Source organism: Bufo gargarizans, chromosome 9 (assembly GCF_014858855.1).
Source record: "Bufo gargarizans isolate SCDJY-AF-19 chromosome 9, ASM1485885v1, whole genome shotgun sequence".
NCBI classification, from domain to species: domain Eukaryota; kingdom Metazoa; phylum Chordata; class Amphibia; order Anura; family Bufonidae; genus Bufo; species Bufo gargarizans.
Genome location: NC_058088.1, coordinates 84,915,111 through 85,059,289, shown reverse-complemented (window position 1 = coordinate 85,059,289; position 144,179 = coordinate 84,915,111). Strand labels below are relative to the sequence as shown.

General features: G+C 42.1%; 2 protein-coding genes across 2 annotated transcripts in view; one reads left to right on the top strand and one right to left on the bottom strand.

Annotated features, from left to right (window-relative positions):
• Window positions 1-3,826, top strand: part of LOC122919785 (protein kinase C delta type-like) — a 10,438-nt gene extending 6,612 nt beyond the window's left edge. Inside the window, exons 3-7 of the mRNA XM_044268972.1 lie at window positions 507-598; window positions 1,112-1,313; window positions 1,843-1,986; window positions 3,056-3,181; window positions 3,698-3,826. Of these exons, the coding sequence (XP_044124907.1) occupies window positions 507-598; window positions 1,112-1,313; window positions 1,843-1,986; window positions 3,056-3,181; window positions 3,698-3,826 (693 nt within the window). The remainder of the gene's footprint in view (window positions 1-506; window positions 599-1,111; window positions 1,314-1,842; window positions 1,987-3,055; window positions 3,182-3,697) is intronic.
• A 36,168-nt stretch (window positions 3,827-39,994) lies between these two features.
• Window positions 39,995-138,175, bottom strand: CHRDL1 (chordin like 1). The gene is given in 12 exon segments (XM_044305971.1): window positions 39,995-40,346; window positions 42,310-42,399; window positions 42,519-42,683; window positions 55,903-56,097; window positions 65,449-65,599; window positions 65,601-65,627; window positions 66,629-66,696; window positions 85,703-85,796; window positions 90,099-90,211; window positions 111,454-111,553; window positions 123,733-123,842; window positions 138,026-138,175. Coding segments are annotated over 11 exon segments (1,176 nt in total). The 5' UTR covers window positions 123,775-123,842; window positions 138,026-138,175; the 3' UTR covers window positions 39,995-40,215.
• Window positions 138,176-144,179: the final 6,004 nt, after the last annotated feature.

The window sequence follows — 144,179 nt, the reverse complement described above, 5'->3', positions numbered from 1 at the left end:
TTTTTCCTTCTGGGATCATGACATTGAACAGATACAGTACACATGCCCAACTCCTTGAGGTGCATATTACACACACAACTCAGCTCATCCATAAACACTGCATTACGTGAAGTTATGTAACAGGATCCTTCATTGTTTACCTCCAGTGGCTAAAAACCTACCCTCCCCATGTCATGGACACACAGACACTCGGCCCAATAAAGTCCAGGTATCTGTGTCGAGTGCTGTGCACCATATCTCCATCACAGGACCAAGACAGGTGTATAGCAGCTAGAAGGGAAACAATGACGGTTCCCATTCGATAACTGCAGGCAGAGATCCTAATAACTGAGAACTTGATACAGAAAGATTGTAAAATTGTAGAATCTTTCACTATATTCCAGGAATAACCATTACTGATTGACACTGGAATATCCCTTTAAAGATGACAGAAGCCACAGCTAGATTTCATATAGTAAATGTGTAGATGTTCTGATGGTTTGGTAATGGTGTCTTCTATGTCACAGATGCTTGTTCTACTTGGTCTGGAATACATGAGCTGCGGGGACTTTGATCAGTTCCTACGGGTGAAGGGGCGGCTTGACATCCCCAGTGCAAGGTATGGTTAAATAAGAACCTCAGCCAAACAGTTAGATAATGAGTCTGACAGGAAATATTAGATCCAGTGTCCGGCCTCATGCACATCACGCTGATGAGATCTGCTCCCCTGTTTGTCTATTCTCTTCAAAAGAAGAATCTTAGACAGAGAGGAAACGTTCCTCCAGGAATCACATCTCTGCGATGTGATCTTTTTTCTGATATCTCCCCAGTCTGATGTGAAGGAACCTTAACATATTCCTAGGTATTAAAGGAGCCTCCGGGAATAGATATTAATGGCCATAAGCAACACATTCTAGATCTAGAACATGACTAGGACTGGTTGCTCTTTAAAACCCTGGAATAGAAGTCCATGTGATTTTAAGCCACCATGCAGCCCTGGCCATAAGACGCTGCCTCATCATTTGAAAATGATAAGAAACATTATTGTCTCTTATTCTGGTGACTGGTAAGAAAGTCTAAGAGTCTTCTGTGTTATCCTTGCATTATATTCATTTATTTACTTTTCTGACAGATTCTATGCCGCTGAGCTCGTGTGTGGCATCCAATATCTCCATTCTAAGGGCATCATCCACAGAGACCTCAAGCCCGAGAACATCCTGGTGGCTGAGACGGGCCATATTAAGATCACGGATTTCGGTCTCGCACTTGAGAACATGCTTGGAGACCGCACAGCCACCGAATATGCTGGAACAGAAGGCTATGTGGCTCCTGAGGTGAGAAAAAGGGGAGTTTTCATCATTTTCACTGATCCATTTGTATTGAAGGGGTTCAGAATATTGATCACTCATCCTTAGGATAAGCATGAGCATCATATTGGTGGAAGTCTGACTTTTGGCACCACTGCTTTTTACCTGTTTAAGGGGCCACATTGATTGTGTAAGCACTTCATTACCTTCATGCCATCTACTGATCTCAGGGATCAGCTGTTATTGCCAGGGGAAGCTCGGGGTGGCCATTCATTTCCACTGCAGTGGGTGCTCGTGGAGAAACTTATATTAGAATATGCCCGTTCAAATGATTGAAGCCCCCCCATGTAACACTTGGTCACACTGAGTCTACAAGAGATGACTTTGTGGTTGCAGTTTATCTGCTGCTGGATGGAGGCAGAACATCTTGGCATCATTCAGCTAAACACCTTGAGTGACTCCATTTTATGCGATGTTGGCAATGGCAGAAGCCTGACCACCTACAAGAGTAGTATAAGTATAAACTATGTAGTCATTCTTCTCTCCTTCCTGGCAGATGCTGGATAAGGAGGAGTATGGTGTCGGAGTGGACTGGTATTCATTTGGTGTCATCCTAAATGAAATGATTACCAGTGAGTGTACGTACAATCCTAAACTGTTCGACACAACACACTCCATCGCTGAAGACATCATTAAAGAGGTCAGTATGTTACTGCATGACACTACTGTCTTATATACAATGTTACATGACAAGCTATGATAGAAGACATCTCCCCCTACAATACCCCATAGTGCACCATGATCTCCCTCACTAATACTCACCACTGTAGTGTTTAGGAGAGGTCCCCCCTCAGAGGTGCTGCTCGCTGGATAACAATACACAACCAGGACTTCTGTAGCATACAAGGTGATAATACTGGTCTCCACAACAGAGGATGCTGAGGAGTCACCCTTGAAGCCACAACCTGACCAGATCCAGCACAGACTTAGCAATAGCACAATCTCTGACAAGAGTCCTGGTCCGGAGCCTGGTTAAATAGGAGCAGCATGAGCTGCCATTTTTACCAGCACTGAGGCAGACATTATAGTCGTTTTCCCATGGTAACATTTTTGGGAATAAATTACCTATTGGATAGTTGGAATATGAGTTTCCCTTCAAAGTACGGGTCTGGTAGTTAATGTCCTGAGGACAAGTCTACATACTTAGTCCACCCCTCTGAGCTTATTTACCAAGCAGCCACAGATTTCTAAAATCTCCCATTGCTGACACTACAGCCCGAGTCCAGCATTCAGACAGAATAAACATTATCAAATTTAGGCCTCATGCACATGGTCGTTGTTTTGGTCCACATCCGATGCGCCATTTTGCCGGCTCGGATGCGGAAACATTCATTTCAATGGGGCCTCAAAAGATGCGGTCAGCACTCTGTGTGCTGTCCACATCCGTTGCTCCGTTCCGTGGCCCTGCTAAAAAAATATAACATGTCCTATTCATGTCCGCGCTTTGCGGACAAGAATACGCATTTATATTGAAAGCTGTACGTGCCGTTCGGCAAATTGCGGAATGCGCACGGACGCCATCCGTGTTTTGCGGACCGCAAAACACACCACGTTCGTGTGCATGCGGCCTTATCAAAACTAACGCAAGAGAAAAGTGGAGATTTCATTTCCCAGCTTTCCCCTGAAAATGTAAGATCAGGAATGTGATTGGTCATTGTGCTCAAAGGTCGTTATAGTCACTAAGTTCTCATTACATTTCTCATTTTCAGCTCCTCCAGAAAGATCCTGCCAAGCGCTTAGGAGTCCACGGTAACATCCGAGGCCATCATTTCTTCCAGCATATTGACTGGGTCTCAGTGGAAGCCCTTCAGATGCCACCACCACACATCCCTGTAGTAAGTACATAAACAGAAAGCCTACCATGCTGTAGATACACTTCATACACGGTATATGATTCTCAATGTCAGGGGCTTGATAGGGGACATGTTGGCAGGTAATAAGGAGGGGGCAGAGCCATCAAGCAGTAGGAACTGTGACAGGACATGGTGGTTTGGGGATTGGGCCGCTGAACTCCAACTCCAGTAATACATGTCAGCATACAGAGCTTTTATGTGTTTTCAGTAGTTCGCACTTTGAATGTATTTTGGAAGGTAAAGTCATAATTATATTTGTAACAAATAATTCTTAAATAAAACCGTTTGGAGGCAGACCCCAGTAACGAGTGCAGGCCACTACCCTAATATGGAATTTAATATGCTTTATACTCCTACAGAAAAATCATATCTTATTATAGTGGGGGATGAGTACATAAGGTAATCATATTACATGTGGAAATATTACCAGCATAAGCTTCATCTGTGACCAATTGTGATGACCATATCCTCATTTATATCTATTTCTTTTTCTTGTAGCCATCTATACCTCAAGGTTGTTCCACACGATTCAACCTGAACAAAATGGAGGCAGCAGCGGCCAAGAAGCGACGACTGCCACTGAAACATCAGGCCATTTTCAGAGGGTTTTCATTCGTCACCTGGTAAACCCTCCACCGGCTCTAATGTCACCAGAGCAAGATGTCCTCCTGAGCCCCTGGAGAAGACCAATGGATGGACAGAAGATCAGATCCAGGTATATAGATGGAAATAAGCAGTGTTCCTATACAGTTGAATAAATTTCCTAATGATTCAAGATTTAAGGTGCTCCAAATGTGAAGCTTAAATTTCATGAGCATTAAACATTTGTGTAAAATCCAGATATTGTATTGATTCATCCTGTCATATATACCACAGTATGAAGACCATAACAGGATAGGAAAGACTGGATCCTGGAAACCCTCCCTGCGATAGGACTGAAGGTAAACATCTTGAAGACACTTGATGACAGAGGACACTGGTCCTGAAGCCATCCCACTGGATGATGTGAGGTGAGTATGTGTGCGGGCATTTGATCCAGGGACTATTTTCCCACTGCTTTATTTGCAGTCTGGAAGGAGTGTTTTTCCCCTTAGATTAGTACAAATTGGCAGATGTCAAAGGGGTTTTTTCTCTCCTTCTTCTGGATCAACACAGTTGCCCTCCCCAATTCAGCCATTCACCTAATTCAAAGTACAATTCGGCCAACCCCTTGTGGACAGATTCATTAGTAATTGATTCTGGGACTAATCTGACTGCCATGCATGGAGTCGGGAAGGAATTTTTCCTCATTAGAAGCTAATTGGCTGAGGCTCAGTGAGGTTTTTTCGCCTTCCCCTGGATTAATAATATCTGATCCAGGGAAAAATAGTCTGACTGCCCTAAGCGGAGTCGGGAAGGAATTTTTCCCCCTATAGGGGGTTTTTTCGCCTTCCCCGGAATCAATAAAAGTCAATGGATGTAACATATCCTTGACTTTGATTTGGAATTTACATCAAAACACCTGTCCCATCATTAATAAGATTATCAATGAAATAAAATTCTCTATTCACCCTTATATCGTTGTGTGCCTGGTTTTATTTCCACTGACTGACACGTGCTCAGGGCTGGATCTCGCTGTTCTCATCATATGATCACATTTTAAGCTTCTGCTCTTTACTTTCTGTAGTACACAGAGAACATAAGAAATCATGGAAAAGACAATTAATATCTAATATTCATCTCTATTCACATTTATACCAAATCATCTTCATAATTGAGATAGGGACACATAAAGCAGAAAAATAAAACTGGCTGTGAACTATCTGTAAATTTACTGATAATTGACATGATGCTGTGCAGTGTCCATATATACAGAATACGAGCAGATACTGAGTATTACACCCAATATAGAGGACAGGAGAAGTGATACAGTGTAGTCTAAATATATACAGAATACAAGCAGATACTGAGTATTACACTTAGTATACAGGACAAGAGAAGTAGTACTGTGTAGTGTCCATATATACAGAATACGAGAAGATACTGAGTATTACACCCAGTATAGAGGACAAGGGAAGTGATACTGTGCAGTGTCCATATATACAGAAAAAGAGGCGATACTAAGAATTAAACCCAGTATAAAGAGAAGTGGCACTGTGCAGCATTCATATACACAGAATAAAAGCAGATACTGAGAATTACACCCAGTATACAGGACAAGGGAAGTGGTACTGTGCAGTGTCCATATATTCATACTACGAGCAGATACTGAGTATTACACCTATTATACAGGAGAAGAGAAGTCGTACTGTGCAGTGTCCATATATAGGTAATGACCCAGAGTGCCATTTCCCCTCTTTTGCACCTTGCTACTGTCTCTAATCTACTAATTTATGTCATCCAAATGTATTTTATGTCATCCCTGTATAATGTGCAGATTTATTCTTGTGAAACTGTTCATGTTCATGCAATTGCGTAGTTCACATTGCCTGGCAGCAACATTGGCAGTGTGATAGTTTCCCTGGAGAGGAACCTTCCAGTTCCTTCCAGCCCTCTCTAGAGAGTGAGGAGTTTAGTGTTAGTGAGTCAGTCTCTCATCTACCCTCCTAGGGGAGAGGTTGTATGTCGGCCAGCAGAGCACTGTCTGCTCTGCTGGGCCTGCAGGCCCTGGCTGCAAAAGTTCTACAAGGTTGCTTGTCCCCTCCTGGGCTTGCATTGCCTATATCCAAGCCAAGTAAGCTTAAAGCTAGGAAGAAATTCCTAGGATTAAAGTAAGAGACAGACTACAGCTAAAGCTAAGTTCCAGCAGAAGAGGAAAAGTACCTATTTACTCAAGCTAACATAGCAGTGCTGAGGAATCTACAGCGTAGCAGAGCTGAGATGGTTGCAGAAGTGTTTGCCTGCCAGAGTTAAGCCAATATCTGCTCATGACCAAGATAATGTTTGGAAACTGTTTATATTACCGTTTATGCCAAATAAAGCTGTGTTCAACATTAATACCAAGTCTGGACTCTGTTTATTCTACTCACTTCATCATCCAAGTTATTCGTCCCATTTTGCACTGCTTTGGACCACCACGTATGGAATCCAAGGATGTCCATGAAGGAGCACCGTGACACGTGCCTATAACACCTTCGGAGAGACTGTGGGCCACTCTACACCACTCTGGCAATCCTACACCTGGGTACCCACACTACCATCTACAAAGGGGACTCCATGTCCTCGTTGCTTAACTGCAACTGGCATCACGACTACTTGGTCTATAAGAAGGATACCCCAGATGCTCCCCCGGAGGGCTTGTTGCATTCCAATTGGCATCACGAACAGGATCTGAACTAGATTTTGAACTTTACCAAACTGTGTGCTATTAAGAACAGGATTACTTGCAATGGTAAAACTGTGTGCCTATACCAACTTTATTAGCCTGTTGGATTTACAAATCTGCTTTTGAAAATGACTTTGATAATTTTGTTGCGGAGCGACCAGCGCAAAACGCTACACGCCGGCACCCAAATACAGTGCATATACAGTATAGAGATACTGAGTATTACACCCAGTATACAGGACAAGAGAAGTATCCATATATACAGAATACGAGCAGATACTAAGGCTTACACCTAGTATACAGGACAGGAGGTGGTACTGTTCAGTGTCCATATTTACAGAATACGAGCAGATACTGAGTATTACACCTAGTATATAGGATAAGAGAACTGGTACTGCAGTGCCCAAATATACAGAATATAAGCAGATACTCAGGATTACACGCAGTATACAGGACAGGAGAAGTGATACAGTGCAGTGTCCATATATACAGATTATGAGCAGATACCTAGAATTACACCTAGTATACAGGATAAGAGAAGTTGTACTGTGCAGTGTCCATATATCCAGACTATGAGCAGATACTAATAAATACACCCAGTATACTGAATCCGGGAAGTGGCACTGTGATACAGGGAACAGATTTATGTCCCTATAGGGCCCTCAGGAGATTGTAACAAAAATCAAACCACGGTCACCTGACCAAAAACTCCTTTTAGGGGTCCTATCTATATTTTAAAACTTTAACCTTTATTATTTACTTTTAAAATGAAAATACTCAGAGAAACCAATACTACATGTTAATTTAAAAATACCAGGTTGCAGTTACGGGCTAAGTCAGTTAATTTATCTCTGTTTTGGGCCGCTGTCGCTCGCTCTACATTCTATGTAAGAGGTGGCTAACCTCATGGATACTGTGTGGCCATGTATCACCACAGGTTAGCAGGTGTGTTTTCAATGGTGAATTGTTTGGTGTCCCTATAGGTCCCAGGTATAGGAGTTTCTATGGTAAATAGATGAGATGTATTCCTATATCCCTATGTGACAGACATCCATCATTCATTCACACATCTCACACGCTGGGAGATCAGGCAGTTTGCCTCCGAACATTTGCACAATATGTATTGAGCTGGACAATGATTGCGACCCTGCTGGTTGTGGATCTTGCCCTATACTGCAACCTGTCTAAAAATTGGAGATTGGCACTACCCCACCCGTCATGTTTCGCCCGATGCGGCTTCGTCAGGGGAGTTGGGGTAATAGTGTGACACGCTCTGTTTCGCCTGCTCTAATAAACTATCTATCCCCTCCCAAACTCTGGGTTCCACCAATCGAGTTGTGTTGCTGCAATTGACATGTGTATTAGCCCGTCCTGTGGGCTTCACCAGGATTTACAGGTGGGAGGATGGGGGGTGACATCAGCCGGGTGCTGCTCCTCTCCACCAATAAATTGAATCGCACACCCCCTTACATAGTATCGCATCACTGATGATGCTTTCTTGCCGCCTATCACGCGCGTCCTTCTGAGTGCTGCATCGAACAAGGGGGTGTGACGTCATGGAAGCGCCGCTTCCTTACTACCAGTACGATTCACCTCGGCACAGATACGCCCTCATCCTCCATATCACATGACCAGTGTCTCTTGACAGGGGTAGGAGGTTGGACTATGTCATTCTCAATGCAGTAACCCTTTCCTTTGGGAGTCCATGGATACCCTAGCAATGCCATAGGTGCCTCTCACACGGGCTATCCTATGCCTTATTCCTTTCATGTATAGGATCAGTGACAAGGGAGGGGAATATGGTATGTATAGCAGGCTAATTTACCCCAAAAATAAGGGCTTCTCTAATTTATAGTGTATTAGCATCTCATATCTACACTAATGGCAATATCAGCATTATATGGCTACTTAACTCCTTACATGGATCATAGCTTACTAAATGAAAGCTGTATAAGAGAAGCCTTCATTGAGGCCCCTCGGACTCAAGGACTGTAGTCTATAGATCCATCTGGCTTCCTCCTGTAAACTTCCACCTATCATTTCAGATCCAAATTTTCACCTCTTGGTCCCAGTTTTATTCTTGCAATACCCCATAATTTTAACACTTCAGGGTTTCCATTGTGTACGTATGCAAAATGTCTGTAGAGAGGGGTATCCTTCTTAGTATTGATAGCACTGACGTGTCCAGAAATTCCAACGCGTTTCGCCTAATTGATGATAGGCTCATCAGGGGATTACTATGAGAGTGTTGTCAGAACAAGCATAAGAGAAATATGAATGGACTAAGATGCAGCCAATCAAAGACAACAATTGAGAACTACAGTGTTTTCTATTTGGTTCCCAAATCTGGATAAACTAAGTGGTAGAATCCCATATGCACTTGAAGGGATACATAGATATGACTCCCGGTTAACAGTCAGGTGGTCAATACCCCAATGTGCATGTAAGATAATGCCGATATTGATGTATCAGGACATGGAATGATGATAAGCAAATTACCAACATGTTACAACCAAAGAGGTACAAAGATGGCTGGATAACTGATATACAATCCAAGGCTATTCAAATAACAACCCCTTTTTGGTATATTCTGTGGTGCAAATAGCAAAAACAATGTCCATAAGATAGAACCACAAGCCAATTTAGTAACAACAGATATTGGTAGAATCCCATTTAGACAAAAGGGGATATATAGATATGACCCCCGGTTGACAATCAGGTGGCAAATACCCCCATGTGTAGACAAGGGAATACCAGTGTTAATGTCTCAAAACATGATGGTAAGCAGTCATATATAGGCAAGTTAAAGACATGTTATAACCGAGGAGATGGCTGGATAACAGATATATAATCTAGACCCATTCAGATAACAACCTCTTATTTGTATAAGTGGCAAAACAAATGCCCCAAAAAAGTGGAACCACATACAAACTCAGTTATAACAAGTGTGAAATGGTGCTAGGTTTGCGCCATGATATTTAGATAAACTTGCGTGCCCAGGTATTAGCTGGGAAGGGGATAGAGGTCTCACCAACAATACATGCTGCCGCGCTGATGATGTCTGCAGAATGGCGCGCAGTATGGCGCGCTGTTTTAAATGATCGGCTGGTCACCTGACCAAAAGCCGATCATGTGACCGTGAGGACCGCCCATCACCTGGATGCTGGCTGATCACAGGTGCCTGCACTGCTCACCATTCAGTGTCACATGACGGCTGGTCACCTGATCACAAGCCGATCACATGACGGCTGGTCATCTGACCACACGTTGATCATGTGACTAGAGAATACCGCCCACCTCCAAGGTCCTGTAGCTTTTTTATTTATTATTGTTTCATAGACCTGCGCTATTCGCTACTATATGTAACAGGGCGCGCAGCAAGTGGCTAAAGAAAGATGTTCAATTCGGCAATGATAAAATGAATCCAGTATATGAAGATATCGTGAATAACTTAGATAAGGTTATGTAGGAGTAAATAAAAACTGAAATAGCCTATCAAAAGGAGTATATGTCTGAGGATATTAAGTGGTCCAGAAAAGGCAAGGGGGAGGGTAATATTATGTATCCTCTCACTTAGGGAACTGGTTTCCAAATGAACTCTTTTCGAACCTTATGATAATAATGACTATGTTAAATGAAGCACGCAAATTCAATACATTCATTGGGCCAGATTTATCACGACTCTGACAGCTCACTCCACTTTAACATATGGCTAAAGTCAGTTTTAGCCAAGTCAGATTTATGATCGGCCCTTTAAGACTGTAATAAATGTGGTTTGACGGTAGCAGTTTATCCGTCAATAAGCAGCTTTACAAAAGTCGCACATCTTTACGAAAAGGTCGCACGTTTTTATGAAAAAGTCGCATGTTCTATTAAAAAGTCTTATAAGATAAACATGGCCCTCACTGGAGTGAAATTGCGACTTTTGTGCGACTTTTTAAATAGTCTCAATAGTAAATCTGTCTAGAGATTAATTTACATAAGAAAACACGCCCACTTTCAGAAAACAGTTTAAGCGATTGCGCAAAAATTTGCGACTTTTTCACTCCATTATTCTGACTTGAGCTAATGATAAATCTGGCCCATTGAGTCCATATTAAGGGTATGGATCCACCTGGACTCCTTTTGTTTCAGAATTTTATCCGTATCCCCAACCCTAATAGAGGGTCTAATGGTTTCAATCGCACTGAAGCGTATCGTCTGCGGATTGCCTGCATGGTTTAAACAAACATGTCTAGCCACTGGTTTATCTTGTTGGTTCCTGATATCGCCAATATGTTCAAGGATCCTTTTCTTGAAGGCTCTGCTCGTCTTGCCTACATATTTTAAACCACAAATGCATTGTGTCATATAAATTACATTAATGGTGTTCAGTTGGCAAAACAACGAATATCGAATTTTTTGCTATTCCGGCTGTTAGAAAAGGTCCTACCAGTGGCTATGAAATTGCAGGCTTTGCAGTTGCCGCATATAAACGTCCCAGTTTGTCTGTTGGATAGCCAAGTCTTAGGTTTAGATGTTTGTAGATGGCTGTGGACAAGAGTATTGCAAACACTACGTCCACGTCTATAGGTAATAGCTGGACTATCAGGTAACACATCTGTCAGATCTGGGTCCATTTTAATAAGGGACCAATATTGATCGAGAATGTCATGAACTTGATGTGATTCGGTATCGTATGTACCAACAATTCTGATGGGTTCACATCCATCATTTTTCTTTTGTTGTGGTTGGAGTAACATCGATCGGTCTCTTGTATTGGCCCAATTCCATGCTTCAAAGAGGCACGAGTCTGGGTAGCCCCTTTGTTTAAAACAATGGCACCGTTTAGATGCCTCTAGTGTAAAATTGGATGGTTCGGAACAGTTCCTGCAAACTCTGAGAAACTGTCCTTTAGGGAAACCGCTTTTTAGGGACTTAGGATGAAAACTGTCCCACTTCAAAAGACTGTTTGTTGAGGTTGTTTTACGGGACAAAGTTGTTCTGATAAAATAGTTTTAATCTCTTTGTAGGGAGACATCTAAAAAGGTTATAGAGTTACAATGTATTTCTGAGGTGACGTAAAGGCCTATATGATTGGAGTTCAAGCATTCCATGAATTGCTTAAATTCAGTTTCCAATCCTGACCATAAGAGTAGCACGTCATCTATAAATCTGCACCACAAGGTGATATGCTTGGTCCAGTGATTCATAGATTTGGAAAAGACGACGGTGTCCTCCCACCAGCCCAGCAGCAAGTTAGCATAGGTCGGCACACATGGGCTTCCCATGGCGGTACCCCTGAGCTGGTGGTAAAAACAGTCCTCAAACACAAAATAATTGTGCGTCAGGACAAAATTTAGTAGTTGCAAGTAGAGTTGAGCGAACACCTGGATGTTCGGGTTCGAGAAGTTCGGCCGAACTTCCCGGAAATGTTCGGGTTCGGGATCCGAACCCGATCCGAACTTCGTCCCGAACCCCATTGAAGTCAATGGGGACGCGAACTTTTCGGTACTAAAAAGGCTGTAAAACAGCCCAGGAAAGGGCTAGAGGGCTGCAAAAGGCAGCAACATGTAGGTAAATCCCCTGCAAACAAATGTGGATAGGGAAATGAATTAAAATAAAAATTAAATAAATAAAAATTAACCAAAATCAATTGGAGAGAGGTCCCATAGCAGAGAATCTGGCTTCACGTCACCCACCACTGGAACAGTCCATTCTCAGATATTTAGGCCCCGGCACCCAGGCAGAGGAAAGAGGTCCCGTAACAGAGAATCTGTCTTCATGTCAGCAGAGAATCAGTCTGCATGTCATAGCAGAGAATCAGGCTTCACATCAGCCACCACTGCAACAGTCCATTTTCATAAATTTAGGCCCAGCACCCAGGCAGAGGAGAGAGGTCCCGTAACAGACAATCTGGCTTCATGTCAGCAGAGAATCAGTCTTCATATCATAGCAGAGAATCAGGCTTCACGTCAGCCACCACTGCAACAGTCCATTGTCAGATATTTAGGCCCAGCACCCAGGCAGAGGAGAGAGGTCCCGTAACAGACAATCTGGCTTCATGTCAGCAGAGAATCAGTCTTCATATCATAGCAGAGAATCAGGCTTCACGTCAGCTACCACTGCAACAGTCCATTGTCAGATATTTAGGCCCAGCACCCAGGCAGAGGAGAGAGGTCCCGTAACAGACAATCTGGCTTCATGTCAGCAGAGAATCAGTCTTCATATCATAGCAGAGAATCAGGCTTCACGTCAGCCACCACTGCAACAGTCCATTGTCAGATATTTAGGCCCAGCACCCAGGCAGAGGAGAGAGGTCCTGTAACAGACAATCTGGCTTCATCTCAGCAGAGAATCAGTCTTCATATCATAGCAGAGAATCAGGCTTCACGTCAGCTACCACTGCAACAGTCCATTTTCAGATATTTAGGCCCAGCATCCAGGCAGAGGAGAGAGGTCCCGTAACAGACAATCTGGCTTCATGTCAGCAGAGAATCAGTCTTCATATCATAGCAGAGAATCAGGCTTCACGTCAGCCACCAATGCAACAGTCCATTGTCAGATATTTAGGCCTAGCACCCAGGCAGAGTAGAGAGGTCCCGTAACAGACAATCTGGCTTCATGTCAGCAGAGAATCAGTCTTCATATCATAGCAGAGAATCAGGCTTCACGTCAGCTACCACTGCAACAGTCCATTGTCAGATATTTAGGCCCAGCACCCAGGCAGAGGAGAGAGGTCCCGTAACAGACAATCTAGCTTCATGTCAGCAGAGAATCAGTCTTCATATCATAGCAGAGAATCAGGCTTCACGTCAGCCACCAATGCAACAGTCCATTGTCAGATATTTAGGCCCAGCACCCAGGCAGAGGAGAGAGGTCCCGTAACAGAGGATCTGGCTTCATGTCAGCAGAGAATCAGTCTGCATGTCATAGCAGAGAATCAGGCTTCACGTCACCCAACATTGGAACAGTCCATTGGCATATATTTAGGCCCCGGCACCCAGACAGAGGAGAGGTTCATTAAACTTTGGGTAGCCTCGCAATATAATGGTAAAATGAAAATAAAAATAGGATTGAATGAGGAAGTGCCCTGGAGTCCAATAATATATGGTTAAGGGGAGGTAGTTAATGTCTAATCTGCACAAGGGATGGACAGGTCCTGTGGGATCCATGCCTGGTTCATTTTTATAAACGTCAGCTTGTCCACATTGGCTGTAGACAGGCGGCTGCGTTTGTCTGTAATGACGCCCCCTGCCGTGCTGAATACACGTTCAGACAAAACGCTGGCCGCCGGGCAGGCCAGCACCTCCAAGGCATAAAAGGCTAGCTCTGGCCACGTGGACAATTTAGAGACCCAGAAGTTGAATGGGGCCGAACCATCAGTCAGTACGTGGAGGGGTGTGCACACGTACTGTTCCACCATGTTAGTGAAATGTTGCCTCCTGCTAACACGTTGCATATCAGGTGGTGGTGCAGTTAGCTGTAGCGTGTTGACACAAGTTTTCCACATTTCTGCCATGCTAACCCTGCCCTCAGAGGAGCTGGCCGTGACTCAGCTGCCTTGGCGACCTCTTGCTCCTCCTCTGCCTTGGCCTTGGGCTTCCACTTGTTCCCCTGTGACATTTGGGAATGCTCTCAGTAGCGCGTCTACCAACGTGCGCTTGTACTCGCTCATCTTCCTATCACGCTCCAGTGCAGGAAGTAAGGTGGGCACATTGTCTTTGTACCGTGGATCCAGCAGGGTGGCAACCCAGTAGTCCGCACACGTTAAAATGTGGGCAACTCTGCAGTCGTTGCGCAGGCACTGCAGCATGTAGTCGCTCATGTGTGCCAGGCTGCCCGGGGGTAAGGACAAGCTGTCCTCTGTGGGAGGCGTATCGTCATCGTCCTGCCTTTCACCCCAGCCACGCACCAGTGATGGGCCCGAGCTGCGTTGGGTGCCACCCCGCTGTGACTATGCTTCATCCTCATCTTCCTCCACTTCCTCCTCATCCTCGTCCTCCTCGTCCTCCAGTAGTGGGCCCTGGCTGGCCACATTTGTACCTGGCCTCTGCTGTTGCCAAAAACCTCCCTCTGAGTCACTTCGAAGAGACTGGCCTGAAAGTGCTAAAAATGACCCCTCTTCCTCCTCCTCCTCCTCCCCCTCCTGGGCCACCTCCTCTTCCATCATCGCCCTAAGTGTTTTCTCAAGGAGACATAGAAGTGGTATTGTAACGCTGATAACGGCGTCATCGCCACTGGCCATGTTGAGTACTCGAAACAGTGCAACAGGGCACACAGGTCTCGCATGGAGGCCCAGTCATTGGTGGTGAAGTGGTGCTGTTCTGTAGTGCGACTGACCCGTGCGTGCTGCAGCTGAAACTCCACTATGGCCTGCTGCTGCTCGCACAGTCTGTTCAGCATGTGCAAGGTGGAGTTCCACCTGGTGGGCACGTCGCATATGAGGCGGTGAGCGGGAAGGCCAAAGTTACGCTGTAGTGCAGACAGGCGAGCAGCAGCAGGATGTGAACGCCGGAAGCGCGAACAGACGGCCCGCACTTTATGCAGCAGCTCTGACATGTCGGGGTAGTTGTGAATGAACTTCTGCACCACCAAATTCAGCACATGCGCCAAGCAAGGGATGTGCGTCAAACTGGCTAGTCCCAGAGCTGCAACGAGATTTCGCCCATTATCACACACCACCAGGCCTGGCTTGAGGCTCACCGGCAGACTTTTACGAAAATGTCCGGGTTCGGGTCCGTGTCACGGACACCCCAAAATTCGGTACGAACCCGAACTATACAGTTCGAGTTCTCTCATCCCTAGTTGCAAGATAAAGCAATTATGTTGGTAAAGGTCCTTTGATCTCAAATCAAAGTATTTGATCGCCGCCAGTCCCTTGTTATGGGGAATGGACGTGTAGAGTGCCTCCACATCAACTGAGGCAAACCAACTGTCTGGTTTGATAGCAATACCCTCAACATGTTTGAGGAGGTCAGTGGTGTCCCGTAGATAAGATGGTAAGGCAGTCACAAAGGAGCGAAGGGTTAGATCAATATATGTGCCTGCATGGTGTGTAAGGCTCTCGATCCCCGATATTATCAGTCGCCCCTTTAAGGGGTTCACCCCTTTGTGAATTTTAGGGAGCCCATAGAAAGTAGCCGTCTTAGGATTAGTAGGCAACAGATATTCCTGTTCTTTACGGTCAATAACTTTCTCGCCGAGCGCTCCTCTCAGTATTAAAGACAGCTCATGGACATATTGATTAGTGGGATCTGTTTTTAATAATTAATAGTTTTTTGCATCAGACAATAGGGTGGAACACATGTCTCTATATTGTTGAAGAGACAAAATAACAATGTTGCCACCCTTGTCTGATGTTTTACTATCAGATTCTTATTTTTACTTAGTAACAGATTTCAAGAAAAGAAAATGTTTTATTAATAGAAGAATATTACCACAGTATGTAAAGGGTGTATCTCACATGTCCTGATACAGACTAGGCCGCAATTAATGTTTTTTTGCCCAAAATGGCTGTATTTCAAATAACTGAATAGAACTACAGTATGTAAAGGCTGTATCTCACACGTACAGATCCAGACTACGCCGCAATTTAAGTTTCTTGCCCAAACTGGGTGTTTGTTTAATAACACAATATGACAGCAGTATATAACCCTTGAATTTCACACGTGCTGATGCTGCATGGGCAGAAAAATTGTGTATTTTGCCCACAAAGGATGTTTTATTAAAAGAAGAATATAACCACGGTATGTAAATGGTGTATCTCACACCGACTGATCCAGACTAGGCCGCAATTAAATTTTTTGCCCCAAATGGCTGTTTTTCAAATATCTGAATAGAACCACAGTATGTAAAGGGTGTATCTCACAATGACATATGCAGCAAAGGCTGCAAAATAAACTTTTTTGCCCAAAAGGGGTGTTTGTTTAATAACTGAATATGACTGCAGTATATAACCCTTAAATTTTACACGTGCTGATGCTGCATGGGCAAAAAAATGGTGTAGTTTGCCCACAAAGGATGTTTTATTAATAGAAGAATATAACCACAGTATGTAAAGGGTGTATATCACATGTACAGATCCAGACTAGGCCGCAATTTAAGTTTTTTGCCCAAACTGGGGGTTTGTTTAATAACAGAATATGACAGCAGTATATAAACCTTGAATTTCACACGTTCGGATGCAGCAAGGGTTGTAAAATTGTGTATTTTGCCCAAAAAGGGTGTTTTATTAATAGAAGAATATAACCACAGTATCTAAGGGTGTATCCCACATTTCCTGATCTAGACTAGACCTGAATAAATATTTTTTTTTTTTTTACAAAATGGCTGTTTTTCAAATAACTGAATAGAACCACAGTAAAGGGTGTATCTCAGCAAAGGCTGCAAAATATACTAGTTTGCCAAAAACGGGTGTTTGTTTAATAACTGAATACGACAGCAGTATATAACCCTTGAATTTCACACCTGCTGATGCTGCAAGGGCTGTAAAATTGTGTATTTTGGCAAAAAAGGGTGTTTTTAAAAACCCAGAAAATTATGGCTGTATTTCTAGCTTAAATTGCACACTGACTAATTCAGATGTTGGATATTGCCAAAAAAGTGTGGTTTTTTACTAACAGAATATGAAAGCTGTATATAACCCTTGAATTTCACACGTGCTGATGCTGCAAGGGCTGTAAAATTGTGTATTTTGCCAAAAAAGGGTGTTTTTAAAAACCCAGAAAATTATTGCTGTATTTCTAGCTTAAATTGCACACTGACTAATCCTGCAAAGGCACCAGATGTTGTATATTGCCAAAAAAGGATGATTTTTTAAAACCAGATTATTAGTGCAGTATTTTAAGCTTGGATTTGAATGTCACAAAAGCTCAGATGCAGAGCTGGTGCACTGAGCTTGCATAAAATGGCCACCGCTGCCGCCCACCTAACTAACAGACGGATAAAAGTTATTTTGTCACTGGGCTCAGGGCAGGGTAAAAAGATTGTGCACTGCACCCACACAACTAAATGTATGTAGATCGCTGAGTTAGATTCAAGTTCTGATCACAGATTCTTTCCTATTCTCTCCCTCACAGCAGCATTCTCTCCCTACACAGCACAGCAAAGTGACGTGCAGCGTTACGTGACTCCAGCTTATATAGAGGCTGGGTCGCATGCTGCACTGGCCAATCACAGCCATGCCATTAGTAGTCATGGCTGTGATGGCTTCTAAGGTCAGACAGTTAAACGCTTGATGATTGGCTGCTCTGCAGCCTTTTAAAAAGCGCCAAGAAATCGCCGAACACCGAACCCAAACTTTTACAGTTCGGGTTCGCTCAACCCTACTAGCCATGCATTTTTTTTCTGTTCATGTGTTGTACCTCATGTAAACACAATTATTTATTTACTATTTGCATATTGTACCTAAAATTACATTATTTTAGTAAAGCTTTGTTCACATCACCGCTCAGCCTTTCCGTCCTCCAGCCCCGTTTAGGGGCAGGAAAACGGAAAGGACGATTCGGCACATAAACACCCCATAGACTATAATAGGGTCCTTTAGCGTTCTGCTTAGAAGATGATTTTGGAGCGGAGATAAAAGTAGTGCATGCAGGACTTTTGTCTCCGCTTCAAAAATCTTCTTCTGAGCGGAAACATAAGGGACCCCATTATAGTCTATAGAGTCCTTAGGTTCCGTTCGGCTCAGTTATGTGCCAAATCCGTCCTTTATGTTTGGAACGGAAAGGCTGAAAAGTGATGTGAACGAAGCCTTACTGTTGCAAGAAAAAGTTTGTAAACCCTTTGGAATGATATGGATTTCTGCACAAATTGGTCATAAAATGTGATCTGATCTTCATCTAAGTCACAACAATAGACAATCACAGGTCTGCTTAAACTAATAACACACAAATAATTAAATGTTACCATGTTTTTATTGAACACACCATGTAAACATTCACAGTGCAGGTGGAAAAAGTATGTGAACCCCTAGACTAATGACATCTCCAAGAGCTAATTGGAGTGAGGTGTCAGCCAACTGGAGCCCAATCAATGAGATGAGATTGGAGGTGTTGCTTACAGCTGCCCTGCCCTATAAAAAACACACACCAGTTCTGGGTTTGCTTTTCACAAGAAGCATTGCCTGATGTGAATAATGCCTCACACAGAAGACCTGCGATTAAGAATTGTTGACTTGTATAAAGCTGGAAAGGGTTATAATAGTATCTCCAAAAGCCTTCTGTTCATCAGTCCATGGTAAGACAAATTGTCTATAAATGGAGAAAGTTCCCTAGGAGTGACCATCCTGTAAAGATGACTGCAAGATCACCAGCTAAAGACTTGTCAGCTAAAGACTTACAAAAGTCTCTGGCATATGCTAACATCCCTGTTAGCGAATCTACGATAGTAAAACATTGTCCACCAGTTGAAGTTCAACAGAAGATGTGTGTTGCAAGAGGACAACGACCCAAAGCATAGAAGTAATTCAACAACAGAATGGCTTAAACAGAAGAAAATACGCCTTCTGGAGTGGCCCAGTCAGAGTGCTGACCTCAACCCGATTGAGATGCTGTGGCATGACCTCAAGAAAGCGATTCACACCGGACATCCCAAGAATATTGCTGAACTGAAACAGTTCTGTAAAGAGGAATGGTCAAGAATTACACCTGACCGTTGTGCATGTCTGATCTGCAACTACAGGAAATGTTTGGTTGAAGTTATTGCTGCCAGAGGAGGTTCAACCAGTTATTAAATCCAAGGGTTCACATACTTTTTCCACCTGCACTGTGAATGTTTACATGGTGTGTTCAATAAAAACATGGTAACATTTAATTCTGTGTGTGTTATTAGTTTAAGCAGACTGTGATTGTCTATTGTTGTGACTTAGATGAAGATCAGATCACATTTTATGACCAATTTGTGCAGAAATCCATATAATTCCACATACTTTTTCTTGCAACTGTACATTGCATCATTCATGTTTTTTTCTATACATGAGAAATGTAACAGGAAAGTATGATTTTATAGGGTGTTTTGGGGCCCAAATTTCAGAAGCTTGATGTACCAATAAATCTGGTTTAAAAATCAAGGAGACCTTATTTATGCAGTACCTGTGTGTTATCCTCAGAGCTTCTATTAAGCCCTATAAAACCGCACGCTTTTGGGGCAATTTTCAGGATTATGAACGCTTGTTCAGGATTTTAACCATTTCATATAACTGAGCAGCGCTCGTTCATCAGGATAGAAGATGCCCAATTATCGCCAGCACATCTCTGTGTAATCAGGGATATGTTGCTGATAATAAAAAGAATGAGGGAGGAACAACTGCTGTAGGAATTGTTCCTTCCACCTTCAATATGCATCGGCCTGTGTAATCAGGCTGGTTCAAATTAGTATCTTCCACTGGCACTCGCACTGCCCGAAGATCAGGCAGTGTTTTTCCCCCTTAGCTTTATGGGTTTACTAGTTGATTCTTATATAATGCCGATGTATGCATGGAAACAATGTTTAAATAATAGTGCCATGCTGTTCACAAATAGAAAAGCTACAGGAATAGCAGGTTCATGCCAGTGGCGTGCCTAATGTGTTTGGTACCTGGGGCATGTCCTTTCTCTGTCATCCCCCAAGGTTTAAAACATTGTTCCCCCTCACAGTAGTAATGCCCTCTTTGCACCCCTTAACAATAGTTATGCCCACAATGTGCCCCCTCACAGAAGTTATTCCTTCTTTGCACCCCTTCACAATAGTTATGCCCACACTGTGCCCCCTCACAGTAGTTATACCCTCACTGTTCCCCCTTCAGAGTAGTTATGCCCTCACTGCGCCACCTCACAGTAGCCATCTCTGTGCCTCCATAACAGTTGTTATGCCCTCTCGCAGTAATAATGCCGACCCTATATACACACACACACCACACAGTGTAATGACACACTATTCACACACAACACCCTATACACACACCACACCTTAGAAACATAACACCATATTCACACACCACATAGATGACACTCTATTTACACACACCATATGACACTTACCCTATTCACTCAGTTTAGACCTCCAGTGCAGCATTTGGCTGGAGAACCTTGATCATGTGACATTACGGAAGGTCCTGCAGCTTTCTGTAGATGGCGAACGGTTCCCCCATATAGAATGTAAGGCTTGTATCCCCGCCCACTCCCCAGTCCTCATTGTTAGATAGCTGGGGGGAGGGGAGCAGAGGACTGGGCTGGTGCTGGATCTGGAGAAGAGGCACCGGAGAGAGAATTGTGTGCAGCACAGCAACAGAGAAAGCAGGCTGTCAGGGAAAAGGAATCCTATAGCTGTTCGTGTCTTACCTGACAGCCTGATGTCTGCAACATGTGCTGTGGTGCCCCCTTCACAGCTGGCACCCGGGGCAGACCCCCCCTTTGGCACGCTACTTGTTCATACGATACCCAGTTATTTGGTGCTGCCTGCACTGACCATGTGTATAAGTAATGATGGCAGGCATAACAGCATGACCCCACTGCTTTGTGCACTTAGGGGAAGATTTGTCGAACTGCTGTAAAGTAGAACTGGCCTAGTTGTCATAGCAACCAATCAGATTCTATCTTTCATTTTTCACAATTCCTTTGGAAAATCAAAGGTGGAATCTGATTAGTTGCTATGGGTAACTAAGTCAGTTCTACGTTACACCAGTTTGATAAATCTCTCCGTTAGTCTTGACCACCAAGTATTCTTCCTTCGACATCACATTCTCTTTCTGCCCCAGTCCCGCTCCCTCAAAACTGTAAGGAGCTGTGACATTTCCAGCTGCCACTCATATTGCTTAGTGTGCTTTGCAATTCAAGCAACCCGCAAGAAGTAACTTTTTTGCACATTCAATGAAATTGTAAAAAATGTTAGTTACAGTGAAAGTACCAGGGAATAGTGTTGATCGAGCACCTGGGATGCTCAGGTGCTCTACCAAACACCAGAGTATAATGGAAGTCAATGGGAGAACCCAAGCATTAAAGTATAACTGTCATATATATTTTTTTTTGAGTATTGGATTGTGGTGATTAATATCACCTTGGTGGGGGAGATGGGAGGTGGTTGGGAAAGGGGAGAAAGAAAGAAAAAATGAAAAATGAACAGCAATTATCAATTGTCAATAATTTTTTCATGTATTGTTGGGGTAATGTTTTTTTCTACGGATGTATTTATTATACGAAATCGAAATAAAGATATAAAATATGAAAAAAAATAAAAATTTTCACTGTGTATTCAATTTCCCCTTAATTCCACAGTTTTGTTCCCTCTACTGCCTATTTTTACCTGTGCTTAAAATCAAATTGCTATGCATGGTCCATCTATGTGTTGAAGGACGGAGCAGAAGCACGCAGTCTGCAAGGTCAGATTACAGACAGCCAGGAACTGTAAGTAAATGATTAGAGCCAGGTTCTCCCCAGCAGCTGATAACAGTGCCTGGGCTGTGTGCACTTCTCCCTGTCCCTGCGCTTGGCAGATGCTCCCTCACTCAGCAGACTGGGACAATGCAGAGTGGAAGCAGCGCAGACCAGGGAAGGGAGATCTGCCATCTGCTCAGTGTATAAATGAAAGCAACATGTGGTTAGAGGACCCCTTTGTGCTGCAAGAGATTAACCCTTTAGGGGGGAGGGCTCTAGTTACTGACACTTTTGGGGGGCTATTGTTACTGGCTAGTGAGGGCAGGCGGGATTAGCCTCAGGGTGAGGGCAGTGGTGGCCATCTTAACTGAATAGTGAAATTGCAGTTTTATGCAGACTGGTTGCTAAGGGCTGAATCTTATTAAATCTGAGGTAAGTCAGTCTAATAGTAACTGATTCTGGAATATCATGTTATTAGTAACTACATATATGAAAATTTAAATTAGGGTCTAAGTGTGACAGTTATCCTTTAAACCAGGCATACCCTGCTCTGAAGAGGGGAGGCTGTCAGAAAATTATGGAAACACCACTGAAATGGTTCGGGAACAGCATGGGGAGGATGTCTGGATGTATCTTGGGCTCCCAGGTTGCTGGTGGGAACGATGTTGTCCGAGTAGTACGCCACTTTTACAGACTGTCAATAATACGCACAAAACCGAAGATAACGGTCCGTGAAGTCTAGGATTTGCTCCGCACGGTTCTTTAAATCTCTGCTGGTACTATCAGGGTCCCCCCCTTCCCCCTCTTCCCTCCAGTTCGTCTGTGGTCTTGTCCTGGTATTCGTCCTCTGTTGTGTAGTTTACGTTTGAGCTTTATACCCATATATGCTCCCATAACTGGGATCTTGTGATTTCTTTACAATGGAAGCTGGAGTCCCGAGTTATATTCTGGTACTCATTTTACTACAATGTATCTGGGTACTTGTATTGTGATTGTCTGTAAGTATACACAGCTGTACACAGCCTCGATTTGCAATCTGGCTGTTCTCATTGTATTGCTACTATATTGGGTCTTCTAATAAAAGAACTTGAACCACAAAACCGAAGATAAAATCGATTTTAGAGGAAAAATTGTTAGGAAACATTCTTTCCTGTATATTTACTTGTATATAAAGTGCAAGTGCTGCCAAATATTGCAAGGAAGAGGCACTCCGATACAACCTGTATATCACATAAAGGAGGGCATCATACACAGCCTTGAAAAATTATGATTGATGGTTTGCTGATCTGACCATCTAAAACATTATGGGTGAGGGCCTGCTGCCGCTCTGGTGACTCTAGATAACCTGGGGCCGATTCAGCGCAAACTATGGTGACCACAGGTAACGGGGGAATCATGGTTCAATTCCGGAGATGGAGCCTGAGAAACAGCTACGGCTACCACATACAAACAAGGCAGCATGTGAGCAAATTACCTATTAGGTATAATTAGGTGAAGGCCTGCAGGGGAGCTGACCCTCTAAAACATTATATGCGAGGACCTTCAGGTGAGCTGACCCTGTAAGGCCTCATGCACACTACCGTGCCGTTTTTTGCGGTCCATAAACCGCGGATCCGCAAAAAATGGAAGGCGTCTGTGTTGCCTTCCGCAATTTGCGGAACGGAACGGGCGCCGGCAATATAAATGCCTATTCTTGTCTGCAAAGCGCGGACAGGAATAAAACATGTTATTTTTTTTTGCGGGGCCGCGGAAGGGAGCTACGGATGCGGACAGTACACAGAGTGCTGTCCGCATCTTTGGTGGCCCTATTGAAGTGAATGGGTCTGCATCCGAGCCGCCAAAATGGCGGCTCGGATGCGGACCCAAACAACGGTCGTATGCATGAGGCCTAAAAGATTGTAGGTGAAGGCCTGCTGGTGAGCTGAACCTGTAAAACATTATATGCGAGGGCCTGCTGGTGAGCTTACCCTCTAAAAAATTATATGCGAGGGCCTGCTGGTGAGCTGACCCTGTAAAACATTATATGTGAAGGGCATATATGTGAGGGCATTATATGCAATGAATAAGCATGTGTTGATATGATGGAAGAGGAGAAGGAGGATGAGAAAAGGAATATTCCACCATATACCCATGTTTGTGGTGGAAGGGGTGCATGGGAATACAGTGTATTCAGTACATTATAAAGAACACATTTAAAGTGCCTTTATGTTCATCAGCTTTCCTCTGGTGGAGTCGAGAAGTCATGGTCAATCCAGGCCTTGTTCATTTTTATAAGAGTCAACCTGTCAGCATTTTCAGTTGACAGGCGGATACGCTTATCTGTTATAATGCCACCAGCAACACTAAATACCCACTCAGACAAAACGCTGGCGGCAGGGCAGGCCAGCACTAGTGATGAGCGGCAGGGGTCATATTCGAATTCGCGATATTTTGCGAATATTTTTTAGAATATTCGTCGAATATTCGAAAATTCATGATTTTTTTTCTTTAAAAAAATTGGCAAGGTAATGATTGTGTAAGATGCGAATTTTCGTAATTCGAATTTTCGTATTCAAATTTTTATTGCGAATTTTTAACTTACAGCTATTAGACAAAGAAGATTATAGCACTATATTAGCTAAATTGCTCTATATTAGATTTTTTGAATATTCGCTATATTGCTATAACAGTTTTTTTCAAATATTCGTAATATATAGCAATATAGCGAATATTCGTGCTATATATAGTGCTATAATATAGTGCTATAATCTTTTTTTTTATAGTTGTAATTTTTTTCCAATCTGAACTTCAGATGAGAAAAAAATTACAACTATTAGACAAAGAAGATTATAGCACTATATTAGCTAAATTGCTCTATTTTCGTTTTTTTTCGAATTTTCGCTATATTGCTATAACTTTGTTTTTTCGAATATTTGTAATATTCTAAAACAAGACAAGAATATATAGCAATATAGCGAATATTCGAAAAAAACTAATATAGAGCAAGTTAGCTAATATAGTGCTATAATCTTCTTTGTCTAAAAGTTCGCAATAAAAATTTGAATCCGAAAATTCGAATTATGCATTTTCGAATATGACCCCTGCCGCTCATCACTACTCCTAAAGTCAAGTATATTGCAGCCTTCTTATTGGTCCACAAGCTAGAAGCAGGAAAGGCAATTTCAAGCGCTGCTGCATAGTGGAAAGACCGGCTGAAGCTGTCGATGACTTGCGGAAGTGTGCACACACGCAGCGCACCTTCACCAGTAGCTCAGGCAAATTGGGGTAGATTTTGATAAACCGCTGAACCACAAGGTTTAACACGTGGGCTAGGCATTGGATGTTTCTGAGGTTGCCGAGCTCCAAAGTCTCCATCAAGTTACGGCCATTATCAGACACAACCATGCCTGGTTGCAGGTTTATAAGAGATAAGAAAGAAAGACGGTTATACAGTGCTGTTCCAGGTATATCCTGGGAGCACAGTGGGGGCGTCAGAGAGCCAGACACCGGTCTGCAGTATTCAATTATCGCCCAATGCCAGAGTGGTGAACCAAATTAACTCCTAATAGAGTACTAAGGTAAAAGTATACCAGAAATGTAATATAAAGTCTCTAAGTGACAAACAAATAGACAGTATAAAATTAGGAATTGTAGTATAAAATCATATATTAAAATCCATTATAGGATACATGGATTGTATTTAAATATACTCAACTTGGTGTATATCAACAAGCACTGGTAAAGGACTTACTTTAGATACATAACTTACTTCAGATACATACTTAATTCAGATACATAAATGAAAAAAGGAAACTAAAACAAGGAATTACCAAATTAAAAACAAAAGAAGGAAGTTATATGGAAGAAGATAAAGAACTAGCTGACTGCCTCAATGAATACTTCTGTTCAGTTTTTACAAAGGAAAGAAATGGACCTCAGTTAGGAAGGAAGACTAATGAATCTTTTGATGCATGTGTCTTTACAGAGGAAGAGGTTGCTGTCTAAAATTAATACAAATAAGTCACAGGGGCCTGATGGGATACACCTTAAGCTATTAAAAGAGCTTAGCGGTGAACTAGCAAAACCAAGCAGATCTATTTAACCAATCACTGGCAACAGGAGTCGTCCAAGAAGATTGGAAATTAGCAAATGTTGTGCCCATTCACAAGAAAGGTAGTAGGGAGGAATCGGGCAACTATAGGCCAGTAAGCCTGACATCAATAGGGGGGAAATTAATGGAAACCATACTTAAGGAAATGATTGTGGAACATCTAAAATCTCATTAATTGAAAGATGAAAAACAGCATGGGTTTACATCAGGGAGATCATTTCAAACTAATCTTATTGATTTTTTTGATTGGGTGACTAAAATAATAGATGGCGGAGGTGCAGTAGACATCGCTTATCTAGACTTTAGTAAGGCTTTTGATGCTGTCCCACATAGAAGGCTTATCAATAAATTGCAGTCTTTGTGCTTGGACTCCCATATTGTTGGATTAGGCAGTGGCTGAGGGACAGACAACAGAGGGTTGTAGTCAATGGAGTATATTCAGACCATGGTCTTGTTACCAGTGGGGTACCTCAAGGATCTGTTCTGGGACCCATATTGTTTAATATCTTTATCAGCGAAATTGCAGAAGGCCTCGATGGTAAGGTGTGTCTTTTGACACAAAAATTGTAACAGGGTTGATGTTCCTGGAGGGATACACCAAATGGAAAAGGATTTAGGAAAACTAGAGGAAAGATAAAAAAAAAACTGGCAACTAAAATATAATGTTGATAAGTGCAAGATAATGCACCTGGGGCGTAAAAACTCAAGAGCAGAATATAAAATCAGTGATACAGTCCTAACCTCAGTATCTGAGGAAAGGGATTTAGGGGGCATTATTTCAGAAGACTTAAAAGGTAGGCAGACAATGTCATAGGGCAGCAGGAAATGCTAGCAGAATGCTTGGGTGTATAGGGAGAGGCAGTCGAAAGAGGGAGGTGCTCATGCCGCTCTACAGAGCACTAGTGAGACCTCATTTGGAGTATTGTGCGCAGTACTGGAGACCATATCTCCAGAAGGATATTGATACTTTGGAGAGAGTTCAGAGAAGAGCTACTAAACTATTACATGGATTGCAGGATAAAACTTACCAGGAAAGATTAAAGGACCTTAACACGTATAGCTTGGAAGAAAGACGAGACAGAGGGGATATGATAGAAACTTTTAAATACATAAAGGGAATCAACAAGGTAAAAGAGGAGAGAATATTTAAAAGAAAAACTGCAAGAGGACATAGTTTTAAATTAGAGGGGCAAAGGTTTAAAAGTAATATCAGGAAGTATTACTTTACTGAGAGAGTAGTGGATGCATGGAATAGCATTCCTGCAGAAGTGGTAGCTGCAAATACAGTGAAGGAGTTTAAGCATGCATGGGATAGGCATAAGGCCATCCTTCATATAAGATAGGGCCAGGGGCTAGTCATAGTATTCAGTATATTGGGCAGACTAGATGGGCCAAATGGTTCTTATCTGCCGAAGTATAGGATAAGCACATAACACCTATACTTGTACCTCCCCCGCCGAGATCGCCTTGTAAAGGTGGATGTGACTTCTACGTCCCCTAAAGGATGATACCAGGGCTCCAAGTTCCAAAGTAGAGGTCTTTAATACATAAAAAGATCAACGTGTTTCGGGACAGTACCCCTTTATCAAGATGCAGGTTGCGCTACAGACATATATTGCTGCTGTCACACACAATAGTCCTTACAAGGACTTTTGGGTCTCTGAAACGTTTTTGTACAAAACAAATATTCAATTACACTCCCTACACTCTGTCCCTTCCTATGCTCAACTCCCCCTGACTACAAATGAGCACCCGAAGACGCGTTCCGGCCAGTCAATCACTGTAATGCCAGTAGCCAACATGACTACTGCCATTACAGTGAGGGCAGTACATACCTGCACGTTTATTGGCTGCTTAGCATAGAGCTTGAGCACATGCGGTACTCGGACGAGTACGGCCATGTGCCGAGCATCGAGATGCTCGAGCCGAACAGGTTTTCGGCCAAGCATGCTCGATCAACACTACCAGGGAACGTTGACTCAAGCTGTAATATTTTTGTTCATATGAGTGATGGACGTATCCAGTGTTACTGAAAATGGTTGTGGACCCACTATGCCAACCAACTCATTTGATTTTGGGCTAGGGTGTTGTCCTGGCAGTTCTCTGGGTTCCATACTTTAACCCACTGTACAGAGATCTTTGCTGCAGAGGAGCAACCAGGCTGCTACCTCTTGGAACAGTCCCGGTGTGGTTGGCTGCTGACCCATGTGGTAATACTTATAGCTAACAGGCAGAGGTCAGTGCAGGCATGGCAAATCAGAGAAACTATTCTGAGGTCAGGGAAGGAGGCAGAGGGTTAGTATAGTAAAAAGGCAGTGGTCGGATCAGGCAGTGGAGTTCTCAAAATCGTTAGAGAGGCAGAGTTTGGTACATGGGCAGACTAACAGAAAGAGCCCACCTTCACTAGGACTAGCAAACTAGACAACCTAAAGTGCAGGCAACCTTCAACTGGGGAAGGTGCCTTAAATAGCCAAGGACAGCCAGCATGTCAAATTCAGGGATTAAGTGAAACCGCTGAATCTATCACAATCGTTCACAAACAAAACTTCTGAACACAGAATAGGCAAAAACAATTGGTTTGTTCAACAATGCTTACAAGTACAAGACATAAAAAGAATCAGAATCAAACTGGACATTCAGCTAGAGAGCAGTGCAAACCTAATATCCACCTGACCACTGTCCAACCTACTTGGATGATCTATCTTAAACAATAGTCCCAACTGGTTGACAGTCCCTATGCTGGTTAACTGCAGGGCCCTAGTCGAAGCACCCACAGTTAGAACTGCAGGAACCTGTTTACATATGACTACACAGCAGGAACCCAAGCATACAAAACCAGACATGAACCAAGATCACAAGCAAACTTGAGCAAATACGCAGAATCAGAATCAAAGCATAAACAAAAACCTATGAGGATCAAAATCCTCTCAGGAAGCGTGGTGTTCAAAGGGCAAAAATCACTCAGCACTCTGGAGGAACAAAGCAGGAACCCACTCATTTCACACTGACACAGAATCACAGCAGACCCATAAGGCTACTTTCACACTAGCGTTTTTCCGGTATTGAAATCTGTCATATGGTCTCAATAGCGCAAAAAAAACACTTCCTTTTTGTCCCCATTCATTGTCAATGGGGAGAAAACGAAACTGAACAGAACGGAATGCTCCAAAATGCATTCCGTTCCATTTGGTTGCGTTCTCATACCGTAGAGCAATGCTGCGTTTTCTTTCCGTCATGGGATGTGTAGCAAGACGGATCCATCATGACTCACAATGCAAGTCAATGGGGACAGATTCTTTTTCTCTGACGCAATAGAAAACTGATCCGTCTCCCATTGACTTTAAATCCGGATCCGTTCATAACGGATGCAGATGGTTGTATTATCAGTAACTGAAGTGTTTTTGCTGCCGGATCTAGCAAAAATGCTAGAGTGAAATTAGACTTGACTACTAAGTAGTAAGTAGTAACATAGCAAGCACCCTGTACACAGCTTTGCTGGAGATGGAAGAGAGACTAAACTCCCAAGCATACTGCCCACAGGTCTAAATAGAGTTATTAGGACACCTGACCACCTGATGCTCAAACATTCAGACCAGGGAAAAATGACCCCCTAAATAGTAGACAAACATGGGGCAAACAAGTCTCAAAACCACAGAAGTCCGCATCCTACACAGCAACACGGTGTCAGAAGAAACGGCACCGTGACAAAGCCATAGGCTGGGGAAGAATTACTGGCAGAGAAACCAGACTGAGGATGGAAGCACATTCTGCACCTCACCAGAGCAGCAAATGACACCGGTGGCCTGGCCCGCTATCGGTGAGGTAGAGGAGGGGAAAGAGGACCTGGCAGCAGGTTGGGGAACCCAAGTAAGGAAACAGCAGTGGGCACAGGCAGCAATAGTAACCCTGGTTGTAGAGACCAGGGACAATTACCCTTCTACAACCCTTACCTGACGAGAGATGAGGTCTCTAAATTACCCAGAACATTATAAATCATCTCAGACCCTAATTCTCAGAATTTACATGGACGGACAGACTAATATGCCACAGGGTGTATAAGTGAAATTGCTATGCCTCAAAGTCAGGTAAGTATGGTCCACTTGTGTTAGTTGATAATAAAGTCATGTCACCTCACGTAAGCGGGTATTGGGACAAATCTTCTGACATACAAATATGGACTTTGTAAGTTCAAGAGTGAGTACCCCCAATTTGTGTTGTTCATGCTTTTTAATGGTATGTGGGAGGAAACTGGAGTACTCCTGGGAAACCTACGCAAACATAGGGAGAGAATTCAACCTCCAAGCACTGCCTTTGGTTGGGCACCAAGTCAGGACCCCAGATCTGTGAAGTAAGAGTGTTAACCACTTGTGCATAGGAAAGAATCCTGTCAATAATCATCTAGAGGCAGAAGATGTCGGGGTCAGCGAGCAGCATAGGGCTCATATCTCTTGCAGCGCTGGTACGCGCTGTGAGATCAGATGGTCTGTCACTACCCTATGCTGCCCTCCATAAAAGGCAAAGTGCAGCTGACCCTTTATTTCCTATTTGCATACTCTACCCATACTGTATACTGCCAAATGAAATTTTTTAAAATATTTTTTTTTGTCAATTTCAATAGGGTTGAAAATAATTCTTAACTACCTCCCGTCCACCCATAAACTATAAACGTCCTATGGGTGGATCTCTATCTCCTAATGGACGTTTTAAAACGTCCTTTCAGAGATCGCAGTTGCACGCTAATCGTGCAGCTGCTGATCGGGTTGCCTGCTGTCAGTGACAGCAGGGCAACCCAGAGAGAAGGCAGGGACAGTTCCCAGGTGTCCCTGCCTTCTGGATCGCTGCATACACAGCGCTCACCGAGCTATGTGCTTCCTGTTCCGGCCCGGCGGTCATGTGACCGCCGGGACCGGAGTGTGCAGGAGCTGTGTGAGGTCTTTCAGAGACCTCGATCAGCCCTGCACTGAGGCTGTACAGCGCAGTATTGCGCTGTACAGCCTCTCTGGGGTGTGTATTTCCTCTGTAACTGGGGCTACTATGTCAGCCCCAGTTACAGGAGAAATCAACAGTGAAAAAAAAAAGAAAAAGTGAAGTAAATGTCCCCCAGAGGTCTTGTATGACCTTATGGGGGACGAAAAGTGTAAAATAAAAAATAAATAAATAAAGGGTTAAAAAATAAAAATAAAAAAAGATTCACATGTAAAAAAAAAAAAGTCCCCAAATAAGGAATAAAACAAATGTTAAAAATAGAAAAAATAAAATAAAATAGACATATTTGGTATTGCCGCGTCCGTAAAAACCAGCTCTATAAAAATATCACATGACCTAACCCCTCGGGTTAACACCGTAAAAAATAAAATAAAAAACTGTGTCAAAACAAGCAATTTTTGTCACCTTACATCACAAAAGGTGCAACACCAAGTGATCAAAAACGCATATGTCCCACAAAATGGTACCAATAAAACATTCACCTCTTCCCACAAAAAATGAGCCCCTACATAAGAAAATCTCTCAAAAAATAAAAAAAACTATAGCTCTTAGAACATGGAGACACTAAAACATCATTTTTTTTTGTTTCAAAAATGCTATTATTGTGTAAAACTTTAATAAATCAGAAAAAGTATACATATTAGGTATCGCCACATCGGTAACAATCTGCTCTATAAAAATGTCACTTGACTGAACCCCTCAGGTAAACGCTGTAAAAATAAATAAATAGAAACTGTGCTAAAACAACCAATTTTTTTGTCACCTTGCCCCATAAAGTGTTATAATGAATGATCAAAAAATCATATGTACCCAAAAATAGTACTAATAAAACTGGCACCTTATCCCCTAGTTTCCAAAATGGGGTCACTTCTTGGGAGTTTCTACTGTAAGGGTGCATCAGGGGGCTTCAAATGGGACATGGCATCTAAAAACCATGTGGAGTTATTTTTCTTCTGCGCCCTGCCGTGTGCCCATACAGCAGTTTATGACCACACGTGGGGTGTTTCTGTAAACTGCAGAATCTGGGTAATAAATATTGAGTTTTGTTTGGCTGTTAACCATCTATGTGTTAAAGAAAAAATTTGATTAAAATGGAAAATCTGCCAAAAAAGTGAAATTTAAAAATTTGATCTCCATTTTCCTTTAATTCTTGTGGAACGCCTAAAGGGTTAACAAAGTTTGTAAAATCGGTTTTGAATACCTTGAGGGGTGTAGTTTCTACAATGGGGTCATTTATGGGGTATCCACTATGTAGGCCCCACAAAGTGACTTCAGACCTGAACTGGGTTTTGGCAATTTTCTTAAAAATTTGAAGAATTGCTTCTAAACTTCTAAGCCTTCTAACGTCCTAAAAAAATAAAATGACATTTCCAAAATGATGCCAACATAAAGTAGACATATGGGGAATGTTAAGTAATAAATATTTTATGAGGTATCACTTTCTGTTTTAAAAGCAGAGAAATTGAAATTTAGAAAATTGCGAATTTTTCTAATTTTTGGGTAAATTTTGGATTTTTTCATAAATAAAGGGGAAATATTTTGACTAAAATTTATGACTATCATGAAGTACAATGTGTCACGAGAAAACAATCTCTGAATGACTTGGATAAATAAAGGCGTTCCAAAGTTATTACCACATAAAGTGAGATAGGTCAGTTTTGCAAAATTAGGCCTGGTCAGGAAGAGGGTAAATGGCCCAGATGGGAAGTGGTTAAAATACATTTTTTTAAAGGGTTGTCTCATCTGGATACTTATGGCATATTGACAGGATATGCTTAAAAGAGAATATTTTAATATCTGCAGTAGTACATGAGAAGTACTGCAGATAAGGAGTTCATATCACTATATATTTTTTTTCTACTGCCTCTGTTCCCTCGCTGTCAGCGCTCGAAGCTGTGGTGAAATACACAGTCTATATTGCTGTGCTAATATGATGGAGAGGCCTCCTTTTCGCATCCACAGCAGTTCAGACATAATATTTTAGTGCACCAGAGCTGACATAAAAAATGGGGGCAGTAGAATAATAAAAAAATAGTGATCTGAACGCCAAATCAGTGGTTCAACCTATGCAATATTGCAGATAATAGTCCAAGATTGTGGCAACAGATTCCCTATGAGGCTACTTTCACACCTGCGTTCGATCGGATCCGTTCTGAACGGATCCGCTCATATTAATGCAGACGGTGGCTCCGTTCAGAACGGATCCGTCTGCATTATAACTTAGAAAAATTTTCTAAGTGTGAAAGTAGCCTGAGCGGATCCGTTCAGACTTTACATTAAAAAAATCAATGGGGGACGGATCCGCTTGAAGATTGAGCCATATGGTGTCATCTTCAAGCGGATCCGTCCCCATTGACTTACATTGTAAGTCGGAACGGATCCGCTCGCCTCCGCACGGCCAGGCGGACACCCGAACGCTGCTTGCAGCGTTCAGGTGTCCGCTCACTGAGCGGAGCGGAGGCTGAGCGCTGGCAGGCGGATGCATTCTCAGTGGATCCGCCTCCACTGAGAATGCATTAGGGCCAGACGGCTGCGTTCAGGGCCGCTTGTGAGCCCCTTCAAACGGAGCTCACGAGCGGACACCTGAACGCAGGTGTGAAAGGAGCCTAAAGGTGTGGGCTCCACTTCCTAGCTCAAGAACGTGGCCCCACCATGAATGAAGTGAGTCCTCTCCATGCACCACTGTGGGATTTTTAAAAATAGCCAAGCCAGTGCTGAACTATTTTCAGAAGTCCCATAGCAGTGAAATAAAACGGCTGGGCATGTGTAGCTTGCTTCCCATTCACAACCAGGCCCTGTACTTGAGATAGGAGTGTGTCCCAGAAGTGGGACCCGCACCTATTGAATGTTAATTGCATATCCTATTGTTATGCCATAAGGGCTTGGCTACATGATGATTTTGGCCACGACAGCTGTGACACAACCACAGATCACAGTGTAACAGGGCTGTCATAAGAATGAATGAGGTCGCAGTGCGTCTCGCAATGCTGCAATTGTTTGTGGTTTGTGGGTCACGGCCGCATCAAAAGTGAGAGTGGCGCTGTGACCCCATTCATTCCTATGACAGCTCTGTTACATTGCGATACTTTGGTTGCGACACTGGCGCACAACACGTGTCATGCCCAAAATCCCCATGTAGCTGTACACTGAAAGTCCAGATGGGAATACCCCTTTAAGTCTAAAAACTCAGTGTCCATGGACTTTAATGATGTAAAGTTGTTCTCATCCCATTTTTTGGTCCTTTGAGATTTTCTTTCTGCTGACAACCTTTTTTCAATGAAATATAAACACCCATGAAGCTCAACAGTTTAACTGAGAAGATACTCCATAATTGAAAGCGGTTGTTATGCCTGCCCATACTTCAAAGCCAGAAAATGATGCAACAGCAAGTTTCCCGGTCTCATTTACAGATCTGACACATAAATAGCGGTCTGTATGGGCAGTGCTGTGAAGAAGACACAAGTTAGTATGGACAGCACCATTTCTCGCCAAGAGCTCATTAGGAATCGTGTTTGCCTGGAGTGAAAGCTGTACACATGGCATCCATGGCTCACTTCAAATGAGCGACTCCTTTGTTATGCCCTGCTGATGATGTCAGCTAGAAGAATCCAAGCCCACTCAAAGGACCAGCTGTGAGATGAAGGCATCGGATTTAAAATAACTCACACGGGCCGTAAACCCTTAATGACGGACCTTGCATTTCTCTTGCTAAATTTTGCAGAACTCAGCCAGCTCAGAGCTTTGTACATGACATCAACAGAAAGGCCTTTGTCTGTGTCACCAGCTGGGACAATTAAGCTGAAGGTGCTTTGTTTCCTGTATGAATAGTTAAAATATTAGGAAATTTGGATTTAATAGAAATATAAATTAAAAACTTTTCATTAATACCACAAGTGGAACAGTAGAAAATCTTCCTGGGGACAAGACGAGGACATATTTTTCCAAACCCAAGTTCGGTTGTCTACACTGGTTAAGGCCTAACTTTTTGGTGCCAAAATGATGAGGACCGATGAGAACATGTGCAAAGTTTCACACATATGAATGCTACAAGCCAGATGGCCAGCAAAATTATATGTGTACCATGATTCCTGTTTTGTTACTTTATGCATTACAATGATAATTTATGCAGAATTTTAACTTAAATTGCAAACGTATTAGTAGATCAGAAAGTGCAGCCATATTGGTTACCAGTGGACGGTACAAATTATATTGTGGTTAATTAATAGTGTTGAGCGGGAGGTGCCATATTCGATTTCGCGAATATTCGCTTGAATATTCGTCTTGTATTCGTTGAAATCGAATATTTTTGTATTTATCGCGATTAATATGCGATTTAATAATTCGCATATTGCGATTTTTAGGCTTAGAATTAGAAGTTATAAATTATAACTTCTAATTGCCTTATAACTTAATAATAAGGCAACTTTCCTATTCTTTCATCTTTAATCTTGTAGATATAGATTTAACCCAAATATTGCGCTATATTCTATGTCTTTATATTAATAAAAGAATCAAGATAGCGAAGTATTCTTTATTCTACATGAACGAAGATAGCGAAGTATTCTACATCAACGAAGATAGCGAAGTATTGTACAATGTAAAATACTTTGCTATCTTCGTTGCTGTAGAATACTTTGCTATCTTCGTTGATGTAGAATACTTCGCTGTCTTCGTTCATGTAGAATACTTCGCTGTCTTTGTTCATGTAGAATACTTCGCTGTCTTCGTTGATGTAGAATACTTCGCTATCTTCGTTGATGTAGAATACTTTGCTGTCTTCGTTCATGTAGAATACTTCACTGTCTTCGTTGATGTAAAATACTTCTCTGTCTTCGTTCATGTAGAATACTTTGCTGTCTTCGTTGATGTAGAATACTTCGCTATCTTCGTTCATGTAGAATACTTCGCTATCTTCGTTCATGTAGAATACTTCGCTATCTTCGTTCATGTAGAATACTTTGCTGTCTTCGTTGATGTAGAATACTTCGCTATCTTTGTTGATGTAGAATACTTTGCTATCTTCGTTCATGTAGAATCTATATCAACGAAGATAGCAAAGTATTCTACATCTTCCTCAATTTAAGTTATTATCGCATTAAGCGATAATGACAACTACGTAATTATCGAGTAAGGTGATTTATCTCCCTATGTTTAATGTTCCACAAAACAAATATAGTACTATATCTAAGAATAGTGGATTATAAATGTTGGATTCGCAATGCGGTTAATAATAATAGCAAATATTATCGCATTGCAATTACAAATTAGCACTGCTAGATTCCATATTCGTTAACTTCGTTAATTCTAGCAAGCTGACCCATTCCATTAGAGACCCAGCAGCAGCTTTAAGTTAAAATCGCAATGCGATTAATATAACTTGAATTAATCGCATTGGGATTTCAACTTAGACCTGGTTTACTAAATTACTTTCAATTAGCGAGGATGACGAATATATTTATTAGTCAAAACGAAATATTCTCCATCTTCGCTAATTCAAGAAAGCCAACCATTGTAAACCAGGTACAAGTTAAAATCATTATGCGTTTTATTCAAGTTATATTATTCGCATTGCGATTGCAACTTGATTCTGAAATATGACAGAACATTCCAGCATGGATGCGTTCCCATGGTGATGGGGACGCTCCATGCGCACGGGAATTAGATAGAGGCGGCAACGGGCACTGACTTGAGCGGGCAGGGAGCAGGGAATCATCTCTTAAAAGTACCGCCTTTTGAAAAGCTAGGGTAACAATAATAAAAATAAAAAAAACGACTATTCGAAATAACGAATATATAGCACTATATTAGAAATATTCGCGAATTAGCGAAGTGGCGATAAACAATTTCGCTATTCGAATATTCGCGCTCAACACTATTGATTAAACATACTGACAAAGTGACATCTAGTAATCTGTTTCAGAGCAGTCCATTCAATATTGCCACATTTCCTGTTGCCAATTTTGCAAAAATGGCTGCCGCAATGGAACAGTCAATATGTAATATCACTATATATCAAAGAAAAACAAAATTAATTACGAAAATTGATATTTTACCATTTTGGGCAGAAATCCTCTTTAATTTGAACTGTATATAGGGTTGAGAGCACCAGACTATCACAGTACACAAAATGTTTGTGGTGCACCAAATAAAGTTTTAGAATTCTTCATAACTTTTCACAATATTTCTTATATGGTAAATCTCACATTGAATGCACACCTACTGTACAGTGCTCTTCATAAGGTTCAACAATACTGACATATACTTTACTTACACTTGCCATGTAGCACTTTCACATATCATAATGATAAAGTCTAACTCCATTAAAAATATTTAAGTACTTCTGCAGTTATCCCTTATATCTGTCATGTCATAGTCACAAGTGCAGGAAGCTTACTCTTTTCCAAACTGTATATCTCAGCTGCTTCTTGGACATTGTAAAATACACTCCACAACATTGAAATTGCAACATCAAGAAGGACAAGCCATAAGGTTATGCAAATCAAGAAAGTTGCAGGTGTCGCTAAGATCTGTAAATTATCACTTTTTAAAACACCTAGCTCAAATCTGTGGCACGTGGGATGGGGAAGGGGGACATAAAAGCCATATTAAAGGTTTTAAGCCACATGAAACCTCAAAAATTGGATCAAGGCATATGGGATGATTGTGCGATGCCTCCTGTTTGTCGACATGCCAGTTATTGCTACCTGAGAGGGGCAGAATCCTTGAACTGAGAAACCTTGGTTTATCAAGGCAGATCGCTACTCGCTTAGGCTGAGAAGTCAGTATTGTTTAGAGTTTTGTGTCCCTGTGGTTGGGAGAACAACAAAGAACTGGAATGGCAGCAAGAGGTACACAGAGGCGAACCTGTGGACAGACGGATTAGAAGGATGGTGCATAGTGACCTATTCTGTACTGCAAGTGAAACTGGATGTCACATCCCAAGCCCAGGGTGGCAAACAGCGTCTACACAAACCATCAGAAGGTGTTTGCACAGCATTGGGTTATGAGCCAGATGTCCAGCTACAGATGTTACATTGACCTAACGCCACCACTCTCAAAGGATTTCATGGTGCACAGCAGGACAGCAATGGAGGCTGAAATGGAGATCTATTCTCTTCAGTGATGAGTCCCGTTTTTGTCTCAGATGCAAAGATAGCCAGAGATTGGTCCAGATACCATGTAGGCAACACCATTAGGGGGCCTTTACAAGGGAACATCACACTGGTCCTACTCCAGATATTATAGTGTGGAGTGGCATAATGTTTAGTAGCCGGACCCCTCTAGTCTTCATTCCAGGTACAGTACACTAACAGCTTGTCGTTATATTGATTTGACCATGGAACTAGTGGTACGGCCATTTCTCCAAAGTGTCCTAGGAGCCATTTTCAACAGGGAAACTTCAGACCACATGTTGCTTGTGCTACTGTGAGTAGCCTGCATGACCTAAATGTGCTACTATGGCCTGCAACATATCTGGACTTGTCTCCCATTGAGCACATCTGGGACGTCATTGGCTGGCAATGCACAGGGAGCTGTCAGCAGAAGATCTTGATGAATTGCATGCCCAAGTGCATTCAGCATGGTAGTACATTCCTTAGAGAATCATTAGGAACCTCACTGATAGCACGCCGAGGCGTGTAAAAGTGTGCATTTCTGTGTGAAAGGATCATACTCAATAATGTATAAATCGAGATGTTTTAAATATTCTATTTTCATTTTTTATCATTTGCATATCATTAACATGTCTGTCGATCCTGTAATTTCCATAATTCCATGACATTTCCTTCTTGGTTCTGCAATTTCATTGTTGACGTAACAAAGTGGGGTTATGCCTCCTTAGTAAGGGTACTGCCACACGTTTAGGTTTCTTGGTGCAGTTTTTTAATCCAAAACCAGGAGTGAATTGAAAAATTTTGAAGTTATATCTGCCCTTAATATTTTCTCTCATGTTAAGATCCACTCCAGATTATGCCTAAATGTGTGGCAGCACCCTAACAGGAAGTTGTCAAATGCAATTCAAATAGCTAGGACAACTCAAGGGTCAAGTGTTTTTCTTTAGAGGCAGTTTTTTAAATGTTGCTTGACAAAACTTATTCCATATATTTTTTTTAATATTACCTGGAGGTAAAGCTACAGCAAAAGAAGAAAATCATATATTTTATATAGAGACATACTGTATTTTGCAGCCTCTAGAAATTCCTGCAGATAAAGCCACACGCATATGACCATGTCTGTATTTCAGTCGGAACAAAACATTTATAGCTTCCATGTGCATTCCATATTCTTTTCACTCCCATCAATAGAAAGGACTATTCTTATCTGCTAATACAGACAAGAATAGGAGGTTTGCGGATCAAATATATGGATCTGCAAAATATATAAAAAAAAAAAAAACTGATTTGTGCATGGCCCCATAGAAATGAATGGGTCTGTGTGCTGAAAAAAAGTAGAAAAAAAAACAGCTAGCACACTAGTCCTGTGAATGAGCCCTAAGGGATAACCAATACAAACCTATATAAAAGCTTTACACGCTCTAAAACATTTTAAAGGCTGGTGGTTTATTCTCTTTAATACACGACCACTGCATTCATAGTGGTGTCAAGATCGTTTAGAAGAACATTTTAAACAGCCTGATTCTAGTGAGGCTAAACAGTTAAATCGAAGTGGCTTTGGCCCAGAATCATGATTTATAGGGGAAAACTCCTTAATTTGTATTAATGTCAGATTGTCCTGCAACACAAAACCTGCACAATGGAAGCTCAGTAAAGCGTTAAAGACAAGAATAGAAACCTTTGCATAATCAAGGTTACACGAAAAGCAAACTCCAAATTTAGTGGCAAAATCAGTCATAGTTGTGTCAATGCCAATATAATATGTTGCCTTCTAATTAAATGCCACACTTGGGGAACTATTCACCATGCAGGTATGCTCAGGCAGACACGCATATACATATGAATTGTGAAGTTTCTACGTTACGGGCCTTCCGTTCTTCTATTAAGTTATGCTTATTCCATTAATTTTAACTTTCCAAATAAACATTTTTTTTCTCGTAAAGAAGAAACCTGTGTTTTTTTCACAGTGGATGCCAACCCTCTAAGGCATAAGAGGAAGCATTTAACTGCTCACAGACTCCTACACACTTGGATCTGCCAGTTACTTTTCTTCAACACACCATTCTTAATAGTCCCTACATTCTGGGTTTGGCGACAATGTTGACTTAAGCAGAATCAGCTTGCAGTCCGGCTACGAATCCAATGTCTTTAGGCGGTCTCTGGTTTTCTCTTCCCGTTCAATGTTTTTGCTTTCAACAATGACCCTTTTCAGTCTTGTCCAGGTACAGAACCTTCACCAAGTCTTCCAGTTCTGTCCGGCAAATTCGAGTTTCACACATGTGGCTGATCTGAGCTTCACCCTCGCTGAAGATTTTCCACTGGCCTGAGAATAAATAAGCATGCGGTAACTTAGTGATTTAAATGTAACCAGAAAGATTTGCAAGATGAATTGGTAAAAATAAACTCAAGGATACATTTATGTATCTGTCTCTCTCCTATGTCTGCAGAAAAGTGCATATATTGAAATATATTTCACTAAACAAAATTTATAGAAACCTCTGATCATGCCTGTCTGATCCTGTCAATCAACGTGCAGCGGACGCGGCAGTTGCAGAGAGAGCAGACCTTCTAGGAGTAATAGTGATGCCCCCATTGCGCCTAGAGGCTCATTTGCATATAGTAAAACATACATTTTTCTCAGCAGTACGGACACATATGAACATGGGACCAACACAGATGTCTTCCCCTGCCAAGCGTACATGTAACAGGTCAGCCAGTTTCATAGTTACAAATCTGCTGACCTATGCCCTTTAATGACTGGGCAGTGTACAGTATATTACCAGATAGCTATACCTGATTATCAACTGAAAATGTAGGGACTATGTACTAACACACTAGGTCACCAGGGACAGGCTACTATGACACTATCGTCAACCAAATAGGACTGTCTGACAATCTTTTTTGTATGGGAGCATCCAACTCTTCCCGGACAGCTGATGTTGGGAGACAAAAGGATCGGGCATGTTAAATTTTTAAAATATAATAATTCTGCTGGGAGATATGCCTCTGCCAGAGGTGTCTGGCAGAGGTGTCAGACAAATGTGTATGTGTATGGTGGGGTCAGGAGAGACAGCTGTCGGCCGACATTTGTTGAAAGAGTATAGGTATCTTACATCACTGGATCATGTCTCACTAGGGACAAAACCTCAATGGCCCAACTGGTTCATGAGACACAAAAGACCACCATTTAGCTGTAAACGTTGCCATAACTTTGCCAGAGACAGTAGCTCACTGGGTTAACAAGCAAAGCATCAAAATTTGGTAACATTCGTATAATTTGATTACAGGGAACAAGAACAAGTATATAAAACAAAAAAAAGATGGTTTGTCTCAAAATAGAAAACAGTCTGGTAATCAGTCCTCTCTATTATGCCCATAAGCACTAAAACACCATAATATTTGCCAAAGTGTTAATCATTTAGCTTTTGTACTGTAATATCTATGTTTCATTCATTTATTGCACCTCCACTTCCCAAAAAAAAAAAAAAGATATTATAAAGAAAGGTGATACCAGCAGATTTCAGGGCATGCTGTGGAACTGATTTATGCCACACATGCAAAGGTTGAAATCTGTGGCAAATCATCAGAAAAATTTGAGGCAAAACCTGCATGTTACATATTTTTCTTCCACGTCTGGATTGACACACAGGCTGCTACCAAATGGTCAGTATTTTTTTTCAGCGTTTATAATTAAGCAAAATGCAGCCAAAAAGAGATACACAAAAAGTAGCAAACCCTACTACCCACCACCCACCTATGATAAGGAAAGGAGAGAGGGAGAGGAAAAAATAAAGGAAGGCATCAACATTAGTATTAACCTTCTAAAATCATCTGGCAATCATGGGTTCCAAGAAGCATACATATATTTGACCCATCCTTGTTATACAAAGGCCGTTTTTCATTGGTACTCATAGATTTCTCCAATATACAAAACTGGGAACACTATTAGAAATTTAAAAACAACATCTTGGCCCACATTAAAGCTCTAACAATTACCCAAAATTTGATTTAGTAGTCTTCAAAGGAGATATATCTTCAAGGAGGCATAGGGTAGGAGATACATGCTTAGTACTAGGTCAGTATTTTGCATCAGTATTTGTAAGCCAAAACTAGGAGTGGAGGCCACAGAGAGAAAGTATAATTGAAAGACTTGTGTCTCTTCTGTGTTTTTGACCCAATCCTGGTTGTGGCTTACAAATACTGATCGTATGAAAGTGAGCTAAATGTGAGTTCTAGAACATGTATATATACTGTATATGTTTAGAGTTTGATACGTGAGAACTCACTTGCAGTTGTCCGTGTTATCTGTTTAAATTCCTGCTGATCTTCAAATTCTTCCTTAGACATTTTTTCTGTGTGAAACTGGTGCAGAACACCTACCAAATACAAGGGTCCAAGGTGTTTAGATGGAACAGAACAAGTGTATCTAGTCATGTCTGGTTAGAAAAGCTATATCCCAAAAGGGAAATACCTAAATGTCTTATTCACTCATTACCTTTCTGGATTATCCATACGTGAATTTCTGCTACTGGAGGCTCTTCTGTCACCACTGCTATTTTCCTGACCATTTCGCCTTCCTCTAGCAATACAGACTCAAAGACAGGGATGGTCTCCTCACATAGATAATCTTTGTCACCTGACTGCGGCTCTGGGATTTCCTCTGTATTAGTAGAGGAGCAAGAAACTAAAAGTTATCACACATTTCCACAGCCAAGCAAGCTATACATTTTAGATAAATGCCTCTATCCTGAACGTGCTGTCAACAAAATATCAGGAATCTGCCCTACCAGCAAAACCTCCTACAGGAATGTTTCTGCTGATGAGGACACTTCTATCACATCAGCCAGGGAAGGTTAAAGTTGCCCTTGGCATTCCTGTCAACCTTGTAATTAGTTAATGTTCTATTTTACCTCTGTAGTCTGTATTCCATTGGCAGACAATAGGTTGTGATTAGACAGCGAATTTCCCAAAATGAATTTTGGGTCTGATTCAGTTGAATTGGGTGTCAGATTCGATTCGGTCCAAATAAACTTGGTCCAAAACGAAAGTGTAATTAGGCCCTGAAAAGTCATGCATAACACTCTGAGGTCTCCTAAGACTTTATCCAAGGTCTCTATAAAATAGCGGGTGCCATTTTGTGTCATTTGTTCAGGATGAACCCCCAAAAAATTCAGATTCATTGGAAACCAAAGTTTTTGGAAAATAATAACAAATTTGTTTAGAATAGATTCACCCATGTGATGGAAAATCTGTATACCTATAGGGCATCTCAGGGCAACTGTGGGAAATTTTTGTAATTCTCCCAGCAACCCTGCCCTACTCACTGATGACTCTTCACAATATACACTATAACATATAAACCATAAAAATATATTACCGAATTTTTTCTCTACCCATTCACTCCTGTTTCTTACAATCAAGCAGCACTATGCACATAACATGTATAATTATCATAACATCTAGAATTATAGTTGTAGAAGTGAATAGGACACTGTGCCAAGTGTACCACAAAGAAGTTGAAACTAAAGTCCAATGACATAATCCATAAATATAATCTACAGGTATAGATTTCATGGACTTGAGTGACATAGAATTGCATATTATCATTTCTTTCTATCATTTCAGACATCGTGCTTTAATGGACTTAATCATACAATGCATGATATTTGCATTTCATGTTATTGTAAAGACAAGAGAAAACTAAATTAATAAAATTAAGAACATGCATGGACAGCACACTTGCAACAATATCTGGAAGCCATTACTGAGTTTCTCCCCATGAACCATGTGCGGTGACTAGAAATGAGCGGACCCGTGGATGTTTGGGTTTGCCGGGTTTGGCCGAACTTCAAGTTCGGGACCCGAACTTGACCCTGAACTCGAAACCCATTGAAGTCAATATGGGGACCCGAACTTTGGTGCACTAAAATGGCTGTAAAATAGTCATAGTAAGGGCTAGAGGGCTGTAAAAGGAAGAAAAATTGGGGTAAGAGCAGGATAATTGCCCTGCAAACAAATGCGGATAGGGAAATGACTTAAAATAACATAGAATAGAAATACATGTTAAAAAAATAATCTTGAACTAGGAGGCGGAGGTCAAAGTGGAGTAGGAGTTTGAGGTGGCGGTGTAGGTGGAATTGGGGGTGGACGAGAAGGAGAAAGCCTTTTTTATTTTATTTATTTAAAATTTGGGAAGGCCCCAAAACATTGGAAAAAGGAAACGAGAACGCAAAGAGAAAGTGCATTAGAGTATAATATTGGTTGGGTGCGGCCGGTATACTTGTCTATTCAGCACAAGGTACAGACAAGTCCAGTGGGATCCGTGCCTGGTTCATTTTAATGAACGCGAGCTTGTCCACGTTGGCTGTGGACAGGCGGCTGCGCTTGTCTGTGATCACACCCCCTGCCGTGCTAAACACATGTTTGGACAATACACTGGCCGCAGGGCAGGCCAGCACCCCCAAGACATAAAGGGCAAGCTCAGGCCATGTGCCCAATTGGGAGATCCAGAAGTTGAATGGGGCAGACCCTTCAGTCAGTACATGTAGGCGTGCACACACGTACTGTTCCACCATGTTGTTGAAATGCTGCCTTCTGCTAAGACATTCCGCATCAGTTGGTGGTGCTGGTTGTTGTGGCTTGCTGACAAAGCTTTTCCACATTTTGGCCATGCTAACCCTCCCTTCTGAGGTGCTGGCGGTGCCCCAGCTGTGGTTGAGACTTCTTCCTCCTCCTCTGCCTTCGCCTTGTGCTTCCACTGAGCCCCCCCTGTCAGGTGGGAATGCCATCAGCAGCGTGTCTACCAGCGTGCGCTTGTACTTGCGCATCTTCCGATCACGTTCCAGTGACGGAATTAAGGATGGCACGTTGTGCTTGTAGCCTCTGTTGGTGCAGAAACCCACCCTCCAAGCCACTTGTGAATGACTGGCCTGATAATCGTGGAAATTATCTCTCTTCCTCTTTCTCTTCTTCCTGTACCACATCCTCTTCCATCATCGCCCAAAGTGTTTTTTCAAGGAGACATAGAAGTGGGATAGTAACGCTGAGGACGGCATTATCAGCACTGGCCATGTTGGTGGAGAACTCAAAACAGCACAACACGGCACACACGTCCTGCATGGAGGCCCACCCGTTGATGGTGAAGTGGTGTGTTCCGCAGAGCGACTCACACATGTGTGCTGCAGCTGAAACTCCACTATCGCCTGCTGCTGCTCGCACAGTCTCTCCAGCATGTGCAAGGTGGAGTTCCACCTTGTGGGTATGTCGCATTTGAAGCAGTGAACGGGAAGGCCATAAGTTACGCTGCAGCGCAGACAGGCGAGCAGCAGCAGGGTGAGAACACCGAAAGCGCACATAGACGGCCCGCACCTTCTGCAGTAGCTCTGACATACAGTTGCAAGAAAAAGTATGTGAACCCTTTGGAATGATATGGATTTCTGCACAAATTGGTCATAAAATGTGATCTGATCTTCATCTAAGTCACAACAATAGACAATCACAGTCTGCATAAACTAATAACACACAAAGAATTAAATGTTACCATGTTTTTATTGAACACACCATGTAAACATTCACAGTGCAGGTGGAAAAAGTATGTGAACCCTTGGATTTAATAACTGGCAGCAACAACTTCAACCAAACGTTTCCTGTAGTTGCAGATCAGACAACGGTCAGGAGTAATTCTTGACCATTCCTCTTTACAGAACTGTTTCAGTTCAGCAATATTCTTGGGATGTCCGGTGTGAATCGCTTTCTTGAGGTCATGCCACAGCCTCTCCATCAGGTTGAGGTCAGGACTCTGACTGGGCCACTCCAGAAGGCGTATTTTCTCTTTTTTTTAAGCCATTCTGTTGTTGATTTACTTCTATGCTTTGGGTCGTTGTCCTGTTGCAACACCCATCTTAGGGACTCGTATACCACTAATCTAATTTTCGAAAAGTCAGTTTTTCTAAAATCTAAAACTTTTGTTTTTGTGTGGTGTGACTCAGTCACTGTACTTATAGTAAACCACACTGACTGGTGATCACTAGATCCCAAGCTTTTCCCTACAGTAATATCAGATACCAAATTCCCATTTGTGAATACTAAATCTGAAATGGCCTCCTTCTGGGACTCCTCAACTACTTACTGTAGAGATAACCCCAGTAGGGAATTTAGAATATCTGTACTCCTGGCAGAACTAGCTATTTTGGTTTTCCAGTTTACATCAGAAAGATTAAAGTCTCCCATAATGATAATTTCCCCTTTCAATGTCATTTTAGCTATTTCCTCAACTAGTAGATCATCTAATTCTTTGACTTGGCTAGGTGTATATATTTCACACCTACACGAGTTACCTTATGATTATCAAGCTGCAAGGTAACCCAAACTGACTCTAAATTGGTCTCGCTAACTTGTATTAAATTAGATTTTATGCTATCTTTCACAAACGTCCTGAAAACCTCGGTGGCAGAAGGACATGCACCAAACTGCAATCTGCCTCAGGCCCAGCTGCCACGGCATTTACCCAGTGCGCTGTTAAGGAGATATAACGTCCCTGCCCGTGCTTACTGGTCCACGTATCGTGGTTATGTGGACCTTGCCACAGATGGCGTTGTGCAGTGCACACCTGATTTTGTCTGCCACTTGGTTGTGCAGGCCAGGGATGGCTCGCCTGGAAAAGTAGTGGTGGCTGGGAACCACGTACTGTGGGACAGTCACCGCCATAAGGTTTTTAAAAGTCTCCATCTCCACCAGACGGAATAACAGCATTTCAAAGGCCAGGAATTTGTAAATGCTAGCATTCAGGGCCAGGGATCGCTGGTGGGTATGGGGGTACTTCCTCTTTCTCTCCAGTGTTTGGGTGATGGACATCTGAATGCTTCCATTGGACAGTGTGGAGATGCTTGGTGACAGTGGAGGTGGTGGTGTTGCCACATCCTCTGTTTGCAGGGTGGCAGGTGCCACTGTCACTCCAGAGGGGGAGGAAGAGGCCGAGACCACAGCAGAAGAGGGAGCAGTTGGAGCCTGAGATCTTTTGTGTTTTTTGAGGTGTGTACTCCACTGCAGCCCGTGCTTTGCAGTTAGATGCCTGGTCATGCAGGTGGTGCTCAGGTTTAGAACACTTAAGCCTTGCCTCATGCTCCGATTGCACAGCGTGCAAACCACTCGCGTCTTGTCGTCAGCACATTGTCTGAAGAACTGCCACGCCAGGGAACTCCTTGGAGCTGGCTTTGGTGTGCTCAGTCCCTGGGTGAGGTGGGCGGCTACTCTGCTTTTGCACTCTGCTCCCTCTTTTGCTCTGCTGCTGGCGCTGTGTGACCTCCACCTCTTCCTCTGAGATACACATGTCACTCGCATGACCTTTATTCCATGTGGGGTCTAGGACCTCATCAAACTCCACATAATCTTCCACCCACACTTCACCCCTGCCCTCCTTGCCGGGCTGCACACTGCAGAAAGCTGCAGCAGTTGGCACCTGTGTTTCGTCATCATCAGAGACGTGCTGCGGTGGTCCTCCCATGTCCACATCCTGAAACATAAGTGGTTGGGCATCAGTGCACTTAATCTCTTCCACTTCTGGGGCAGGGCTATGTGGCTGGCCCACGGAAACCCTGCCAGCAGAGTCATCAAAAAGCATAAGAGACTGCTGCATGACTTGGGGCTCAGACTGCTTGGCTGATTTGCAAGGGGGGTGAGGTGAAAGACAGATGCCTATGGGCTGCAAGTGCCAACTCTGTGCTTTCAGCAGGGGACCGGGTGGGAGACAATGTGAAGGAACTGGAAGCACTGTTAGCCACCCAATCTACTACCGCCTCTTATTGTTCTGGCCTCACCATTCGTACACTGGTATTCAGGCCTACAAAATAATGCTGAACGTTGTGTCTCCTACGTGCACCTGAGGAAGGTGTTTCATTTGGGCGTGTAGCTGGCACAGATCGACCATGTCCTCTCCGTGCAACAGGATCTCCACCAACACCAGCAGCACCACGACCAGGGCCACGTCCCTTATTTGATGCTCTCCTCATTCTTTGAGGTCACCCACTGAACTAACAGACAGATTAACTATATTAATGTCCCTGTCACAGATGCAGTGCAGGTGTACCTCACACAAAAAATTGGTATATGTCACCCACCGAACTAACAGATGGATTAACTATATTATTTTTCCTGTCACTGATGCGGTGCAGGTGTACAAAGATGGTGCGTTGCACCCACAAAAGATCACTATAGGTCACCCACAGACTTAACAGCCAGATGAATTATTATATTTCTGTGTCAGGGGTGCAAAGCTGGTGTATTGCACCGACCAAAAAATCACTATAGGTCCCCCACAGAAAAAATAGCCAGATGAGATTCCTAACACAGTCCCTCACTTCAGCTGCCTGCTTCCTGTCCCTGCACTACTCAGAGCTGATGGGCGGTGCTACACGTGATCCAGCTTATATAGAGGCTGGGTCACATGATGCACTGGCCAATCACAGCCATGCCATTACTAGGCAAGGCTGTGATGGCTTCTAAGTGCTTACAGCTTAAATGCTTGTTGATTGGCTGCCCTGCAGCCTTTCAACAAACTTTATTAAATGCCCGAACACCGAACTTGAACCTGAACTTTTGCTGCAAAGTTCGGGTTCGGGTCTGGGTACCCGAATTTGCAAAGTTTGGTACGGACCCGAACTGTTCGTTCAACACCTGCGGTGACCTCAGTAGGTAGTGTCAGTCTTAGGCCCACATGAAAGCTGTATGTCTTGCCATTATAGCCTATAGTACCGGAGGACATTGCGGTAACATCAGGCTATGCCGGTTGCAGAGAGCTCTGGCAGGCTGTTCTCTGCAAAAACTGCCCGTTGGAGACCCCTAACGCAACTGTGAAAGAAGCCTTAGGAAGATCTGCACTACTTTGAGTTTCCAGCAAATAAATGGTTAAAATTTAAAAATATTAACAGTTTTAGAGAGGCATTAGAGAGGCCAAGCAATATATGTTGTTAGTTAGGCCTAATTCACTCAAACGTAAGCTATCCATTCCCGTGCTGCGGACCGCAAGTTGTGGTCCGCAATGCATGGGCACTGGCCGTGTGAATCCCGTATTGCAGCTCAGACCCATTGACTTGAATCCACTATATACAGCAAAAGATAGAACATGTCCTATGTTTTGTGATGCTGCGACACGGACACCAAAGCCCACAGAAGCGCTTCCGAGTGCTTCCATGGGCTTCCAATCCCTGCCTCTGCTCCGCTCCATATCTTACAGATTGCAGACCCATTTAAGTCAAAGGATCTACATCTGCGATACGGAATTCACATGGCCGGTGCTCATATATTTCGGAACTGCCATTTGCAATGTGCATGCTGCGGTTTGCTTTCCGTCCTAGCATGCGGAGCAAAACGGATCCGTCATGACAAACAATGCAAGTCAATGGGGACGCATCAGTTTTCTCTGACACAATCTGTCACAACAGAAAACTGATCCGTCCCCCATTGACTTTCAATGTTCAGAGTTCATGACGGATCCGTCTTGGCTATGTTAAAGGTAATACTAACCCGATCCGTTCATAACGGATGCAGATGGTTGTATTATCAGTAACGGAAGCGTTTTTGCTGAGCTCTGCCGGATCCAGCAAAAACGCTAGTGTGAAAGTAGCCTTAAGGGTTATTAATGAAAAGCAAAACGGTGATGTGAACAAGCCCGTAGTAAGTTATTTTAACTCACTCCTTTCCAGAATGCACATCTTAGAGGGAACAGTGCCCCTTACCAGTAGTGCTCTTTTTTTTAGCAATGTGGATAGGCTATTACATATACAGGGAGTGCAGAATTATTAGGCAAGTTGTATTTTTGAGGATTAATTTTATTATTGAACAACAACCATGTTCTCAATGAACCCAAAAAACTCATTAATATCAAAGTTGAATATTTTTGGAAGTAGTTTTTAGTTTGTTTTTAGTTTTAGCTATTTTAGGGGGATATCTGTGTGTGCAGGTGACTATTACTGTGCATAATTATTAGGCAACTTAACAAAAAACAAATATATACCCATTTCAATTATTTATTTTTACCAGTGAAACCAATATAACATCTCAACATTCACAAATATACATTTCTGACATTCAAAAACAAAACAAAAACAAATCAGTGACCAATATAGCCACCTTTCTTTGCAAGGACACTCAAAAGCCTGCCATCCATGGATTCTGTCAGTGTTTTGATCTGTTCACCATCAACATTGCGTGCAGCAGCAACCACAGCCTCCCAGACACTGTTCAGAGAGGTGTACTGTTTTCCCTCCTTGTAAATCTCACATTTGATGATGGACCACAGGTTCTCAATGGGGTTCAGATCAGGTGAACAAGGAGGCCATGTCATTAGATTTTCTTCTTTTATACCCTTTCTTGCCAGCCACGCTGTGGAGTACTTGGACACGTGTGATGGAGCATTGTCCTGCATGAAAATCATGTTTTTCTTGAAGGATGCAGACTTCTTCCTGTACCACTGCTTGAAGAAGGTGTCTTCCAGAAACTGGCAGTAGGACTGGGAGTTGAGCTTGACTCCATCCTCAACCCGAAAAGGCCCCACAAGCTCATCTTTGATGATACCAGCCCAAACCAGTACTCCACCTCCACCTTGCTGGCGTCTGAGTCGGACTGGAGCTCTCTGCCCTTTACCAATCCAGCCATCTGGCCCATCAAGACTCACTCTCATTTCATCAGTCCATAAAACCTTTGAAAAATCAGTCTTGAGATATTTCTTGGCCCAGTCTTGACGTTTCAGCTTGTGTGTCTTGTTCAGTGGTGGTCGTCTTTCAGCCTTTCTTACCTTGGCCATGTCTCTGAGTATTGCACACCTTGTGCTTTTGGGCACTCCAGTGATGTTGCAGCTCTGAAATATGGCCAAACTGGTGGCAAGTGGCATCTTGGCAGCTGCACGCTTGACTTTTCTCAGTTCATGGGCAGTTATTTTGCGCCTTGGTTTTTCCACACGCTTCTTGCGACCCTGTTGACTATTTTGAATGAAACGCTTGATTGTTCGATGATCACGCTTCAGAAGCTTTGCAATTTTAAGAGTGCTGCATCCCTCTGCAAGATATCTCACTATTTTTGACTTTTCTGAGCCTGTCAAGTCCTTCTTTTGACCCATTTTGCCAAAGGAAAGGAAGTTGCCTAATAATTATGCACACCTGATATAGGGTGTTGATGTCATTAGACCACACCCCTTCTCATTACAGAGATGCACATCACCTAATATGCTTAATTGGTAGTAGGCTTTCGAGCCTATACAGCTTGGAGTAAGACAACATGCATAAAGAGGATGATGTGGTCAAAATACTCATTTGCCTAATAATTCTGCACTCCCTGTACACTAGAAGAAAATTAAGAAGAGCCCCATGAAAAACCTAAAGGGGTTGTCCCATGAAAAATATTCTACAGTTTTCAAACCAGCACCTGGATCTCAATACTTTTGTAATTGCATGTAATTATAAATTTAGCATAGCCATTGAGGTATTCAATAAAATGTATCTGTATAGCGCCTCCTGCTGTTTTTTGTTCTTATTTCTTTGACCTGCTCACTGAGAAGGCCGCACATGCTCAGTTTTATCCTTCAACTGCCTCCTGAGCTGTGATAGGCAAAGCATGGACACGACACTCCCCTTGAGCCTTCAGCTTGATATAAATGTAGCAGAGCAATGAATGGGGAGATCTCTGTATCCATGTGCAGGGCTGGTTCTAGCTTTGTTAGAAAGAGGTTCTCATTTACTATATGATGTCTGATTTTCATTTACATTAGTCATGGGATAACAGCTTTAAATCAATTGAGCTGAGACAGACAAAGTATAAACTGCTAGTAGTCAACCAAGGCGGGTGGTGCACCCTATATTTTGGGTTCTGCAGCATTGTAGATGTTGAGACATGGTCGCAGTAATACTCTGTGGCATCTCCCCTTGCTGTGATGCAGACTGCCACTCTGGCAAGGTAACGGTCATACAGATGCTGGATATCAACCTGTGGTACAGTATGTCATTCCAAGCTTGGACCAAAGTTCAGCCAAGATGGTTGTTGGCTGCTGTGCATGGGAGATCCATCACCCTATTCAGTCCCAGATATGGGGGTTATATCTGGCAATGGAGCTGCCCAGGGAAGTTGCTGTATACCCTGAAGGGCATGTTGTGTAGCATAGGCAATGTGTGGACGAACACCATGTCTCCACAAGTCAAAAAATTGTCAATGTCCTGAACATACCGAAGGCTGGTCAATGTTCCCTCCATGATTTCTAGACAAGAATAGCCTTGGTAGCTAGTAGTGCCCCACACCATGACACCTGGTATTGGGCCTGTGTGTCTCCACACTATGTTAGTACCAAGGCAGAACCTGCTCTCATCACTAAACACTATTATTTGCCATTTATGCCTCCAGTGAGCTCTCTGGCAACACCAGTGCAGAAGCTCTTGGTGATGAGAGGTCAGTGGCAAATGAGTTAGTAGAGTAAATGAATGCAGTCCTACTTCAAGAAGACAGTTTCTTATGGTCCCAGTGGTCACTGCACAGGCTACTGCAGAACTAATTTGTGATGCCATGGTTGTCCTTTGAGACACTGCAGTATATAGTGAGATTACATGCCGATCTTGGTGTCTTAATTATCCAATTCCCTCACCTGACCACTGATGCACTACAGAAACTTCTCATCCAACTCTCTCTGAGACTTGACAGATGGATCATCCAGCTTCTCAAACTCCCACTATGCAGCCATTTTTTAAATTCCCTAACTGCACAAATGGTGCGGGCCTTTGTCTGGCAGGCATAGTGAACACCTCAACTACACCCAATCAACAGTCCTGGGACGCTGCTAGTGCTTGATCAGTGATTTCCATCAGTGGTTGAGAGCCACAACCAGGTGTTAGTCAAAAATAGAGATGGCCAGTTCGCAGTGTTCGCCAGCGAACACTGCGATCGACCATCTTAACTGACAAGTCCGGCGAGCCACAGGTAAGTCCTTACCTGTGCGCGAGCTGGTCTGAAATGAAATGCGGTCTCCGGGAGCAGGCAGTTCCGAGAACGGCCCCCAGCAGCTGTTCTCGGAACTGCCTGCTCCCGGAGACCGCATTTCATTTCAGACCGGCTCACGCACAGGCACAGGTAAGGACTTACCTGTGCATCGCCAGACTTGGCAGTTAAGATGGCAGCTAGAATGTGTTCGCTGGCGAACACTGCGAACTGGCCATCACTGGTCAAAAACAGAACAGATGCAAATCTGTCCACTATACTGTAGCCTACACATCTGGTTTTGGCTCACAATCACTTCTGGAAATAACTGATCAAACACTGACTGTGTGAAAGCGGCCTAAGAGAGAAGACGAAAAACAGTGCTGTTGGACAAAAAACAACAGTGATCTCAGACAAAAAAAAAGTCTGTGGAGCATCTGTATGTAAAGTCAGGATCTTGGAACTTTGATGACTACATGCTACATATAGTGTTTGCTTTTACAGGTTAACACCCTTCTGCATTGCCTTATTGTAAAACATACTTTTATCTTAAAGGGTTTATCCAGGAATTTGATAATGACGGCTTATCCCCCACCAATCTATTGTTTGAATAGAATGCTGCAGTCACCGGAGCTCTTGTGAGCGCTACGGCCTCCTCAATGCTCACTAAGCACAACACCATACATTTGAGAACAACTGGGCTTGGTATTACAGCTCAGCTCCATTTACTTGAATAGGACTGAGCTGCACCTGACCACATGACCGATGAACGTGACGTGACATAGCCTAGGAAGAGACCTAAGTGCTCAAGGAGCTTCAGAACCTCTTTGAATAGCTGACTGGCAGGGGTGCTGGGTGTCAGACCCCTGCCGATCTAATATTGATTACATTCCCAGAGGATAGGTCATAAATATCAAATTCCCATGTAACCCCTTTAACTCCTTGTAGGTGTTCTTTTTTCATTTTCTGGTAGTGTATACTGACAAGACCACAACTGCCCTTGTCAGATTTGGTAATAGCAAGAAGTATCAGACTGGCACTATGTAGCTGAACGATTCGCTGTACTAAAATAACCTTTAGGGAGCATTCACACAAACGTGTTTTTCTTCTGTGTCCGTTCCGCAATTTTGGCGGACAATGCACGGACCCATTCATTTCTATGAGTCCGCGAAAATTGCGGAATGCCTTTTATTCTCATTCGTGTGATGTCCGTTCTGTGTATCCGTTCCTTTTATTTTAGAACATGTCCTATACTTGGCCGCAAATCGCGGTCCGTGGCCCCATAGAAAGTCATTGGGTCCGTGAAAAATTGATAGCACACGAAAAAGCATCCGTATGTCATCCGTTTTTTGCGGACCCCTGGACTGAAAACATTCTAGGAAACCCCATTTCATGCCGACTTCCACGCTCATAGAGCGTCCCCATCACCATGGGAACGCCTCCATACTAGAATGTACTGTCGGATTTGAGAATTACGTTGAAATCGCAATGCGATTAATATAACTTAAAATAATCGCATTGCGATTTCAACTTAGAGCTGGGTTTCTAATGGGTCAGCTTGCTAGAATTAACGAAGTTAACGAATATGGAATATAGCAGTGCTAAGTTGAAATCGCAATGCAATTACTTCAAGTTATATTAAATCGCATTGCGATTTTAACTTAGCACTTCTATATTCCATATTCGTGTTAATTCTAGCAAGCTGACCCATTAGAAACACAGCTCTAAGTTGAAATCGCAATGCGATTAATATAACTTTAAAGTAATCGCATTGCGATTTCAACTTAGACCTGGTTTACTATGGTTGGCTTGGTAGAATTAGCGATGATGAGGAATGGACATTTAATTTTAACCCTTCCGTTTTTTTTGCGAACCTTGAAAAACGGATGACACACGGAAGCACCACGTCTGTATTATACGGACTTACGGAACTGAAATGGAAATATAGCTGAAGACATACGGAACACACGGATCCGCGATTTACGGACCGCAAAACCACCACGGTCGTGTGAATGCTCCCTTTTTAGGGTATATTAAAAGGGTTTTGCCATCTCAGACAATGGGGGCATATCGCTAGGATATGCCCCCATTGTCTGATAGGTGCAGGTCCCACCTCTGGGATCTGCACCTACAATGAGAACGGAGCAGGGAAATGAACAGAGGGCACACTGCGCATGCACAGCCGCCCTCTATTTATTTTTATAGGGCTGCCGAAAATGTTGTAAGGGAAAATAATACAATCTTCAGAACATCAATCCCAAGCCCGAACTTCTGTGAAGAAGTTCGAGTTTGGGTACCAAACATGCGCGATTTTTCTCACGCGAGTGCAACGCATGACAATGTTTTGCACTCGCGCGGAAAAATCGCTCATTTTCCCGCAACGCACCCGGCTCTTATCCGGGCAAAAAAACTGACGCCCGTGTGAAAGAGGCCTTAGAGCTGCAAATAGAAGCAATAGTGTGCCCAAGTGTAGCTCTGGATAGTGAATAATTGACTATACTACAACAGTCCTACCTGGACCTGGTGACTTAGACTTTACATAGCTGAAGAATATAGCCTGCTACATTGACATTTCTTACAATTGAGGTATGTTCACATGACATGCAGTGGAACATCCACATCAAAATTAGGTTTTGATAGAAATCCACAGCGTAAATTGATATGTTATGGATCTTAAATCCATACTGAATGTCAATTGCTGCACATATTTAATGCAAAATTTCTATGTTGCATTGTGTTGAAAACTCCACTTTGCTGCTACTGTAATATGCTGTGGATTTTTTCGCACAGAAATCTGTTGAGGACAATCTGCAGCATATCCTCCAAATGCAGAGGTACCCTAAAGAGCAATAGCCCTAGCCACTGCTTGTTGATTGTAGATTTTAGTCAATTTGACTTCCATCTTTTTTCTGATTGTTTTCACTTACTTGGGCATACTTTACAGCACTTCCCATCTATTTTCTGAGGATATTTACATGTGTATTCCTCCGGGCAGCTTATTTTCTTGCATTCTTGTTTCGTGAAGTTGCACGTACACAGCACACATTCCACCACTCCAAAGGCTCGCAAGGTAGGGTGCCAAGACTCTCCGTGGGAGTATGTTTTCCCATTTGAGACGCACACTGCAGAGAACATGGAAATGTAAGCAGATATTCCTTGAGACCTGACAGTTCCCTGGTGAAGTTTATTAGGATAGAAAATGAACATGCAAAAAGAGTTCACTGATTTAAGGGAACAATTACTTTTCAAAAGGGTGTGAAAGATCTGCCAACCGCACTTCATAGAAAGTCCATAGCGGCCCATACTTTTATTCCAAGAACTCTCCCAGTACTTAGGTTGTGTCTTACTCAAGATTTTTGCTTGGCAGAAACAAACTCAAATAGAAACTTTTGCCAAATACCATATACTCAAATAGAAGCTTTTGCCAAATAATATTACAGGCCATTCATCAAATAAAGCATCAACAGCATTACTTTGCCAAGGTTTGTTTGAGTAACCTAAAACCGATAGGACCACACTCAGATGAACAGAAAAGAATGTAAAAAAAAAAGAACAAAAACTAATACAATTATTTCAAGATATGGAGGGAGTTCAACTACTCCACTTTTTCTTAACAACTTAATATATTTGGGGCCAGATTGACTAAAACAGTCTGAAATTAATAATAATACATAAGTAAGATTGCACCAGATTTATCATAGTGTATTTCCTGGATAAAATGAATAAGAGTCCTGAATACATTGACTTTGTTGGGGAAAGGTTAGGGTTTATTTTATCTTATAATGCACCTATGTTTGGTTAAAAATTGATATATCAAAATGCCAGAACTGTGAAGGGGACCCTGGTCTCCTGTACTTATGCTAATGTGTTAGCAAGATTTGATGAAAAGTATATACAGTGGATATAAAAAGTCTAAATGTCGGATTTCTGTGATGTAAAAAAAATTAGACAAAGATAAATAATTTCAAAACTTTTTCCACCTTTAATGTGACCTATAAACTGTACCACTCAATTGAAAAAACAAACTGAAATCTTTTAGGTGGAGGGAAGGAAACAAAAAAAAACTAAAATAATGTGGTTGCATAAGTGTACACACCCTCTTATAACTGGGAATGTAGAAGTGTTCAGAATTAAGCAATCACATTCAAAATCAAGTTAAATAGGAGTCAGCATACACATGCCATCATTTAAAGTGCCTCTGATTAACTCCAAATAAAGTTCAGCTGCTCTAGTTGGTTTTTCCTAAAATTTTCTTAGTCGCATCCCACAGCAAAAGCCATGGTCCACAGAGAGCTTCCAAAGCATCAGAGGGATCTCATTGTTAAAAGATATCAGTCAGGAGAACGGTACAAAAGAATTTCCAAGGCATTAGATATACCATGGAACACAGTGAAGACAGTCATCATAGGTGGAGAATATATGGCACAACAATGACATTACCAAGAGCTGGACGTCCCTCCAAAATTGATGAAAAGATGACAACAAAACTGGTCTGGGAGGCTACCAAGAGGCCTACAGCAACATTAAAGGACTGCAGGAATATCTGGCAAGTACTGGCTGTGTAGTACATGTGACAACAATCTCCCGTATTCTTCATATGTCTGGGTTATTGGGTAGAGTGGCAAGACGAAAGCCTTTTCTTACGAAAAAAACCATCCAAGCCAGGCTACATTTTGCAAAAACACATCTGAAGTCTCCCAAAAGCATGTGGGAAAAGGTGTTATGGTCTGATGAAACCAAGGTTGAACTTTGTAGTCATAATTCCAAAAGATATGTTTGGCACAAAAACAACACTGCACATCACCAAAAGAACACCATACCCACAGTGAACCATGGTGGTGGCAGCATCATGCTTTGGGGCTGTTTTTCTTCAGTTGGAACTGGGGCCTTAGTTAAGCTAGAGGGAATTATGAACATTTCCAAATACCAGTCAATATTGGCACAAAACCTTGAGGCTTCTGCTAGAAAGCTGAACATGAAGAGGAACTTCATCTTTCAGCATGACAACGACCCAAAGCATACATCCAAATCAACAAAGGAATGGCTTCGCCAGAAGAAGATTAAAGTTTTGGAATGGCCCAGCCAGAGCCCAGACCTGAATCCGATTGAAAAGCTGTGGGTTCATCTGAAGAGATGCCCTCGCAAACTAACAGATTTGGAGTGTTTTTGCAAAGAAGCGTGGGCAAATCTTGCCAAGTCAAAATGGGCTATGCTGATAGACTCATGCCCAAAAAGACTGAGTGCTGTAATAAAATCAAAAGGTGCTTCAATAAAGTATTAGTTTAAGGGTGCGAACACTTATGCAACCATATTATTTTATTTTTATATTTTTCTTCCCTCTACCTAAAAGATTTTAGTTTGTTTTTCAATTGAGTGGTACAGTTTATTGGTCACATTAACCACTTCAGCCCCGCTAGGTGAAACCCCCTTCATGACCAGGCCACTTTTTACACTTCGGCACTACACTACTTTCACCGTTTATCGCTCGGTCATGCAACTTACCACCCAAATGAATTTTACCTCCTTTTCTTCTCACTAATGGAGCTTTCATTTGGTGGTATTTTATTGCTGCTGACATTTTTACTTTTTTTGTTATTAATCAAAATGTAACGATTTTTTTGCAAAAAAATGACATTTTTCACTTTCAGCTGTGAAATTTTGCAAAAAAAACGACATCCATATATAAATTTTTCGCTAAATTTATAGTTCTACATGTCTTTGATAAAAAAAAAAATGTTTGGGCAAAAAAAAAATGGTTTGGGTAAAAGTTATAGCATTTACAAACTATGGTACAAAAATGTGAATTTCCGCTTTTTGAAACGGCTCTGATTTTCTGAGCACCTGTCATGTTTCCTGAGGTTCTGCAATGCCCAAACAGTAGAAAAACCCCACAAATGACCCCATTTCGGAAAGTAGACACCCTAAGGTATTCACTGATGGGCATAGTGAGTTCATAGAACTTTTTATTTTTTGTCACAAGTTAGCGGAAAATGATGATGATTTTTTATTTTTATTTTTTTTCTTACAAAGTCTCATATTCCACTAACTTGCGACAAAAAATAAAAAATTCTAGGAACTCACCATGCCCCTCACAGAATACCTTGGGGTGTCTTCTTTCCAAAATGGGGTCACTTGTGGGGTAGTTATACTGCCCTGGCAATTTAGGGGCCCAAATGTGTGAGAAGAACTTTGCAATCAAAATGTGTAAGAAATGACCGGTGAAATCCGAAAGGTGCACTTTGGAATATGCGCCCCTTTGCCCACCTTGGCAGCAAAAAAGTGTCACACATGTGGTATCGCCGTACTCAGGAGAAGTTGGGGAATGTGTTTTGGGGTGTCATTTTACATATACCCATGCTGGGTGAGAGAAATATCTTGGCAAAAGACAACTTTTCCCATTTTTTTATACAAAGTTGGCATTTGACCAAGATATTTTTCTCACCCAGCATGGGTATATGTAAAATGACACCCCAAAACACATTGCCCAACTTCTCCTGAGTACGGCGATACCAGATGTGTCACACTTTTTTGCTGCCAAGGTGGGCAAAGGGGCACATATTCCAAAGTGCACCTTTCGGATTTTGCAGGGCATTTTTTACACATTTTGATTGCAAAGTTCTTCTCACACATTTGGGCCCCTAAATTGCCAGGGCAGTATAACTACGCCACAAGTGACCCCATTTTGGAAAGAAGACACCCTAAGGTATTCCGTGAGGGGCATGGCGAGTTCCTAGAATTTTTTATTTTTTGTCACAAGTTAGCGGAAAATGATGATTTTTTTTTTTTTCTCTTTTTTCCTTACAAAGTCTCATATTCCACTAACTTGCGACAAAAAATAAAAAATTCTAGGAACTCGCCGTGCCCCTCACGGAATACCATGGGGTGTCTTCTTTCCAAAATGGGGTCACTTGTGGCGTAGTTATACTGCCCTGGCAATTTAGGGGCCCAAATGTGTGAGAAGTACTTTGCAATCAAAATCTGTAAAAAATGACCGGTGAAATCCGAAAGGTGCACTTTGGAATATGTGCCCCTTTGCCCACCTTGGCATCAAAAAAGTGTCACACATCTGGTATCGCCGTACTCAGGAGAAGTTGGGGAATGTGTTTTGGGCTGTCATTTTACATATACCCATGCTGGGTGAGAGAAATATCTTGGCAAAAGACAACTTTTCCAATTTTTTTATACAAAGTTGGCATTTGACCAAGATATTTTTCTCACCCAGCATGGGTATATGTAAAATGACACCCCAAAACACATTGCCCAACTTCTCCTGAGTACGGCGATACCAGATGTGTCACACTTTTTTGCTGCCAAGGTGGGCAAAGGGGCACATATTCCAAAGTGCACCTTTCGGATTTTGCAGGGCATTTTTTACACATTTTGATTGCAAAGTTCTTCTCACACATTTGGGCCCCTAAATTGCCAGGGCAGTATAACTACGCCACAAGTGACCCCATTTTGGAAAGAAGACACCCCAAGGTATTCCGTGAGGGGCATGGCGAGTTCCTAGAATTTTTTATTTTTTGTCGCAAGTTAGTGGAATATGAGACTTTGTAAGGAAAAAAGAAAAAAAAAAAGAAAAATCATCATTTTCCGCTAAATTGTGACAAAAAATAAAAAATTCTAGGAACTCGCCGTGCCCCCCACGGAATACCTTGGGGTGTCTTCTTTCCAAAATGGGGTCACTTGTGGCGTAGTTATACTGCCTTGGCAATTTAGGGGCCCAAATGTGTAAGAAGTACCTTGAAATCAAAATGTGTAAAAAATGGCCTGCGAAATCTGAAAGGTGCCCCTTTGCCCACCTTGGCTGCAAAAAAGTGTCACACATCTGGTATCGCCGTACTCAGGAGAAGTTGGGGAATGTGTTTTGGGGTGTCATTTTACATATACCCATGCTGGGTGAGAGAAATATCTTGGCAAAAGACAACTTTTCCCATTTTTTTAATACAAAGTTGGCATTTGACCAAGATATTTCTCTCACCCAGCATGGGTATATGTAAAATGACACCCCAAAACACATTGCCCAACTTCTCCTGAGTACGGCGATACCAGATGTGTCACACTTTTTTGCAGCCTAGATGCGCAAAGGGGCCCAAATTCCTTTTAGGAGGGCATTTTTAGACATTTGGATCCCAGACTTCTTCTCACACTTTCGGGCCCCTAAAAAGCCAGGGCAGTATAAATACCCCACATGTGACCCCACTTTGGAAAGAAGACACCCCAAGGTATCCAATGAGGGGCCTGGCGAGTTCCTAGAATTTTTTTTTTTTTGCATAAGTTAGCGGATATTGATTTTTTTTTGTTTTTTTTCTCACAAAGTCTCACTTTCCGCTAACTTAGGACAAAAATTTCAATCTTTCATGGACTCAATACGCCCCTCACGGAATACCTTGGGGTGTCTTCTTTCCGAAATGGGGTCACATGTGGGGTATTTATACTGCCCTGGCTTTTTAGGGGCCCTAAAGCGTGAGAAGTCTGGAATATAAATGTCTAAAAATGTTTACGCATTTGGATTCCGTGAGGGGTATGGTGCGTCCATGTGAGATTTTATTTTTTGACACAAGTTAGTGGAATATGAGACTTTGTAAGAAAAAACAAAAACAAAAACAAACAAAAAATTTCCGCTAACTTGTGCCAAAAAAAATGGCTGAATGGAGCCTTACCAGGGGGGGAGTGATCAATGACAGGGGGGTGATCACCCATATAGACTCCCTGATCACCCCCCTGTCATTGATCACCCCCCCTGTAAGGCTCCATTCAGACATCCGCATGATTTTTTACGGATCCATGGATACATGGATCGGATCCACAAAACGCATGCGGACGTCTGAATGGAGCCTTACAGGGGGGTAATCAATGACAGGGGGTGATCAGGGTAATCACCCCCTGTCACTGATCACCCCCCCTGTAAGGCTCCATTCAGACGTCCGCATGATTTTTACGGATCCATGGATACATGGATCTGATCCACAGAACGCATGCAGACGTCTGAATGGAGCCTTACAGGGGGGTTATCAATGACAGGGGGTGATCAGGGTAATCAGGGTGATCACCCCCCTGTCACTGATCACCCCCCCTGTAAGGCTCCATTCAGACATCCGCATGATTTTTTACGGATCCATGGATACATGGATCGGATCCACAAAACGCATGCGGACGTCTGAATGGAGCCTTACAGGGGGGTTATCAATGACAGGGGGTGATCAGGGTAATCAGGGTGATCACCCCCCTGTCACTGATCACCCCCCCTGTAAGGCTCCATTCAGACGTCCGCATGATTTTTACGGATCCATGGATACATGGATCGGATCCACAGAACGCATGCGGACGTCTGAATGGAGCCTTACAGGGGGGTTATCAATGACAGGGGGTGATCAGGGTAATCAGGGTGATCACCCCCCTGTCACTGATCACCCCCCCTGTAAGGCTCCATTCAGACGTCCGCATGATTTTTTACGGATCCATGGATACATGGATCGGATCCACAGAACGCATGCGGACGTCTGAATGGAGCCTTACAGGGGGGTTATCAATGACAGGGGGTGATCAGGGTAATCAGGGTGATCACCCCCCTGTCACTGATCACCCCCCCTGTAAGGCTCCATTCAGACGTCCGCATGATTTTTTACGGATCCATGGATACATGGATCGGATCCACAGAACGCATGCGGACGTCTGAATGGAGCCTTACAGGGGGGTTATCAATGACAGGGGGTGATCAGGGTAATCAGGGTGATCACCCCCCTGTCACTGATCACCCCCCCTGTAAGGCTCCATTCAGACGTCCGCATGATTTTTACGGATCCATGGATACATGGATCGGATCCACAGAACGCATGCGGACGTCTGAATGGAGCCTTACAGGGGGGTTATCAATGACAGGGGGTGATCAGGGTGATCACCCCCCTGTCACTGATCACCCCCCCTGTAAGGCTCCATTCAGACGTCCGCATGATTTTTACGGATCCATGGATACATGGATCGGATCCGTAAAAATCATGCGGACGTCTGAATGGAGCCTGACAGGGGGGTGATCAATGACAGGGGGTGATCAGGGAGTGTATATGGGTGATCACCCCCCTGTAAGGCTCCATTCAGACGTCCGCATGATTTTTACGGATCCATGGATACATGGATCGGATCCGTAAAAATCATGCGGACGTCTGAATGGAGCCTGACAGGGCGGTGATCAATGACAGGGGGTGATCAGGGAGTGTATATGGGTGATCACCCGCCTGTCATTGATCACCCCCCTGTAAGGCTCCATTCAGACGTCCGCATGATTTTTACGGATCCATGGATACATGGATCGGATCCGTAAAAATCATGCGGACGTCTGAACGGAGCCTGACAGGGGGGTGATCAATGACAGGGCGGTGATCAATGACAGGGGGGTGATCAGGGAGTTTATATGGGGTGATCAGGGGTTTATAAGGGGTTAATAAGTGACGGGGGGGGGGGGTGTAGTGTAGTGTAGTGTTTGGTGGGACTGTACTGACCTACCTGAGTCCTCTGGTGGTCGATCCTAACAAAAGGGACCACCAGAGGACCAGGTAGGAGGTATATTAGACGCTGTTATGAAAACAGCGTCTAATATACCTGTTAGGGGTTAAAAAATTCGGATCTCCAGCCTGCCAGCGAGCGATCGCCGCTGGCAGGCTGGAGATCCACTCGCTTACCTTCCGTTCCTGTGAGCGCGCGCGCCAGTGTGCGCGCGTTCACAGGAAATCTCGCGTCTCGCGAGATGACGCGCCGATGCGTCCAGGAGGAGAAAAGCAACCACCTTCCGGACGCATCGGCGCGTTAGGCGGTCCGGAGGTGGTTAAAGGTGGAAAAAGTTCTGAAATGATTTATCTTTGTCTCGTTTTTTTACATCACAGAAACTTGACATTTTAACAGGGGTGTGTAGACTTTTTATATCCACTGTATTTAGAAGAGAGATGGAGCAGTAACATGATTGATAATGCTCTGTGCCTCTCTGGGACCTTTTTACTACAACATCACAGTGACAACTTTAGCTCACTGTGATGTTGTAGTAAAAAGATCACAGAGAGGCACGGAGCCTTATCAGTCATGTTACTGCTCCGTGTCTCTGCTGTCCAGAGTGGGGCTTGGCTCTCTTTCACGCAGCAGATTTACCCACACTGCATCCGCTCGTGTGAGAGCAAGTCAATATGTGGCTTATATAAAACTCTTTCTGAGGTCTATAGATGATATATTTGTGTTGTGGACTGGTACCAAAGTGCAATATGGGGAATTTGTGGACCACCTCAATACATGAGGTTTGCAAGTAAAATAAGTAGAACCCAGATGGAGTTTTTGGATGTCATGGCAAGGGTCAAGCAAGGGAAAATACACACAGAGGGGTACATAAAATCAACGGTCACAAATTCTATCTTGCTCTTCAGGAGTTTCCACCCTCCCTATGTGTAAAAGGCAATACCTTATGGGCAGTTCATAGGATTAAGGAGGATAAACCGTGATGAAACGGAATTCCCTGAACAGGACAAGAAATTAAAAATTAGACTTCTAGAGAGAAATTATCCAGAGAAGTTAATACATGAGGCCTGCAGTAGGGCACTGTGTAAAAGAAGGGAAGAGTTAATATATGGCCAGAAACAAGACAAGAAAGGAAGGTACTGTACCACAGAAGGGGAGACAGAGCAGTGTCTACATTTACAGATAGTCCTATGGCATCTGAGATACATAGGGGAATATTGAGTAATTGGCATATTCTGAGGAATGATGAACTGCTAAAAGGGAAAGTAAGTAACAACTCTGTAATCAGCTTTAGAAAAAGTAGTACGATAAAAGATAGAGCAGTACAGAGAAAATAAAAGGTTGCCAAGACCAATTGGTTAGAGAGGATGATCCTGAAAGGGAACAACAAGTGTGGACAGATAGTGAGAGCGAGGCATATCTTTATACGGGGAATCAGACATCAGACACTCGCATAAACGCTTCAAGGAGCATATAAGATCTAAGATCACCTAGGTTGATTGAGCATGGAAATGAAGCCCACAATGGAGATAGCAGGGTTTTGAAATTTGCAGGTCTAGAGTTGGTACATATGGCTTTAAGTGGAGGGGACAGACATAAAGCACTCTAGCAGAGACAAGCAAGATGGATAATGAGAACAGGGGCCATGGGACCACTGGGACTGAATGACAAAAACGAATTTAGTGTACTTCTATAATAGTAATAGAAAGTGTCCATCGCACTGTCTTTTAATGTTTATGTTTTTATGTTGATTTGGTAACTATGGTGATGACACATACCGGTTTCATGACAAATGCAAAATGGCCGTCGCCTGTTTGTAATGTCGCCCACATACCTGACCTGTATGGAGTTTTAACCTCAAAAAGCAGTGTGACTGGCTCTGAACTGTTCTGCCATAAGGCTCAATACAAAATTAAAGCAAAATGTGGTCTATTTGAATATGAAAAATTCTACATCATTTGAAGGTGGTATACCTTTCCCGTGCTTGTGGCTGTTGTTTATGACAATCTGTACAATAGTTCCTGAAGCTTGTTGAGGGTCAGCGACAACTCCACGGTTACTTCTTGTACTAGGGTGTTTAGGGGGGCTCAATGCATGTCTCAAAGCACTTGAGCCAGATGAATGGCTCATAAGATCTCTGATATGAATGCCGCTGTATGAATTCAAACACAATGACAAAGGAAAAAATTCTTACCATTTTGCCAATATTTAATCGATCAGTATACCTACATTAAAGGGGCTGTACAGAAAAAGAAAATCATGGCTGTTTACTTCCAGGCACAAAGTCACATGTGTCCACAGTTAAGTGTGTTAATGCGGCTCATCTGCTGCTCACTTCAGTGGGGCTGAGCTCCCATACCAATCACAGCCGATGAACATGCTTTTTTCTGGAATTCTGCACTTTTCTACTCCTGGACAACCTCTTTAAGGCCTCTTGCACATGACCGTATGGCTTTTTCAGTATTTTGTGCTCCGCAAAAAACAGATCCGAAAATATACTACAGATGACGTCCGTGTGCATTCCATTTTTGGCGGAACGGAACAGCTGGCCCCTGATAGAACAGTACTATCCATGTCCGTTATGCGAACAATAATAGGACATGTTCTATCTTTGAACCGAACAGAAAAACGGAAATACAGAAACGGAAGGCATACGGAGTACCTTCCTTATTTTGCGGATCCATTGAAATGAATAGTTCCGTATATGGTCCATATACGGAACGCAAAAAACAGAACGTAAATGGGGAAAAAAAAAACATTTGTGTGCAAGAGGCCTCAAGGGATTGTTTAAAACAGATTACTTATCTTCAGGATGGGTCATCAGTATCTGATGGGTGTGGGTCCGACTCCCAGCACCCCCGCCCTTCAGCTATCTGAACCTGCCTCTTCCTAGGCCGGCGATGTCATGTTCATTGGTCACGTGGCTCAATCCTATTCAAGTGAATGTAGCTGAGCTATAATACCAAGCACAGCCACCATCAAATGGACAGCATTGTACTTGGTAAAGCTGCATTCCATATACTGTATATATCAGCAGTACTCGATGGGTTCTGAATGACCTCTTGTTGTCTTCAATCATGTTCCAGTTACTGTATTTTCTTAAAACCTTTTCCACAGACCAATATCGAGTGATGTACATCACTATACACTTACTGCCTCTCTGTTTGCTGGCTGTCGAAATGTCTCTGTTTCATGGTGATCCCAGGACAACATGCCATCCCCTGTGAAAGGAACAACCAAAAGGAAAACATTTACATTAAAGGGTGTGCTAGTACTTACATATTCATGACATCAGGATAGGTCATCAATATCAGATCAGTGAGGGTCTGACACCCGGCATAACACCTATTAGGTGTTTTGGCTAGCTGCCAGCACCTGAAATATACCATTGAAGGAATTCTCCATCCACTGTGTAGTTTGCCACTTAACAAGAGCTGATCAGAATGAGAGCTGAGCTGCAGTACCCTGGCACACCCATTACACATTGGACAGAGGTATCTGCATCCATTTCTGTTCACTTTGTCTGACGAGTAGTCTGCTCAGCCCTCGCAGGATAAGCATAAAGGGGGTCATTTATTAAGCTGAAATACTCTTAAATTAGGTGTATTTCAGAAGCAGATGTCGGCGCAACGGTTCCCAGCTCACGCCAGGTCTAAAATTGTGGGCGTGGTGTGGGCAGGGAAGGAGGCAGGTCGGCATGCCCGTCTAATTCATAATTTTCTGCTCCTGTTTTAGGCATAGAAAATGGTCTAAATGTACATAAGACAGCTTGGAAGCTGTCTTACACTTAGAACTGGCCCTGGATGTCTGCGCCTCTTCATAACTATGGGACTTTATTAAGACCGGCGTATAGAACGCCAGTCTTAAAGGGGTTGTCCGGGTTCAGAGCTGAACCCGGACATACCCTTATTTTCACCCAGGCAGCCCGCCTAAGGCTAGCATCGGAGCATCTCATGCTCCAATGCGCTCCCATGCCCTGCGATAAATCGCGCAGGTACACAGGCTCTTTTGTTTATCATAACACACTGTGTTTGTTGACATTACCGGCTCTGATGGGTGGGCTTTAGCGGTGCCCTAGCCGTTTTACTGGCTAGGGCAGCGCTAACTCCCCACCCATCAGTGCCGGTGACGTCAACGGGCTTCCTGGCAGCCCCATGGAGAGCCCGATACGTCAAAATGCCTTTGCCCTGAGAGATTTAGCGCAGGGCAAAGGAGAGCATCGGAGCATGAACTGCTCCGATGCTCAAGTCAGGGGGGCTGCCTGGGTGAAAATGGAGGGATGTCTGGGTTCAGCTCTGAACCCCGACAACCCATTTAATAAATGTGCCCCAAACCCATTTAATAAATGTGCCCCAAAATGTATTTATTTCATCTCAGGACATAAACAAGTTGAAAACATAGTGTCGACCGGTTTCAGGCAGAGGAGCCCTTAGTCATGGCATAATACATAAAAGGTAAAATGAGTTTAAATTCTGAAAAACAATGCATGCATGGAGAACAACACTTTGGAAAATCTGGTATGGAAAAGTGGACTGTGCCTATAGAGAATATGCAAGAAAGCACACCAATAAAAAATAATTAATGACATAATTAATACAAAAATAAGCCAAATCCATTTTATGGTTTAAGCCATTTGGATAACGGCTGCCCATATTCAGTTTCTAAAATGCTTCATGTCTGCAGAGAACCCTCTTCCAGTCCCCTTCTTGTTTGGGTCGGTGCACTTTTTTGATTGCTTTCACCTGAGGTGAGCTCGTATCTCCTTGGTGCATATTCACAAAGTGTATTGCAGCCCTGGACAGGCTTTTGTGTTCAGGATTTGCTATACTGTTCAAATGTTCTCCGATTCTAGTTTTCAAGCCAAGTGCAGTGCAACCTCTATACTGAAGATTACATTTGTTGCACCCAATAATATAAACAATGTACAGTAAGTGCTATTACAATTTACAAATGAGGCCAACATATGTCTATAATTGCTGTAGGTAGATTTCACCTGTTTAGTGGGTACAACATTTGAAAAAAAAAACTTAGGCCCCTTGCAGACGAGCGTGTCCGGATTAGGTCCGGATGCGTCCCGGTGCATTGCGGCAAACCCGCGCGAGTAGGTACACAATTGCAATGTGTTTTGCACGCGCGTGATAAAAAACCGACTGTGGTATCCAGACCCGAACTTCTTCACTGAAAATCAGGTTTGGGTTCAAGGTTGTGCAGATAGTATTTTTTTCCCTTATAACATGGTTATAAGGGAAAATACTGTAATAGCATTCTGAATACAGATTGCATAGTAAAATAGGGCTGGAGGGGTTAAAAATATATATATATATTTTAACTCACCTTAATCCACTTGTTCACGCAGCCAACATCTCTTCTGTCTTCATCTGTGAGGAAAAGGACCTTTGATGACGTCACTACGCTCATCACATGGTCATTCACATGATCCATCACCATGGTGATGGATCATGTGATGAGCGTAGTGACGTCACCACAGGTCCTTTACCCAGGTCCTGAAGAAAGAAGACAGAAGAGATGCCGGCTGCGCAAACAAGTGGATTAAGGTGAGTTCAAATTTTTTTAATTTATTTTTTAAATAGCCCTATTTTACTATGCATTCTGTATTCAGAATGCTATTACAGTATTTTCCCTTATAACCATGTTATAAGGGAAAATAATAATGATCAGGTCCCCATCCCGATCGTCACCTCCGTACGGACGCCGCGGTATGGCATCCGTATCAGCCTATGTACCACAAAAAGGGAGATAGAAGAAACAGAATGGTTTTGGAATGGCCAAGTCAAATTCTTGACTTGAATCCAATTGAGATGCTTTGGCAAGACCTTAAACAGGAAGTTCATGCTTAAACGACTTCAGCTAATCAGCGACAGGTTGAAGTAGACTTACATAGCGCTACCTCTAACTAGTAAAGCACAGCCTTTCAGCCTGCCTCCCATTTCCCTGCATGGACTATTCTAATAAATGTGCTGTTTTACATATAAACTGTATTTCGTGAGCAGATTTATCAAAACTGTCTAAAAGAAAACAGTTTGATGCCCATAGTAACCAATCACAGTATAGCTTTCATTTTACCACAACAGTTTAAGAAATTAAAGCCAAGCTCTGGTTGCTACGAGCAACAATTATAGGTCATTTTAGACAGGAATCCATTACTGCAGGAGGAGACGTACTGCGTAGTGGATTCTACCAGCTTGTGTAGAGCAGGCTACTTGTGCAAAGCAGAAAGCTAATGAGTAGTGGATGCCCCTGGCATGGGTGAAAATCCGGTTGCCTCGCACCTCCTTTAAAAAGTGAGTTGCGAATGAGGGAGTTATCAAAATCTTTGTGTGTAGATACATTCAGTGTATTAGATATGAGGGAGAAAAATCAAGAATAAATATAAAAACTATGAAGCAACACGTGAAAGGTGGTCCACATATTCTGCTCTGGGATGATTATCTCATCCTGCCAAAGCATCCATATTTTGTATTTTAACTTTTTATGAAAAATGAAAGAAATGACAAACAAGAGTTTTCTAGAGCTGGTTGTGTTTTTTGCACAATGGGCATAAGCGGGGCAGAGCGGCTACACACAAAGGACAGTGATACAAGGTACAGGGTGGTGGAATACCCAGAGGGCAGAATGGTGACATCCAGGCATATTAAGGTGAAGGGTTTTCTAGAGCCCCTTGTATGTTTTACACAATAGGCCTAATCAGTGGCATCAGCAACAGTAGTACCCAAAGTGGGGATGCATTTGTAGTACCCCAGACCTGGGGGTATCTGCAATATCTGTTTATATAGTTTGTATTGTTATGTATTGTGATGTATGTTGTATGTTTCTGGCCTTTTGTTCCTGTAGGGGATGGTTGGCAAGGAGCAGGTGTACCCACCATGTTCCTCCCCTTTTGGTAGGAGTGGGCTGGTCCTGCTCCCTGCTAGGAAGAGGAGTTAGGCCCCTTGCAGACGAGCGCGTCAAGATTAGGTCCGGATGCGTTACGGATGCGTGCAGTGAAAACAAAGCCATTCAGTTTTGTTTGCGAACGCATTAAGTTGTTTAGTTTTTATCGCACGGGTGCAATGCAATTTACTGCGTTTTGCACGCGCGTGATAAAAAACGTAATGTTTACAAACAACATCTCTTAGCAATCATCTGTGAAAATCACATCCGCACTTGCTTGTGGATGCGATTTTCACTCAGCCCTATTCACTTCTATGGGGCCAGTGTTGCGTCAAAACATGCTGCGGTTTTCACACAACGCAAAAGTGATGCATGAAAACCACCGCTCATGTACACAGACCCAATTGAATGAATGGGTCCGGATTCGGTGCGGGCGCAATGCGTTCGCATCACGCACTGCACCCAAGCGGAGTTCTCGCTCATGGCCTCTTTTACAAGAGCGTGACTGATTAGGTCCGGATGCGTTCAGGGTGCGTTCAGTGAAACTCGCACCATTTTGCAAGTTCAGTCAGTCATAAAAAACTGTTGGTTTACAAAAAACATCTCCTAGCAACCATCAGTGAAAAACGCATTGCATCCGCACTTGCTTGCTGATGCAATGCGTTTTTCACTAAAGCCCCTTTCACTTCTATGGGGCCAGAGTTGCATTAAAAACGCAGAATATAGAACATACTGCAATTTTCACGCAACGCAGAAGTGATGCGTGAAAAACAACGCTCATGTACACAGCTGCATTGAAATGAATGGGGCCGGATTCTGTGCGGGCGCAATGCATTCGCCTCATGCATAGCACCTGTGCGGAAAACTCGCCCGTGTAAAAGGAGCCAGGGCTGCGTGAAAAACGCAGAATATAGAACATGCTGTGTTTTTTATGCAACGCAGAACTGATGTGTGAAAAAAAATGCTCATGTACACAGACCCATTGAAATGAATGGGTCCAGATTCAGTGCAGGTGCTATGCGTTCACGTCACCCATTGCACCCGCGCGGAAAACTCGCTCGTGTGAAAGAGACCTTACTGTTGAACTACAGAAAGGAGAAGCACATGTCTGAACTCCTGTTCCTGCTACAGATTCTCTAGATAAATCAACCTTATCCTAAGCCTCAAGTCAATCCTTGAGAAGACAGACAGCTACATCTAGCATTTGAAGACCCTGCTGTGAGGTTGTTGTTGTGGATGCACAAAAGCTGTGCTATTGTAGTGTCCCACTAGGTAACGGTGGGCACTACACAAGGGTCAATTGGGCCACGTGGTACTCCTACTCTTAAGGGACAGTGGCAGTATATTTAACCGTCCATTTTAATGTATTTTCTATATGCTTTTAAGTGTATTGTTCCCCTGTGATATGTGCAGCAGGCCTATTAGGGTGTAGTGTAGCATCCTATACACTAGAGGGAGATAGAGAGCCCCTAGTATAAATGTTCAGGCCCAGACAGGGAGGGGTTAGTCTATAGTCAGGAGACTGTGGAGACAGAAGTGAGAAGGCCCCAGCCAGAGACAAGCTGAGGGCCTCCTCCTGACATGCAGCTAGACAGCCCAGGCTTCTAGTTGCCACCAGGAGGCTAGTGGAAGAATCCTAGCCTGCCTGCAGTCCCTGAGCCAGAGTTATCTCAGAAGAGTCGCCCCAAGAGAAGAGTATGCCTCCTGGGAGAAACTTGCAGTTCCAACAAGCCAAGCAGAGCCAGTGTACCAGCTAACCAAGTAAGCTGAAGAGCAGAAGGATTATAAGTGTAAAGCAAGAATAAATACGAGAGGAAGATTTCTACCAAGGATAAAGCCAGTATTAGAGGATCCGGGCCTTGGGATAAGACCAGACAGGAGTTCTAATGAATAGTGTACACTATTTCTGAGGAGAAGGTACAGCCTGATCTGAGTGTGTTGTTGTTGCCCTCTGAGTATCTTGCAAGGAACAGTATACCTGCCATTATTGTGAAAGCCTGCTTGTGATGTGAACCTGCTATATGGAACTGTGCTTACAACAAACTGTACAAAGTTGAACTGTTTCTTAGTAAAGCAAAGTTTGGTTCACCACACCATCGTGTTCCTCATTTACTACAACTATAAATCGGTGTGCCACCGTTACAGGCACTGGCGTCACAAAATTTAAAGGGACCTTGCCCTAGGCACATTAAATACCTGCAACATCCAGGGCACCTCATCCACCATCAGGCCTGGTCCCTACATATAGAGAGTGCCCCAGAGGACTTCTGTGCCAGCCTCTCCATCACTGCTCTACGCCTGCCCAGGGTTCCCCTACAAACTGTGAGTAATCCTTTGCTTGCCCATTAACCGTGACCTCACATCGCAATACCCTGCAGGTCAGCGTACTGCACTATCTTATCAACTGTCTGCTCCAAATTACAAGTTGTTAGGCCCCTTTCACATGTGCGAGAATTCCGTGCGGGTGCAATGCGTGAGGTGAACGCATTGCACCTGCACTGAATCTGGACCCATTCACTTCATTGGGGCTGTTCAGATGGGCGGTGATTTTCACGCATCACTTGTGCGTTGCGTAAAAAAATCGCAGCATGTTCTATATTCTGCGTTTTTCACACAACGCAGGCCCCATAGAAATTAATGGGTCTGTGTGAAAATCACAGGTCCTTAAAGAAGAAGAAAGAAGAGCATGCCAGCTGCACGAACAACTGGATGAGGTGAGTTAATTTATTTATTTATTTTAACCCCTAAAGCCACATTTTAGTAAGTATTCTGTATTAAGAATGCTATTATTTTCCCTTATAACCATGTTATAAGGGAAAATAATAAAATATACAGAACACCTAATCCGAACTTTAGTGAAGAAGTCCGGGTTCGGGTTTGGGTAACACAGTCAGTTTTTTTATCATGCGTGTGCAAAACGCATTGCATTCGCGCTATAAAAACTGAACATCAGAACGCAATCAAAAAATCAAAACTGACTACAATTGCGAACCTACTAGCACGATTTTCCCTGATCACAGACGCAGCGCATCCGGACATGCTCGTCTGCAAGGGCCTTAGGGTACTTTCACACTAGCATTTAAAGTTTTCCGGTACTGAGTTCCGTCATAGAGGCTCAATCCCGGAAAAAAAAAAGCAGCAGTTTTGTCCTAATGCATTCTGAATGGAAAGCAATCCGTTCAGTAAGTATCAGTATGTCTTCCATCCCTTTTATGGTATTTGGCTGGAGAATATACCGCAGCATGCTGCATTTTTTTTTTCTCCGGCCAAAATGCGGATCCGGCATTAATTACCATTGAAATGTATTAATGCCGGATCCGGTACCAAGTGTACAGGAAATTGCCGCATTGACAGATCCGGTTTTCCGGTCTGCGCATGAGCAGACCTTTAAAAACGTAAAATAAATATATACCGGATGCCTTTTTCCGGATGACACCGGAGAGACGGATCCGGTATTTCAATGCATTTATCAGATGGATCCGCATCTGGAACCAGGAAACAAATGATATTCGTTTGCATATAGATTTCCGGATCCAGCAGGCAGTTCCCGCAACGGAACTGCCTGCCGGATTCTTCTAACGCTAGTGTGAAAGTACCCTTAGTTGTGCACGACGGAGAAAATTACACTGACACCTCTTCAAGGATCAAAGCACAATTCTTCAGCTTATTAGAGGAAGTTAAGCAGTATATGTGTACATCAGAGAGGGGCTTCCCCCCAGAGGCTCCTGGCATTATGGAACATTGGTCATTATACAAAAATAAATTTTCACTTCTGCGCAATTAGCATAGCTAAGGAATGTAAACTATAGATAAGTGGGGAGTGATACTGGATGTCAGCTCCATCTAGTAATGGCTTCAGATCTTTCAGTCTCATATCCACAACAAGGTGAGGGACTATGGCTACGACATCCATCATCCAGAACATTACTAGACCAGTACCACCTAAGTGCTAAGGTTGCAGCCATCCAACTTACCTCCATGATGAAGATTGTACTCAAAATCTGCTGCAATTGAATGTATTTAAAGTTCTACATTGCACTTAGTAAAAATAAAAAAAAACAGGGCCACTACCACTCCCATCCTATGCACTGCTGCACATTGACTGCTCATATTCTTACCATATCTAAGCTCAGAAGTTGCAAAAAACATACAGGGTATACGACATTAACAGGAAGTAGCTGCTTGTCCTGAACATAGTTTTTAAACTGTTCTCTTAGTTCTATGTTTGGTGCTCAGACACGATGGAGCGTCAGTCTGGCTGCTTCAAAAGATTACATAACAATTTATTATTGTCCGCCAGAATAACTGGGACTGACTTGTCTGCATATAATAGGCTTTTTAAAATAAACATGTGAGATTAAAATTACAACAACTCAACCAAAATACCAAATATTGCAAATGTTGTAAACATGAAAGTATTCAAGTTTTCCACTTGCAGGGGTACTGCCTTAAAAAGCATCTGTCACCTTGATCAACCTTATTAAACCAGGCATGCTACCTGTTAAGGTTATTTCGCTTAGAGGGAGATCTAATAACCATGTATAAATATTTCAGGGGTCAGTTCAAAGATGTCTGCCATCATCTATTTGTACCCAGGACTGTGACGAGGGGACATCCTCTGCGTCTGGAGGAAAGAAGGTTTCTCCATCAACATAGAAGAGGATTTTTTACGGTAAGAGCAGTGAGAATATGGAACTCTCTGCCTGAGGAGGTGGTGATGGTATACTCACTAATAGATTTCAAAAGGAGCCTGGATGTATTTCTGTAGTGTAATAAAATTAGAGATTATGGTTACTAGAATTCTAGGGTCGTTGATCCACAGTTATTCTGAATGTCTGATAGGTGTTGGGAAGAATCTTTTTTCCCTAAAATTAGGAAAATTGGCTTTTACCTGATGTTTTTTTTTTCCTTCCTCTGGATGAACTTTGCAGGATAACAGGCTGAACTGGATGTATGTCTTTTTTTCAGCCTTACAAACTATGTTGCTATCATGGTGAATAAAATAAGTCCTCTATTGCTGAAAATGTAAGTACCATTGCAACATAATTATTATTTTTATGCAAAATATTGGAGCACCAAGGATCTGGCCTAGATCTTCTCAAACCAACACTACACCTCCTCCTCGTGCCAAGTAAAGGTTTAAATAAGGTTCAGGAGGGAAGGGTTCTCAATAAGAAGCTAAACACAAGAACAAGGGGACACAATCTTAAAATAGCTGGGGGTAAGATCAGGAGTCAGGAAATATTATTTTACTGAAAGAGTGGTTGAAACTTGGTACAAACTCCCATCAGATGTGGTTCAGAAATGTACGGTAAGTGAATTTAAACATGCCTGGGATTGACACATGTCTATTCTAAGATAAAGAAGAAATAATATAAGGGCAGACTAGATGGACCAGGTGGTCTTTTTTTGCTGTCAATCTTCTATGTTTCTATAACCGCTACCCCTCATCCCCGCTACCCCTACCCCCCTATAGGACCGCTATCACCGCATGCACGGTTGATCTTAGTAGGCTCTCCGGGCAGAGATCTGCACTGTCACAGGGCGCCGACTTCGCACTCCGTCCATTCAGTGCCGCCGGAGCCCTGTGATAGGTTCAAAGCGAGGACGCACGCTGCGTCCTCGTCTCCAGAGCAATGGGGGGGCGGGGAGGACCCGGTTGTGCACGCCTCCTTAGCATGGCCGGCATCCTCCGCTCCCATAGTGACTGCGAAGTGTCTGAGCGCTGAACTGGGCACTCGGCGCTCAGCTGTATGCAGGGGGATGAGTCATGTGATGCTGGCCACGTCACATGACTCCTGATCTCCCCTATTTAACAGGCAGTCTGCTGGCCACAGGTTGCCTGAGATTAAGGTCCTATACCTAGTATATACTACGTTGGCATTTCACCTTTTATTAACTTTGGCTTGTTACTTGACTTTGGATTTGCTTGCTCCTTTTGTACTTTAGTATCTCCTGGCATTTGACTTTAGCTTGTCTTTGATCTTTACTTCACTCACTTGCTCCCTTTGTCTTGTTTTTGCTTTTCCTGGTATTGACTTTCGGTTTGTTCTTTGACGCTGCTTCTGCTTGTTCCCTGGTACCGCTGTGATATCCTGGTTTTGACCTTGCTTGTTTGACCTCCCTGTGATTGTCTGTTTGTCCTTCCCTCCGCACTTACGCAGGTTAGGGATCGCCGCCCAGTTGTGCTCTGTTGCCTAGGACGGATAGTGCAAGTAGGCAGGGACAGAGGAGTGGGTGGAGTCAGGGGTACACGCTTCCTTACCCCCCGTGACATGCATTGAACAAGCTCTGATGCCATTGAAGTCTCTATCGTCTGCTCTATATTTTCCCAGTGTGTCTTTGGTTAGTGTTGGGAAAAAAAGGGAGAGGATCAAGGCTACAATCATCAGTGATGGCAGCAGATTAAATGCTGTATGTGCGGCGACTGGGCCACAGGGGTGTAGTGAGTGCACGGTGAGTGTGGTGTGCTGAATGGCTGCAGTAGTTGTACTCACTTTTCTGTAGCTCTCTGGGCCGGCATGCAGTGGAAGGGAAGACAGCACTAAATCCTCCGGGGCACTTTCTATTGCAGGGAACACCAGCCAGATGGAAGTTGAGGTGCCCTTGATGGTAATGGGTATGCTTAGGGTGCTTTGGTGGCTGAGCCCCTGTGTTTGGGACACCAGCACCGTAAGGTGCAATTAGGAGATAGAGTAGAATGATGAGAGAGGCAGTAGTTGAACCAAACAGGAACTTCACTTGTAAGTTGTAGTCTTGCAATAAGTAGCATTAAATAGCAGGACCTTGCCTTACATGAAGTTGGTAAAGATGATAAAGCTGCAAATCCCAATTAGCAGGCTCTGTGAGGTGATGTATGTAGGTTCCAGGTTAACTTATGCAGGAGTGATGATACTTTACTTGGTTCACGATCTTGCTCTGGCTATTCAGTCTTGCAATAATATGGATCCTCTGGTACTAATAGCATACAACCCAAGGGTGGTCTCCCTCATGGCAGGCAAACTCTCCATTCTTTGAAAAGGTTGTCTGAACTATAGTTCAAATAGTGCCTGGCCTTGACTCTACAATGTAGGATTACTAAATCCTGCGTCTGGATTCCAAATATTCAAGTAGCGTACCTCCTGGGCAAGGCCCAGGAGAACAGAGCAAAGTCTGCCTCCTCTCCTCCTGCCTCCTAACTACTAACCTCTGAGGCTTGTTAGAACCTCCCTCTCCCTATGCAACTGTATGGGAACTCAGGCACAAGCACATTTTTATGAAACACAATCACAGTATTAAGCAGTGTGTTTCAGGACACTGCATATGAAGAATATAACATTACATTAGTTTTTAGTATAATAAATTAGACATGCAAGGCAGGGGTAGGGCGGCTAGGGCTGGGGCAGGAGAGGCAGGCTGAGAAGCCTTCCTCTGCAGCTTACAAGTATCGCTTTTCAGCGTTCAGTACAACACTGAAGATGGAATTTCCTTATCAATGGTCTGTTAAAAGGATGCTAAGGGAAGACTTTAGAGGATGCATCTGATAATATTTAAAGAGGTTCTCCACCTTTTGTATAGGTCATCAGCATCTCATCAGTGGGAGGCCGACACCCAGGACCCCTGCCGATCAGCTATTTGAAAAGGCAGCAGCGCTGGCTTTCTCGCTGCTTCCCGCAGGCCATTGACATTATGGCTATGTCACGTGGCTGGGGGCGCAGCTCAGCCCTATTTACTTCAGAATAACAGATGCTGATGACCTATACAAAGGATAGATCATCAGTAAATAAAAAGGCGGAGAACACCTTTAACAGAATTCCCTAATAAAATATATTAGAAAAACACTTTATATCACTGCCTCTGCATGGTAAAGTTTGTTTAATCTAATGCCAGGTATACAATATTATATTTATTCCACTGCTTATAATGCTGGGGATGATCTTTGCAGTGAGATGTATTTAAATAAGTTTTAATACAAGTGATGAAATGTCACTAGGATAAAAAATTGTTTATTCATTAGTGGAAATCTGTCCGCTTGGCCTGATTCTCAGGATGAAGGAACCACAGTTCACTTGAATGGAGCAGTGCTACAGTGATTCAGCACTTCCACAAAACGAAATGCTATGGTATAACAGTATGAGAACTCCTAAAACACCTTTTAAATTAAAGATAACTACAGATGGCCTACAGCTAGCAGACCATATATCTCCAAAGTACCTTAAACATAAGTATACGGGTCAGGATGATTTTCACATTATTATTTTTTAGTTCCTGAACCAAGGATTGTAGATCATCAGTATTATTCCAGTGTTCTGCACACAGAACCCATTAAGCAGCTCTGCCTTCCCAAACCTCCTGTGACCTACACTCAGTCATCATGACTCATGTGAGTAAACGGACCAACGTGTTCAGTTCTTGATTTTTTTTTTCTGATTTGCTTTTTATTTCCAATCAGATTTCTAATCTCTGCTTTAGCCAATCTGATTGCTAGTTTCCAACTCTTCTAGATTACAGATGAGTCTGTTCAGTTTTATACTTTACAGTATTTATGATCTTTAGAAAAAGACTAAATAAGCTCAGTTCAGTTAATTCACTTAATACATAAATGTATTGCCCATTTATTGTGTATTTTTAGTTTTAGGAATTCTGCCCCTAGCTCAAGCATGTATGTTAGGCTTATTTCACATCAGTGCTATTACTTTACGTTCTCCTGCTCCGTAATAAGAGCATAAGAACAAAAATAACAAGTGTCGGAGACTAACTAAACGGAGACTAACAGATCTCCCTGACTATAATGGGATCCATTAGGTTTCCCTTTGGGAGAAAGTTTTTAGCCGAAAAAAAGTCCTGCATCCTATTTTTGACAAACTCTGTAATGGAAGCCCCAAACCGAGCCTTCAATGCAGATGTGAATGTAGCCTTACTTACAGCATTCTGCATAATAGTCTTCCACACAAATTGGGACTTGTCTCTATGGAAACAATAGATCAGAAAGGTTAAAAACAATTTGTCAGATCCTTGTTTGCCTTAATGGGTACCCTAACAAGATGGGGCACATTTAAAAACCTTCATGCAAACTGTTATATTGGGAGATTATGAGCCAATCACTTCCAGATGACTTTTCAGAATAAACTGCTGTGTGTGTGCATGAGTAATAACACTATTTATGGCGATTATATAATTTCTGCATTTTTAGCTGCTTTCCCCTCTCCAGGCTCCATTTCTACTTTTCAGTTGTCCCTAAGTTAGTGAGTAGAGACTAGCTGCGATGATGTCTCTCACAGGTGACACATGGAGGAAACAGAATAATCTGCTACTTTCTAACCTAGAATTACTATGTAGGACATTATAGATATGTTCTGTGTAGTATTGATGTGAATAAAACACTTAGTATGAACTATAACAATATTGCAAACTCAGTGTCTGGCTTGTGTCTCTGTTAAGCTCTATTCACACGTCCGTGATCAAAACCATTAGAAGGTGGTCAGTGATACATCAGTGAAGATGTCTGTGAAGGATCCATGTTGGGTTGGTGAGTCCGCTTTTTGCTGTCCGTGTGCCATCCGTGTTTCACTGACACTGCACAGCTTAAAAATAATTTTCAAAGCATCTCTACCTAATGATCCGTAAAACACGGATGCCACACAGATGGCATCCGTGTTGCATCTGTGGTTTTCACGGACCCATAGACTATAATGGGCGTTATGGATCTGTGAACACGGACAAAATAGAGCATGCTTCTGTGCTTATAACACGGACAGTGCTAAAACACAGATGTGTGAATACACATATTAAAATGAATAGGGACGTGTGCTGTCCGTAGAGAACATGTACAGCACATATCCGTGGAACATGGATGTGTGAATGAGGCTTTATTGTGATTCACAGTTCCTCTCGGTCTCCTCCCCAAAGACGTCTATGGGCAGCTGTAATTTGATCCTTCAGTGAGCTGCTAGCCTGTTTGGCCTCTCAAGATGGATTTGGCAGAGAATTCAAAGAATGTTGGTTTAGCAAAGAAGAGATAGGAAAAGAGCTGTTAATTGAAGAAAGGGGCATTTTTCTCTGATAAGGCATAACGTTTCTTATATTCACTTGCACTATTGATTTATGTAAAGTTGTGTTAAAAGTTAGTGATCATATAACTCCAACTGTAAATAAACTACCACCTCAGCAATATAAATCTGTATTATTATACCTTTCATGTACATTTTATTATAATGGCTGTTATCAATTTTAATAAACCTACATACAGAATCTACTAACTAGAATCTGTGATATTTTTCTTTGCTGCTGATTTGTGCACTATATTTCTATATTTTCTCATTTAGCGATGCAATTCTTATTCTTAACATCAAGTGTTCATTTGGCTTGTGTCCCAGACATCTGACAGCTTTGGTCAGGATATAATTGCTCATTGCGAGTTTGATTTCTGGAAATTGCAGCATGTTTCATAATCTCCATATAAAGTAAAGGTGTTTGTTGCCATTTGGAAAAGTTCAGGGGGGGAATCTATATATAGAAAGTTAATATAAAAGGTTAGAAAGCTCTATGAACTGTAAGAATGAAAGAAAGGATACATGAAAGTGCTCGTATAAGCTTTTAGTATACCCGGCAGTACTGTGGTTCATAATTATTGGAATAAACTAGGATATTTCCAGCAAACTCCTGGAGATGAGCGAATTTCTTAAAGTTTGTTTCAGGTCTAGTCACTAATTGGTCATCGGATTCAATTGGTGTCCGAATAAATTCAACCCGAACTAAAAGTGCTTTAATTGTCCTGAAACGTCCTGTATCACACTCTCCGGTCTCCTAGGACTGTCTAGGACTAGCATTAGTAATGTCAAAAAGACAGCGACATATGATGGCTATGAGTAAATGGATCGAAGCCAATGCTAACAAAGAGAGTGTTTAAAAGCACACTGCAATGTCAGATTTTAGTTTTAATTAAGAAATGATCTTAAAAGCTTCCCTTTGGCTTCATGCATGCAACCAAATCCGTTTTACTGTCTGCAAATCGCGGATCCACAAAACACGGATACCAGCCGAGTGCTTCCCACATTTTCCTCTTCAGTAGGTCTTGCATTATGTTAGAAAATAGAAATGCCTATTCTTGTCTGCAAAACGGACAATAATATAACATGTTCTATTTTTTTCTTGCAGGGAAGAAAAATGGACATATTTTTGCAGCCCCATTGAAATGAATGGTTCCGCATTTGATCCACAGATGCGGACCGAAAATATAGTCATTAGTGTTGATCGAGCACCAAAATGCTTGGGTGCTTGAGTAAAAAACTTCGGGATGCTTGGGGAGCACCCGAGCACAATGGAAGTCAATGGGAGAACCCGAGCATTAAACCAGGCACCCTCTGCTCTGAAGAGGGGAGGATGTCTGGGTCACATGAAAAGGTCAGAAATTGATGTAAACACCACTGAAGTGGTTCGGGAACAGCATGGGGAGGATGTCTGGATGCATCTTGGACTCCCAGGTCGCTGCTGGGAACAATGTTGTCCGAGTAGTACGCCAATTTAAAAAAATTTTAGAGGAAAAATTGTTAGGAAACATTCTTTCCAGTATATTTACTTGTATATAAAGTGCAAGTGCTGCCAAAAATTACAAAGAAAAGCCACTCCGATACAACCTGTATATCACATAAAGGAGGGCCTCATTCACATTGTGGTAAAATTGTTCAGGTAGTGGGACTTCTACACTCATAAAGCCTATGCACTAAGTGAAAGGGCTGCTAAAAATTACAAGGAATCGGCACTCCAATACATCCTTTATTACAAATAAAGGAGGGCATCACACACACCTTTGAAAAATTATGATTGCTGGCCTGCTGGTGACCCTCAAAAACTATAGGAGCAAGGGCCTGCCGGTGACCGTATAAAACATTAGGGGCGAGGGCCTGCTGCTGATCTGACCATCTAAAAAAATTAGGGGTGAGGGTCTGCTGCTGAGCTGACCATCTAAAACATTAGGGGTGAGGACCTGCTGCTGATGTGACCATGGAAAAAATTATGGTTGAGGGTTTGCTGGTGAGCTGACTCTCTAAAACATTCGGGACAAGGGCCTGCTGCTGATCTGATGATGGAAAAAATTATGGACGAGGGCCTGCTGCTGAGCTGACCATAGAAAAAATTATGGTTGAGGGTTTGCTGGTGAGCTGACTCTCTAAAACATTAGGGGCAAGTGCCTGCTGATCTGACCATGGAAAAAATTATGGGCGAGGGCCTGCTGCTGAGCTGACCATCTAAAACATTAGCGGCTAGTGCCTGCTGCTGATCTGACCATCGAAAAAATTAATAGTTGAGGGCCTGCTGCTGAGCTGACCATCAAAAAAACTATAGTTGAGGGTCTGCTGGTGAGCTGACCATCTAAAACATTATGGGCGAGGGCCTGCTGCTGAGCTGACCATCGAAAAAATTATGGTTGAGGGCCTGCTGCTGAGCTGACCATCGAAAAAAATAATAGTTGAGGGCCTGCTGCTGATCTGACCATCTAAAACATTATGGTTGAGGGCCTGCTGCTGAGCTGACCATCGAAAAAATTATGGTTCAGTGCCTGCTGCTGAGCTGACCATTGTAAAAACTATGGTTGAGGGCCTGCTGCTGAGCTAACCATCGAAAAAACTATAGTTGAGGATCTGCTGGTGAGCTGACTCTCTAAAACATTAGGGGCGAGTGCCTGCTGCTGATCTGACCATGGAAAAAATTATGGTTGAGGGCCTGCTGCTGAGCGGACCATCGAAAAAATTATGGTTGAGGTTCTGCTGGTGAGCTGACTCTAAAACATAAGGGGCGAGTGCCTGCTACTGATCTGACCATGGAAAAAATTATGGTTGAGGGCCTGCTGCTGAGCTGACCCTCTAAAAAGCATGTTGATATGATGAGGAGGAGGATGAGAAAAGGAAGATTGAACCATATACCTTTTTTTGTGGTGGAAGGGATGCATGGAAATACAGTGTATTCAATACACCATAAAAGCCACATTTAAAGTGCCTTTATGTTCATCTGCTTTCCTCTGGTGGAGTAGAGAAGTCAGGGGCAATTCAGACCTTGTTCATTTTGATAAGAGTCAACCTGTCAGCATTTTCAGTTCACAGTCGGATGCGCTCATCAGTTATTATGCCCCCAGCAGCACTAAATACCCGCTATGACAAAACGCTGGCGGCAGGGCAGGCCAGCACCTCCAAGGCGTAGAGCGCCAGTTCGTACTTCATGTCCAGCTTGGACACCCAATAGTTGTAAGGCACAAAGGGATTATTGAGGATGCTATGGGTACTGCCCTCCTCATCATCATCCAATAAACACTTATTTAAGCCACATTCTATTCTTATCAGTAATAATGAGTACAATGTAATAATAATATATTTTTTAAAATGCCACCAAAAGTGTACCTAGCTTTTAAGTGAATTGCTCCAGGGGCAACTACCATCTTGACATTTAAAATACTTGAATTTCTGTGTCATTAATTATAATATCTGCATGGAGAACCTAAATATTCCAGTTAATCTTAAATATGGAAAATATGGCTACAAGTTGGGCCGCCATACACAATAGATAACTATTGTATCCCTTCCGGACAACCCATATATATGTCTGCTTGACTGAGCACGCAAAGGTCCTGATAGGGAGAAAGCTGCGCTAGACTCATCTGCTCATCTCCCCAGAAGCAGAAGGTTTGGATAGTTGAAATCTTATGTCCCTCAATCCCTGCCACTGGGGGACAGTAAGGATGCCCCCATGCACATTAAATAGTCAGCTGGTCCTGCTGAAGTCGGCAGGTTTGGACAATATACATCTAAGTTTCAGAACAAAACTCAAAATAAACTTTATCCCTATCTTTTTACCAAAAAACACTCAACCAGCTACAGATCATGATTTCTATTTTGACAGAGTTACATAACATTATGGCAGAATAAGTTTTGAAGTAAAACATGTTGACATCTAACGTATTTTAAATGTTGCATTTTTATAAAATGTATAGGATAAATCTATAGGATAGGGGATAACTCTTAGATTGTGGGGGTCCTACTACTGGTGGGGGGACCACCCACTAGTCTTGAGAATAAGGACCCTGTACCCCTTGGGGCCCCTAAAATAAACAGACTGGCAGCTTGTGCATGTGAGCTGCTACTCTATTCATCTCTATGAGAGTTCTGGAAACAACTGAGTATGGGGCTTGGCTACTCTCTGGAACAGGGATGAATGGAGCAGCAACTCGCATGCCCAACCTGCCACTCAGTTCATTCGAGGGGTCTTTGAGAGGTATGGGGTACCTGTAAATATCTTATAGTCTAATATCTAATCAATCTAATAGTTATCCCCTGTCCTGTGACCCTTAAGTCTTTATTTGTTCTGTTAACTGTGGACATCTGAACAAAAAGATGAAACATTTTGGTGCTAAATATGCCCTCATGGCATTCCACGAACTTTCAATGAGAGGATAGGGTTAGAAACTCACTTCTGATGACTTTGGGTTTTCCAGGCTCTCCTATATCGATGACCTATCCTCAGGTAAGGTCATCAATATCAGATCAGCGGTGGTCCGACACCCGGCACCCCCGCCGATCAGCTGTTCACCATGTCTATGGCAAAGCAGCAGCGAGCAGAAAGAGAGAATGGAGATGGTACGTGCACCCTGCACGTGCCGTCTACTCATACAGCTGATCGGCAGAGGTGCCAGGTGTCGGCCCCCGCTGATCTGGTATTGATGACCTATCCTGAGGATAGGTTAATATAGGAGAGCCTAAAGAACCCCTTTAATTACTTTTAAAAATCAACAATTGGTTTAAATGGGTCACATGACAAGATGTGATTTGCAACATAGGATATTATGGATATTATTCCTTGACATTGTAAAGATTATTTGAGTTGCTTGAACCAGGGTGCTCTCCCCTAATGGGAATTTTGATGACAATAGAGTTGGTACATTTTTGCTGTTAAAAACGGTATGGGGTATTGGATGGACATGCGTATTTGGCACAAGTCTTAGCTTTCAACAATGTATCCCTGGTGTGGCCAACAGTGCACTAGGGGCACGTTTCACTGTGTAATGCATGGGGTTACTAATATGTGGAATTGCCCATTGCTTTATTGTAAAGGGCACCACAAAGACATTTATAGGAGCATGGGGATCTAGCAACAGTACCTGATTCAGAGCTTCATAGCAAGAACTTTTCTTATAAAAAACTATTCATTATGAAGTTAGATATTTTACAGTAATTTTATTTTGGTTTTCTACAGAAAAAATTCTGCAAAAACAGGTATCTTCCTGTGTATACTCTGCCCAATGAAATATTAAGCTAAAATATTCATGCAAAAATATAGACAGAGATATGGAATATTTTTGGAGCTTACCTGGACATCGCGGGCAGCATAGTTGTGGAGTATAGACTGGATTACCACAGTGCAGACTTGGGCATCTCACTCTACTGCACAATACATTTCCTCCCTGCAATGGAAGGTTCCCAGTCAAACTTGATGGATTAAAAATGGGTATCTTTGAAACATCTACTCAAAGATGAAGTTAAAATGTTCTTCTTGAGGGGTTGGTGCTCTGAAAGAAGAGGGGCAACATGCGTCCACACTTCACTTACCTCCAATTATATTAAGGACTGCAATTTCTTATGATACCTTATGGTACCAAAGGCCAGCATTTTATTCACCCCTTCCTAACATGAGTGGACTGTCTATAGACCCTACAGAGAACTTTACCAGTGGGATGATATCCTTGGGGCTGCCTAAGCCCTCCTCACAGCCACCAGTTGGAACATATAGATCTGATGCTCTTAGCATTAACTAATGCAGGAGCATCAGGTATTTATGTACATGGCGGGCGCCCACAGCTGCCCTCCTCGATTTAACTGCATCGCTATCCTCAGGACAGTTGAATACAGCAGCTGGGGCAGTAGTATTTTGTGCTACATTGTGGTATTTGGTTCTGGGCCATATTTGGTTCTGCTAGGGCAGTATATTTTGCTTCACTATGCTACTTGGTTCTGCTGGGGTGGTATTTTGTGTTGTACTATGGTAGTGTTGGCCCTGCGTACTTTTGTTGTCCCTGCCTACTTGTGTTGCCTCGCCTTCTGGACCCACCTACAACATGGGGGGCCATTATTTTTTTTTTTTTACAGAGCCACTTTAAGTTCCCAGTCAGTCCCTGCTTCCTATCATGCCATCCAGAGGGATACAGTAATTACAGCTTATAAAATTCCGCCCATGGATATTGCTGGTGGTTTTCCGCTAATTGGCAGTCTGCACTTCGACTTGCCATTGTTAGAAGTCCAGGAGCAGTCTGGCAGTTAGTGATAAATCAGAAGCTGTACCGGCCGCTGGTGTTTTATTAACCATATTATGGAATTTAGTAGTGAGTCCCTCTGGGTTGCAGTGTGGCAGGTGAGAATGGGGGAATCAGACACATTAATGTACTATGCTTTAATTGTCTGCACCTCCGCTGCTGCTAGCCCTGTCTTTCATTTGCAAGACAATTGTATCCCAATTCATTGATCAAAAAAACTACCTTTGGCCCAGCCAGAGTGAGGATAGGAGTGTTGGCAAACAAAAGTAATTACAAAGTACAAGAAGAAGCCTCCATATATGCCAATGGGGCTCAGTGATATGGAATGGTGCCTTGTAGCATTGGGGTTCTGGGTTTAAATCCAACTAAGGGCTCTTTCACACCTGCGTTATAGTCCGTCGTCGGGGCTCTATGCCGGAAGAATACTGATCAGGATTTTCCTAATGCATTCTGAATGGACAGTCCGTCCTTCAGGATGCATCAGGATGTCTTCCGTTCCGGAACGGAACGTTTTTTGGCCGCAGCAAATAGCGCAGCATGCTGCGCTTTTTGCTCCGGCCAAAAATCCGGAACACTTGCCGCAAGGCCGGATCCGGAATGAATGCCCATTGAAAGGCATTGATCCGGATCCGGCCTTAAGCTAAACGTCGTTTCGGCGCATTGCCGGATGCGACGTTTAGCTTTTTCTCAATGGTTACCATGGCTGCCGGGACGCTAAAGTCCCGGCAGCCATGGTAAAGTGCAGTGGGGAGCGGGGAGCAGCATACTTACCGTCCGTGCGGCTCCCGGGGCGCTCCAGAGTGACGTCAGGGCGCCCCAAGCGCATGGATCACGTGATCGCATGGACACGTCATCCATGCGCATGGGGCGCTCTGACGTCATTCTGGAGCGCCCCGGGAGCCGCACGGATGGTAAGTATGCTGCTCCCCCGCTCCCCACTACTACTATGGCAACCAGGACTTTAATAGCGTCCTGGGTGCCATAGTAACACTGAAAGCATTTTGAAGACGGATCCGTCTTCAAATGCTTTCAGTACACTTGCGTTTTTCCGGATCCGGCGTGTAATTCCGGCAAGTGGAGTACACGCCGGATCCGGACAACGCAAGTGTGAAAGAGGTTTCCTCCTTCGCACTAAACACGTACTGACAGGGAATCTAGATTGCGAGTGATGAAAATGTCTTTAAAGCGATCAGAAATATGTTGGTGCCAAATAAGCAAGAGAAAGAAATATTATACAGTATATGTATTTAACTCACTGGAGCTGGTGAATTACTTGGTAACTACTCCAGTTCGCCAACACTCCTTGCCTCTCTCTGGCTGGGCGAAAGGTATTTTTTGTTCAATGAACGCCTTAGGGTACTTTCACATTTGCGTTAGAAGAATCCGGCAGACAGTTCCGTTGCCGGAACTGCCTGCCGGATCTGGAAATCTGTATGCAAACAGATATCATTTGTTTCCGGATCTGGAGGCGGATCCGTCTGACAAATGCATTGCAATACCGGATCTGTCTCTCCGGTGTAATCTGGAAAAACGGATCCAGTATTTATCTTTTTCACAGATTTAAAGGTCTACGCATGCACAGACCGGGAAACCAGATCAGTTTTTCCAGAACACTTGGTACCGGATCCGGCATTAATACATTTCAATGGAAAATAATACCGGATCCGGCATTCCGGCAAGTGCTCCGGAATTTTGGCCGGCCAAAATACCATAAAAGGGACTGAAGTGAAGACATCCTAAAGCATACTGAATGGATTTCTTTCCATTCAGAATGCATTGGAACAAAATTGAGGCCCTATGACGGAACACGATACCGGGATACTTTAACACTAGTGTGAAAGTAGCCTTAACATGATGAAAAATAGGATGACGTGCATAAACTGTTCATCAAAGGCTGGGCTAACGCTGAAGTCGTAGAAACAGCTGCTGAGCCCTGCTAACCGAGTACTGACAGCTAACCAATAAAGCTATCTTTATTACTGCGCCACCTAGTATCTGCAGAGTTGTATTGCTGACAAGCATACAGAAAAAAAAAAAAAAAAAAAGTATAACGCAAAATTGCTCTTTATTTTCAGAATAGCTCATCTCGCGCCACTCGTGTCAGGATTTGTCGACCCACAAGGTCAGTTTAGGGGGAGGACACATACAGTATGTCAGCTTTAAAAAAATTACAAATACATAGAGAACTGTCTCATACTATAGCAGGACAGCAAGGGACAATCAAATTCTCAACAAACCGTAGACCTGACAATCTTTGTGCGGACCTCAGACTCTATGGGCTTCTAAGGGGAGCAATACCAATTATAACACTCAGTTGGCATTTTTTGGGTTTTCCACCTTCCTGTCCTCACTTGCTGACCACTACATGTTATTGACTATGATGCTACCAGCTGACAAATTGGCCTGTACAACTGCCCATTGCTTAGTGAATCATTTGTTCTGTTGTGTAAACTTTTGCTCATGCTTTTTAAGTTGCAGTTATTCACAGTGGTGGCTCAATGGGTAGCTCTGTTGCCTTGAAGCACTGGAGCCCTCAACATCTGCATGGGGTTTGCATGTTCTCCCATTTCAACATGTGTAATGTAATAAAAGCCTTAAAGTAATGCTTTGCTTCCCTTGCAACAATCTGGACCTCCTAATAGCGCTGATTGTAGTATTTGCCATTATCAGTTCATTTTTGAGGGGGCAGTGTTCCTTGAATACCATAGAACTGTTGTGGCACTCTTGAAAATGCCACCTAAGGAGCCTTAATAAACTTTGCTTGGCATTTCACACTTCTTCTCTCTCCTTGTAAGATTACATACTGTTGAAACGCTTATTACAGTAGCTCTAGAATGTAGGAGGATATTTGTAAAAACTGCAGTACAGCAATTGTTCTGATACAAGAAATACTGTAGAACAGGTGAAGACAACAAGGGAAAGTACAAAGCTACTAGCTAAATATACTTATCCAAAGGTGGGCATTTCAGAAGAAGAAGTGAACATTTGCTATCAAAACTAAAATTTCTGATATCACAGAGTCATTATATGGATTCTTAAACTGTACATAATCTATACCTTCCAAGATTTGGAAACCCAAAATATGTATGGCTCACCCTTCACTAAATATTTCATGACTGTATTTACTGCCACCAAAGTTCCCAAGAGTGAGCCACAAATGCCCATATGAGAGTGCCATTCACGGATGACTTTGTCAATGTCGGTCAATGTAGCTACTTATATCCCATGTTATAATATAACATAGACTTGGCAGGGAGGAGTCTGCAGCACGAGCAATCACCAGCGACCACAGGGAACATCAGAACGCTGCAACTTTAATTTAATGACTTCAACTGGAATGTAATATAATAGCTATTGTCAGCAATGGACCTTGGTGACGACGCATCATGTGACATGGTTTACATTAGCAGGATTATAAACTCCTATGTAACACAATATACAACTGTAAAATATTACCTCACGGCACAGACAGTTAACACAATACACAAGTCCATATGGTTCCAGGTAAGGGTGCCATCTCTCGCCAATTCGATATTTTCTGTCTTGGAAGACACAGTATGTCTCTGAATCTACAGGGATGACAGAGGCAGCCTTCAGTTACATCCTCAAGCTTCAGTGCACATCAGTGGTTAAGAGATGGTTTGGCTAGAGTCAGGATTCTCATGATTGTGACTGCTCTCCACTATTAAAAGCTGTGCATAGAAAGTTAATGAAATATTCGTGTGGGTTCTCTGGTTTGTGTTTCTTGGCTTTTCAATAAGAGCCTTTAATGTTCCTGGTCTCTGGAGCCTGAAAAAATCTAAAGGGAACACAGTCTGTAGGTATTGGTGACTACTGGGAATACTCCATAAACTGGACCACAGAAGAACAGTCTATTAGATCCAGCAATTGGAGGTAACCCCAAAGCTGTCAGCACCTCTGACTGTGAAGTCTTCAAAACGGCCAAACACTTTAACTGAAAGAAAACCTTTCACACATTGGCAGCTTAAACTCAGTCTAATGCCAAGAAATGAGAGAAAGCAGCTGAGAAGCATATACCTACACATGAGATACAGCTTAGACAGAAGAATGATATGTTAGCATGCAAACATGAAAGATAAACATTACAATGAAGAATAAATAGAAGGTGCTTGACCCCTAGACTTGTAAACCTTGATGAAGATCTCTAGTGGATCCACATTTTTCATGGCATGCAAAAAGCTTAGCTTTTCTCCAGTAGAAATTATAATTAATCCTCTAATATCTAATCACCATTATTGGTTGCACCATAACTCAATTCATAATCTCCACCTATGTGACTGTGTTACATGGGGGTTGTATATTCAACCCCCTTTGCAAATAGGTCTAGGCTATCAACTCTGTACTTTTTAAAGGGCAACTGTCTTTTTTTTTAATTTGCTAGTTTATTAGAGCTAGGCATGTATACCTGAGTTAGATTGCCAAAAGATCTGTAATTACCTTATAATAACAGCTTTTATTAATGTCCTATGTCCCTTTCCACTGGTCCCTAAAAAGACCGTTGCCATGGCTTGTCTGTCTTCCCTTTAGAATAAACAGAAGACAGAGGGGCATTGCATGCCTGCATTAGGCTTCAGAGTGAGGAGGCGTGTCTCTCAGTAATCCAATCTGATTGGCTGGTAGGGAGATGCTGGCTATAGCAAGTGTGTATGGGAAGTGAGGAAAGGTAGTTGTGGCCTGAGAGCAGCAACTGGCAGAGGAGCCATCTTGAGAAGATCCACATGTTGTAGGGGTTAAAAAAAACATAACTAAGGGGAAAACTCAAGGAAAACTGTGGTTTGTGAATACACAAGATTGCTTTATGCATAATGCTGCTGCAGCAGTAACATATGCTAAAAAACATGACACTTTACACTTTAAGTTACTAAACAATTCTGAAGAGCTGAAATAGACCGTAAAGTGTTAGCTCAACTAAAGGCTGAGATGTGTCTAACTTTATGTCCAGCAATTTGTAAGAAATTAATTTTTACAAATGTATTGTGTCTCTTCTTGCCATGATGTTTTTGCCTATTTTGTCCTCCGAGGATACATGAATGAATGGGTTCTGTGTACATGTTAAAAAGGCAGTATAAGAATTCCATCCCCTTTGTCTACCTAACCATGCAGAAACAGCGTTGTGGCTATATATACTAGACTTACAAAAATGCAGACGGGAAGACACAAGAATTCTTTCAATATGCTTGCAATACAATATGATGTCTAGTAGCTGTATCTGACATTGTCACTAGAGAAAGTTCCCTACATAGTTGAAAATGGCTGTCAGTGTTTATCTAGAGGAGACAATGTTGACTCAACATGGTATGACAAATCTGATGACAAGTGAAAGATAGTATAGATGAAAATTATACAGCTCAATAAATGTTAAAGGGGTTGTCTCACTTCAGCAAATAGCATTATGTAGAGGAAGTTAATACAAGGCACTTACTAATGTATTATGATTGTACATATTGCCTCCTTTGCTGGCTAGATTCATTTTTCCATCACTTTATATACACTTCTCGTTTACATGGTTATGACCACCCTGCAATCCAACAATGGTGGCTGTGCTTGCACACTATAGGAAAAAGTGCCGGCCTTTGCACACTCCAACGTTACCAGCCAGTAGAGAGGCATGCGGCCACCGCTGCTGGATTACAGGGTGGTCGTAACCATGGAAACAAGAAGTGTATAATATCATGGAAAAATGAATCAATCCAGCAAATGAGGCAATATGGACAATCACAATACATTAGAAAGTATATTGTATTAATTGTGTCTACATGATAAATGTCATTTTCTGAAGTGAGAGAACCCCTTTAATCCTATTTTCATATTTGGTAATCCAGAAGCATCCTGTTTCTAAAGATGATAATTAGAGTAACTTACAGAATAAAGCATTTATATCAAAGTAATATAGATAAATAGTGATCATAAGATCTTCCAAAAAGCAAGGGTGCTGAAAAACAAATGGCCAGATACAAAACAAAATAAGACAGAGGAGACAGACAGTATATACGGTATATACTGTAATATTCTACACACGTGTATTGAAATAAGGCAATTCTTTCTTGTATATACAGGAGTATAAATTATAACACACATGCAACAAAGTAAAAATGCCAAGAACAAAACAAAGGGATTGTCCATGTTAAGGACCCCCGAATAGCCCAAATCAAGCATGATTATGTGTATCTGTAATTTCAAGTGTCCATATCAATAGTACAAACTTAGAGAACAAACTTTGTAATATATCTTATTAGAGAAAAATGTCTCTTTCTCCACTTATCAGACTCATGTTCCCTCACCACTGTCTGGCACACTGATAAATCACTCTGAAACTCATTAATAAAATCTCTCTTTAGTTAAGAAGCAATGATGAAGATGGATTATGAGCCTCATTGAGAGGGCAGCTGCTGCCCATAGATGTCTATGGAGAGGAGAAAGAAGGAGCTACAGCAGATAGATAAAGCGAGATACACAGATCCTGCTAGTGAATGTTCTTCTATCTCAACCCAGTGCTGGGTTAATTATAACCTTGCACAGTACTGCTGTATAATGTCTTCCATGATGCTGTTGCTTCTTAATGAAAAAGTATGTGAGAGAGATGTAGAGGAGCAGGATCCCATCTACTCACTGTGTGCTGTTGCTGTGTAAGGGAGTGATTTAGAGCAGCTAATGTCCACCACACTGAAGCTGAGTTCCAAAACAATTGCCAATTACAGACAGAGCCTGTGGGGGGATAAAATCAATCCCTAGCTATGTCCTGGTAACCAGTCCTCTCCAGGCTGATATTCTATACAGTGCCTTCTGATCCCAGGGACACCCATTTGGAGGCCTAAACCGACCCAAATTGTATTGGCTCCCCTCTGGGCTGATGCATCTCCTAACCCCACAGACTTCCCTAGAGTTGACTCCTTTCAGTTCTGATAACAGTCTCAGCTTATACCAACTGCCTGCAAAGAGTTCTAGAAGCTGTTATTCTCTCTGGCAGAAAAAATTCTGAGCCCACTTCTCTATAGCAGTAATGGTTCCCTCTGTCAGCTTACTATCTGCTTCCTGATGACATTCTCTCTCTCTCATTGTTGGGGAACACCATAATGTCAGCTCTTGCCTATAAATCCCTACAACACAGCATTTCCATATGCTCCTTGTCACTGTTTTCCCATTCCTCCAGCCTACTGACATTTGCTCGCTATTTACAAGCCCACTCCAGCCTCCAGCCCACCAATACTCTCACAGTTGACAAGCTCAGGCCTAAGGCTTACATAGACCAACAACCATTGTTGGACTGGGGCTCATTGTTCCCACCAGAGGAAATTATTCTCAGGGCCCAATTCCTATATAATCAATAGACCCTAGTGGCAAGTGATAGGCTTCATAGGCAACCTTAAATAGGATTTTTCTCCTGAACTTTTGGGGCCCACTTTGGCTTCAGACACAATCCGACCCTGCCAACAACATATTTTCAAGATACCTCATGTTTACACTCCTCCTAGTGCCACTAGCCTGGAGGATTGGATCAGAAGATGGTAGTGGCTCTGGTTCCAAAAATTTGTGGTGATAATCTTGCACATGTACAGAGGAGTTGACTGGCAGATTTTAGCAACTCGCAGGATGAGCAGGCAGGATGAATTCTGGCTAGCTTCTGATATCGCAGAAAGAGGGACGGTCATGAAGGAGCAAAAGGCTGCCCTGGAAACTTGTGTAATGGTGGACCTGAGCTCTTAATGGAGGCAGGCTTGGGCACTCACAAGAGGAAGGCTAGGGCTCCAACAACCTTTAATAATGCCCCACTGGACACTTAGAAGGTGAATTAGTATATCACACAAACTTCATTTTTTGACAATCGGAAAGAGCGACAGCCATATCAAAAGTACAGTTTTCATGATGTCAAACTGACCTAACATGCATCGCCATTTGGTAGATATGCTCAAAAGAGCTGACAGATTTCCTTTAAACATTGCAAAGTGGCCCAGTTACCCAAGAGGGTAGTGCAGGTGGCAATGGCGTTATCTCTTATTGTGGTGTAATACTTCCCTGATGCAGGGGTATTGGGGCCAGTAGCCCCATTACACCTGAAGTTTATAACCTTATGGTCTACCAGTGTCAGTACTCTCACAACCTGAGCTGGGGCAAAGACAAGAACCAGACATTTCTGTTTGTCAATAGAACAGGGCACTATAACAACTAAAAGCATATGTCCCACTCCACGTCACCACTAACTCTCAGCATGGAAGCCTTTTTACTTCTATTTAGACAAAAATCACCAAAAATCTAAAAGTATCATTTGGATCTGCAGGGGGGATGGCATTTCTATAGTTTGTGGTTTTTTTTACAGTATAGATAAAGGATCATCAACCACCGCCACTCCAGATGTTGTGAAACTTCAACTCCCAGCATGCTCCACTCACTTATATGGGAGTTCTAAGAACAGCCAAGCAAGAGTGCATGCTGGGAGTTGCAGTTTCACCACACCTGGAGTGCTGAAGGTTGCTGACCCCTGGTGCAAATGCTAAATGGCTTTTTCGAGATTTTGATATTGATGAACTATCCTCAGGATAGGTCTTCAATATCTGATTGGTGGGATTCTCAGCACCTCCGCCGATTAATTCTTTGAAGAGGCCATCAGTCACATGGCCTAGGCGCAGCTTAGTCCCATTCAAGTGAATAGGCCTTAGCTGCAACACGAAGCACAGCTGCTATACAATGTATGATACTGTGCTTGGCAAGCTTTGATGAAACCACATTGCTCACCAGAGAGCTGCGGCCTCCTCAAACAGCTGTTTGTCGTGGATGCCAAGAGTTACTAATCAAATATTGATGGCCTACATATCTCAGGGACATAGGGACGTGATGACGTAGGCAAGCTGCGTCACGCCCTTCCTCTCTTCTCCTCCGCGTCCTGTCGCATCTCCTGCTGATGGTGGGACTTGCTCTCAAGCCTCAGTCCGTCTGTGGGTCTATCTGTGGCGGTCGTGTTTCCTGATGATAGCGGTTTTCAGTGCTGACTACTTTGAAGGTTGGTGGGCCAGCCTTCCGTTGGATGCTCTGCTGCCTGGATGTACGGGGCTCTTCTATGTCTCGCTGTTCCCTCCGCATGAAGGTCCCCTCTGGTCCAAATTGAGCCTGGAGTTCTCAGAGGGCTTTCCCCTTGTCTTACATTTCTAGGGGGTTGTCTGGCCCTGTGCCCTCTGCCTGTCACCGTCTTCTGGACTCCATTGATTCTGATCCTGCTATCGGTGCACCTGCCGATCCTGTCATTCTGCCTCCGAGTCTCGTGGATTTCTTTGCTGGTTCCCCTTCTGTGCTGTGTGTGCTGCGCCTCGGGGATCTGCAGTAGTCTGCCTGATCTTTCACAAGAAGATTGGTGAGGTCTTTCTAATTTGGCACTCATTTTTGCTGTTCCTTCTACTCCTGTGTTGTGTTTGGGCTTTTTACAAGTAGCTTACTAGGAGTGTAAAGAGGGAAGGAAAAAGAAGAAAAAGGAGAACAAAAGGCAAAAAAAAAAAAGAAGGGAAAAAAGGAAGAAAAATAAGGAAAATCTATAGAAAGGAAAACAAAAGAATCAAACGAAAAGAGAGGGGAAAAAGGTGTGCAAAAAAAAAAATGGGGAAAAAAATGGTCCCTAAGCAAAATAGACGCTCAGCTGATTTTTCTGTGTTAAAAACAGGCCAGAAACCTGTGGAATCTACAAAGATTTAACACTTTTTATAATGTCCAAAGATCAGCACGAGAACAGGACAAAAAGGGATGCAGGATATTAATCCTAAAAAAAATTATAACAATTCCCCAACTATGTTGGAGGAAATATTGGATGAACATCCCCAAGGTGAGGTGATGGAGAGAGTGGAGGAAGGAGATCTACTTAGTGCAGATTCTTCCCCTTTAAAAGAAATATTGATGGCAGTTAAAAAAAATGGGGAATTAATACATGATATTTCAATGCAGTTCGGGACAATCCAGTCCGATGTGGCCCTTATAAGGGATGAGGTTTTGAAGATTCGGGACAGAGTTACTAATATAGAAAAGTCAGTGGACGCTCTACAGAATGAACCTAAAACAGCTAAAACTGAAATCTCCACCTTAAAGATAGACCCTAACATGCTAAAAAAAATGTGGTAGATCTGGAGGACAGATGTAATGTGAGAATTCTGGGGCTACCTGAGGGCACAGAGGAAAATAATCTGGGTCAGTTGATTTTGGAGAAGTTCGGAAAGGAAAATTTTCTGAGGGTAAACCAATTCCTGGAAGGAAGCCACGGGTACTTTTGGTGAAGATATTGGCCTCACGAGATAGAGATATGATATTAAGAAGGGCGAGGGGGTGTCCTCCCATGTTATACAACGGGAACAGACTGTCCTTTTTCCCGGACTTTTCTAAGGAGATCCAAAAAAGAGACAGTTTTACTGCGGTTAAAAAACGTCTACAGGAAAAGGATATTAAATACTCATTTGTTTATCCAGCCAAACTTCAGGTTATCTTTAATGATGGAACAAATTTTTTTTTACTCTTCTGATCTTGCCAGGGATTGGCTTGATCGGAATAATATTTAATTAGTTCTGTTTCTTTTTCTTTGTTATGGTTTTTCTATTCTTCTTTTTTTGCCTGGGGGTAGGGGCGGGGCTGCGGGGGAGTGAGAGGGGGAAGGATGGTCCTAGCAGAGATGTGGCGGATATGGCGGATGAAGAAGATTGGGATGTAGGGAGGGTATTTGGGGAGGGTTGCGATGTGTCTTATAGAATAGGGGGAGGAGGGTTGGGTATATTGGAAACTCCCTTAGTTTGGGACTTTGTTGGCTAATATAATGTCAGTTAGAATCTTAACCTGGAATGTTTGGGGTCTGGGTGATAAAGTAAAGAGACCAGCTGTTTTCACCAAGAGACAAGCGATGGTCTGCTTGGTGGAGACTCATTTCACTGAGGAGACTTCCCTGCGGATCAACAGAGGATGGGCTGCGCAGACCTATCACGCTAATTTTACTAGCTATTCTAGAGGAGTGGTGGTCCTTATTCAGAGGGCGATTGATTTTGTCTCTGAGGCATCCTCTGTTGACAAGCAGGGGAGATTTGTCTTTTTATTTGTTGGGAAACTATGTATTCTGGCCTTTGTTTATATTCCATCTCCTTTTTCCTTATATGTACTGAACTCTGTTAACTTTTATGGAACAATGGCCTGAATGCCCCTCATTAGCTATCAGGAACTTTAATTGTGTCATTAATCCCACTACAGATAGGATTTCTATGGATGGGGACTGCCGTACCCCTGCCCTGGGCTCGCCCTTAGCACAGTTTTGTCTGGAATCTGGCTTTAGGGATGTGTGGGGATTCTTAGGGCAAGGGAGAAGAGCTTACTCTTGCATAAGCAAAGCTGGAAAGTCTATGTCTAGGATAGTTCTGGCCTTAATAATTGAAACATTAAGTTATGTAACACTGATGAAAAATTAGGCCAGGTCTCTCTCAGACCATGTACCTCTCTTCCTTGAGCTTTGCATGGCCCATGATAGAGATATGAGGTAAGACCCCCGTTTAGATTAAACCCTTATTGGATGTCCCTAATGGATAATCATGAAGTAATACAACTGGAAATTGTGCAATTTGGGGATATTAACCATAATTCAGCTAAAACCCAAGTAGTGTGGGATGCATTTAAGGCCATTATGAGGGGGATTTTGGTCAGTAACATTGCTAACTTAAGGAAAGGCTATGGTATTAAGGAGAAGGCTTTAAAAGAAGCAGCAACATTTGCCATGAATGACTTTTTTAGAAATAAGACACAAGAAAATAGAAAAGCCATTCAGAATGCAAGTCAGACATATTCAAACTTTTGTTGGATAAGGCCCAGCAGAGGGTCAAAAATATTTCACTGAATCGGGTCGTCCGGGAAAACTATTGTCGAGGGTGATTTCCAATCAGGAACAAAAAAAGACAGATAGATGACATCCGTTCATAGCTATGGTAGAATTGTTAGTGATCAAGAAGGTATAAAGGGTATTTTTTTTTAAGCATTTTGTTGATTTTTATAAGGCAAATATTAATATTACAGATGAAATGATGGACTCCTATCTGGATGCCATTTCCTTTCTAGTCCTTACAGACACTCAAAGGTAATAGCTTGAGGCAGATTTTTCTTTACAGGAACTAGAGGCTTCAATTAAAGCATGCTCTGGTAACTCCTCCCCTGGGTCAGATGGATTTCCATATGGATTCTCCTGCAAATACAGAGAGGTTATCCTCCCTAGTCTCTTGGCGGTATTTGCTGACTCATTGGTAGATGGATCTTACCCCTAGCCTTGGCTGTTAGGCAGGATTCTAAGATTGAAGGGTTTGGAACATTGGGGTGGACGATCGTATTTCCTTATATGCAGACGATGTTTTATTCATTATGGATCATACTAGTAAAACGCTTCCAAGACTCATCCGAATAGTTAACTCTTTTGGCAAAGTTTCAGGCCTAGATATAAATTGGTCAAAAATCACTCTTATGCCAGTGGATGCTTTTGTCCTCTCTGGTGAGGGAACTTTGATTCCTTTCAATACTTGGGTATGATTATATCCCCTAAGATTGTAGATTTTCTTCAACTTAATCTGATTCCATTGTTAACTAAACTGAGATAAAAAATTGGGATATGGCTTCGACTTCCCTTATTCAGAGCTGACAGAGTATCCCTGGTGAAGATGGTGATTTTACCCCAACTCATCTATATCCTTAGGAATTCACCCATATGAATAAACCATACATTTTTTAAACTCATCGAGAAAATAATTAATGATCTGTTGTGGGGAAGAAAGCGGGTAAGGCTTAAATTGGAATATCTATACAAGCCGTTGGAGCAGGGAGGATTGAATTTTCCCTACTTCAAAGGTTATTTTATAGCCGGGCAGCTATATATCGTGAATGGGAGAAAAGTGTATTGTGTACCACTTTGGTGAGGAGATCTTTGTATAACAATATATTCACACTATTGGAATCTGGGCAATTGATTAATACTCAACAGGCTACAAAGTTACTATCCAAGTCATGGGACACTATTAGAAGGTGGCTGAGAATAAAAGGATTTCTCCAGTGTATTCCTCTCTGGCATAATTTCCAATTACAAGCCTTAGATAAATTAGCTGGGGACCAGTTTTGGCAAAAAAATTATATTATATATGTTACACGGTTAGTGATGAATGGAGAGATATGAGATACTTCCATTCTCGGTGTTAACACAATGGGAGTGTCACAGCCACTATCTCTGGCTGTGACCTTCCGTCCTTGCTCGTTCGGCGCTCCTCGCTGCAGTTTCATTTCTGTGTGTTCTTTGTGATTCTTTATGGGTTAACTCCCCTGTGTTCCTATCTGGCGTTAATCCTGTCTGCTCCATGGGTGTGGCCTCTCTGCTGCACCCATGGAACCTGTATATAAGGCTGAGGTTTCCTCAGTTCTGGGTCAGCTCTCCTGGTGTGTGTTGTCTTGTCCTGCTCCTAGTTTGTACTCGCTCTCCCATGCTGCTGACCCATGAGATCCATGTCTGTCTGTGCTCTGTGGGTTTCCTACTTGTTCATTGCCGTCCTCTTTCCTGTGTTTCTGTTATCTGTTCTGCCAGTTATGTTTGAGTCACCTTGTGTGTATTCATATGTCTCTGTTCAGCAAGCCCTTGCTGCAGCGTGCCTTGCTGCAGAGTGCTATGGGCAAGGCCACGCAGTATACCACTGGTGGAGCTAGTCCTTCTCTGCTCATTGCCACTCCTGTTTCCTTGCAACTTTAGTTGCCTGCTTGTATTTGCCTGTTTGTTATGTTTGCCTATGTACCGTCGGTACCTTCTGGTACCTGTTGTCCGTTTGCTCCTGTTGTCACTGTCTAGTTTACGCTCCAGAGTGGACCCTGGCAACTCCCTGCAGCAAAGCATAACCCTACCATCTGGGGCCCTAGTAAATACCAGGAGTTGCTTAGTCACGCCCCTCTGGAGTATTACTAGACAGTGGTGCAATTTAGATCAAAGGGTTAAGATTGCACAATTGTATAAATTACTACTTAAGGCACTATTTATTAAAACACAATCACCCGGACAAAGGGCCTGGGGAGTTGATTGCTCAAGGATTCAAGTAGAGGGTTGGGGAATATATTTATCAATTTAAGTTTAATTTCTCAGTTTTAATCACGTATTGGTACAATTTAATATTTTGCATAGATTGTATGTTAGGCCATTATGGCTATATAAACACGGTTTAAGAGATTGTTGTCCACTGTGTGATTTACCTGGGGCTGATCACCTACATATGCTTTGGTCCTGCCCAGAACTTAAACAATACTGGTCTGCGATTTATAACTTTGTTACCCATATGCTGGATATTGAGTGATCTTTCTAAGGTAAATTGTGATAAATACAAAAAGATTCTTTTTAGAAGAATACTGTTTTTGGCGAGACTCTTGATTACTCGAGTCTGGTTCTCACAGAATGTTCCAAATTTGAACGCATGGATAAATTTGGTCAATAGAGTTCAAAATTATGAAAATTCTATATAAGCAAAGAAACAGTCAGGAAAAAATGGTTTAAGATATGGGATGCTTGGAGGTTTTAACTTCCTCACCTCCATTTTTTATCTTTTAACGCTCCATGTTTTCTTTTTCCCATCTTCTTCCATAGCCCTCTTTTCCTCCTCTCTCGTTATTAGGATTATAGAGGGATTTGAGATGCATCGAAAGGGTAGGGAGGGGTGGGTAATGGGTGGTTAAGGGGAAGTTAAAATAATATTAATTCTGAACTGTAATTTAGTATGAAGAAGAAAAAAAAAGAAAAGGAAAAAAAGAAAGTTTTTTGGGGGAATTATCTACTCCAGAACTGAATTACAACTTGTTGAGAAGAAGAAGAAAAAAAGAGAGATATCTGTCCAATATGGCTGCCCCAGGGAAGTTTATTAACAAAAAATGACATAAAAAACAACTAGTTATTGATGGCCTATCCTGAGTATAGGCCATCAATTTTAAACTCTTGGACAATACATTTAACTATGTGTTTGCAGGTGATACCAAATGATCTAATGTTCTGCAAAAGATATGTCAATGCTACACTAGGTCCTGGATAAATTGGAAAAATGGGCAGCTAAAGAAGAAGAAGAGGTTCAGTGAGGAAATAAGGATCAGAATAAGCAAAGATCATTGCATACAAATAGCTCAAATTGTGTGAATATATGCTGCTTTTTATAAGGGTGAATTCCAGGGGTAAGGGTTCTAAAGTGATGGAAAGATGTGGTAAAAATAAGCTAGAAAACAAAAACTGTGGAGGGCATTCCTAAACGTATGTAGGGAATGTGGCATAAAAATTAGCTGTTTAGTAGGAGTAAAGATAAGGAGATGAAAAGAAGGAGAAATAGAAGAGAAGAACAAGAGAGGAAACAAAATAGGGTTTCATTAGTCAATCAAGACCCCATCAGGTTAGAAGATAAGAACATGAAAGTTTTAAGAAGTAGGTAGTCATAAAGAGTCATATAGATGGAGTACCTTTAATAAAGTTAACCATTTAAGCTTCGATCATTTGTATTCTACACCCATTATGGCATGATTTGAACATTCTATGGCAGTATAACCTTAGACCTAGACATGGACCTAGACATGCCTCTAAAACACACTTGAAGGCATTTTGCCCAGTTGACGGACTTTAAAAGGGGTCACTTCATTAGACTGAGAGAAGCAGGATGGTCGTTTTGATGTTATCTAGGCTGTTCTGACCTAGCTGTTAGGAGGTGTTGGAAACAGTGTCTCTGGACAGCTCAGACAGACCGCCAGCAGTGAGGATTGTTTGATCCACCAACAAGCGCAAACAGCTTGTACTGTTTCATCGTCCACTATTTAAACACAGGTGGCACCTTCTTTACACACCAGACACTTTACAGAAGCCAACTTGGTGTCATTAAGTGTCCTGCCATTGGTAGTCAGCCACCATCACCTTAGTTTTCAGTGGTTTCGCAAATGAGAAACTTGGACTGCTACGGACTGGAACCATATCAACTTTACCAACAAATCCAGGTTCTATTTGTGATCTGACGATAGTCAGGTTTTAGTATGGAGACCTTATGGTGAGCTCTTCAATTCTGCCTTTGCTGTGGAGCAACCTCCTGCCCCAACTGCTGGTGTGACGATCTGGTAAGCCAACGCATACGACAGTCGGTCATCCCTGGTGGTAATATGAGGGGTACTAATAGCTCAGCAGGATAATTTTGTCCATACACAGCAAGGCTTTCACAGGAGAATCCCCATCAGAATGCAACACTTACTTGGCCTGCTTGATTGTTAGATTTATCGACAATTGAGCATTTATGGGATCAGCTGAGACACCAGCTTTGGCAACCTACAAGTATGCAGAATCTACAGACCCAGCTACAATATCTGTGGACAAATGATACCTGTATGCCTCCATGCATCTCATCTTGTATATACATTGCCTGTCCAAAAGAAAAGTCGCCACCTGGATTTAACTAAACAAATAGTTATGAGCCTCCTATTGGATAATTATTGCATGGTCGATTATCTTTCAGCTGGCAATAAGTTATTTAACCCCAACTGGTGCAATGAGTTGCTTCTCATTTCTTAAACAACCATGTCGAAAGACACATCTCGTGGTCGTGGAAAAGATGTTAGTCTGTTTGAGAAGAGTCAAATCATTGGCATGCATCAAGCAGAGAAAACATCTAAGGAGATTGCAGAAACTACTAAAATTGGGTTAAGAACTGTCCAACGCATTATTAAAAACTGGAAGGATAGTGGGGATGCATCGTATTTGAGGAAGAAATGTGGCGGAAAAAAAATCCTAAATGATCGTGATCGGCAATCACTTAAACGTTTAGTGAAATCAAATCGAAGAACAAAAGTAGAACTCAGGGCTATGTTTAATAGTAAATGTAAGAGCATTTCCACTTGCACAATGCGAAGGGAATGCAAAGGATTGGGACTGAACAGCTGTGTAGCCGTAAGAAAACCACTAATCAGTGAGGCAAACCAGAAAAAAAGGCTTCAATTTGCTAGGGAGCATAAAGATTGGACTCTGGATCAATGGAAGCAGGTAATGTGGTCTGATGAGTCCAGATTTACCCTGTTCCAGAGTGATGGGCGCATCAGGGTAAGAAGAGAGGCAGATGAAGTGATGCACCCATCATGCCTAGTACCCACTGTACAAGCCTGTGGGGGCAGTGCTATGATCTGGGGTTGCTGCAGTTGGTCAGGTCTAGGTTCAGCAACAGTATGTGCTCCAAGAATGAGGTCAGATGACTACCTGAACATACTGAATGACCAGGTTATTCCATCAATGGATTTTTTCTTCCCTGATGGCACGGGCATATTCTAAGATGACAATGCCAGGATTCATCGGGCTCAAATTGTGAAAGAGTGATTCAGCGAGCATGAGACATCATTTTCACACATGGATTGGCCACCACAGAGTCCAGACCTTAACCCCATTGAGAATCTTTGGGTGCTTAAGAAGCCTTTGTGCAGCAGTCAGACTCTACCATCATCAATGCAAGATCTTAGTGAAAAATGAATGCAACAATGGATGGAAATAAATCTTGTGACATTGCAGAAGCTTATCGAAATAATGTCACAGCGAATGCGTGCCTTAATGAAAGCTAAAGGCTTTTTTTGGTGGCGACTTTTTTTTGACAGGCAGTGTAGAATCTTGATTATTTCACATATACAAATGCATATATCTACACAGCTTCCATTTATCTCTATGAATAAGCTTATTCAATTCCTAGGAAGGAAAATCACATATGAGGTGATTTATGGACAAGTTTACTAGGATAAGAAGGAAGTATAAACCTCCTAAAGACTCTTGTAATCCTACTGTTAATGATGCTGACCTTTACAAGTGCCATGTTTCGGTACTTGAAGCTGTAAATGAAACCCTCTTCCTTCATTAAATTAGGCAGGTGCTTCATGATCCAGCATTACCATTTGTGCAATCCAAATAGGCTTTATATTCCTGTACCTAAAATTAGCTATGTACTAATGGAAATGTTTTATGTAAAACATGGATCAAGTACTACCCTGCAGCACCTAAATTCATTTTGATTTATTCTATTGTTGAGCTAAGCAAAGCATTCGAAGCTGAATTCGGTCTGAAGTTTAGGAAACAGATCTGAATTTTCTCGCACTTCGAGGTAACGAATCAGGTTTTCCTAAAATGGCAGCTGCACATGTTACAAAGTGAAAGTAAGAAGCCTGGGAATGCGAGATCACCCATAATGCCATGCAGCCAGCCAATCCGAAGATAGCCATCCCCTGTGATGTCACTGCCCTATAAAACCCTCATCCTGCACGGTCTCTGCCATTGTCATGTAAGCTGAGCACACAGAGATATGGCAAGCGCTCATGCGCTAGGGACAGTGTTGCTGAAAATGATTAATAGAAGAATATTGGAGAGGGAGAATGCAGGGAGACTGCAGTGAAAATGCAGGGAGAGTGCAGGGAGACTGCAGGGAAAATACAGAGAGACTGCAGGGAGACTTATTCTGCATCAGTTTTATTTATTTATTCCTATATTTACTTATTTCTACATCAGTCGTAAACTAAAATATGTAATTAAATACCAATAAAATGAAAGCCTTTATTATTCCAGTGCCAGTGTGCCAACCAATACCATCCAGTCTACATCCCTTAGGGGGGTCAGGTCTTAATGATGACCATTCTCATCTTTTGCTGGCTTTACTTTCTTCCAAATCATCCTTCAAAATCTCCATGTCCTAAAAAGTCAGCAATATGCAGAGAGAGGAGGAGCTGGATGTCCCTGATGACATATTCTCATTGATTTTAGATGATGTGGAAAAGGAGGAAAAGCAGATGACAGAAGAAGGGCTTCCACCTGTAGGGCAGGAGAGCACTGGGGTTGGAGAAGTGGATACACCCCATGTTTAAAGGTGTATTAAAGATGCAGCACGGCCATTAATAATAAAGACCGAAAGGCAGCTGCAGGCTAATTGGCCACACGGTTCTTCACTGCAGCCTGGACGCAACCCGCCCACAGCACGGCCACTCCGTGTGGACGTATCCTAAGGCAGAGTGGCCTAGGTATACCTGATTTATAGCAATTCGTGACAAATGAATTAGTAACGAATCAAATTTCTTGTCGAACTTCGGCAAAGCCGAATCAAAATTTTAAAAGACTTCGCTCATCTCTAATTCTTGCTATCGCAAAGTGAATACTTTTATATAAATTGCACAGACTAATCCACAGGCAGGATGTTATAGAGCAGGAGGAGCTGAGCAGATTGATATAAATATAGTGACACATATACTTTTATTGGGAAAAGATTCCGTATAATTTGTATTTTATTAATTTAACTTTCTGATCTTTTGATGCTTAGGTGTAATGTGGGTGGTCTTTTCATTGATTGACAGCGGTATCCCTGCTCATTCTAGGCTTTGATGTCAAAGAGGAGGTCCTATTAGTAATTGACAGCCTTCCCTTTATGACTGCATACATAGATAGCTGTCAGTCACTGATAGGACCACCTCCTTGACTTCAAAGTCCAGAATGAACATTCATATAAATGAATGAATTATAAATTATGCTGAATATTTTCCCACAAAACTATTTATCAGCCTACTTAGATCCTCTTGCTCTATAACATGCTGCCTTCAATTCAGACACTATGTTCAACGCGGCATGTTCCCTTTACATTTGGAACTTATTTAGGACTGCTATGAGCTACATCATGATAGGTCAGTTAAAGGGTTGTTCACTTTGAGCAGTTCTGAAATGTTAAGCATTACAAAATTCCCATTGAAATCAACTGCCCACTCGTAATGGACATATTCTAGGTCCTCTATACAGAGAGATACTCTTTCTAACTAATATACTGTGTAAAGGTTCTGAAAAATGGCTACCTTTTATTCAGAAAATAGATTTTCTAAGCCACAAATCAATTTTAACCTCTTCCTGACTGCCATACGGCTATATACGTGGCATCTGCACATGTCCCGTGCAGCTAGCACGTGTATACACGTGGTGGCAGCACTTTAATCCCAGTGCTGATCAGCGCTGGGATTAAAGCTCCTGCTCCTGCAATCTAGCAGGAGCAGGTCGGGTCCCGGCTGACAGACAAAGTAAGGACCTTGAGGAGAAGACAGGAGCGGTTTATTACCGCTTCTGTCTTCTCCTGTGTCGGCAGGAGAGCGGTACCTGAGCACATCATGGAGGGAGCAGGAAGCAGCAGTGCAGGTTCCCCTGTTAATCCTGGCGGTCACGTGACCGCCAGGGGGTGTCTGGAGCAGAAGCAGAGCTGCAGGATCTAAAGAGACCCTGATCAGCTCTGCCTGTGTGTGTTTTCCCCTGTAACTGGGGCTCCTGTGGATGCAGTGGAAACAGTTTAAAAAAAGTTAAAGGTCTTTTAATGACCTCCTGGGGGACATATTATGTGCCAAAAAAAAATAAAGTTAATTATAAGTTAAAAATAAATAAATAAATAAATAATTAAAAAATACAAGTTAAAAAAGAAATAAATTAAAATGCAGTCGCTAACAGAAACAGTCACTATAATCGCCCTGTTCTCTCAAACCTATACATGTTATTATATGAAAACGATCGTCACAAAATAGGGAACCCATTGCAATAATTAATTTTTATGTCAGTTTTAATATTTATTAAATAAAAATCTATAATTAAAACAAAAATGTATTTTTAATAATAATTTGCGGTTTTCCTCCAAATTAAACCTAAAAAAACAAACAAACAAAAAAAATTCTAATAAAAAGTCCTAAGTGTCAAGTAAGAAAAATAGCTAAAATTATTTTCGTAGTCAAGCAAATAAAAAAGCTACGGTCACTAAACCAACATGTGCACAAAATGACAAAAAGTTGCTTGGACATTCAGGCCTTTTTGGGCCTGGTCATGAAAGGGTTAAGATACTAGTGGGCTTGCCTTATGTAAAATGAAGTAATATAATAATTTTAAAATTTGTGATAAGATTAAAACGGTTGTCCCACAAAAAATATTACTGTATCAAATTTTCAAACCAGCACCTGGATCTGCATACTTATGTAATTGCATGTAATTAATAATTTAGTATGGTCATTGAGTAATTCAATAAAATATATATCTGTATGGTGCCACCTGCTGTTTGTTACCTTCCATATTTCTCTGTCTACTTCACTAAGATGGACACACATATTCAGTTTCATTCTTCAACTGCCACCAGCTGTTTCTATTGTTAGAAGCTGTGACAGTTCTAGGGAGACAGCTGCAGCAGAAAGGGCAAGCTTGAGGACACACCTTCTGAACTGTGATAGGGACAGCGATGCAACAGGGAGAGAGCTGCAGCACAATGAATATGTCCCCTGTGAAAAGGCACACATAAAGAGAACTGAGCCCAGCAATTAAAGCAATGAATGAAGAGAGCTCTGGATCCATGTGCGGTACAGGGCTGGTTCTAGCTTTGTGAAAAAAAGAGATTGGCATGTACTATATAATGTCTGATTATCATTTTATTACCTTACTCATTGGATAACCTATATAAGGAGCATATACAGTCCTGATCAAAAGTTTAGGACCACTTGAAAAATGGCAAAAAATCATATATAGCATGGCTGGATCTTAACGTTCCAAGTAGAGCTTCAACATGCAACAAGAAGAAATGGGAGTGAGACAAAACATTTTTTGAGTATTCAATTTAATGAAAACAACGAATAAACTGAAACAGGCTGTTTTTCAGCTGATCAGAAGTTTAGGACCACACCTCCCAAAAAAAAACGAAACCCCCCCAAAACAGAAATCCAACTTCCAAACATGAACTCAGTAATGAGTAGCTCCGCCGTTATTGTTTATAACTTCAAAAATTTGTTTCGGCATGCTTGATGTAAGAGTTTCCATGAGGTGAGTGGGAACATTTCTCCAAGTGGTGAAGATGGCCTCACGAAGGCCATCTACTGTCTAGAACTGTTGTCCATTTTTGTAAACTTCCCTTGCCATCCATCGCCAAAGGTTCTCAATTGGATTTAGATCAGGGGAACACGCAGGATGGGCCAAAAGAGTGATGTTATTCTCCTGGAAGAAGTCCCTTGTCCTGTGGGCATTGTGTACTGTAGCATTGTCCTGTTGAAAAACCCAGTTGTTACCACAGAGACGAGGGCCCTCAGTCATGAGGAATGCTCTCTGCAACATCTGGACATAGCCAGCGGCCGTTTGACCCCCCTGCACTTTCTGAAGTTCCATTGTTTCACTGAAGGAAAAAGCACCCCAGACCATTATAGCGCCCCCTCTACTGTGGCACATAGAAAACATCTCAGGTGGGATCTGCTTGTCATGCCAGTAACGTTGGAAACCAACAGGACCATCAAGGTTAAATTTTTTCTCATCAGAGAATAAAACTTTCTTCCACTTTTGAATGTCCCATGTTTGGTGCTCTCTTGCAAAGTCCAAACGAGCAGTTCTGTGGCGTTCAAGGAGACGAGGTCTTTGAAGACGTTTTTTGTTTTTGAAGCCCTTCAGTCTCAGATGCCATCTGATGGTTATGGGGCTGCAGTCAGCACCAGTAAGGGCCTTAATTTGGGTCGAGGATCGCCCAGTGTCTTGACGGACAGCCAATTGGATCCTCCGGCTCAGTGCTCAATTTTTTGGGGTCTTCCACTTGACTTTTTTGTTCCATAACCCTCAGGATCATTTAAGAAATTCCAAATCACTGTCTTACTGCGTCCCACCTCAGCAGCGATGGCGCGCTGTGAGAGACCCTGCTTATGCAGTTCAACACCCCGACCACGTTCAAAAAGGGAGAGTTTTTTTGCCTTTGCCATCACAACAAGTGACTACCTGACAGAAAATGACAATGAATCCACACCTTTGCATAGATTTGGCCTTAAGGCATGAGGTCCTAAAATTTGGATCAGCTGAAAAACAGCCTGTTTCAGTTTAATCGTTATTTTCAATTAATTGAATGCTCAAAAAATGTTTTGTCTCACTCTCATTTCTTCTTGTTGCATGTTGAAGATCTACTTGGAACCTTGTTAAGATCCAACAATGTAAAATATTATTTTTTTCCATTTTTCAAGTGGTCTTAAACTTTTGATCAGGACTGCATCAGCAGGATCAACCCTATTAAATCAGGCATAATATCTGGATTGAGCTTCCCGAATAAAGCAATATCTTATATATCTTCCTTCCTCCTGAGAAAAATAACTTTTTATTAATACATAAATTAGGTCTCTTATGCACTGAGGGGCAGTCCCAAGCCTCTTGGAGTCCAGAGCTCCTTCACTCTGCACTTCGAGCCACTTACCTCGTCCCCTTGTTTGACAGAGCCAGACACCTTGTCTTGCCTGTAATCTCGCACATGCACTGTAGTTTCTCTACACCATTGGTGCATGTACAGTGCATCTGCTTCTGCTTCCCCAGCAATGAAGATGACTACTGTGCATGTGCAGATGACGTCATCCTCCATCCATACAATGCTGAGCATCTACTCTTCCAAGTGGAGGATGACGTCATGAGAGCATTCGCAACAGTCATCTGCACTGCTGGTAAAGCAGAGTCAAGGTCACTGAGCATGCACTGATCGTGTAGTCTACACTGCAGGTGCCAAATTACAGGGCCAGGCAAGAAGTCAATCAAGGGGATGAGTGGCTCCAAGTGCAGAGCAGAGGAGCTTTGGTGCTCCCAGGGGGCTTAGTTCTACCCCTTGGCACAACGAAGACCTAGTTTACATATTAATAAAAAGTTATTTTTCTCAGGAACAGAGAAATATAAAGGAGGCATCCTTTGACTCGACAGGATCAACCCTACCAGGTATTAAGCCTGCATTTAATGGGGTTGATCCTGCTGACATATGCTCTCTATTTCTGATTTTGGGAAAAAAATTACAATTGCAATTTGGAAAAGCAATTGATTAGTTTCTATTTTTCTGTCAACGTTGTTACCTTTTGTTGACCCTTTAAAGCCTATGTTCCACAGATTTCCTCTTCTACGTATACATATATTTAGACAAAAAGATTGGTGGAAGTAAAATTTGGTAGATAAGACACCATAGATGGGTGCTGGTTACTGAACTGAACAAACCCCTGCTGTACATGTAAGATGTCTACCTTCTAAACTGCCTCTTCTGGTCAAAAGCCAAAAGCTAAAGATACTGGAAGAGTAATTTGAGTGGGATTAGAGAATATGGATAATTCAAGGACCAAACTAATGTCTGAGGTCTCAAGGAGTCAACAAGTTCAGGAAAACGCTGGGTGAGGATCTCAAGTAAGCAGACAAGATCAGGAACTGGTTGAGGTCTAGTTCATAGTCAATGAAGGGAGTGATGCAGAGGTCAAAGATGGTATGTCAAACAATTGAAGAAAGGAGGAGCAAGTCCACAAAAGCTTTTATAGCAAGCAGATTAGTCATCATCTATACCAGTAAGCACTTTGTTCTGGCCCCTAAAAGAAATTGCGAAGGCACTATCATAGGGACATGTGCAGAAAAGGATTTAGCTCCATTAGAAGAATCGTGCTGACCGATACCGACACTAGACCAGCCATAAAGACCAAGTAACTTCACTAGAAGGGTAAATAAAATACTTTATGCATTCCTACAATACATCCAATAGCAGAACAAAAAACAATGCATACAGAATTCCTAAAACTTTAGTATTTGCATGAAAATCAATTCATTAAGGTATACTCACACTGCAGACTGACATTTAAGAACGGTTCCTATAGAATACAGCAAAACTTTGTTTGTTGTTATTGTAATGACTAATTAATCCAAATGGCTAAACTGTGTAGCAGCTTTCTGCAACGTATTCTTTGTCATCTAAGTGACTGAATGCTACTCCCGAGTGCTGCATGCTCTATAAAGACAAATGCTACTTACTCTTAATATGTTCTAATCTGCAGCCATCCATGAGGAGCAGGAATAAAAGGCAAGAAAAGGCATATTTCTGTTCCATCCTTATGTGCTCAGACGGTTCAGGCTGCAGAAAGGGATAGAAAAATAAATTTTTAAAGCAAAGATTTATAATTCCTTAAGAGGACATTGGCTTTAGCATAAAAATGTATAAAAAAACCATAAAAAATTCCAGACATAAATTCTCTTTACATTGCCAGGGCCAGGTATATGATTTTCAAGAGGTAGGTTAAGCTGTCCATACAAACTAGATTTAGGAATATTTGCTTTTAGTATGCCTCACTTTCTCTAATTGAAATGTAAGGGGTTATCTGGTAATTAATATTGATAACCTATCGTCCAGATAGGTAATCATCAATATCAGGTCGGCAGTGGCCCTGCTGTTGGAAGAGGCCCACACTCCATACATGGTCACATGGCCTAATTGCAGCTCAGGTCCATAAGAGTGAATGTGACTGAGCTGCAATACGAAGCACTGCCACTATATGATGTACGGAGCTGTCCTTGGAGAGCTGCCGGGAGCCGTCTGCTCTGACCAAAGCTCTAAACACTTATTTAAGCCATCTTATTATCAGTTTAATAATTGAAAGGCACGGGTCTGCAAATGATCTGAAAAAAATGCGGATCGGATGCGGAGCATAAATACAGTCATGTTCATGGGGCCTAAGAATTTATCAACAATAAAATGGCTAGGATAGTGAATCTGTTTGTTCAGCTAAAATAGTAGTGATTTTAGGCCCCCATTTTACTTTTTCAATGACTATATTTGCATAAATACAGTTGCAAGAAAAAGTATGTGAACCCTTTGGAATGATATGGATTTCTGCACAAATTGGTCATAAAATGTGATCTGATCTTCATCTAAGTGACAACAGTAGACAATCACAGTCTGCTTAAACTAATAACACACAAAGAATTAAATGTTACCATGTTTTTATTGAACACACCATGTAAACATTCACAGTGCAGGTGGAAAAAGTATGTGAACCCCTAGACTAATGACATCTCCAAGAGCTAATTGGAGTGAGGTGTCAGCCAACTGGAGTCCAATCAATGATATGAGATTGTAGGTGTTTGTTACAGCTGCCCTGCCCTATAAAAAAAACACACACCAGTTCTGGGTTTGCTTTTCACAAGAAGCATTGCCTGATGTCAATGATGCCTCGCACAAAAGAGCTCTCAGAAGACCTACGATTAAGAATTGTTTACTTGCATAAAGCGGGAAAGGGTTATAAAAGTATCTCTAAAAGTCTTGCTGTTCATCAGTCCACGGTAAGACAAACTATCTATAAATGGAGAAAGTTCAGCACTGCTGCTACTCTCCCTAGGAGTGGCCGTCCTGTAAAGATTACTGCAAGAGCACAGCGCAAATTGCTCGATGAGGTGAAGAAGAATCCTAGAGTGTCAGCTAAAGACTTACAAAAGTCTCTGGCATATGCTAACATCCCTGTTAGCGAATCTACGATACGTAAAACACTAAGCTAAGCAAGAATAGATTTCAAGGGAGGATACCACAGAGGAAGCCACTGCTGTCCAAAAAAACATTGCTGCATGTTTACAGTTTGCACAAGAGCACTTGGATGTTCCACAGCAGTACTGGCAACATATTCTGTGGACAGATGAAACCAAAGTTGAGTTGTTTGGAAGAAACACACAACACTATGTGTGGAGAAAAAGAGGCACAGCACACCAACATCAAAACCTCATCCCAACAGTGAAGTATTGTGGTGGGGGCATCATGGTTTGGGGCTGCTTTGCTGCATCAGGGCCTGGACGGATTGCTATCATCGAAGGAAAAATGAATTCCCAAGTTTATCAAGACATTTTGCAGGAGAACTTAAGGCCATCTGTCCACCAGCTGAAGCTCAACAGAAGATGGGTGTTGCAACAGGACAACGACCCGAAGCATAGAAGTAAATCAACAACAGAATGGCTTAAACAGAAGAAAATACGCCTTCTGGAGTGGCCCAGTAAGAGTCCTGACCTCAACCCGATGGAGAGGCTGTGGCATGACCTCAAGAAAGCGATTCACACCAGACATCCCAAGAATATTGCTGAACTGAAACAGTTCTGTAAAGAGGAATGGTCAAGAATTACTCCTGACCGTTGTGCACGTCTGATCTGCAACTACAGGAAACGTTTGATTGAAGTTATTGCTGCCAAAGGAGATTCAACCAGTTATTAAATCCAAGGGTTCACATACTTTTTCCACCGGCACTGTGATTGTTTACATGGTGTGTTCAATAAAAACATGGTAACATGTAATTCTTTGTGTGTTATTAGTTTAAGCAGACTGTGATTGTCTATTGTTGTGACTTAGATGAAGATCAGATCACATTTTATGACCAATTTGTGCAGAAATCCATATCATTCCAAAGGGTTCACATACTTTTTCTTGCAACTGTATATGCACTGCATTTCTAATGCATCCATAAGTTGCATCAAGATATTAAAAAGGATAGGCTGGGTTATTCAGGTGAGAAATGTTTGATCGGTGGAAGACCCCGACGATCACTGCAATCCAAAGTCTATGGGACTGACAGAGATAGCTCTATAGATAATGAATGGAGCAACAGGACATGTCCATGAAGTAGAAGCTGGAGGAGATGGGTAAGTGCCTGGTGTGGGAGCCAGGCCGACACAAACATGGAGGTGTGACGGTGTCAAAAGGACCTGGCCTTGTTGGGGTGTTGCCTCACCGTTGCCTCAAAAAATATTGGCCTATTATGCAGTAAAATAAATTCACTGTTCCTGCTCCAGGTGTCCACCATGGCATGCACCTGGCTGCAAAGCGACAATTGCAAGGAGCAGCCCAAGTTCTCTGCAACAAAGCTTTTTGGGAGAAATAATGCCAGCTAGGTATCTTCCAGTGAAGCCGAGTGCATGCCATCAGCTTCCTAAAGGAAGCAGACTTTACTAAATGGACTGACAGCAAATTGGCCAGGTGGGAATTAAGAGCGTGCACCATCAGATTGCTGGGCGAGTAGATTTACTTCTGGCCACACATTCCATTATTGATGGCTGGAGACAAAGTGGAGAAGAAATCTGAGAGCAAAAAGCAGTAAGTGAATATGGCGATGACAAAGACACTGTACTGCCCACGGATGTGTCCATGCTGTACATAGGAGACTGAAAGAAGGAGGAAACTGTTTTCTAGTTGACGGCCACCTCTGTCTTCCCACTGGATTGGGTGATGCAGCTTCTTGTGGTTGGTTAAAGCTGTGGTGCCTATGTTTGTATTTGACTGCGCACTGTTTATTTTACTCTTTGAGATCTTGCAAAGGATGATGCTGCTGTCTTTTGGTAGCGTGGAGAAAAACTGCCAGACAGGAAATACTCGCACACAGCTAAAGGCAGCCAAGCTTAAATTAGCTCTTGAATGTTTTGGGCCTGCTGCACCCACAGTATCAACAGCATCACCAGTTCACAAAGTAGATCTGGCCCCTGGCACTTCCTTGGGAGGTTCTAGCTGTACATCACATGTGCTCTTTATTGCTGCCGCTGCCCTCCTCCTTGGATGTTACCTCCTCCTCAGCACCCCGATCTGCCCGATCACCCTCCTCTCCAATGAACAGACTGTGATATATCATGGTGGGCTCCTTGGCCCCCCTCCCTCCCGACTCCCTGCTATGCACTTGCCCAGAGTGCCATTATTGCATGTTATTTGCGTTTAACAATGGTTTAAAAAATGGCACTTCTCTACTGTAAAGCACATGTTGCAAACTTGTAATGCAATTATTCTCTCCCCACACCAACAATATAATGATGCAGGAGAGGCCGGTGTAAGATCTGACTACTGTGCTATTTGCATTTATAAACATAGTTTAAAAAAAAAGACCTTTCTCTGCTGTAAAACACACATTGCAAAGTTGTAATGTGATTATTCTCCCCCCACAACGGCCGATATAATAATGCAGGAAAGGTCAGTGAAAGATTTGGCTATAGGGTAATTTGCATTTAAAAACACAAAAAAAGACCTTTTCAAAAAATACTTTTCTCTACTGTAAAAGACACATTGCACACTTATAAAAAGAAGAGAGGAACGCGTATAGATAGTTACGCTATCACATTTTGGCATGTTACAGGAAAAATGGTTCCTGGGGGAGGGGAGTTGTGCGGGAGTCATTTGAATGTATCCACACTACTCCCTCTCGTGCTGATACAGTCACAGTGCAGTATATCCAGGAACGAGAAGAAAAGGGAGCGCTGTCCATATCTGTGGATGGAGGGATAGAAGTGAGTATTTCTAAATGTATTATTCTGGGCTGTACTGGTCCCTTCACCAGGTTCCACACCAATGATAGTTTAAACGTTCAGAGAAAAATTTGGATCAGCTCACCTCCATGCAGGTATGGTGCACGTTACCTGGGGTGGCAACCCGGAACAGTGCAGAAAAAATGTTCCTCATAGAAGAAGGGCATGCCTGCCCAAAATGCGTAATCAGTGGTTTTAACAGTTTTCTAATATGTTCTGAGTCAGTAAAGGAATTTATTTTTATCTGAGTGCCAATCCATCCACGTTTTTTAGTGTAAACAGTGGTGTGAAATCTCATGAAGAGGCCAATACGGCCCAGAAACGCCTCATTCTACCAATAAAGAATAATAGAAATAGAAATACTCAGATCTTGTATCTACCAATACAGAAAGCACTCCTCTTTCTTCTCTTCTAGTTCCTAAACTTGTAATGTGGTTATTCTCCCCTCCCCGCAACACCCATATAATGATGCAGGAAAGAGTCGTGTAAGATTTGACTACTATAATATTTTAATTTAAAAATGCAATTTCAAAAGACCTATCTCTACTGTAAAACACACATTGTAATATGATTATTCCCCCCAGACACACACACCAACAATCTAACGATGCAGAAAAGGCAGCAGTATTTCTGTCTATGGTGCAATTTGTGTTTAATATACTGGTATAAAATGGCAATATTGCCATAATATGGTTTTGCTATATTGCAATGTGTTTAATAACACCAGATGGATATAATGCATTGAAAAAAAGAATGCTACTGGTGTGATGTCCTGGAAATAATACTGTGCAGAAACTTGAGGCTTTGGGGGAAAAACAGCTGTCTCTCTGTTCAAAAGAGAAAAAATAATATTTTTTCTTGTAGAATATTTTTTTTCTTTAGGTTCTGCTGCAGCTGTATTATTAAGTACTGTGTCCCAGCCCTTCACTCCCTCAAACTGATTTCCCTGATCAAAGTCCCTAGTATTCTACATAATTATTTCTTTGTATTCTTTTCCTACACTGTCCCTGTCACACTAGAAGAGATATTTAATTGTGGCTCTGTATACTGTCGAAGATCACTTTCTGTTAGACACTGCATACGTTCCACCCTCATTAACAGCTCATCATGGAATGACCTACTGCTCATTCTACACAGGCATCTCCCTGCCTTCTGCCCCACTGATTAGCTGATCCAGGCTGTCTGTCAGGTCCTCCCCCCACTGCTTTCCAGGGTCATGTGAGCACCCTTCTTCTTCCTCTCTCATGGTTTTTCCCGCCAACATGTGCAGTAAAACGGAGCTGTGCTCCATTTTACTGGATCCATCAGTGAACCTGAAAAGCTTTGGGTTAATTTGGACAGGTTTTTGCAAAATTTGTAACAAACTAAATTCATTATGAACTGATTCACTCATATCCTTAAAGGAGTATTATCATCTGGGTAATCATGTTTCATCCCCCCCCCCCCCCCACCCCACCCTGAGGCTTTTCCTAAATATAATCCTTTTTCTAAATCCTATAGATTTAGAATAAAATTGAAAAATCATATAGCATTGTTTACAGTTACTGCCCATGGATACAGCCACCGCTCGCCGACCGCATCCATGGGCCGTGCCTGCGCACATCATTCCCTGGTGATCTAGTGGCGGACGCAATTCTTCTCGAGATCGCGCACATCTCGCAGATCTATTTTCCTTTGAGCTGCGTTGAAAATAGATCTGCGCATGCGCGGCCGGCCGATCAGTTCGTGGAAGGAAGAGACGAGTGCGGACGGCGTGAGAGAGACAGCGGGGTGAGTATTTGTTATATATGCTTTTGGGGGCAGATGGAATCACTTTTGGGGCAGATGGAGGCTAATGGACGGCTATATGGAGGCTAATGGGTGGCTATATGGAGGCTAATGGGGGCAGATGGAGGCTAATGGGGGCAGATGGAGGCTAATGGGGCAAATGGAGGCACTTGGGGGCAGATGGAGGCACTTGGGGGCAGATGGAGGCACTTGGGGGCAGATGGAGGCTAATGGGGGCAGATGGAGGCTAATGGGGGCAGATGGAGGCACTTGGGGGCAGATGGATGCTAATAGGGCAGATGGAGGCACTTGGGGCAGATGGAGGCAGTTGGGGGCAGATGGAGGCTAATGGGGGCAGATGGAGGCACTTGGGGGCAGATGGAGGCACTTGGGGGCAGATGGAGGCACTTGGGGGCAGATGGTGGCACTTGGGGGCAGATGGTGGTACTTGGGGCAGATGGAGGTTAATGGGGGCAGATGGAGGTTAATGGGGGCAGATGGAGGCTAATGGGGGGCAGATGGAGGCTAATGGGGGGCAGATGGAGGCACTTGGGGGCTGGTGAAAGAGAAACAGATGTAGCAGAGCTGAATATGCAAGTGTTCTGACACAGTGCTAGCGGGGGAGTAGAAGTAAAGATGTAGTAGGGCTGTATAGGAAGCCATTCAGCCAAAGTGATGTTAGGGGACTGGAGTAGCCACATGTAGCTGAGCTGTATATGCATCTATAAAGATACATAGTGTAAGGTTTATACACAACTGGAGTACAGCTTTAATGGAAACAAATCTACATCAGTGCTGGTGGGTGGGGGTTGGTCAGGCTTTTGGGCTAATGTATAATATGGAATTATAGTTTTTGATGCACATAATGGGTTTGTAAAAGATCAGAGATTTTATGTGTAAAACTGCAGAACAGCCACGTGTTACTGTACACTGAGCTCACTTCACATGGCTCTCTGAGTGACCACTGACCATTCCCCTCACAGACATTGCAGGCTGCCAGACTGATGAGTCTTACTCTTCACATGAACTAGCACGCAGGACTCAGTGCTCAGCGTGATGTCATAAGGAGGTGTGGCCGGCCTTCACTCTAGCTGCCTAAGCCCGCCCAGCCTTAGCAGCAGAAAAACCAGGAAGGGAACAGCTAGCTGGCAGCAATTGAGACTGAAGTAGCAAGATAAGAATACCTCTTTAACCACTTCTAGACCAGGCTATTTAACTGCCCTTCCTGATCAAGCCTAATTTTGCAAATCTAACGTGTCATTTTATGTGATAATACCTTGGGAATGCTTTTACTTAGGCCGAATGCACACGGCCGTGTTTGCGGCCGAGTGCGGGCCGTGGAAACCCGGCCGGGATTCCTGCTGACTGCTGGAGCGCACGGCGTCATGGGTTGCTATGACGCCGTGCGCTTCATGCAGCCGCTGCTGGACAGTAATACACTATACTAGTAGTGTATTACTGTCCAGCAGCGGCTGCATGAAGCACACGGCGTCATAGCAACCCATGACGCCGTGCGCTCCAGCAGTCAGCAGGAATCCCGGCAGGGTTTTTACGGCCCGCTCTCGGCCGCAAACACGGCCGTGTGCATTAGGCCTTATCCAAACCATTCTGAGAATGTTTTCTCGTGACACATTGTACTTCACATTAGTGGGCAATTTGCACTGATATGTTTTACCTTTATTTATAAAAAAAAATCCCAAATTTTCAAAAAATTTGGAATACTTCACTGTTTTCTAAATTCGAATCTCTCTGCTTTTACGACAGATAGTGATACCTCATAAAATGGTTATGAATTAACATTCCCCATATGTCTACTTTATGTTGACATCCTTTTGTAAATGTCATTTTATTTTTTTAGGACGTTATAGAAGGCTTAGAATTTTAGAAGCAATTTTTAACATTTTCAAGAACATTTCCAAAATCTATTTTTAGAGGACCAATTCAGATTTGAAGTCACTTTGAGGAGGTTACATAATAGAAACCACCCATGAATGACCCCATTATAGAAACTACACCCCTGAATTTATTTCAAACATATTTAAGAAGAAGCTTACATAATAGAAACCACCCATAAATGAGCCCATTAAAAAAAAGTGACATTTTGGAAACCACACCACCCAAATATTTTTTTATGGGTTTAGTGAGTACTTTGATCCACACAAGCATTTCATAGAATTTATAAATACTTGGCTGTAAAAATGAAAAATTCCTCTTTTTTTTTTTTAAGAAAATTGTGTTTTAGGCCCAAACTTTCTTTTTCATAAGGCATAAAATGAGAATGACACCCCACAATTTCTTACCCATTTCTCCTGAATATAGAAACACCCCATTTGTGGTTGTGTGCTGTTTGGGGATCTGGATTTTATAATATGGAATTTGCCGAGATGGATTTTTAAAGGCTATAACTTTTTTTTAATTTGTTTATTCAGTGAGTTGTGTGAGGTCTAATTTTTTGCTGGACAAGCTATTGTTTTTATTGGTACCATTTTGGGGATACAATAGGCTTTCTGATCGTCTTTTTTTAAAAAAAATTTGGGAAGTGAGGTGGGCAATTTTGTCAGTGTTTTCAATTTTTATGGGGGTTCACCTTGTGCTATAATATGATATGATGACTTTATACCATAGGTTAAAACGATTATGGTGATACCAAATTTATGTAGCTGTTTTCATGTTATAATACTTTTGCTAAAAAATATCAGTTTTATAAAAAATTGCTGTTTTGGCACTATTTTTATTTATTTGTTTTACGGCGTTCAGGTGATGGGGTAGATCATGGGAGATTTTAACCGGTTGTTATAGAACAGCAAATTTTTTTTTCTATTTTTTACCATTTTTTTTATTACTTGATAAGGGCAAAAAGCTGCTTTTTTACACCTGAAACTTTTTTTATATATAAAACACTTTCTAATTTTTTTATTTTTGTATTTTACACTTTGTGTCCTTCTTATGAGGCCATACAAGACCTTTGGGGGGGGGGGGGGATTTTAACATTCCTTTTTATTTCTTAATTGCTGATTTCTCATGTAACTGGGGCTGACATAGAAGCCCCAGTTACAGGGGGAATACAGCCCCCAGAGAGGCTGTACAGCGCTATACAACACTGTACAGCCTCACTGCAGAACTGACCGAGGTCTTGAAAGATGTGCCAGCTCCTGCAGTCTCCTAGCCCCGCGGTCACATGATCGCTAGGGCTAGAACGGGATATGGTATAGCGCTTCCTGAGTTGTATACGCAGAGACACTGAAGAACCACCTCTACCTTCTCTATGGAGTGCCCTGCTGTCACTGTCAGCGGACCCCCTGTTCAGCAGCTGCGCGATTAATGTGGGTGGTCAGGAACTGGTTAAAGAGTCACTGCACTTTCACACAATTTTATTTCATTTAATAGAGGATGGTACAACCAGCAAATTTCTAAATCCCTTCATTTATAAAAATATGTCTGCATTCACTTGAAAAAAGCTGTAAAGTTATGGCCATTAGGGGTTTCACTTCCACCTTACTTGCAGTCCACTGCCTGTTGTCAGGCAAGATCTATCCCTGGTAACAGAGATTCACAAGTGGGGACATGTCAGAACTATCTGAGATAATGAGCCTTATAAAACAACTGCTTCTACACTGCTTCTAAGCCTCCTAGTTTTCTGTAAGTGTGATTTCCCCTCCTTAACAGCTTTCTGAGCTCCCCTAGAAGTAAACAAGCATAGAAAGGAAGTAAGGTCACTGCATACAGTACTGGAATATTCAAGAGAAGGGAGACAACCACTGCTTGTGAGTGAAATGCATGTAGCTGTGCAGTTGAAACAAGGAATAATAAGACAGAAAGAGAATTATGGAGCCATTATAGAAACTATTTTTTTTTAATACTCAGGTATGCTTTAATGAAAGTAACATGGACATGCTTGAAATGACAATACACTATCCTAGCCTGCAGTGTATTCTATTTAATAGCTGGAAAGCTGATGCCAGGTTCCCTTTACTGTAAATACAAAGCATCCCTAAGGAAGTCTAACGTTTAATTGAACAAACCTTAAAGGGAACATCTTCCTTTATATATGATATAGCTATTTATTTATTTATTTATTTTTTATCTTTAAAAACTTTCTTGGGAAGGACCATACTAGAGGTGTACATTTCAATACTGCGTTGTCCTGTATAGACATTAGCAGGGCATATCTGATAATTTAAATAAATAGGAGTTTAGTGACAGAGAAAAGTGTATAGAGTATAGCCCCTCCCCCAGGGAACAGGAATTGACAGAGGTGATGCATAGAGAGTTTTGTCTCTGTGTATAGTGCTACTATCCTGCCTTAGGTCTCATGCACATGACTGTATTTTATGATCCGCAAAAAATATGGATGACATCCACGTGCATTCCGTATTTTGCGGAACGGAACAGCTGGCCCCTAATATAACAGTACTATCCTTGTCCGTAATGCGGACAATAATAGGACAAGTTCTATTTTTTTGTGGAACGGAAATATGGACATACGCAAACGGAATGCACATGGAGTACCTTCCGTTTAGTTTTGCAGACCCATTGGAACAAATGGTTCTGCATATGGTCCACAAAAAAAAAGTAACAGGCACAGAAAGAAAATACGTGTGTGTGCATGAGCCCTTAGGCTGCTGATTCAGTCCCAGTTTACACAGCAAAGCTGACAAGATGCAAAAAATAGGAAATGTCAGACTAGCGAACCGCACCAGTACTGGTGGAATGGGAGTAGCTAGAAGTAAAAAATAAATAAAAAACACCTCTGGAGTCAGTGATGATTTGGCTCCAAAGGCATGCAGCCTGTTGAACTTTTGTGAGGACATGACAGATCATCTTTTACATTGTATTTAGCCAAAAAACAAATTAGTTCACCGCTTGCAACCAATTTATCAGAATGCATAATGAGTCATGGTTAATCATGGAAACAGTCAAAGTTTCTGCATCAAAAAATCTCACATTTCATCAGATGGCAATCTTACATGTACTCGTACATTAACCAATCCTAATGCAAGATTTAATTAAGATTTAAATTAAGACGTTACTTACATTTTTTTTCAATTTTTGCGTTGATCAATTATCCACATAATCATTCATAAACCAATATCAACCACCAATTCCACTGGGAATCCAACAAACTCTGTTACCTCACAGTTGGCTTTAATAGTGGAGTATATCTAGCCTAAATGCTTCAAGACAAGAACTGAGTGACCATTCTAGTGTTTGGCTTAAAGGGGCTGTTCACCTTTTTTTTTTTGTATGTGCATCACAGCCTGCTGCACCTATGGGAAAATCCATACTCACCTGCTCACTGCCGCTCTGTTCTGGCTGGTCCCATGTTCTCGACAATGGTCTTCTGCACAGACAGTGTCACATACACCACTGCAGCCAATGACTGGTCTTAATGTAGATGTGTCCCCAAGTGGTAAGTCACTGCTGGGTCACATGCTGATTGGGGACATGTCATCACTGAGGCCAGTCTTCGACTGCAGCGCACGTGACCCCATCCATCTGAAAGTTTACCGGAAGACTACAGAAGAGAGTCAGGGAGCCGCAAAAGAGTGTTGGGGAGCAGGTGGTTATACTTTTTTCAACAGGTGGAGCAGGCTTGTCTTCAAAATGAAAAAAGTGCAAAAAGCTAGAAAAATCATTTAATGTTGGAATGTGAAAAGAGGAAATAGTTTTTAATTAAGTTTACATTAAAGGGGTTGTCCGACCTTTTTTTTTTTTTTACTGATGACCTATCCTCAGTATCTGATTGGTGGGGGTCCAAAAAGTAGTAGCACCGACATGTTCATGGGTCATGTGGCCAAGGAGCAGATCAGCCCCATTCAAATAAATGGGGCTGAGCGCGATATCAAGAGCACAACCGCTATACAATGTACGGAGCCGTGCTTTGTAAACTGCGAGAAGGTCACAGCGCTCACAGGAGCACAGATGCCTTCTCAAACAGCTGTTAGGCAGGGGTCCTGGGTGTCAGACCCCCAGAGGATAGGTCATCAGTAAAAAAATAAAACCCTTTTAAATTTACATTTTGCGATGTCAATACTTAATCCAAAGCCTGATCACTAGTGACAGTACAATCATAATGAATCCACCTGTTACCAAGGTAAACATCAATACTGTGTAAATGTATGGCAGTATATCATTTTAAATTACATGTGAAAATGCTTGCTTGAATATTTATGATAATTGTGTCATTTTGTACGCATTTTTCTATGCATTTTTACATCTACTAACCTCAATAATACCATTAAAACTCCATATACCAAAACACTGCATGTATTGAGTTGGCGCCTGCGCAGTGAGTCGCGGCCAGGTACTCTGAAGATCGGCTCACCACACAGACACTGAAAATGAAACAGAAGGGCGCATGGTTAGAATCTCAGGTGTCGCTGTCCCCTTGATTTCAAGCAGCCAGTTTGCCTACGCTGATGAATAAAGTTGTATTTTGACAACGTTTTCCATCAGGTGAAACAGGCTAGAGCTGTGAGCTACTGTAGGCAGTTGGGGAGGCATTATGGTGAGGTCTGTGTGTATTCAGGCCATGATGCATTGTTCTCCTGAGAGTGGCATATGGGGTTACTGTCCAGTCCAGGGTAACAGTAGTTAGGTGGGGCTGCTACACCTCTCCTCTCTAGAAAGGCTGATGTTCTGTTCAGCTTTGTGAGAAGTTAGTTTTGCCTTCTCAAATAGCTGATTTGTGGGGGATCCGGGTGTCAGACCCCCACCAATCAGACACTGATGACCTATCCAGAGGATAGGTCCTCAGTAAAAAAAAAAAAAAAGTCTCAGAAAACCCCCTTAAAGAGATGAGCAGAACTGGAACATCGCAGGGGAGGAGCCAGCCTGGTGATGAGAAGCCAGGCTCTGACACCTGCCCATGAGGAAGAAAATTATCATTTTATCCTGGATGTTTAGCAGCCATTACAGATACGCTTTTTGGCTTCATTTCACTTGTCTACGGTTCCCAGGTCTTCCTAAAAGCAGATGGGCATTGTAGTGCAAAAGTATTGAGAGAGAAAAAAATTGTATCAGTCTGGCTGAATTAGAGAGAAAGTACAGATATATAGGAATATATAGGAAGACTGACCATGTCGGCCTTCTTTGTCCTCCTGCCTTCCACCCCACAGCTCACCAACACCAAAGGCAGCCCAACCACCAACAGGCAGGGGACCTTTCACCAGGATGTTTCCCCCAAGGATAACAAAGGGTAAACCCCTCCATTCACTGTGCACCGGCCCCAGGGAGCGCAGCAGAGGACCATAGACACCGTTAGGACTACCACCACCATCAGGCCTCTACTACCGCGCCCGTTCCCCCACCTCCTGTCCAATAGTTGCATGAATACTAAAGAGTTACTGATTCTGAGCAATTAACATGAATGCATCATTTTAAGTTGCACTGCCAGACTGTTAAGTCTGAAGACAAAAAAAAAGACAAAAAAAGCAAGAATCAATTCTGTCTCCAAGAAATGAAATCCTGTTAATGAGTTCCAAAAGATCTATCAGACGCTTATCTTTACAGATTAACTAACAGGATGGGGCACTTCAAAGGGCTTATATTTTCCATCTGACCCCTTTCTTTAACATATTTTTATTGATGTACATTTCTAAAAGTTATCTAAACTTTTGAATTATTACTGACAACATATAAATGGTCATAGCATAGGTGACTGCAAACCTCAGATTGGCGTCAATCAGCCAGACAAAAAGGTATTTGTCCAGCCGTTTCTCTGCATATTTGCCGGATTACTTCCGGACCACATTATGGTTATGGGGCCAGCTGGCTGTTCCAAGCCAGAACAACCTATCGGATTGGCAGACGCAAGTGTGAAACAAGCCTAAGTAGAAAACAAAACTAAAACATTGGAAAGTAGAGATTACTACTGACCCTCTTGTTCACAGGCTGTATTTGGTATTGCAGCTATTATATATTATATATCAAACTATCTAGTGTGATATAATTATAGTGTGATGCTCTGCAATAGGAGGGTCAATGAAATGAAAGTGCATCTAGAAAAGTATACTGCTTTTCAATCAATGCCCAGGAGATATATATGAAATATTGTATTTGGTCATATCCGGCACCAGATAAAAAATCCTGGCTTTTAAATGAGAGCAAGGCAGGCTTGCTAAGTACATACACCTGTCATGTACATGTACTCAGATATTTTATACCTACACTTAAAGGGAACCCGCCACCATGAAAATACAGTTCAACCTGCAGGTGGCATGTTATATAGCAGGAGAAGCTGAGTAGACTGATATATAAATTTATGAGAAAAGATTCAGTAATTTATTTATTTGCCTCTCTGGTTTTTTTTTGTTCCCCCAAGTGCTTCGTTACTTGGGGGAACAATCCAGGACCCAGGATCGCGGCGCCCCCTGGTTTTCCACTCTCAGATACTATGGTCACATTTGACCACAGCATTTGAGGGGTTAAATGTCTGTGATCACTATTATCGCTGATTGCAGACATTAGTCTTGGGTGTCTGCTGTTTAAAACACCAAAATCCCTGTGGCTATGGCACTTGCTGTGCTCGATTGCAGGCACCATATTTAAAGATCCGACTTCTGCCATACATGTATAACGGCAGTCTGGGAGGGGGTTAAAATTGAAAAAACCCTCCCAAATATGTAACTTTTACTGTAAATTTTAAATTTATGTCTGAACTAAATCTAGTTGGCACACAACTCAGGCGACATTAGTGCATTTTTTAACCCCTTAGGCCTCTTTCACACGGGCATTGCGGTTGCGTTGCGGGAAAAGATGCAGGTGCATTACAGGAAAATGCACAAATTTTCCGCGCGAGTGCAAAGCGTTTTAATGCGTTTTGCATGCGTGTGAGAAAAATCGGCATGTTTGGTACCTGGACTTCTTCACAGAAGTTCGGGTTTGGGTTCGGTGTTGTGTAGATTTTATTATTTTCCCTTATAACATGGTTATAAGAGAAAATAATAGCATTCTTAATACAGAATGCTAAGTAAATTAGGTAGGGAGGGGTTAAAAAATAAAATAAAATAATTAATGGTGATGGACCATGTGATGAGCGCAGTGACGTCACCAAAGGTCCTTTTCCTCCAAGGTCCTCAAAGAAGAAGAAAGAAGACAAGCTGGGCTGCGCGAACAAGTAGATGAGGTGAGTTTAATTATTTTTTTTACCCCTCCATCCCTAATTTACTTAGCATTATGTATTAAGAATGATATTATTTTCCCTTACAACCATGTTATAAGGGAAAATAATAAAGATCGGGTCCCCACCCCGATCGTAACCTAGCAACCATGCATGAAAATCGCACCGCATCCGCACATGCTTGCGGATGCTTGCAATTTTCACGCAGCCCTATTTACTTCTATGGGGCCTGCATTGTGTGAAAAACGCACAACATAGAGCATGTGATGTGATGTGTGAAAATCGCCGCTCATATGCACAGCCCCATTGAAGTCACCTTACGCATTGCACCCGCACGGAATTCTCGCCCGTGTGAAAGGGGCCTTAGTGATATGTCTAATTTTAGCCTTGAGGACCAGTTCCAGCAGTCATAACTTTTTAATTTTTTCTTCAATTTAGCTGTATGAATTTTGCGGGACAAGCTGTAGTGTTTTTAGCAACCATTTTGGAGTTTATATAGTGTATTTAATAACTTTTATTATTTTTTAGGGGGGCTATAAAAAACAGCAATGTTAACTTTATCTTTACAGATTAACTAACAGGATGGGGCAAAAGTAATGACACATAATAATGATCATAAATCAAACTTTCACTTTTTAATACTTGGTTTCAAATCCTTTGCAGTCAATTGCAGCCTCAAGTCTGGAACGCATAGACATCACAAGACGCTGGATTTCATCCCTGGTGATGCTCTGCCAGGCCTCTACTACAACTGTCTTCAGTTTCTGCTTGTTCTTGGGGCATTTTCCCTTTAGTTTTGTCTTCAGCAAGTGAAATGCATGCTCAATCGGATTCAGGTCAGGTGATTGACTTGGCCATTGCATAACATTCCACTTCTTTCCCTTAAAAAAACTCTTTGGTTGCTTTTGCAGTATGCTTTGGGTCATTGTCCATCTGCACTGTGAAGCGCCGTCTAATGAGTACTGAAGCATTTGGCTGAATATGAGCAGATAATACAGGGAGTGCAGAATTATTAGGCAAATGAGTATTTTGACCACATCATCCTCTTTATGCATGTTGTCCTACTCCAAGCTGTATAGGCTCGAAAGCCTACTACCAATTAAGCATATTAGGTGATGTGCATCTCTGTAATGAGAAGGGGTGTGGTCTAATGACAGCAACACCCTATATCAGGTGTGCATAATTATTAAGCAACTTCCTTTCCTTTGGCAAAATGGGTCAAAAGAAGGACTTGACAGGCTCAGAAAAGTCAAAAATAGTGAGATATCTTGCAGAGGGATGCAGCACTCTTAAGATTGCAAAGCTTCTGAAGCGTGATCATCGAACAATCAAGCGTTTCATTCAAAATAGTCAACAGGGTCGCAAGAAGCGTGTGGAAAAACCAAGGCGCAAAATAACTGTCAAGCGTGCAGCTGCCAAGATGCCACTTGCCACCAGTTTGGCCATATTTCAGAGCTGCAACATCACTGGAGTGCCCAAAAGCACAAGGTGTGCAATACTCAGAGACATGGCCAAGGTAAGAAAGGCTGAAAGACGACCACCACTGAACAAGACACACAAGCTGAAACGTCAAGACTGGGCCAAGAAATATCTCAAGACTGATTTTTCTAAGGTTTTATGGACTGATGAAATGAGAGTGAGTCTTGATGGGCCAGATGGATGGGCCCGTGGCTGGATTGGTAAAGGGCAGAGAGCTCCAGTCCGACTCAGACGCCAGCAAGGTGGAGGTTGAGTACTGGTTTGGGCTGGTATCATCAAAGATAAGCTTGTGGGGCCTTTTCGGGTTGAGGATGGAGTCAAGCTCAACTCCCAGTCCTACTGCCAGTTTCTGGAAGACACCTTCTTCAAGCAGTGGTACAGGAAGAAGTCTGCATCCTTCAAGAAAAACATGATTTTCATGCAGGACAATGCTCCATCACACGCGTCCAAGTACTCCACAGCGTGGCTGGCAAGAAAGGGTATAAAAGAAGAAAATCTAATGACATGGCCTCCTTGTTCACCTGATCTGAACCCCATTGAGAACCTGTGGTCCATCATCAAATGTGAGATTTACAAGGAGGGAAAACAGTACACCTCTCTGAACAGTGTCTGGGAGGCTGTGGTTGCTGCTGCACGCAATGTTGATGGTGAACAGATCAAAACACTGACAGAATCCATGAATGGCAGGCTTTTGAGTGTCCTTGCAAAGAAAGGTGGCTATATTGGTCACTGATTTGTTTTTGTTTGGTTTTTGAATGTCAGAAATGTATATTTGTGAATGTTGAGATGTTATATTGGTTTCACTGGTAAAAATAAATAATTGAAATGGGTATATATTTGTTTTTTGTTAAGTTGCCTAATAATTATGCACAGTAATAGTCACCTGCACACACAGATATAATCCCCTAAAATAGCTAAAACTAAAAACAAACTAATAACTACTTCCAAAAATATTCAGCTTTGATATTAATGAGTTTTTTGTTCAATAACAAAATTAATCCTCAAAAATACAACTTGCCTAATAATTCTGCACTCCCTGTATTGCCTGAAACACTTCAGAATTCATCCTGTTGCTTTTGTCAGCAGTCACATCATCAATAAATACAAGAGAATCAGTTCCATTGGCAGCCATACATGCCTACACCATGACACTACCACCACCATGCTTCACTGATGAGGTAGTATGCTTAGGATCATGAGCAGTTCCTTTCCTTCTCCATACTCTTCTCTTACCATCACTCTGGTACAAGTTGATCTTGGTCTCATCTGTCCATAGGATGTTGTTCCAGAACTGTGAAGGCTTTTTTAGATGTCGTTTGGCAAACTCTAATCTGGCCTTCCTGTTTTTGAGGCTTACCAATGGTTTACATCTTGTGGTGAACCCTCTGTATTCACTCTGGTGAAGTCTTCTCTTGATTGTTGACTTTGACACGCATACACCAACCTCCTGGAGAGTGTTCTTGATCTGGCCAACTGTTGTGAAGGGTGTTTTCTTCACCAGGGAAATAATTCTTCGGTCATCCACCACAGTTGTTTTCCGTGGTCTTCCGGGTCTTTTGGTGTTGCTGAGCTCACCAGTGTGTTTCTTCTTTTTAAGAATGTTCCAAACAGTTGTTTTGGCCACGCCTAATATTTTTGCTATCTCTGATGGGTTTGTTTGTTTTTTTTCAGCCTAGTGATGGCTTGCTTCACTGATAGTGATAGCTCTTTGGATCTCATCTGGAGAGTTGACAGCAACAGATTCCAAATGCAAATTGCACACTTGAAATGAACTCTGGACCTTTTATCTGCGCATTGTAATTGGGATAATGAGGGAATAACACACACCTGGCCATGGAACAGCTGAGAAGTCAGTTGTCCCATTACTTTTGGTCCCTTAACAAGTGGGAGTCACATATGCAAACTGTTGTAATTCCTACACCATTCACCTGATTTGGATGTAAATGCCCTCATATTAAAGCTGACAGTCTGCAGGTAAAGCACATCTTGTTTGTTTCATTTCAAATCCATTGTGGTGGTGTATAGAGCCACAAATGTTAGAATTGTGTCCCAATATTTATGGACCTGACTGTATATCTGTCACCGCCAGTTCTCAGACGTTCTTCTCTACCTCTTGCATGAAGTTCTTTGTTTTGGTTTCACTTTGTCATCTCCTTTCCTTCTCCCAGCTGTCACCTATTTACACTAATTGTCTCCCTTTATATTTCCTCTCATACTGCCTCACTGCGGTTTATACTACTTCCTGGATTGTGTTCACTGCTGGAGGCTGCTGCTGCTGATTCCTCAGATAAGTCCTTTTCCTTTATTTGTGTTTCCTTGCTGGCTTGATTCTAGGTGACCCTGACTCCGTCCGTATTAAGTGCAGGGAGCCGGTGGTCGTGTCCCCTCACTATTATAGGGTTTTCAGGTGTCATACAGTATTAGGTATGTGGGCATGCAATCATCTGCCATAAAGATCTTTGCATGGGCATAGCAGTCAGGGAGAGCTCTAGGGGTTTTATAGGGATCACCCATACGCTCTTTAGTTTGGGATCAAGCCAGTCGGATGTTTATTTATAAGTTCCAGCTTTCTGCAACACCATCCGTGACAATATCTTCTGTTGTACAGGAGATAATGCTGTGATACTGTTTTTTTTTTAAAATCATGTCAGCTTTCAAACAAGACCAGTCCCATATCTATAGCTGTTACCAAGCCAGAGATATAATGGGTTAAACAGGTTTCCACACTCCCCTTGCTGGCCGAGCTCTCTTTTAAAGACATATTTCTATATATTAACATAAACTATAATTAAATAAAAATTACAGTGGTTGTGCAACTTGTGCAAATGTTTTTTTAACAGACATCACAGAGTAGACAGACCCATTGTGGTGATTATACTTATCTGGTGCCTGCTTCTGGGTTCCAGTTCCTTTGTTCCATGGCCGCGTTCACATGTCCTGGGTCTCTCACAATCAATATCTTATTGAGAGAGGTCACGTGATTGCTGCGGCCAGTGACTGACTGCAGCAGTGACATGAACTCTATCAACAAGATGTTGATTCTGAGAGACCCAGGATTTGTGAAGGTGGTCTTGGAGTGATGGAGCCAGAACTCAGCGATGGGGACCAGGTAAGTATGATCGCCACCACGGGTCTGGACACTCTATGAGGTCTGTTTAAAAGTCTGTTTAAAAAAAAAAAGTTTAAAGTTGCACAACCCCTTTCATAATAATGCCTGTTTATTAAGCGGTGCCACGCAATATATAATGATATACTTTAAATATGGATGTACTGTATATAATTTTTGCAGTTATTTTGCTGAAAACTGCAACACATGGCCTCATCAGGTCATGAACTCAGGGTTTCTGTGTGGCAACTGCTGATTGGCAGAGGTTTGGCGCGTCAGCCCTTTAGCGGTCTGATAGCCTGGATAGGCTATCAATATAAAAATCCTGGAAAAAAAAACTTTAAAATTGTTTTAACCTCTTAATTACCAGAGTGTTTATTTTCTGTGCCAACATTCATGTTTTTAATATTATTTTTTTACATGGCGCATTAGACCTTTCTTTTGCGCCATTAGATGACAGATATAGTATAAAAAAATATATTGAAGAAAAGGCTGAAAATATGAAAAAAATTATTTCTTATAACTTTTTTTCTAACTGTTACCAAAGATTTCAAACCAAAGCATTTCTAAACCCATTTCTGTATGTTTGTGTTATTTATCTACTAGCTGGGCTCACTGCAAGACTTCAAAGGACTGGAGAGTATTTTGGATTTTGGAGGCCAATTTTTCTATTGCTAGTTCAATAGCATGGCACTGCCAGAACAGATGCTATTCAGTGCCAAAACATTAGAAACTCCTTCAAAGTTACTATTTTTTTTAAGGTATCAACAACCTCAAGTACTCCATGTATTCTTAAACTACAACTCCCAGAATCCTCCTTTCACTTCGTTGGTAGTTACAAGACAAGCTGAGCAAGTGTGCATGCTGGAAGTTGTAGTTTCACAGCAGCTGGAATACCCCAGGTTCCTGAACCCTGCTCTAAGGAATTAATCTTGGGGAAATTTGGACATTTAAAGCTTTTGGCTTTTAAAAAAAAAATTTAAAATATGCATGTTTTTGCACACAAAAAGCTGTACTAAGTATAGCTAAAATTGATACCTATATTTATATATTTATTTATTTATATATTTATGAAATTCACAGACAGCAGGTTCACAGCTAATTTTACAACCAGCAGGGGTCACGCTCACATCAAGGATCTTAGCTGAGCGCACATCTGTCGTCTTTTCATCACAGTGACAGTTTGTCCCAACAATCAGATGCCGAAGTGGTCTCCGGGATCTTCGCTGTGACCACGACTGTTTAATGGTGGTGAGGTCACAGCAATCAGCAGCAGCACCACAATGTGTCGGCAAATCGTAATTGCTTTTATACGGCAGGTTATAGTTAACAGCTTACTACCCCAACATATAAAGTCGTGCTGCAGTAAGCAAGTGGTTAAAGGGAATGCATTATCAGAAAAGGACATTGTTTAAATCAAGTTTTTATGTTAAACATACTTCTTAAATAGTTTTTTACATTTTCCATGTTACTAGCTATATTAAAAAAGTCCTAAAATCGTGCGCAGTGTTGACATAGCCTAATACTATGTCAACACTTCCTGATCTGTACTGTTCACTTTTTTAGCAGCCAGCAATTCTCATTAAATACAGGATTAAAGTGACAAATAAAATGTCTCTGCATAGGTTTATACATGATCCATCATTCACAATAATGCTAAACATTTGTAATGCACTTTTTCTCACAGGGACTCAGCACAGGAATAAATGTGTGGCTGTCATATAGTGGCTAAACCCCAACATACAATAGGGTAAATTTTGTAGGAAGCAAATTTGCCTTTTTTTTTGGAGTGTGGGTGGAAACCAGAGTATCCACACAAATACGGGGAGAACATATCAACTCTATGCAGTTGTCTCTGGTCTGATTCAAATCTAGGACCCCAGTGCTTCAAGGCACCAGTGCTAACTACTGCACCACTGTGCTGCCCAGTGGTGAGTAAGGGATGGTCACAGCTTATCTACTCCCCATCCCTTCTCCATTACCTCTGCATGTCACAGAGCAAGTCTAGAAAACTCTCCAGTCCCCTTCGGTCTATTATGTCTAAAACACATGTAGCTGCTGTGAAGCAAATCTTTAATGGGGTTATGCTTGAAAGATAATGATGACTTATCCTCAGGATAGGTCATCATTATCACATTTTTGGGGGTCCGAGTCCCGGTGCCTCTGCCAATCAGCTGTTTCATGGAGATGCTGCACTCACCAAAGCTCTGGTGAATGATGCAGGCTTAAAGCAGCTTTCCAAGGACAGCACCGTACATCGTATAGTGGTAATGCTTGATATTACAGCTCAGCCCCATTGACTTGAATAGGGCGGAGCTGCACCTAAGCCATGTGACCGAAGTACATTGATGTCACAGGCCTAGGAAGAGGCAGCAGACCTCTACCTAACTTTTAACAAACTTTGCATTAATGAATAGTGCAATGTGTGTAGATGAGGAATAACGCAATTTTTGGCCATTATATTACTTGTATCTGGCATTTTTAGCAGTTTTCTCATCTGTATGCTAGACTCTCACTCACTCAGAAGCAGTCCTAGGGTCATAGAAAACAGTACAAAGCAGTATTGACCTGTAAGGATATGGATAAAGCACTTGGGTTCAGATGAAAACATACTATTTAGCTACAACAGTCTCTTTGGTGTCTCTGATGGAGTCCTGTCTCACTCAGCCCTTGCACACTCCACCCTTGCGAATATGCATTCTGATCTTTCAGTGAGCAGACTCTCATTAAGACGGATTTCTCATAAATTTCAGAGACAAAGTCATTTTAAAGAAGGGGGGGGGGGGGACAAACATGGCATTTTTCTCTGATAAGCTATATTACAAACATTTCTTATAGCTTATACTATCCATATTTGCAAAGTTGTGTGAAAGTTTGTAACTTTTTAAGACCAGTGTCTAAAATGCCAATATGCTTAAAACGGCTTTACAACGCTCGAAATGCATGAGTTTAAACTGTAGAAAAAAAGAGTTTGTGTGAAAAAGTCCTAATATTGCATTGTTAGATCTGCAAAATGTTTTTGCCTTAGAAGCTTTTAAATAGGTCTAGCCTTATGTGCGAATTCTAGTGCTGACAAGAACTGGAGCTGTTTCCCACAACAACCGATGATGTCAATGCTTTTATATTCTGACTGGTATACGAAATCTGATCGATTGCTATGGGCAACACCTCAAGTTCTTGAGTGCAATCGTTTTTGTCTTTTTATTTTTTTGCATAATTTGGGCTTAATAAAAAAAGCTAAAATTTTACTTTCATTACGAAAAAATAAATAAAAACATGTTTAGAATAGCATATAGACCTTGAAATCTAACCCTCGCCTCCCCCATCACTGACAGGCTAAATCCCTGAGACATAGAAAAAGGAAATTATTATTTTGCAGTAGTGTACGAGTGTATTTTGCGGACATAAACATTGCTGCACTAGTAACATATCTCATACCCCCCACATGTGTCATAACAAGCTTAGTGCCAATCCCCAACTCTTAGAAACAGGAGGCAACAGGCCAATTCTTCAGGTATGCTATTAAATCTTAAAACTGACGAGAGCCAAACCACTGAATCCAGATAATTCATCCAATAAAATGTTCAATGTTGTAAAATAAATGAACTTGCAGCACCCGGGTCATTAATAATAATAATAGTGTCTGGTTGAATACCAGTACTTCCCTGCATGACTGACTAACACGCAGGTTGGGGTGACGTTCTGTGCTGCGCTAGTTATACATCTTCCCTCTTTGCTAAGGAACAGTAGATATTGCACAAATTACGAGACAGCAAAGCGGGTCCCCGAAGCATTGTGATTTCATACAGAAAGTGGTACTGAATTATTACATGTAAACAATGCATATAACAGTCCCTTCCCTCATCTCTGTGGCTATTCTAATACAACAGTGCCACCTAGCAGGGTGCATCAGGTACAATGACTTGTTAGCCGTACATCACTTTCACCCTCAGGGTTGGCCTTGCAGTCCAAACACATATCAAATATAATGTTTCATGACTTTCCTATTCACCTACAATAACTTAACTTGAAATGAATTGAAGGTTTTAGGGTACTTTCACACTTGCAGAAGAGGATTCCGGCAGGCAGATCTGGCAATCTGGACACAAACGGATGCATTGCAATACTGGATCCGTCTTTCCGATTGTCATCCGGAAAAACAAATCCGGTATTTATTTATTTCTTATTTTTAAAGGTCTGCGCATGCACAGACCGTAAAACCGGATCCGTTTTGCCGCAACACTTGGGGCCAGGTCCGGCATTAATGCATTTCAATGGAAATTAATGCCAGATCTGGCATTCCGGCAAGTGTTCAGGATTTCTGGCCGGAGAGAAAACTGCAGCATGCTGCGGTATTTTCTCCGGCCAAAAAACGTAAGAGGGACTGAACTGATGCATCCTGAACAGAATGCTCTCCATTCAGAATGCATTAGGATAAAACTGATCAGTTTTTTTCCGGTATTGAGCTCCTGTGACGGAACTCAACACCGGAAAACAAATACGCTAGTAAGTACCCTTACTATATAAGATTTGGAAATGATATGTAATCAATTGTAGAACAACCATAACAATATACAGTACAGTAGTAACATATCTCATGTAGCAAAATGTTCAGTAAGTAATAATATATTAATGAAGATGTATGAGAAACTCCCAAATAGTAGAATGAAGCTGGAGTGGCTACTAAGATTTTCTTTATGTGGATGCATAGTCAGGGAAGAAGAATTCCACATAAATATTATTATTATTTAAATATAAGGATTTGAAAGGCCAGTCTTCAAGGGGTTGTCCAGCAAACAGATTTTTTTTATACCAAAAGTATAATAACCAGAATAATTTTTTCCTTGCTTCTCCTGCATCACTGCTTTCCGAGTCCCACATTGATCTCTGTATCATGGCCACCAGTGATGACATTTCGACATGCGATGGACACCACTGAGGTCACCACTACAACCACTGATTGGATGCAGAGGTCACACATGTGTCAAAATGTCATTGCTGTGGACCCAGTAAGCAAAGGACACAAGAACAGCAGGGGAGTAGTAAGGGGAACATTACACGGTTTATTTGAAAGAATTACATTTTTCGAAGAAAAATGTTCAAGAGGCTGGAAAACCCTTTAAAGGCTCAAAGTGAATCTCATGGTTTTGGATTTAGGCCAGATTGTATTCAGGCCTTGTATAGCTAGTACTACACCATCAGCAAATACACATCTGCCTTTACCTGTACAGTAAATAATCTCACATAGGTCCTCGCCCCCATGGTACTTATAATACAGTGTGGATGGAGGTGCCTGGTGCGACTTTGTTCAATGCCAAGGGGGTGCACTCAAGCCACTTTGCCTTGATGGAACATCTAGCTACAAGTCTACATAACTGCACACAGTCAAAGATAACGTGTTAGTCCAAGGTATCAGGAGGTATTTTGAATTAAGGGAGCATGCAAACATCACGCTGAACCCAGGAAATTCCCGACAGCTTGTGATCACTACCTCTTGCAGAGCAAACGGTTGTGAAATAACGTTATATTTTATATCTGTGAGTTTTTAGTAATGCAATTCATGGCTTTGGTGTGAGCTTCAGCATAAGGCAGTAGTTCAATATAAACGTTTTACTATGGTTTATTTTGTCTTCTTAGGCTTAGAACACACTTCTATATCTATATTGATTTAGAATTTCATGTTCTAAAAATTTAGAAGTTATTACCTTCCAGTGTACTGCGCTACATAGGAACTCAACAGTCTACTCTGGGCACATATGTTACATTTATAGTATTTTAGCAAAGCAAATCCATAGTGGCATCAAGTCAGTAACTAAGCAGTGCTATATTGGAGCAGTTGACTGTCGCTTTATTACTGCTACATATTAAAACTTTAAAGCATTTTTTTACCAGCCAAGACTTATATACGGGACACACTCCCACTGCACATTTGCAATTCCAATGAAAGAAAAATTTGCAAAAAATTATGTAATTATCCGGCACAATTTTCTCTTTCATTCAGGCCTAATATAGTGTGTCAATGCATCAGGCTGGGATGAAGTAGGTGGGTTCAAGCAAATGTTATGGACCTTATTAAGAAAGGCAATTCCACTTGAAATTGCTATTTAACCCTGTACAATCTGCAAGTAAGTGCAGCCCTTAAAGCACAATAGTGATCTGTACAGCATATTTAAACTACGCTGAAGACCTTTTATTTTTAACAAAGTGAAAGAGTTAATATAGTGACAAGTCCCTGCCCTCCCTGAAAGGACACCCATACAGTATGCATTGTTATTAGATCTCTCCCATAGAGAATGTTATGGTTATGGTGATCTCCTGCCCCACTGAATATACTACAAAGCATAGGGGTTGAATTGACATTGAATTTTCATGGATGATTTTAAAAAAAAATAATTTAAGCCCTAATGCAGTATTTATACATGGAGGCGCACCGCTCCCCTGTAAAATACATTTTAGTAAGAAATAATCAGTCCAAATACACCATTTATAGACATTTCCAAATATACAGAAGTGTTTTCTTCCAATGCTGGAAAATATACAACTTTGAGAGAACTTGATACTCTTTATTGCACAAAGTCATAGCAGAACAAATACAAGGCATTCTTTTATAATAAGCATGTCTTCCAAACTGGACGCAGTTTTTGGAAAGGACTGATTTTCAAAATCACTGAAAATATCATTTATATTCATTATTAAATCATATTTGATTATTATTGTTATATCCTTTTACTTGCAAAACTACTTGTAAATGTTAGTTAATATTAATGCACAATCTACTTTCTTATGACTCCAGCATATGACAGATAACTCACCTTCCTAGGCAGTGTCAGTGTTTGCTGTAGGTCTTTGCTACCAGATCCTGTAATTAATAATCCAGTGTCCTTTTAGCATCCGTTGCAAAGTGCAGTCCTGTGCTTCAGCGTGGCTCCTTGGCTCTCCCTGGGGAAGTCAGTTGCAGGCAGAGTGTATGGAGAGGGAGGGCAGAGCTTAGATCAGACTGATTGACTGCCAGAGCAGGGGTACCTGCCTCCCCCTACTCCTCCTCTCTCCACCCCCAGCTCTCTCTCTCTCTCCCTCACTCTGTTTCTCTCTCTGAAGCTGCTGGACACCTGCCTCTGGATGTAGGTGTAGATGTTCAGTCACTCAGAGGACATGGGGACAGCAGAGATTTAATTCCGATTTTTTTTACTTTATTTGCTTTTGAAATGCAACTCAACAAGTACAGAGTAAAAACCCAACAGTAGGGACAGCTCAAAAGTTCCAATGCAATTAGGATAATTTATTCAGAACACCCAGGGTCACCAGTAAAGAAAGCCACAAGTGATGTTTCAGGCAGTCTACACAGTGGCAACCATAATAAGCATAAGCCTTAATAAGCTTCATAAGCCTTAATGAGCTTCATAAGAGCAGGACTGGGCAAAACGTTGCCTGTGGTTTGTTTAATGGTGACACTAGATGTTTTGAATAAATTACCCTTAATGCATTGGAGCATCCTTGTGGATATTTGTGGTGCTCCTTGATAGTGGACGCCAACTCTGACATATGCACGGTGTTACAGAAGCGGCCTGTGGCTGCCGCTGCTTTAATTACCCACTATGGATCCTGGTGGCACTGACCCACCTCCTGATCTCTCTCCTTCCTGGCAGGCCCTGCCGCCATGGTAGCTCTGTCCCTCCATGCAGGCTGCAGTCTGCTTGCTTGCTAAGGACTTTCTCCTCTGCCTATAGGTTGCGCACATGCTCCCTCCTGCTCCTGAAGGACCAGCATGCATACACCAGCCAATGGCTGACCACCTTGGGGTACTTAAGGCACCTTACCTTGCTGGAGGATGCCTGAGCGATAGGTTCTAGTCCACTAATATCCTAAAAAGGTATGCTATTTTTGTTTGCCCATGTATCAAATTCTTCCCGCTTCCCATACTTGATTGTTCTCTGCCTGATTTCCATACTGACCTTGAGCCGCCTGCCATGACCTTGGTTTATTGGATTGCACATACTCTGCCTGTTTTGACCTTGGCTTGTCCCTGACTATGCTTTTGCTTGACCCTCTATGCCCCGCACCGGTGTCTCTTGACCCTCATGGATCAGCTGTCAACCAAACAGAGAGACTACTGCAGGAGGTAGCAGCCTGGTGGTTCCCCTGCAGCGAATTCCAGATCCCTGTATAAGGACTAAAGAGTTACGATCAGGGAACTGCCAGAAAAACACCTATAGGATTTGGCCAAGCCAAATCTGTTTGGTTGACACACTGGTTCGAGAACAACTGTTTAACACACAGGAAGTGCTACTATTATGTACAATAAGTGCGTGTGTAAGATATCATGATCTTCACCGAAAAATATACTTAAGAACCTAAAAGTGTCATATATTTAGCAAAAACATATTTCACAATAAATAGATGAAACAGTACAATTCATGCACATCATCCCTGTCTTCCATTAGGGTTACCTTTTATTTCCCTATCTTAGGCTAGCACATACCCATCTGACATAGGTGTACTTCTGGGATGATAAAAGACACCTCAATACAAGGAAAAAATCTACAAAATATCCTTTGGTGCCCAACACCACCAATGCTCCTACAGCTAAATGGGTGCAACATTAATGCCTATATATCTGAACTTAAAAGTTCAACAAAGGTATAGATATACAAGTACTTTTGATCATGTAGTGTATATCATCAGCTATAACATATTAGAACCTATGAATATTGTTTTCAGCATAAATCCATGCATCCGGGTGCTGTTCTAAGTAAACATTTGGTTGTAAATTGCTTTTATTTGTTGCATAGTCCAGCAAGTTATGTTTTATATACTCCATTATTCCTAGTTGTAATAAGATAAGTAAATGAGACTGACAAATAAGTTTACATTGAAATTCCAACACCTGAAAGAAGCAATGATTTTTCCATTTAGTTCTGGAGCAGATTTACTATTGAAAATAAGGGCAGGATTTTGGCACTATTTGCGGCAAAAATCGGGTGTACATGCCTTTTACCTAACTATTTCAGACACTTTCTCCACCTTGTCTGATAATGGGACGTGGCTTAGTAGAAAGTGTGTGAGGCATCACTGGTAAGATGAGTGACTAAAATGCTATATCATGTGCTGTAAAATGTGTAAAAAATTGGCACATGTTTGGAGTATAACATATAGTCAAAAAATAGGTAGCGCAGAATTAGATTAGACTAGACAGTCGAAAGGTGCCCCAGATTTAGCATCTGGCATCAGCCACTATCATAAATATGGCACAGTTTAAGACTGCCTAAGTTTACCTTGCTTTAAAGTATTAGTAAATCTACCCTACTATTTCTAGAAAGGTTAAGGTTCCAGAACTTGTAAAGATATGATTTTCACTGTATAAACTAATCTTTTTATGTGAAATAGCTACAGGACATGAGTTGAAGAAAGACACATGTGAAGTCAAGTTTAACATTTCATAGAGCTTGTTTTTCTGGTCCAGAGGAGGTTAAACAAAACCTCCTAGCCAATTGTGCCCAACTAATCTCTTGTGGGGGCTTCCTTCGTGATTCTAAGGCCTCATGCACACGGCTGTATCCAATTTTCAGTCTTCAAAAAACTGATCCTTGAAAAACAGATATTTTTCATGTGCATTGTGTGCCCAGGTTGACACATAGGTTAAAAAAAAAAAAACAGATGTGTCAATAGCCCTATTGACTTTTATGGGTCAGTGTACTATCTGTTTGAAAAAGCGTAGAATATGGTTGTTTGCATGAGGACTTAATAGGATTGTTCCAATTGTTATAACACTCAAAAACACTACTCTCCGCCAGTTCTATTTGCCTGAGCCAAATACAAATGATGGAAAAGTTTGGCAATTTGTGTGCTTGTTGGCAGGGAGTTACGGCATGCAACGTTACTCTATCTGACTCAGAGAAACGTCTGGTGTTATAAATGATGGCCCCAGTTTTGGGATCAGTTTCCCTACTGCATTTTTGCAATACTCTGGAAGGGAAAGGGAATAGAGGGGCCAGTGATATGTGAATAAAGTGTCCCTTTGACAGATGAAAAGGCCAAATCAGCATTTTGTAGTAAAATAGGTAAGGCGTTTGGTATGTACAATGGGAAATTCTCCCAACACATACATCCTTTGTGCTTAAAGCCAACAAACTAACTATAACTTTGTTACAATACAAAGACCATGATTTATGATGGCAGGCATGTGCTATGGCAGCCTTGATAGGGCCTGTACTGCTGGAGGAGGCACGTAATTTATGATGAGACACAGGACTAGTCATAAATTACCTGCCCTCTCCGTGCGCCATAATTAAATCTATGCCAGTTCAGAGCCCAGTATCTGGCTTAAATAATGATAAATAAATCAGCCGGGACCAATGGCCCAGCCCTCGCGATGCCCTTGCTCTGCCCTCACCACGCACCTTCTTCGTAGACTTGGCAAAGGTGGTGAAAATGCACATTGCCGCTAGAAAAGTTACAAATGCATTGAAAAGTTGAAAATCTGTCAATTTGCCATTTTTCTACACCAAAAAGAAGAGTAAAGGCAATTATAAATTCCCTTGAACGGTTTTTGGTGGTATGGAGTTTTTGGTTTACACCAAGCTTCTCTTTCCACATGCCTTTTGGCAAATTATAGCCAATATATCATATGACTTTGTTTCAGTACTAGCCAACTTATAAGGCAACTGGGCAAAGGTTCTATGTAAGTTTTAATGTAATTTCTTTAGTGTTAACACAAATAACTTCACCTCCTGCTGCAACTTTTGCAAAAATGCCAATCATAACTGAATATAAAAATGCTAATATCCCTGTAAGTTAAAAAATACATATGCAATTTGAGTTTAGGTAGGTTTACGCTGTCTAAATATCAGACAGGGTTAATAAATCTGCCCCAATATGTTTTATATACTATTTATTATGCATGCTATATTTTATTCAGTAAACAAATATATAGTAATCAGTTAGTTTAAGTGGCTCTACTGTTTGCACATAATTAGAGTTCACATATGGCTCCCTTCTTTGTAAAATATGTTAGACTAAAAAAAGATATTTAGTTCACAGTATTTATATTCAAAGTTGATCTGAAGGAACTCTTCATAATTTGTCTGCTCCATTACCTTATTGTCATCATCTGTTTGGACCATTATTCATTATTATTACATGCAGTTCTTGTTATCTATTGGTGAGTTCTAAATATATTATATTCAAGTTACCTGCTAGTGTTTAGAATATTATTCTTGTGACTGGTTGCTATACAGTTCATCCCTTCTTTACATCCTTGGCGTATCTGAGTATCAGGAGACATCTGTCACGGACGGTGTACAGGAAACAAGACAAAGCAACATGCATATATGACTCACTGGATCAAAAGCTAAGGAACCAAGGGGAGACCCCTGCACAAGACCTAGCACTTTCCCTGGCTGCTCAGCCTATGCAAAGATCCCAGAGGTGGATGGTTGCATATCCACGTACCTCGACTATATAACCCCTGAACACCCTACAATAGTGAGGGGACACAACCACCGGCTCCCTACACCAGACACGGAGGGAGTCAGGGTCACCTGGGATCCAGCAAACAGAAAATAACAGATAAAAGTACAGCACTTAACTTTAGTAGCAGACTGGGAAATGGGATCAGCATGCACACACACTCCAGGAAGAAGTATAAGAAACATAGAAACATAGAATGTGTCGGCAGATAAGAACCATTTGGCCCATCTAGTCTGCCCAATATATCTGAATCCTATGAATAGTCCCTGGCCCTATCTTATATGAAGGATAGCCTTATGCCTATCCCATGCATGCTTAAACTCCTTCACTGTATTTGCCGCTACCACTTCTGCAGGAAGGCTATTCCATGCATCCACTACTCTCTCAGTAAAGTAATACTTCCTTATATTACTTTTAAACCTTTGCCCCTCTAATTTAAAACTGTGTCCTCTTGTGGTAGTTTTTCTTCTTTTAAATATGCTCTCCTCCTTTACCGAGTTGATTCCCTTTATGTATTTAAAAGTTTCTATCATATCCCCTCGGTCTCTTCTTTCTTCCAAGCTAAACATATTAAGGTCTTTTAACCTTTCCTGGTAAGTTTTATCCTGCAATCCATGTACTAGTTTAGTAGCTCTTCTCTGAACTCTCTCTAGAGTATCTATATCCTTCTGGAGATATGGCCTCCAGTACTGCGCACAATACTCCAAGTGAGGTCTCACCAGTGTTCTGTACAGCGGCATAAGCACTTCACTCTTTCTACTGCTTATACCTCTCCCTATACATCCAAGCATTCTGCTGGCATTTCGTGCTGCTTTATTACATTGTCTTCCCACCTTTAAGTCTTCTGAAATAATTACTCCTAAATCCCTTTCCTCAGATACTGAGGTCAGGACTGTGTCAAATATTCTATATTCTGCCCTTGGGTTTTTACGCCCCAGGTGCATTATCTTGCACTTATCCACATTAAATTTCAGTTGCCAGAGTTCTGACCATTCTTCTAGTTTTCCTAAATCCTTTTCCATTTGGCGTTTCCCTCCAGGAACATCAACCCTGTTACATATCTTTGTGTCATCAGCAAAAAGACAAACCTTACCTTCGAGGCCTTTTGCAATATCACTTATGAAGATATTAAACAAAATTGGTCCCAGTACAGATCCCTGTGGAATCCCACTGGTAACATGACCTTGTTTTGAATGTTCTCCATTGACTACAACCCTCTGTTGTCTGTCACTCAGCCACTGCCTAATCCACTCAACAATATGGGAGTCCATGCTCAATGACTGCAGTTTATTGATAAGTCTTCTATGTGGGACAGTGTCAAAAGCCTTACTAAAATCTAGATATGCGATGTCTACTGCACCTCCACCGTCTATTATTTTAAGCCGCCCAGTAATGCATTATGGGGCGGAATTTAAAGGGAAGCAATCAGTCCAACTACATGACAGCTGAGAGAGGCTAACGAGATGAGGAACTGAACAGCACAACAAAGAAAACTCAAGG